This window comes from Tetrao urogallus (assembly GCF_951394365.1).
Source record: "Tetrao urogallus genome assembly, chromosome: 18".
Taxonomy (NCBI): domain Eukaryota; kingdom Metazoa; phylum Chordata; class Aves; order Galliformes; family Phasianidae; genus Tetrao; species Tetrao urogallus.
Genome location: NC_136831.1, coordinates 8,929,240 through 9,072,830, shown reverse-complemented (window position 1 = coordinate 9,072,830; position 143,591 = coordinate 8,929,240). Strand labels below are relative to the sequence as shown.

At 47.7% G+C, this 143,591-nt stretch overlaps 3 protein-coding genes across 8 annotated transcripts; 1 reads left to right on the top strand and 2 right to left on the bottom strand.

Moving 5' to 3' along the window:
* Positions 1-5,272: 5,272 nt before the first annotated feature.
* Positions 5,273-5,905, bottom strand: RNF222 (ring finger protein 222; the record flags this gene model as incomplete). Its single annotated transcript, XM_079544293.1, has 1 exon — positions 5,273-5,905. The coding sequence occupies one exon, from the start codon at positions 5,903-5,905 to the stop codon at positions 5,273-5,275; it is 633 nt and encodes a 210-aa protein (XP_079400419.1).
* A 17,419-nt stretch (positions 5,906-23,324) lies between these two features.
* Positions 23,325-37,272, top strand: NDEL1 (nudE neurodevelopment protein 1 like 1; the record flags this gene model as incomplete). Of its 2 annotated transcripts, none has more annotated exons than XM_079544167.1 (8): positions 23,325-23,410; positions 24,775-24,928; positions 26,110-26,258; positions 27,330-27,466; positions 28,939-29,112; positions 29,848-29,939; positions 31,863-32,014; positions 37,185-37,272. In XM_079544167.1, the coding sequence occupies 8 exons, from the start codon at positions 23,325-23,327 to the stop codon at positions 37,270-37,272; spliced, it is 1,032 nt and encodes a 343-aa protein (XP_079400293.1). The 2 variants fall into 2 exon arrangements, with proteins under 2 accessions (XP_079400293.1, XP_079400292.1); XM_079544166.1 differs by lacking the exon at positions 37,185-37,272 and adding an exon at positions 33,798-33,894.
* A 4,062-nt stretch (positions 37,273-41,334) lies between these two features.
* Positions 41,335-130,915, bottom strand: MYH10 (myosin heavy chain 10; the record flags this gene model as incomplete). 5 transcript variants are annotated; one of them, XM_079544115.1, is made up of 42 exons in its annotated part: positions 41,335-41,479; positions 42,193-42,365; positions 42,829-42,937; positions 44,067-44,275; positions 44,370-44,493; positions 44,655-44,743; positions 45,626-45,754; positions 47,151-47,312; positions 47,916-48,128; positions 48,571-48,783; positions 49,328-49,576; positions 50,051-50,203; positions 51,206-51,310; positions 52,325-52,531; positions 53,964-54,108; positions 54,232-54,444; positions 55,101-55,272; positions 57,522-57,645; positions 58,224-58,361; positions 59,576-59,782; positions 60,678-60,809; positions 60,892-61,000; positions 61,609-61,769; positions 61,867-61,936; positions 62,242-62,363; positions 62,711-62,904; positions 65,327-65,389; positions 66,422-66,536; positions 67,716-67,889; positions 69,515-69,688; positions 70,095-70,247; positions 70,659-70,777; positions 73,569-73,664; positions 73,961-74,104; positions 75,044-75,142; positions 76,739-76,802; positions 81,585-81,677; positions 85,278-85,307; positions 90,666-90,768; positions 100,425-100,452; positions 118,679-118,835; positions 130,571-130,915. In XM_079544115.1, the coding sequence occupies 42 exons, from the start codon at positions 130,913-130,915 to the stop codon at positions 41,335-41,337; spliced, it is 6,024 nt and encodes a 2,007-aa protein (XP_079400241.1). The 5 variants fall into 5 exon arrangements, with proteins under 5 accessions (XP_079400241.1, XP_079400242.1, XP_079400243.1 ...); XM_079544116.1 differs by lacking the exon at positions 65,327-65,389 and having other exon boundaries at positions 85,260-85,307; XM_079544117.1 differs by lacking the exon at positions 65,327-65,389.
* Positions 130,916-143,591: the final 12,676 nt, after the last annotated feature.

Sequence of the window (143,591 nt, the reverse complement as noted above, 5' to 3'; positions counted from 1 at the left end):
CTTGCCACCCCTGCAGCGCCACTTCACTTCCCAGCCTCCACTAATGACCAGAGCTCCATTAATGTCTGCCTGAGCCCTGGCTGGGTTTCAAATGGATCCAGGAGTGCTAGCCAGCAGCTAATTGTGCTCACTGGAAAGCCTCACAATCATTAGCAATAGGGGTGAGAAGTGGCTGTGACCAGCAACCAGCGAGTCTTGCCCAGCGGTTGGACAAGAAGATAAAGAGCATCTCCAGGTGATAGCATGCCTTGAGTGATGCTGACAACCCTGTGCTCCCTGGGGCTTGTGGCTTTCTGAACAAACCCCTCATGCATACATTCTGACACCCCGGGGTGGGTATCAGCCCAGCTGCCCAGAGGACCTGCAAGGGCTCCTGCACACGTGTGCCAAGATCTGCCCATGCACAGTGACCATGGGCAGCACAAAGCAGCAGAGAAGTCACTCCCAGGACAAAGAAAGTGTGTTTCCCAGCTCTATATACTGTTGCAGAGTGGCACATCGTTGAACACAAAGCCTGCTGAAAAGGTTTTCTTAGAAAATTCTCATGCAGGTCCATCAGTGCGGAGTTTCTGAAGCTATTCAAGGTTTTTGGTTCTTTTTGTAGCAGGTTTTTTTTTTTTTTTAATGAAAAAATAGCTGTCTGTGATCTTCATGGGAGAAGCAATCAGACCAGGGAAGGAGCATCTGGTCCCACCATGGGCATTCAGGTGCCAGCAGGACACCAGCTGAGCCCTTCGTGCACTTCCAACCCCCAGACCCATTCCAACTCTGGAAAACCCCACTCTTATGCAAGGCTCCAGAAGGGGAGTTCTGCCTAGGGCTGTGCCCCGTGTGCCACCACAGGTGGACAGTGTGAAAAAGTGGCTGCCCTGTGCCAGAGATGGAGGCAGAAAGATCTTATCTGAAGAGATCCAGGCATGGGGACATCCAGCTGGGTCACTGTCACCATGCCTACATCCCACACCAATTGGACAGCCCAGGCCAGTTCCACCCCATCCTTTGTGGATTGGGTGCAGGGAGAGAAGGAAGCTCAGAGGAGCTTTCCTCTTAATTATTGATGCGGAGATTTCAGCTGATGGAACTGGGGCTCTCAGAGGCTGAATCCTAATGGAGCCTGCTGGCATGCCTGGCCAGTAAGCACTCCTGGGCCCTGCACAATTCCCACCTCTCCCATCTCCGAGCCATAAAAGTGCCACCTTCTCCTGCTAATGATGCATTATGCAGCCATTACCCAGAGTTCATAGACCTGCTGCCACCAGGCAAAGGTAATGCTAATGTAGGAAGAGCAACTGTGTTCTCCATCACACACTGATGGGGGTTACTAAGCCAGCAATTCTAAACAGAGAAAGGGAAGAATTTGACATGGAGGGGCACTGGGACCAACAGCACCCCTGTAGGCCAGGCAGCATCGTGCTGTGCTGATTGCCTGCACATCTCCACCTGCAAAGTCATCGTGCCATGGGTGATGGATGGAGTCATCAGTGAGAGATGAGTCAGGAGTGACAAAGTCAGTGGTTGGACACTGTGCAGCAGAACATCTTAAATGCATCAGGAGTGCCTGCCAGCCTGCTGGCTATTCTGGTAGTCCCTTTACAGCTCTGGACACGGCCTCCTGGGATTTTCAGCCACTCTTTTCCACGTGGACATCCCACACAGCTGGGTAGGACAGGAAAGCCCTAGTGTGTGCACAGCTCAAGGTGCCATCTAACTGCAGAGGGGGTTCATGAGGACCACAGTGTTATGGCAAGGCTTAGAGGTGATCTTATATGGTCCTGTGTATCATTCCCATGCCCAGTTTCTCTATTGTCCATCCAACAGGGAGAAATGCAAACACCTGTCCACGTGCTCATTCATCCCCCACAGCCTTTTATCCTCACGCCTCCATTTAGTGCCCTGTTCTCATGCTGAAGCTCCATCCATCCATTTAGTGCCCATCCATCCCCATCGCCACTCAACTATTCTTTGCCTATTGAATACTCATACCTATTTGGGAGAGAAGGATCAAAACTGGGGTGGTTTTGGCTCCTCCTACAAAGACAATACTAAACCTCCTAGTGCCTGTGCTGGTGGTCCTATAGCAGTTGGAGAAGTGCAGAAAGGTTTTCTTACAGGAAGGCAGAAGGCACACTGTTGGATAGGATCTGTACCCCCACTTTCTTCAGAGGGAAGGAGCACCCTCAGAAGCATCTTCAGAAGCACCTGCATGGGCAGATGTCCCCTGTACCTGAGTCCTCCCTCAGCAGGCTCCCAGGCCAGGTGGTTGAATTTTCTCCAGGCCTTTATGAAGTCACTGAGCTGGCAGAGACATCCCTGCTTTCATCTCGGCAGCTGGCACTCAGCACAAGCCCCTGAGTGCCTGCCTGGTCAGTGCCAGTGCCTGGAAGTGCCTGCAGCACAAGGGCTGGGTGCTGCATCAGGATCATGCAGCCTGCTGGACCCAATTGCTGTGGGGTCTTTCATTTGCTTTAGAAGCACCCCACAGGCAGTCCCTGGTGCATGCACAGTACTCCAGCTCGCTGGGAATGACTGATGCCCCAGCCCCAAGTCTGGTGAGCCACTTGATTTTACTTCAAACGTCTCTTTGGAAGCGTCTAGCTCATGCACACACATGCATTGGTAGCTGCTGGAAATAAAATACATGGGCATGAAAGCATGTACAGAAAGCCACGCACCAATAGGTCAAACACAGCCAGGTTCGCCTTGCACCCAGGCAGCTGCCTGCTGGACTTCAGAGCACATGAACATACTTGCAAAGGAAAACACACTGTCAGGGCCACTCTTTACCCTCTCCCAGCCCAAGTGGGACTTTTTTTCTTGCCATATGTTTGCACAGCATTCCCAGCCCAGCAACAGTGCTCCCAGCATCTTGCCCTATTGTTTAAGTTCTTCATTCTCCTCTCACATTTCTGCAGAGCCCCTGCTCACCAGGGGTATGTCTCCACCTCCAGAGTTGCCTGGAAGATGTCTCTGATCTTTTTGCTACCCCAAGGCCATTGACCTTTAATTTTGTGTGCACGCAGGCTGGCCATCCTTACCTGCAGGAAAGTCATTAGCCCCATCCTCAACACACTCAGAAAGTAATTGCCCTCATGGGCTCCTGCCTTGGGCAGCCTGTGATTGCTTGTGAAAAAAAGCCCATGCTCTGGGGTCATCCCTGTGGCAGAGGAACAGATCTCCAGCATCACCAGGGGATAAGGGATGGGACATCCTGACCTTCCCATGCAATAGAAAAAGAAAAGGAGAAGGGTTTGGGATGGAGCCAGGGTACCGAGGGCATCTCCAGAAGTCACAGCAGCTTCCAGCATGGATTGCAAGCAGGAGCCTGCAGCTGACAGTAACTCTGTGAGATGTTGTCCAGAGATTGTGGCCATAAGTGACTGCCTGTGTCCACAGACAGATGGTGACATCAGAAGGACCAAACAGGGCTGCATGTGTGTCCCCACCACAGGTGATGTGGGATATCAGCAGAGAAGGCAATGACCCAATGCATGTCTGTGAGCTGTAGGCTCAGTGTTGTGGTCACCACGATGAATCAAAGCACTGAAGTACTCAGCACTGAGCTGCAAGTGGCCTCAGCACCCTGTAATGCTCCTGGTCCTGGTCCTGGTCCTGCTGGGGGAAGCTGCACAGCACCTGGGGGCTTGGCTTTCCTGGAGCTGCAAACCTCCTCCGTAGGGATTAGCAGCAGGGGAAGGCACAGGAAGGACTGGCTTCTTAATGACATTAACAGCAAGAAAATAAGATGCTGGCAGCTTGTCCATCAGCACAAGAAGGGCTGGGAATATCTATCCCAGATGCACACAGACCCTAACAGAGGTTGGTGGCTCTGGAGAGGATGTGGGGACAGGGACATCAGCTGGCCCTGAGCAGCAGGAGAGCGTGGGTGCAGCTTGAGGTGCAGACCCTGCCTTGTTGGCAGCTGCTTACAGCCAGCTTTCCCGGGGGCGCTCTGTAACTCTCCCTCTTGGGGACCCAGGTTGCCACCCCCCAAGCCTGGTTTTGTCCCCGTGCCAGCCCTGGCAGCCAGCTCCGGCCAAGCAGTGCCACCCTGTGGCAAACCCACAGCGATGCCCCCAGGCCCCACCCAATGTCCGTGGCATTGCCTCTCCCTGCTGATGGCACCCCCAGACTTGGTCTCCTCTTCCACCCCCCAAGATGTCCCTCTCGACCTGGAGATGCTGAAGTCCTTTGCCAAGTGGCTCCTGGCCTCCAGCAGCAGCAGCCAGAAGTGGGCTCCCCAGCCCTGCCTGCCCCTCAGCAGCCCTATATGCCAGGGGTTGGCTCCCTGGCACCCTCCAGTACCTCCTCAATATCCAGAGTAATAACACGGGCAATTATTAAATGAGGAGGCAGGGACGCATCATTGTCAGGTAATTATTTCTTATGAAATAGGATTTCCATTCCAGTGCAGTGTCTCAGGCACTTTTCCCCAGCAGTCTCCCAGTGCAGGGGTCAGTGTCATCACACCCGGTACACAGGTATGGAAACAGGTGGATGAGTGATGCCCTGCATTTGCTCACAGATGGCCATAGGGCTGAAATGGGATCTTCCTGCTGAGCTTTCTAACACTGGGCAGTTTTTATTTGTCCTCTTGAAATGTTCTGGGTGATCCCAGAGCACTGCAGCCCCCTGATGCTCAGCAAGTGTGATTCTCACTTTAGGAGCTTTGTGCCACCCTCCTGCCAGTGACAGCAAGGGACATCCTGCTCCCGCTCCGTGTGTCAGGGATCTGTGAAAGCACTGAGGTCCTCAAGGTGCACTCCTAAAGCACCACAGTCACTGTGACTGTGACTTCTTCTTTTGGAATGGGCACAGGGGGGACCCAAATCTCGTGTACACCCTTCAGATGCCCACACCTCCCCCTGGTGTGGGGACAGGATGGAATTCCCAAAGCCACCCCTGATGCAGCCCTGATGCCTTCACTCCCTGCCCGCTGCCTGTCCCTGGTGCTCAGGGCAGGAGAGACACGGTGAAAGCAGGAGCATGGACATCTCTGGGGGACCTGAGAGCAGGGCTGAGGGAGGGGGGGGCTGTGAGTTGGGTCCTTCCAGCCCCACCATACCAGTAAAACACAGAAGGAACCCTCTAACAGGACTCAGGCAGCCACATTTCAAACAAATGAGGCAACACCTCTAGCATGTGAGCACCCAGAGATCTTCAGGAACCTGGCCAGATGGGAAAACTTCCCCTGGAGCTGCATCTGGGCTTTCTCCAGGAAAGTGCCAGCCTCAGCATCAGTGCCAATCGTCCATCATCACAGTCGCTGCCTTCCTCACGGTGAGTCCCTCTTGACCAGCAGCAGCCAAGGGAGCACAGCCGCCAGCAGGGCCACAGTGAGGATGAGCAGCACGGCCAGAGCGATGGGTGACTGGCAGCACTGCAGCCCCAGGGCCGAGCTGGAGGACATGGTGCTCCGTGTCTCCGCCTGGCTTTCTCTCTGCAGGGAGGAGCAGTCCGTGTCCACCAGTGGCATCCCATACCTGCTGATGACAAAGATATGGGCTCCACGTGCCAGCTCTCCCTGTGCGCCCGTAGGGCTGCACCGCTCCAAGCTCTGCACCGGCATCACAAAGTGGCTGGGCACCACCAGGGCGTTGCTGCTCTCCAGTTTGGTCAGCTGCGATAAGGAGGATGGTGACAGGGGCACTTCCAGAGTCCGTGGGCTGGACGGCCACAGCGCCTTCTTCTTGCTGAGGAAGGTGACGTAGCGGCAGACGGGGCAGATGATGCTGCTCTGGATGTGGCCGTCCAGCTTGGAGGAGAGCAGGCACTTCACCAGGCAGTCGTGGCAGAAGGCGTGCCCGCAGCTGAGCTGGCGATGTGTGTGCTCCAGGGGGTGGAACTTCTCATAGCAGACGGGGCACTCGGCCGGGGCCCCTTCCTTGCTGGGTGAGATCTCAGCCATCCCTGCTCTGCAGACCACGGGTGCTTCCCAGCTGTGAGCAGGGATACGGGGTGTTATAGGAGTCCCAGTTGCAATGGTTAGTGTGGGATGTCCCAGCCCAATGGCCGGGTCACTGCTGGAGTGCAGTGTGTGCCTGTTAGTCACAGCACTGCCCCGCTGTCTGGTGTGTCCCCTGCGCCACCCTGGGGCATAGAGGGGTGCAGGGACAATGGGGACACCATGGACTCAGAGTCTTGAATCAGCTTGGTCTGAAGCACTTCTTAGGGTAGGGAGCATTCAGGGAAGGGGGAAAGGAGAAAGAGAGGAGAGGGAGGTGGAAGAGGAGGAGAAGGAGAAGGAGAAGGAGAAGGAGAAGGAGAAGGAGAAGGAGAAGGAGAAGGAGAAGGAGAAGGAGAAAGGAGGAGGGACGCTCAGTTCCAAGAGTAGATCAGCAGCTGGAGTTCTATGAAGAAGGCAGTTTCTCCAGACAATGCTGTGTTTTCAAATCCAATCTGCACCCCTTTTTGCATGCCATCAGTCACCCTGGATATCCTCACAGCTGTTTCTAGAGGTTTTGCTGCTGGACATGTGGGCATGGCAGCCCAGGAGCCATCCCCTGCATTGCGATGGCCACACCAACACGAGGAGCCATCACTTACAAGAAAAGGGACCCAACTCCCGCTCTGGTTTAGTGATCTGCTGCTCCCTACAGAGCCACAGGAGCCCCTCAGTCCACACCCCAGAGACCCCTACCTTCTGCAGGACCCCAGGGCAGGGTCCTCTCCATCCAATCCACTGCTGTCCCCAGTGCTCAGCACCGTCCGGGCCGGGAATGGGGTGCCTATATAACAGCAAGGTGGTGGCTGCGCGTTTCATGCAACCGCGTTGCGTAAAGGCAGGAGCGGGGACAGGGCAGCACCCGGGCTGTGAATGCGGAGGAACCCGTTCAAGTTTTAAAGCCTGAACCCTGCCAGGGAGTGGGTGTGGAGCCGGCATAAGGCGTCAGAGGGCAGGGAGAGGTGGCACAGTGCTGCCTGCTGGCCTCCCTGTAATGAGTTCCCAGGATCAAACAACAGGCTGCTGGTCCCCAAACACAGCAGGGCCCGGTGGCAGGGACAGGCTCAGCTCTGTGCACAACCACACATCTCTGTTCCCCATCCCCACACTGGTCTCATCTCTGTGCTCGCTCCCCTCTGTGTCACCCAGCCCCACACTGCTGGATGGTCAGTCCAAAGAGCAGCATGGCTGTGGACAAACCCAGACAGCATAGCTCTGGTCACTGTCGCCTCCTGCCTGCCTGCAGGCTTCCAGCACCATCTGCTGCAGCTTGTGGGCAGATGGAACTCCTCCACTTGTCCACTTGTGGGTTGGAATCCTGCACAGAGGAGGCTCTCTGTGGCATTACCCCTTGTCTCAGGGTGCTGCCATTCTTCTCCTAACTTCCAGAGCCTTCCTTTCAAAAGCTGTTTGAAAGTGGATGGTTCCTGTCACCACATTGGATCCTTTCAGCATCCTCAGCCCAGATGGTGTCCTCAAGGTAATCAAAAAGGCTCCAAGGAACTCCTGTGTCCTGGGAGGCCTGCATCTCCATCATAGTTTAGGAGAAACTTAGAATTAAGTGGGGATCTCACATGGGTGCAGAGATGCTCTGTAGAACCACTCCTGGTCCTGTGCTCCTCAAGCCTCAAGAAGATTCCCAGGGATCTCCAGGATCTATGGGGTAAGAAGAGACAGCAAGAGTGTTAAGGCACCTCTGGCACCCAGCATTCAACAGATGGGTCCCCACAGTCACTGCACGGGCAGCAGTGGTGGTTTCGAGCCCTGGCAGGCGTGGGCAGTGGTATCGCCACCCGTGGGTGCAGCAGTTACATCACAGGGTTGGTTTCTGAATGAAAAAGGGTGGGTGCAAACTTACCAGGCCATCCCATGCTGTGGGGCAGCTGCCAAAATACAGAGAGCACCTCGTGTGGGGTTGGTACCCTTCACACCTCTTATGCCATGAAATCCCACCGTAAGGACATCCGGAGCTGCTCCTCTGCTCCACATCCACTCCTCTCACTATCCTGTTTTTCATGGTGCGAGCATAAATTGAAGTTGAGAACTCTCTGGGCTGACCCAGGGCTGAGGTCTTACCATCACCTTTGGGTGCACATTCCCATTTGTGACTGATCGCTTCTCCAGGTCCTCAGTGCTGGAGAAGTGACCTGGGCCAGCACAGGCACGTCTGGGGCACTGGGCATCTCCCCACCTTCAGCTCTCAGCTGGCACCGGGCGGGGTGGAAATTCCTGTTTCCCATAGTTTGGATGCTCTCCATTGTCGGAAACTATGAGCTCACTGTTCTATACATAGGCACTGAGAAAACAAGTCTGCTTCCCTCTGCAGCTCTGCTCTGCCCATGCTAAAATCAAAGGGGTTCTGGTGTCATCAGTTTTGCTCTTTCCCATGCATGACTTTTCCTGGTGCCTTTGCCCCAATTCCATATGTGGCTGCATCTCTCCTGGGTGGCAGAGTCGAGTCTGACAGTACCAGAAAGGTGAGACCAGGTTCAGGGGCAGAGCCAGGTCCTTTTTCAAGTGAGGAGGTGGAGGAGGTAGAAATGGGAGCTCCTCTCCCATGCTTACAGCTGAGACCTGCTCTGCTCAGGGTCAGTGGCTCCAGCAGTGAGGAGCATCACAGCCCTGGGGGAGAGCACAGCCCTGGGTCCCCTCCCTATACAGGGAGTTCAGCCATCAGCCAGGAGAACCCTTCAGTTGGAGAAGCTCTCAAAGGCAGAAGAAGGGATCATGGTGCCCTTATCTATGCTTGGCAGCCAGTGTTGGAGGTTTTACTCAACTTTTTACTATGAGAGGGTTTGTGGCTCATATTCAGCTCCTCACCTGCAGATCCAAGGGTTTACAGGCACTTCTGCTCATCCCGTTCCCTTTCCACCTTTTTCCAGTTTGGAAACCTTGAGTAGCTGGCATTGGTGAGAAGGAGGTAAAGGTAAGAAGGGAAAAATAGATCTGTGTAACCTCATCCCTGAGAAGATGTTCAGCGGAGCTCAGTGACTTTCCCAGGGATGCTCCATGTTTTTTTGTTTAAATAAAATCCCATGTCTGGAAAAGATGCACAGGCTGGAGGGCATGCAATCCCCGAGGGAGCCTGGGCGGCCCCAGGTTTGCCCGTCTCCTCCCATGTTTGTTTTGTATGACTTCAGAACGGGAAATCGGTGTTATTTTCCTTCTGGGTAACTCCGTACCGTCCGTCTGCTCCGTGCTTTTTGCCTTGCCCAAGAGGTGGTGCTCTCGGATGGGCTTTGAGTGCCCAAAAGAAACAAAGTGCCCAGGGTGCACTGAACGACTTCAGAGCCTTCATTCCCAGAGCTGCCATGGTCTGGAAGGTGCTGTCCCCACAGGGAGGCTGCCCTTGGGGGGGGGATAGAAGGGATGTGAGCCATCCTCCTGCAGATGCCGAGGGTCTGGTATTTCGATGTGAGAGCTCCAAGGGATGGAGGCTGGAATATCTCCCAGACCCTCACTGGTTGCTGTTTTTCCACCACGGTGAGGATGTGCTGAGCAGATGCTGCCTGCTTTGCTAAGGGACCTGCAGTACTTGGGCACACAGCTCCGGGCTGCCTGTCTGCTGCTCAGAAATGCCTCTGAGCCTGGTGCTGTCTCTCAGGACCTTATTCTGACACCAAATATTGGGCTTCTGTTCCACCCAGAATCACAGAATGGCCTGGGTTGGAAGGGACCTCAAGGACCATGAATCACCAACCCCTGCCACATGCAGGGTCACCAACCTCCACATTTGATACCAGATCAGGCTGCCCAGGGCCCCATCCAACCTGGCCTTGAGCACCTGTAGGGACGGGGCATCCACAGCCTCTCTGGGCAGCTGTTCCAGCACCTCGCCACTCTTACAGTAAAGAAAGAGCTCAACACTCAACTCCTATGGAGCTGCACAGCCCTATGTTTTTTACCTGGGTGGTATCCAAGGGCTCCTTCAAGGCTTATTTGCCCAGAGATTCCCTCCACCACAGGAGTAGTGCCACAAGCAGGGCTGGGGCAACCCAATGCAATCAGGGAATCATAGAACCATAGGGGCTGGAAGGGACCCCTGGAGATCCACCAGTCCAACCACCCCTAAAGCAGGTTCTCTAGAGCACATTACACAGGACAGCATTCAGGCAGCTCCTTCCAGCTTCATGCCATCAGCAAACTTGTTGAGGGTACATTCTATCCCTTCACTGATGAAGATATTAAGTTCATACCGACTGCTGAAGACAGCGAGCAATGCCACGGCAGCACAGACCCTGCCTTCAGTCCCTATCCAAAAAACAGCCCCAATCCTGTGGTTGTAGGGCAAGGCTGTGCCAGCTCCCACCTCATGGCTGGATTCAGCCCTCGGCTTCCACGGATACAAGCTATGCCTCAAATCCAGCAGCAAATAGGATGAGTTTCATCACTGGTACTGTACACAGACACACATCCCATCCTGAGATGGTTCCGGGGAGGGGGTGCTGCCATGGTGCTAATCTACATCATGTGAGCAATGGAGAAACAATGAGGCTTTGGAGCGAGCAGGCAGATGCTGGGGGAGAAGAAGGCCTCTATTGAGGCAGGCTGGCAGCTGCCTCCAGGGCACAAGGGTTTGGGGTTCTGCAAGTGCAAGGATGAGCAGATCCTTCCTTAGAATGGGGCTGGGGTCGGGAGAAACATGTTGAGCCTATCAAATCATAGCGGCCAGCAAAGGTGAATTTTCCCCTCGCTGCTGTGGTCTGGGATTAAATGGGACCACTGGAGGAGTTTGGGATGCGGACGGGGTTGGTACCGTCATCCCGTGCATGCTGGCTGCCAGCAGAGGGAGTAGCGGGTGTCCTTGGAGGGCTCAGAGAGGGGACAAGGTGCTGGGGACACTGCAACGTGAGCAGGAAAAGCTGCCAGGGCTTGTGGTCCTGCACCAAAAGGAGTTACTGCATGAGGTTTTGGCTGCCTGGTTGTGTGGCAGGTTGAGATTTTCCTCCAAGCCCCAGCTGAGGGGCAGCTCAACAGGAATCAGAACAGCCTCCAGGTGAATCTGCAGTGCACATCTTGGAGCAGGACAGGAAGAAAAGACTCAATAAAAGGAAAACTGAATTCTAACATACGATGGTGTTCATTCAGGCTGTGCTTTCAGAAGGCATACAGAGGTGCACCTTCTTTCAGGAATTGCTGGCAGTCTGTCAAACACAACAATTTGGTAAATATTGCCTAGGCACTGAAGGCAGCACTGAAGTCAGTAAAAATAGCAACTTTTATTGAAAAGAAGACTCTGTGTGGATGTATACAACCAGCTTGAGGCAGGGAGGTGTTGGATAAAGGGAGAATTGATTACATGGCTCAGTCACTGAGCACAACAGAGGCTTCATTGCCTTTGTGCTGCAAGAAAATCCCTGTTAGCTTCTGTCCTCCTGGCCTCAAATCCACCCAGGGCTGTGGTTCTCCCACTTCTATCACCTGGGGACCCCATCTTCTAAAGCCCTCCTAGACCTCAGCATCTCCACACACCTTCAATACCACCTTCATGATGTCCTTCACACACCCACAGTCTTGCAGCCTCCCAGCTCCACTCTTTCATACATCCTTCCCAGTCCCACCCCATCCCACCCTACATCCCTCCCAACCCTATCTCTCCCTGTACCTCTCCCAGCCCCATCCTTCCCAGTATATCCCCTCATTCCCTTCCCAGACCCAGACCCATTTCCTTCCTAAAACCATCCCTCCCAGTCCATGCATTTCCACCAGTGCCAGCCCACAGCCCCAGATCTGATGCTCCACCCCATCCCCATGAGAGCCACCCCTTGCCAGCCTGGTGCCCAAATCCATTTGGTGATGGCTTCAAACAGCCACAATTCACCTCACTGAGTTGCAAGAATGAAACACTGCTGCTGTTAGGGCAGCATTTGGAATGAGGGGGGGGAGCACAGTCTGGGTGCAATGAACTGATGGTTCTCAGGTCATGGGTAAATATTCTCAGCTCCACAGCCACAAGCAGGTCTCTCTGGTGCACAGAGAGGGCAGGCACCTCATCCTGGCTTTCCCTTTTCCCAAAGCCTCCATTACCTTAAGGATCTGCAGAACCCAGCCACCCCAGGCTGCTTTGGCTGCTTAAGGAAAAGGAGAACAGGATCAATGTTTGTGGTACCAAGAAGAAACAGGGGGGATGCTGACAACCCCACGTGCCCCACTGGGGATCTGTCCCTGCTATGGCTGAGCTGCCCTCAGATCTGCCCCCTCAGCTCCTCTGCCTGGGTGCTGCTGTCTGGAAAAAGCAGAGAAGGGGAGAGCTGCTTGGTCCCAGGCTCTCCTCCAGGGCAAAGACAAAGGGGAGAATCCCTGCTGTGTCCCAGGGGTACTTCTCCCCTCTCAGAGAAGGAAGGAAGGAAATGCGTGGCAAAAGATGCGCTGTGCCCAGCTACCCCTGGAGAACGGGTGGCACCCAACCAAGCCCAGAGCACAAGGATGAGCACCCAGCCTGCTCTTAGGATAAATGACGGGAACCCAGCCTGCATCAAACCCTTCCCAGCCCACAAACAACTCCCAGGGGGTCCTCACCCCTCCCTCCCCCCTTGCACTGCAGGGGGACTGCACCCACCTCTGGGTCCCCCTGAGCAGTGACACAGCCCCCATGAGCTCCCATCCCACCCCACTCATCCCATGCCACAATGACCTCCCACAGGACATCCCCGGATCGTGGGACAGCCCCGGCTGCCTCCTCCCCCCCGTGAGAGCCCCCCTTTGCTGCAGCACATCACGTCTCTCTTTTCTCTCCGCAGCCTTTCAGCTGAGGGGCTTTTTGCTGGCGAAACACAAATCTGGCGGCGGCCACGGCTGCTTTGTGCGGCCGCTAATGCTAAATGACTGCTCCTTTGTGCGGCCGCAATGCCCGGCCCCTGGGCGAGCGCCTGGGAACGGCTCCAGCGTACAATGGGGTGCAGCCGGGAACCACCTCAAAGCAAACATTGACTTAAAAATTGGTGTTAACCAGGCAGGCACGTCAGACGTCTTGGGAAACACAGCCCTGCCGCTGCTGCTTTGTTGGTGGAAGCACAGCTCCACCGGGACGAGTGTTGTAAAGGGGGTTTGGTGCATTGAGAGAGCTGCACCGAGAGGGTGAAGGACCGTGATCAGACGGAGTGTGGTATTTCTACACGGCTCTATCAGCACAGGGAGAAAAGATGGGCACCGGTTTGCTCCAGAGCACCATGATGGGCAGCCAACCTCCTTCACAAGGAGGGCTCCCAACCCGCTCAGTGTGCTGGTAGACACCCAATCTTCTCTACATGGGCACTCTGCTCCAGAGCAGAATGATGGGCAAGAAACCTCCTCCAGAACTTAAGGTTAGGTACCCAACCTGCTCCAAAGCTGAGGAGTAAGCACCCATTCTGCTCCAAAGCATCACAGCCATGCAGCCTGACTGAAAGAACAAGGATGGGCATGCAACCTGCACCAGAGCTCAATGGTGGGCACCCAATCTGCACCACAGTGGGCATGCAACCTGCTCCAGAATTGAGTGGTGAGCACACAACCTGTGCAAGAGCACCATGGTGGACACCCAATCTGCTGCAGAGAGTGATAGCTATGCAAGCAGATCCAGAACTGAACGGTGGGCACCCAACTTGCCGCAGGACACAATGGTGGGCACACACCTGGCTCAAGGGCTCTGTGATGGGCACTCAATCTGCCCAAAGCCTCTGGCTGCTCCCTGCTTGTGGCAGAACAGGGCTGGCAGTTATATGCTTCCATCTCCCTCTGCCTTCAAAAGGGGTTTCAGAGAGCCAAGAGGATCCAGCATCCAAGCAAAGGCAGGAGTTGGATGGGAGGCACCACAGGCAGCATGTGCATCACCCAGGTGCAGGTTGGTACAGGAAATTTGCACAAGCACAAATGGGGACTGGGCTCAGCCTCCAGGAGGGCTGGAGCTCCTCCTACACAGACAGGCTGAGGGAGCTGGGGATGTTCAATATGGAGGAGAGAAGGCTCCGGGGAGACCTCATTGTGGCCTTGCAGTACTTAAAAGAGCTGATAAAGAAGAGAGAGAATGACTTTTTACATGGGCAGATAGTGACAAGAGGGAATGGCTTTAAAGAGGAAGATTTAGGTCAGATGTGATTTGGAAGTTCCTTACTCAGTGGCGGTGAGATCCTGGTACTGCTGGCCAGAGCTGTGCCCATCCCTGATGTACCCAAGGCCATGGGTTGGATCTGGGCAGCCTGAGCTGAGTGGGCCAGGGGGTTGTGAGGTCCCTTCCAATCCAAGCATGCAGTGGGTCTATGCTTGCCAAGCACCTGATGGGACACGGCAGCAGAGGGACCATAGGGATGGTTGTGCCACAGCGAGGTGGACTCGGTGACCACATGCTTATGCAGGACATGTCCCACAAAAGGACCCAGACGTCTCCAAGTGCTGCCACACTGCCGGCAGCAATGGCCTCCAGTAAGGGAGGCACGAGGGCCTCCAACACCACATCACCAATGACAGATTGCCCAGCTAATTGCAGAGGGCAGAGAATGCAGATGGAGCTGAAGCTGGGGTTGATGTGAGGTAGCAGAAATTGGTAGTGGGGCAGGTCAGTCTGACCCTATGGAGGCCTGGGGGTACCTGGTGAGGGCTGTGCCTGAGTCCCAGCAGACAGCTGACAGAGCCTGAGGCAGTGGGATGGGAAGCAGGACAGAATCACAGAATCACAGAATGACCAGGATTGGAAGGGATCTCAAGGATCATGAAGCTCCAACCCCCTGCCACATGCAGGGCCACCAACCTCCACATTTCACAGCAGCCCAGGCTGCCAGGGCCCCATCCAACCTGCCAGTGAACACCTCCAGGGATGGACAAGGCATCCACAGCCTCTCTGGGCAGCTGTTCCAGCTCCTCACCGCTCTCTCTGTGAAGAACTTCCCCCTGACATCCAACCTAAATCTTCCCTCCCTCAACTTCAAACCATTTCCCCTTGTCCTGCTGTTATCTACTTCTTCAAAGAGTTGACTCCCCTCCTGTCTGTAGGCTCCCTTTAGGTACTGAAGGCTGCAATGAGCTCACCCCACAGCCTTCTCTTCTCCATGCTGAACAAGCCCAGCTCCCTCAGCCTGTCCTCACAGGGGAGGTGCTCCAGAACCCTCTTCATCTTCGTGGCTCTCCTCTGGACCCTCTCCAACAGCTCCCTGTCTTTCTTGTACTGGGGATTCCAGACCTGGACACAGTACTGCAGCTGGGGCCTCACAAGGCACAGTGGAGAGGGACAATCACCTCCCTGTCCCTGCTGACCCACTTCCTTGTCTGACGGGGACAATGGCAGGAAGGGAGGCGGGCGGCCCGCTGGGACACGCGGGCCACACTCGGCGTCCGTGATGGACGGGAACACAGCGACAGAGCCCAGGGCCGAACCCTACGGGACCGCGTGCGCATCTCGGGATGTGCCGCTGCTCCAAGCCCGGCACAGGTGGGCGGCCCCGGTTCCTCGGCCTCAAAGACCGGAAGAGGTCGGCACGTCCCTGCCCCGCCCGCGGCCACTTCCGAGTCTAGCAATAGGAAAACCGGGAAACGCAGCAGATCCGCGCCGGTGGGAGCAGCGCACATCCCGGCTCCGACAGCACGCATAGAAGCGGCACGGGGGGCGCGGCCACGCTTCACCCCGCCCTCAGACCCGCCCACGTGACGTCACGACATCGCCCCGCCCACCGTGGTGCCCGGATGAAGCAGTTCCGCCGGCGGCGGGCGATGCTGCGGCAGTGACAGGGGATGCGCTCCGGTGAGCAGCGGCCGCGGCGGGTACCGGGGACAAGGGGGGCCGTGGCGGTCAGCAGCCGGTCCGCTGGGTAATGGACATTGAGCGATGGGCGATAAGCGATGGGCAATGGGCATTGAGGGGCTGCGGCCCCGGCTTCTTCCACCTATTGGCTGCAAAGTGACAACGGGGCAGCTCCCGCCCTGCGGCGCATTCTATTGGTCGGCTGCACGGCCCCTCCGCCTCTCATTGGCGGATGCGCCTGCCTGTCTGTCGGCGGCCCGGCCTGGCTCTGCTCGCGCGGCCACCGCCCTATGCGAGCCGCTACCCCCCCCCCACCCCGGGCTCCTGAGGTAACGGCGCGCGGCCGGCGCCGTCCGTCCGTCTGTCCGTCTGCAGGAGGCCGCGGGGCGGCACGAGGCGGGCGGGAGGGCGGGCGCGGAGAGGGTCGGGCTGCGGGGCTCGGGCGGGGGGAGCGGGGCTGGGGGCCGCGGGCCGCCCGGCGGCTGTGCGCGGGGCTGGGGCGGGCGACGGGAGGGAGGGCGGCGTTGGGCCCCGACGGGAATCGCCGCCCCGCGGCGTCTCGGCGGTCTCGTCCCTCCCGGTGCCGCTGGTCGCTTTCCCTGCCGGCCGCAGACGCAGCTCGTGTTCCTCCGTTCCGTTCTTTTCAGCCCTAGGGTTCGCAGTGCTGAGAGCTGGCACGGCCTGCAGTGCTGGCAGGTACGTGACCGGCGGATGGGGGCTTCAGGCGGTGCCAATTAACGCCCGCCCTTAATGACGCTGGTTGCACGGAGCGTGCTGTCACCTTTCTTCCCTCTCAGAGCCGCGGCTTGGTTTGCTGCTCTGGCAGAGATGCTGTTTGCTGCTGCCGATGCCGGGTCTGTCTGTGCCCGGTATTCCACACTGCAGGTTCTGCCCATCTCCCCCTGTGCTCATCAAGGCTCTGTGCTGCCGTGCCCCATCCCAGCAGGCCCTTCCAGTTTGATGAGTTTGACCCCAATTGCAGCAGACGTGACGTGAGGGATGAGCACACTGACATGAGGCACAGCTCCTGGAGCTGGACTTGCAGCTGAATGACTTCCCATTAAGATCTCCTGCTGACGAGGATGGCTCTCCTCACCCACGCAGCTCATTGTTCTCCACCCCTGCTTGGTGACTCAGGGCTGCTCTGCTCCTTCTGAAACTCAAAACTCGCTTGACTCAGTGAGGAGTGCAGAAGGGGATTTTTTTGTTTTGTGCCCAAGGAAGTGGGCCAGCAGGGACAGGGAGGTGATTGTCCCTCTCTGCTGTGCCTCGTGAGGCCCCAGCTGCAGTACTGTGTCCAGGCCTGGAGTCCCCAGTACAGGAAAGACAGGGAGCTGTTGGAGAGGGTCCAGAGGAGAGCCACGAAGATGAAGAGGGTTCTGGAGCACCTCCCCTGTGAGGACAGGCTGAGGGAGCTGGGCTTGTTCAGCCTGGAGAAGAGAAGGCTGTGGGGTGAGCTCATTGCAGCCTTCAGTACCTAAAGGGAGCCTACAGACAGGAGGGGAGTCAACTCTTTGAAAGGGTAGATAACAGCAGGACAAGGGGAAATGGTTTGAAGTTGAGGGAGGGAAGATTTAGGTTGGATGTCAGGGGGAAGCTCTTCACAGAGAGAGTGGTGGGGTGCTGGAACAGCTGCCCAGAGAGGCTGTGGATGCCTTGTCCATCCCTGGAGGTGTTCACTGGCAGGTTGGATGGGGCCCTGGGCAGCCTGGGCTGCTGTGAAATGTGGAGGTTGGTGGCTCTGCTTGTGGCAGGGGGTTGGAGCTTCACGATCCTTGAGGTCCCTTCCCCAACCGTGGCAATTCTGTGATTCTGTGGTTAACTGAGTGAAATGGAGTGGAAATGCTCCTTGGATATTTAAGCCAATTTCATTTTGCGTTAAAAAAATTCCAGGATCTTGTGGATGGTAGGTGGCCTTGCCAAGGTCAATTTTTGCTTAGAAATGTATTAGCATCTGTAGTAGTAAGAAGTATAGGAAGCTGTTATATTTATTTGTTTGTATTTAAACTTGATGCATCAGACAGTGCACAGACATGCTGGCTGGTAGTGCCAGCTAACTGTGAGAGGTGTGGGTTAAGTGGTGTGGTTGTCTGTTTTGGTTTGTTCTTTAAATTATTAATCTTGGGTCTGCCTTGGAAGAGCTCCTCTGTCCTCACACACCTCAGCCTGGCTGGGCTGTGGTCAAGCTGCAGAACAGATCCCAGATGCTCACCTCTCTGTGCAAAGTTGTTCTGCACGTTTTTGAGAGGTGAAGGTATTTATTGAGAGGAATATGTCACTCCATGTCCTCCTCTCCTTTTGGGGTAAAGCCCTGCTTTCTGTGAGCACATGGGGGCTGTAGGCATGAGATAATCCTCAACTGTGGGAAAAGGGGGGGGGGGCGTAAAGAAAAAAGAGAGAAGAGAATCAAGGCTGTTGGTGGCTGTGTGGTGCCACAAGGAGAGTTGTCACCAGAGGGGTGCCTGGGATGGGACTGCCAAAAGCATGGAAACAAAGTGCTTCTTACTCCCTTGGTCTGTTAGAGTGAACTTTCATCTTGTGATCCGTGTGCTGAAGGGCCCTAAGGCCTGGCTGCCCTGTGACTCGTGGGTGGTGGGTGTTACAAAAGGTTTTCCCCTCCCTGGTACTACTCAATTTGAGGTGATTTAAAGGCAGTTCACGGATCTGAGGAGAAATCTGCATTAAGTGCTTCTCTTTCTAAGTCACTTGTCATTGTGCAGCGTCCAGAAGCATCATAGCCCTCTGGCCATCGCCTTCCCAAGGAATTTTTTCATTGGAATGGTATTAATTGCTGAGAAATGTGGAGGCTCCAGGGATCTGCGTGCTGTCTTTTGTCACAGGCTCTTTGCTATGCTTGTCATAAGCTCTCAGATGAAGTCATTGCTCCCGGGCAGTCGTGCTGCAGTGTTGCAGGGCTTTAAGAGAAAGGTAGCAAGGATTTGAGGTGATAGCTGGGGTGGGCACAGCACGTGGGGCTTTGCAGGTGGCCCCAGATCCTGGCACGTGCCCATGGGCAGGGACCTCCCCTCCATCTCTGCAGGTGCTGGTCCTTGTGCCAACCTCTTCAGGTCTTCGTTTTGAGGATGCTTTGGTGGCGTTGCCTAGGAACAAATAGAGATCTGATTGTGTTGTTTGTGAAAGAAATAAATGATTTTAGTGCTGAATTCTGATGCCTTTGCTAGTTGGGCTGTGCGTGTGGTTGGTTGGGTTTTGCCCCCCGTCAGATACCTTATTTGCTAGGTATGCAAGTCTAGGCCACATGGTACAAAGCATACCTGCTGTATGAGGTTAGTAAGCAGATTCTGCAGGAGACTGTTGAGATAAGGCTGAGCTGTTTGCTCTCGGGTTGTTTTAAGGGCTTTTAGCCTGAACCTGGCACAGAGTTCCTGCAGGTAGGGTTTGCTTACCTTCTGCCTGCTGTGCTGTGCTCACGGGAGGAGCAGGATTCATTATTATGGATAGTGCTGATGCTGCGTGCTCTAAGACTATTTTTTTCCTGGAAGCTCGTAGGCTGCTGTTGCAAGAGGCAAGGAGGCATTTGTTGTGGTTCACCAGAGAACATTCAGTTCAAAAATAGTATTGCAGGAAAAGACAGAGGTTCACTTTCCGAAGCAGCGATGGAAGCAGGCAGCCTTCCAAAACGCGCATGAAAATGCCTCTGGCTCCTATTTCAGGATGAGAAAAACAAGGGCGAGTTGATTGGAGAAATCTAATCCGTGGCTTCTGATTGTTTGTTTGCTTTTGATTGTTTGCTTTCCCTTTGCTAATAAGTGAAAGACAACGCAAATGTGCTCAAATTCACAACCATGCTTTGAATCTTTTGATTAAAAAAATAATAATAAAGTTTATTTTAACGGGCTTGGGGGTTACCTGTCAGGTCTTGTGGGTTGGGGAGGTGAGGAATGGTAGAAACGGGTTTTCTTTAGGCTTTTGTGTCTGTGAAAGGGTGTAAAACGGGCAGAAGCAAATACTGTGGGTTTGGACAGCCTCGTGCTGGCACTGATCCTGCTCTGCATCACAGCTCAGGGTGATGGCAGCGGCCTGGGGCACAGGGAGGACTGCAGCTATGACGTGGCAATTCCCTCTTTAGGGGACTGTGACAGCCAGCATCAGTCGTTACATTGAGAACTGAAGGGCAAATGTGACTTTGGCAGGGTCTCTTTATCCAGTCCCATTGCAGGCAGTTGTTTGCTTAATTCCAAAGGTCAGCTGACCTTTGTGTTACCTGCGGTGGTCAGCAAAACACTGCGGCTGTGGCAGTGCCAGCACTGTGACTTGTCACATTTGAGTAACAGTGCTTGGCCTCTTTTCTTAGTTCTCCATCTTTGCTTCCTGAAGGTATTGGGCAGTCGCAGCTGCGTGTGAGCAGCGCTCAGGATCGCTTTGGATGCAGTGGGTTTGGAGGTGCTTCTGTAGCTCCTGATGTGTCAGCCAGTGGAGCTGGCTTTTGGGAATGGAGCAGGGTGGGTTCTGAGCTGAGGGAGGGCTGGCTGGGAGTCTGAGCTTCTAAGCATCGTGTTGTGTTTCAGGCTTAGTGTTCTGGTGGGACATTTGATCCAAGCCATCACCCAGCCTCCAGTCACATGGGGAGCCAGGGGAGCTTTTTTTAAGGTTCTCTGTTACGCTTTCTGCTTGTGTTTTAATGGCTCAGCTGAGAGGTGGCTCCATGAAAATAACAGTTTGGCCTCGGGTGCAAGGTTTGTTGAAGCACTCGAGGGGAGTGCTGCTTACCTGTTAGCTTAGTCACTTCTGCTGTGTGTTGGATTCAGACTTCAAGTCTTTTAGTATCTGGAAAATACTGAGTGACCCATGTGCCAGGATGCTTTGGGGAGTGGGAAGCCAGATTAGGGTGTTGCGTACAACCAGATAAGTAAGCAAATAAGAACACCAAAACACGATTCAGTGAAGTTTGTAACCCACAAGCTCCAGTTTTTCAGAAGAATCGCAGTGTGTTCCACTTCTAAGTGCGGAGTCTCTCTGTCCCTGTGTAATGGGGGGCTTGAAAGGAGCCGTCGCATTCTGAACATAGCTCTTGTTGTAGAGCTGCTTGGATCTGGAGTTCTGCCCGTGTAACTGAGTTTTCCCAGGGTGCTGCGTGAATGCTGAGCTGTGTTGTAATGAATTCCGAGTGGGCATCGGCATGAGCCTGCTCTCCTTTTCCCTGGAAGACGCTGCTGCATTGTCTTGTCTGTTCCTGAAAGCCCCAGTGTTGTCTGTCAAAGGCCTGATTCTGCAAGTGCCACGTATGCAGAGGAGCTCCTGAATGGGAAGGGCTTGCGCTGGGCTCAGCTCTCACACAATGCCCGAGGCAATGCGCTACAGCACAGTGCTTTGTGTCCGACTGCTGGCATCCCGTGGGCACCACCGTCCCACTGTCAGATGTTGGGAGTTGTGTGTTAGGTTCTGTTAACGCCGCGGAGCTGCTTTTTGCTGGGCGTTTGAATAGGTCTGGTTTTCTGTACCATGAGTGGGAGGAATGGGCAAAGGCTGGCAGAAGGGAGAGGTGCAGGTTGGGAGTTGACTGTGTCTCTTAAAGCAGTCTTATGGCTCGGAGCCACTGTGTATAGTGTGAGTGTGCTCTCCTCTTTCTCTTGTCCTCCAGGCACGGGGGAGAAATGATAAAAGTTTGTTTGCACAAATGCTTAGCTAGCATGTTGGCACGAGCTTCTGATGGGGGTGTTTCTGTAGTGCAGTTGGCAGATCAAAACCCAGTGCTGGCAGCATTGGGTGCGATGGAAAGCATGGAGTGTGGGAAGCTGTGAGCTGTTGCTGCATAGCGAGATGGATGAGGCTGGGGACTGGCTGTGGCAGGTCGGCTCCCTCCCACGAGGAGACCTGGGGGCTGCTTTGGAGGAAGAGTGATTGCTGCTGCTTGCAGGGCTCCTGGGGCATTGGTACAAGGGAGTGCCTTGTGCAAGCAGACAGGAAGGAGTCGTGGACCCAGGCACACGTTATCGTGCTGCTTCTAGGAAATGATGTAAGGTACTTCCTCGTACTGACTTTTCTCTGAATTCAGCCGGTGGGTGGTTCCCTGGTTGTTTACCTTTAGGCACAGCTGTGGGAGCTGACCCTGTTCAATGATATGCTTCGTTTAACGAGGGGAAAATGTGCTTCTGGCTGACCCGAGAGTGCCAGCTGAGAGCCACGAGACTGAAGAGTTATGAAGTGGTTTCAGTGTGATTGCTGGGGACTGATGTTATGGACACATGCAGCAGTAACTGACTGCTCACCTCTTCCTCAACCCACAAATCTGCATAGCAATTCAGGAGCTGGCCTGAGCCACAGCAGATATCTGCCTGCCTTAATGCATCAGGCTGTGAGACAGTGGCAGCTCAGGAGGTGATTCACGGGCTCTGCATGCACTGCAGACACAGGACTTGATTCATTCCTGCTTGTCATTAAACTGCCTTGGTAACAGGTGCAGTAACTGAGGCACATACACCCAAAGTAACTTGCATCTAATGAGGAACAGCAGGACTGAAAATACCTGTGCTGGGAGGAATGGTAGTGCCTCCCATGTTTTATTCTCTCAGTTCAGGGCCGTGTAGGAAAGGAGGCACGGTCAGTTGGCTCAGGCAGCATGAAGGCCTGGTGCATGGCAGACTGCTGCTGCAGCACAGCTGTGAGTTAGGTAAACAGGGAGAGAGTTGAGGCTTTTTGGATGTACTGAGCACCCTGTGGGTAAGGTTGGTTCTGTGCCCTGTGTTGTGGCAGCTGCAGAGCAGTGTGCCAGTTCAGCCCTGCCTTTGGGTGAGCCAAGCACCAGCCTCTGGGATGGGCTGCTGTGCCTGCTGATGGGAGCTCTGCCGTTGTTTTGTGCCACTTCTGGGTGTCTCACATGTGGGTCACTGAGATGCAGGACGTGTCAGTGTGACACTTTCAGGCCTGGAGGGACAGCATTGGCTATTGACTGTCAGAATGTGAAAGTCAGGACTTGTAGGTCAGCTGCAGTGATTAATCCGCTGCAATGAGCTTGGTACAAACATTGTTTAAAGGCTCTGCAATAGAGGTTAGTTTCAGCTTATTCTTTTCTGGAGATTTATGATCTATTTTAAGTTTTGTTTTTTGGAGAGGAAAGAAAAAAAAAAATATGGCTGCCTGTGAGCAAGAAGGTTGGGGGGAGCTTGAAAATGACACAGTGCTGCCTGGGGCTGGGAGCTGGGCCTGGCTGAGTTCATCCCCGGGTACTGCAGTGCGTGCAGGTCCAGTACCATTGCTTTGTTCTCATCATCATCTTCAGCCATGTCTGAGGCCTGGTGTGTGGGGAGCTCTCTGTGCAGTCATGGCAGACAGTGTTGCAGTGTGCACTGTAGGAAGAGCCTTTTACAAATCAAAGTGGAAACTGTGATAGCTATAAATTCTTACCAGTGGTGGTCCAAAATGTGCCAGTGGCATTAACTGCTGCTTCAGTGGTCAGTAAAGGATACAGCCCAGATTTCTGGTTTTGTTTCAGGCTGCGTGAGCATTTCCAGAGGTTGCAGAGCATGGCGTTACTTGTTGTGGCTGGTCTTTGCTCAGAGGTGGCTGTTAGGGATCATTAACACTCACAGGACAGTCTCAAGTCTGCAGGGCACAGCATTGAAGTACAGCAGCAGTGGGGGGGTTTGCTCTGACTGCCTCATCATACTAAAATTGTTTTCTTATGTGTGCATCCTACAGGTCATATTGAACATGGACAGTGAGGAAATTCCGACCTTCTCAAGTCCAAAGGAGGAAACTGCCTATTGGAAAGAGCTTTCCTTGAAGTACAAACAAAGGTACTGTTGTATATTTTCAGAGTGGATTTGGTTCTTGGTGACTGAGGATGTGGCTTAGTCTGTTTCTCTGTGAGACTTTACCAAAATGTATTAAAATGACTCTCTGCATTTCCAGTTTAGGTGCAGCTTTTAAATCCAGCCTTGTGGAGGCTAAGTATTTTGTTCCCTGTGTTACCATGCCGTGAACTCAAGACTGAGCAAGTTAGAGCAGGAGAAGAGCCCTTTTATGATAATATGCATCTTTGTATAATTAAAATGCTGTCTTAAGTAGTAGCTTGCTGTTTTGCAGTAAGAAGACTGCCTGTGGGCTTGCCTGGCATCATTACTGTTCCCCTGGGCTTCTTGCACTCGGTCTGAGAAGTTTCTGATTTGGTAGCTGGCTGCAATATATTGAAGCGTGTTTGTTATACCTCTTAGTCCTGCCTGTGTTTGCCTCTGTCTTTTAAGGGGAGCAGAAGGCTTTTTGGTTACAAAAAGTTGCAAGAGAGCTTGTTGTCTTCAGTGCTGCTTGTGGTTCGTGGTGGTTGTTGATTTTTGTTTGTTTGTTTGTTGTGGGGGAGGGGAGTCAGCACTGGAGGCTTCCAGCTCGTACATTTCAGAAAGCTTTTCTTGCACTCTGTGTTACTGGTGTGCAATAGAAGCAAAGCCAGCCTAAGGAGCCCAGTGTGCAAGCTGTTTTTTGTTTGGGTCTGTCTTCTGGGTGTAGGGGGCAGGGTGTGGGCATTTGAGATCCTTGAGCTGAGTGAAGAAAGTCTGTCAGGAAGGTCTCACTGGTGCCAATCGAGATGTAGGTTCCTAAAGCCAACTCTGCCGGTTGCAAAGAGCTGCTACATATGGTAAAGATGAAAATGTAATTAGTGAAATATGTGGAGTTGCTGCTACAAGTCATTTAATACCTTGCAGTGGTGTAAGGAGGGTAGGTGCTGGCTTCCTACCAAAGCACTTAGCAACCCTGAGATTCAAACCTGAATGCTTTCCAGCACGCTTCTATTTGCAGGTAGTGATGCATTGATTGTTCTGTGCTGGTTTTTGCCTGAAGCAGGTTAAAAGCTTTATGTCGTGACTCTAAGTCTGCTAGAGTGAAGTCTGGTGGGGTACAGACTAGCAGGAATCCTGGAAATAGCCTTGCTATAGGTTGTATTTGCATGTGCATTTAATGGAGTTATTTGGTATAAAGGGGTGAATTTCCATTAGCAGGTAAACAATGCAATTGCTCTGTTTCCCCCATTTTTTATTTTCCCTGCAGAGGTCTGTGGTTAAGCACTTTAAAACTCTTGTTGCCTTTTCATCTAATTATTTCTGAAGAGCAGTGAACTTTGTGCTTGAGAGATGCTGCATTTTGAACTGATGAAATCTCCTTCCAGCTTCCAGGAAGCTCGTGAAGAACTGGCTGAATTTCAGGAGGGAAGCAGGGAACTAGAAGCTGAGTTGGAAGCGCAGCTAGTGCAGGCTGAGCAGAGGAATAGAGATTTACAAGCAGATAACCAAAGGCTGAAATATGAAGTGGAAACATTGAAGGTAGGTCTCATCTGTAACTTCTTCCTTCAGATATGTCGTGGGTATCATTTCAGGCTGTCTGTTCTGTTCTGTTCTGGGTCACTGGAGATCTAAAAGATGTAAAGGAATCATCTGCTTAAGCTCTACTCTTGAGCATGGCATGTACTCCAAATAAGGCCAGCAGCACACCAGAGAAATTTCTCAAGGACTTTTTCTTGTTCACGTCATTAAACACTTGTCATTGAGTTTGTGCTCATTTGTTTGAAATCTTTAGGCTTCGCCAAGTGGTGCTTTGTTGTGTACACAGGCAGCATCACATAGCAACAGGGAGGACAACACAAGTTTGTTTTGTCAGACCATGATTTCGTCCTCTTTCTGGACTTATTTTTTCTTTTTTTTTTTTTCCCCAGAATTTCTCCTTAGTCTTTTGGCACCCTACTGAAATGTGACAGTGGGTGATTGGTGACATCTTTTGGGGGGATTCTCCTAATTTTTTCTTGATAGCCATATCTGTGGGGACAGGGACTGCATAAAGATCTATGTGTGTACAGAAAGGGAATTTTAGTTAGTATCTGTCCATTAAGGAGTTCTTGCCTCTTTTGGGGTCCTGAAAAGTACTTGTTCTGGTGATCTTGGATTATTTTATGAAAGCAAGCGTTGGGATCTTACCCAATAGAAGTAATATTTTGAGAATTTCTTGTTCACATATCCAGTCCTAGTTATGTCTGTAAGGCTGGTACCTATTCTTTTAAGGTCAGCAGTTTTTCCATAAGCCCCTGTCTGTACCCTTAGAGCAGGTGAGAGCATGTTTTGGAATTCATCTTCCAGTCTTTCAAAGATAAGTTTGTGAACTCGGAGACGTCCAGTAACAGATTGCAGTGGCTCTGATTTTCAGCAACGGAGATGTCAGATGAGTTCTTGTGACAGTGTGGCCGTTGTAAGGGGAGGGAGGCACTGAAGGGGAGGCTGTGCAGTTTGATTTCTCTCTGGTTTTCTAGAGCAGCTGAACAGCCAGCTGTGTCGTTACGAGCAGTCAGTGCACAGGGCAGCGTGTGTAATCGTATCCTTTGTTCCTTGCTGATGTTCTGAGTTCCCCCTCCCTGTACAGTTTTTGCCTTGCAGGCCCAGATGTGCAGACCGCAGTTAGCGTGCTGCTTCGTGGATGCTGCTGATACTTCCCTCTCTACGCCTCTCTCTTTCAGGAGAAACTGGAGCACCAGTATGCACAGAGCTACAAGCAGGTGTCGTTGTTAGAGGATGACCTGAGCCAGACCCGGGCCATTAAAGATCAGCTTCATAAGTATGTCAGGGAGCTGGAGCAGGCCAACGATGACTTGGAGCGTGCAAAGAGGTGAAGGCTGCAAAACTCTTATTTCCTTAAATATTCACTGGATCTTGTCTGTGTTATTCAGATTCATCATTTTATTATTCAGATTCACCATTTTATTATTCCTTTAATGGGGGAGTGGGGGAGGAGAACAAAAATGCACATGTAAAAATAATTAAAAAAATAGTTAAAAAAAATCCTAAGTCACTTGATTCTTTGTAAAGTGCAACTTACCCTTGGAGTTCACCTCCATCAGCTGGTAGTTTTGAGTTACAGAAGAAAAGCTTAGGGGGGGACCTGAGGTGCTTTGTGTTCTTGTGAGCAATGAGCTGTGCAAGCGAGGCCAGTGCTCTAATTTTGATACTGCCAGCCCAGTGACTCTTACGTTTGTGATCCTTGTAGCTCAAAGCCCCTTTGAAGTAGGAAGCTGGTGCTTTACTTGGTCCCTTTTAAATTAAACACGCCAAAGGAGTCTCCTCTTTCCTTGCATAACAGCTTAATGACGGTGGGGAGCAGATGTGGTCTGTGTAAGTGCAGAAAATGAGCAGGCTGCTGCAGGAGACGCCCGTTTTTGGAGTCGATCGTGCTTCCGCTCTGCTGAATGGGAATTTTGCCATTGATTCAGTGGGACCAGGAATGAGCCTCTGGCTATTTGGCAGTAAGATCTGAGAACTGAGGCCTCGTTTCCACAGCACTCTTAACCTCATGACTAACTTTTGACACACATAAGTTGTCTCACTGATATCACGGGACAAGTATCCCAGTGCCCTTCTTTCTGTGAGCTGCTGCCTGTTTCTCCAGAGCTGACACACGAAATACATGACTTTGGAGAATGACTTGGGAAAAATGGAGCTCGCTGTGCCAGGCTGGCTCTGCCCCATCTCTTTGGCACATCTTGGAGAGCTAGATGCTATCATGTTCTTTTCATCTCTCTCTCTTCTTTGGAGCTCTAGTCCTTCCTAAGAAGCATTTTCATAGCTTTCAAGTAACTATCTTGAATGTAGGTCCTGCTAGCATTTTTCCTCTATTATGTATTTGAATACACTTTTAAGTTAGCTGAGCTGAAGAATCTAATATTCTGGATTTTGTTTCTAGGGCAACAATAGTTTCATTGGAAGACTTTGAGCAAAGGCTGAACCAGGCGATAGAGAGAAACGCGTTTCTAGAAAGTGAACTGGATGACAAGGAGTCACTGCTAGTTTCTGTACAGAGATTAAAGGATGAAGCCAGAGGTATGGCTTGCTTGATTAGTTCTGTCTTTGTACATTGCTGGCTTACTAACAGAGACGTGAAGCAACCAAAGCTCATGTTTATGGAAAGCTTCACTTAATGAGATTGAAACTGGATGTGTAATATAAGCGTTGGAATTTACCTGCTAATAAACAGTATGTTCTCTGTTCTTTGTGTGTCCACTGAATCTAAGAGGAAAGAATTCCTCACGTTGGGTAAAATTAGTGTCAGATTCTTTCAGGGTTTTTAACCAAGCTGAGTAAAAACATACTGCTTTCCATGGATTTAATAGAGCTGAAAACTGTGTTCCAGAAGTTTTCTCTCTGTGGCTTTGTGCCACAAGGCACAGGGAAAATACAGGAAGTGACAGGGAAATGCATGCCAAATGGTAAATAACTATCTCTAAAAATGCTGCCTGCTGTTACCTTCTGAACCTGATGGAAGTTGCATGGCTTCTTTAAGATATGGCAATAAAGACTGTGGTTAGAGCCGTGGCATCAGAGATGCTTCAGATAATCCTCAGAGCTGTAAGAGCTGGGAATTCCCTGAGAGGTTTCATGTTGAGAACGTGGGGGAAACTTTATTTCTATTTTAGTGGTTGGGGAACATGATTGCTCTGATGGAGCAGCGTTAGCATGCCATCACTGCAGGTTAGACATCAGTGTTTTTCAGCATTCTTTCCACACTATTTCTTTGGAAGCAATTTCTCAGTGAATGCAAGGACCTAAAAAGGATCTTTTTAGGCTGTGCCTGAAAAGCAAACAAACACAAATGAAAAAACCCAACCATGTAATGTATTAGTGATTTGCCTCTGGGCCCTGCTTGAGACTTCACAGATCCATTGCTGAATTGTGCTGGATGTTCTTTATAGCAAATCTGTGTGGAATGGGAGGCAGCAAGGTGGTGATACAGAGCAGTCCAGAGAGATAGTGGGAATAAAATACTGGTTTCCTAATTTCCCTTTTCTTCCTCTGTCATTTGGGCTATGAACCTCTTTAGTCTGCTTGTTCTCATCTTGATGAATCAAGAAACAGCAGACACAACCCCTTCCCGATGGCTATTGTGCAGTGCAGCAGATGATTAAACTGGAAGGGCAGCGTTGGGAATTAGAAACACAAGATCAGGTCATCAGTCTGTTTCCCTGGCCTCCCAGCTGAGTGCAGTTAGCAGGCATTTGTGAGTGGCTGTGTTCTTCTGCAGCCTGCTTTCCATGGAACTCAAACTACAAGCGGGGAGGAATGTGAGGCCAGGTCACCAGCCTTGCGCTCTGGGTGCACGCAGCTCTCAGGGCCAGCACTGTGTGGCTGCCTTTTGAGCTCTGCCTTATTTGAGATGGAGGGCTTTGCTGCTGGAGGGAGGCAGCGACAGTGACTCACTGATTACTGCAGAGTATTCTCTGCAAGAATTCTGTTGTTCTGTGGAATGCTGGAGAAATCTGCCACTGACATGCTGTGTGTTTTGTCTGCGTGCTCAGACCTGCGGCAGGAGCTGGCAGTACGGGAAAGGCAGCAGGAAGTCACCCGCAAGTCTGCGCCCAGCTCTCCAACTCTGGACTGTGAGAAGATGGATTCAGCTGTCCAGGCATCTCTCTCCTTGCCAGCTACGCCTGTTGGAAAAGGATCTGAAAATAGTTTTCCTTCCCCCAAAGGTATAATTCCTGGAAACTGTGCCTGATTGGGTGGGAGTGCGTTCTGCTTGTCGAAAAATAACTTCAGACAAGACCCTTGTTAGTAAACTTAAAGTGAACGCAGATACGTGTGAATCCCTACATAACGTGTGCTGAAATACCGGAGCTGTGTCAGACCTATTTAATAAGTGTAATTAGTTAATACTGTGGGAAAGAAAGGGAGAAGTTTAGCTACTGCTTTGTAGGGGTGAGGATCGTGCTCTGCAGTAGAATATATTTGGCGTCGCAGGGAAATGCAGTGAGTAACATTTCAGCTGAAGTTCCCTGGTGGGTAAATGGTGGGTAGCAGTGCTGTGCTGTCTTTGTTAGCGTGTGCTTGTGGGGTGCTGTGCTGTCAGGCAGTGGGATATTAGCCTAGTCCTCTTCCATCTGGAAGGCTCAGGTCAATAACGAGGATTAAAACAATTTATTTTAAATCAAAGTAGACTCCAGAGAAAGCTCTGGTTGGATTAGATGGATTGCAGGCAGCAGCCATGCAGATGGAGAGTGCGTGAACTCTGTGTGTGTGTATCTAATGGGCAGGAGGGGAGTGGGCAAGAATTAAGCTTTTTCTCTGTGGCTAGTGATCTATAGCCTGTGTTACTGTTTGTACAAAGAGTCTGCAGTCAGATCTAAGATTTACCTCCTTACAGGAGTTATTTAAAAATGAAATAGTGGAGGAGTGGCACATATATAATGAAGTGTGTTTGTTTGCAGCTATACCAAATGGATTTGGTACAAGCCCTCTTACTCCTTCAGCTAGAATATCTGCACTCAACATCGTGGGGGATCTCTTACGGAAAGTTGGGGTGAGTGCTGCGTACTGAACTGTCCCCAGGTCTGTGCCTTCCCTGAGAGTTCATCCACATGGGGGATGAAGAGGCCTTGGCTCATGCTGAATTAGTGCTGGAGTTTCTAAGGTGTCTCTCTTAAACTGTCCACACTTAGTGTTTGGGATGTGACAACGCTTGTTTTTTAATTATCTTGATTTATGGAGCGGGTTGCTAAGGATCTGATGCCAGCTTTTAGAGAGAAAATCCGTTTTTGGAGTAAAGACTTTCTTGGTGCACGGAGGCTGGGCTTTAGCAGATGCTTGTTCATGTTTCATGTGAAAGCAGGACTCAGCTGAACCTCAGCCTTAGGACCCACTGCACAATTGTGTTATTCATGGGAGGTGAGCTGATAGCAGATGGAGGCTCTGAGGAGATCTGCAGAAGTTACTGAGAACTTAAATGAATAGGTTATAAAAAATAAAAGCCCTTTGGTAAGAAAGTGAAAGAATAAATCGGGAGAAAGCCGAGTGTTCCCATCTGTAGCTGATTGGGAAGTGAAATGCGAGCCTCTAAAGGGATTACAACTGTGAGCAGGAAAGAAGTGCTTTTGACATCTGTTGTGGTGTTGCTTAGGATGCCAGGCTTTCCAGCTGAATGAAGACACGACTTGTGAGTGGTGAGAAGCTTGTTTGCTTGCCTCCTTGGGCAGTGTTTCGAGTGGAAGCATGGCAGCCTTGGTGTCTAGCCTCCAGGGCTGGCTTTCCTCTGTCCCTTGTGGTTTGCACTAAGAACAGAAATAGCTGACATGAATATGGTTGTTTTAGCCAAATCTGACATTAAAAATCAGATCATTGCTTGTATTTAGAGCTTGTGAGCTCATCAAGCCTGGGTTGAAAGGGCAGCAGGACGGCTCAGGGTTCCAGAGTGGCATGTTTAAAATGGGATCATTGTGAGTAAGAGTCTGTAGGGGATTTAGGGAGCTTAATGACATCCCATGTGATTACTCTGCGAGGACAGGAAATGCCAAATAAGCGTGCTTCTTTCCCAGCCTATTCTTAAACACACACAGCCAGCAATACAAAATTCCAGCTGATGCATTTACTTAGTAATAATTATAGGATGTGCAGGGTTTCTGTGGGTTGGCTTACCCATTGGGTGCCTCATCCTGTGCCTGGGGCTCCCTTTCTCTCCAAGATGTTCCCCTCAGCTTTCTTGCTGGCATGTGAGACAGCGAGCTACATGGACAGCTCAGTTTTGGTGCCCTCCCTGCTAGGAGTCAGTGGATGAGGCAAGTCTGCTACCTTGTATAGGAGGAAAAGAACTTGTCAGACTTGCTTGGATGTGGTAGAGGTGGGGTAGAACCCCTGGAGATAGGCTTAGCTGCCTTTGTTTCCCTCTTATGGGGGGTCTGTAGCACCTCTTCTGAAGCTTAGCAGGGAGGATAAAGAAACTGGTGAAGTTTTGCAGGCAGTGATTAGGAAATACCAGAAAGATACTTTCCTGGGGAAAAATGCAACTTTACAAATATGCTGCGCCTCCTGAAATTGGAGGATTCTGCTTTTCTCCTTGAGTTTTTTGGTCAGCTTACACTAGCATCACTCTAACTCTGGAACAGGAGCTTTCAGTTACCACCTCCAGCATCTGACTTCCGTGCTTCAGGTACCTAAATGAGAGTTGATTTCTTGTAAAGTCTGAGGAGGAGGAGGAGGAGGAGGAGGAGGAGGACTGCACCTGGCAGTCTGCATCAGCATCTCATTACGTGCTTCTGACTGGAGAAAACAGCAGCTCTGTTCCCATTTAGCTCATTTTTTGCCTAAGATGGTCACAGTGGGGTTCTAACCATACTGATTTCTGGTCATGCTAAAGCCTGAACTTGAGCAGCAAAATATTTTCTCTTAAAAAAAAAAAAAAAAAGTAATCCCTCTTCTCCCTCCCCCCACCTCTCTTTTCCTTTCACAGGCCTTAGAATCCAAGTTAGCTGCTTGCAGGAATTTTGCAAAGGACCAGGCATCACGGAAATCCTACATTTCAGGGACCGCTAACAGCAGCGCGATGAGCAGCAATGGCACCAAGTTCCCTCATGCAGGGCATACTTCTTTCTTCGACAAAGGGTAAGCCAGCATGTGTTTGTACACTGAGGGGGGTGGATGTTTCAGGATGCTGTGTGAAGCAGAAGTTTTCCTTGGCTTGTTTTTAGCTTTTGTCCAGTAAGACAAATCTGTGCAGCCAGGTTCTCCAGGGGACAGAGGAGCAGCGTTCCACTGCAGGCAAATTTGCTTCACTTTGTTCCACTGGAGGCCTTTGCTTCCACTGTGAAGCAAAAAGAAAAGCAAGTTTTTGACGTCTTAGCTGGTGGGTTGTCACTGCCTGCGCTGCCCTCTGATGCCCCAGCTCTTGGTGGCTGCGTAAACCTTCTGGTGCAGTGATTGTGCCCTTCACAAGGATCTCAAGCAGGCAGTGGTGGGGCTGCCACAGCTGTTGGAGTGCTTGTGTGTGGGGAGTGCCTGAACTGCAGAGCTGCAGGTTCCCTTAGTAAGAGCAGTAAGTGGGCAGCACTGCTTCCTTGGAGAGTGGTTCCCTTTTTGCTCTTCTCCTCCCTGCTATCAGTGAAAAAGCACGTTACTAACTGTGAAATCCTTGCTGATAGAAGGGACAGCTGTCCTGTGCCGTCCTGTTGTGTGTCAGCCGTAGTGTTGGAGGCAGCATTTGCAGGAAAAACCACCCTGTGACTTGCTCATAGTTGGAGCTTCCTCTCTGGTATGGGGAAGTGGTTCAGCAGGAGGATTTTCCCACAGTCCTTTGTAGCTCAGGGCCCTGTGGTTGCATGAGCAGCCCTGAGGAGCAGGGTGCACAGCCAGGCTCTCCTCCTGTGTTACCCAGCAATAGGGAAACCTGTGCTCAATGGCACTGTGCAAAACACCCTCTGTGCTCTCTGCTGGTGATAGTCTTCCCTATTAGACTTCAAGCCAGAGCAGTTTTAACGCTGATATTCAGCACATCCTCTAAACAGCATTTATTGGGAGCTTTAAACAACTTAAAGAGTGCCACACAGAAGCAGACAGGATGGGTTTCTGGAATCCTCCTTGTGGGAGCTGAATCATGTTGCTATGTGGGTAGCAGGGTATGTTACATCTTAGAAACTGGCAAGAAGAAGAGCTTTCAGAGCTACTGGTGTTTCTTGCTTTTGGAAAAGGGAGTGCTCACATACTTAGCAAGGTCAGCATCACGTGCAAATGGGGCAGACTGTGAGGTTGGCTGCGTACTGGGAGGCTGACCAGGGTCTGTGCATCACCACAGCAGTGGTGGTGGCACCGTGGGCTCCATTTCATGTGCAGGCTGTCAGAGCAGTGCTGGGGAGACATTAGAAGTGTTCTTGGGAGGCAGCATGGCTACAGTGAACTGTGGTATGGTAATTAGCTGATCGCTGCGTGGGATGGGAGTCGCTTCTAATTACCTTCTGATTGTCATCACCCTTGCTATCTGGGCTGGCTGCCTGCAGTTCAGGGCAGGCTGTAGCTGAAAAAGGCTTAGACATGTGTCCCTTTGATAGTGCACTTCCTCAGCAGACTTGAAGGATGCTAACAGACTGGGGAAGTGATGGAGGTGACCATTTTACCTGCACGTTCTTAGAGATCCTTACGCAGTCCCATCCCTCCCCTCTGAACACAGATGTGCTGCAGGCCGTGGGATCAGCAGCTCACACCTCACAGCTGCCCTGCTCTGCCTTCCTCGTGGCCCAGGGCCGGGTGCAGCGCCGTGCTGCACACACACGTAACCCTGCCTCGCTGTGCGTGAGGGCAGAGCAGAGCCCTGCCACCAGACCTGAGTGCATCACAGCGGTTGGCTGAGCCGAGGTTTTGCCCTTTCTTCTCCCCTCTTCTCCTTTCTCTCCAGCCCCTGTTCTCTCTTCCCTGCCCCAAACTGTCGCTGGAGCCTGAAACAGCCACCCGCGCTCCTAGACCCGGTCCAGTCTGCAGCCGCTGCCTTATGAACGGCCAGTTGTTGGGTGGTGGGATTGTGCCAGAGGTAATCCAGCCATGTCATTACGGTTCCATTTGCTTTCCTTTCTCTGCCTTTTTGTTGCTAAAAGTGTTTGAGCCTCCGTGTCTCATCAAACTCCTGCTCTGTGCTTGCTGAGCAGAGCTAGGCGGGCAGCTGAAGCAGGTGTGGAAGCCAGGAAGTGAGGAGCAGTTACCTCAGAATCGTTTGAGGGGAGGTTTGAAAAACAGCTGGGCTTGCACGCGAGCTTTGCAGAAGAATTGGAAGGGTCAGGAATTATATGCTGTGTTGGGTTTTGTTTTTATTTTGTGCTCTACCAAGTCTGGTATAAGATCACTTTCCTGCAGACTGGTTCCTTTAGAAACGTGGTGGCTCTGTGTGCACCCCCAGGCCTACAGAGCAGCACCTGAGGGGTGTTCTGTGATGGAAATTTGTTCCTTTGCAGTTAGAATTGTTGTTAGCTGTTAGGGACTGCGATCCACTTGGGGAATAAAATGCCTCTGACCTTGATGGGTGCCGCAGAGGCACAACGACAGCTGAGCTGGGACTGCAGCGAGCCAAGATGAGCTGTTTGTTCCTTGGGGCATGAGCTCCTTGCTCACAATTCCCTCAGTCCTCTTCTTATCTTTGAGCATCAGAGCATTGCAGTTGCTGTTTGTTCTGAGGCAAGTCCTGTGAATCTGCTGGGCTGTGTTTAAAAGTGAGAAGTGCCTCTGCTTGCACGCTGCTGGCAGTGCCACCATGCGAGCAGCTGTGGTGGCAGTCACTGCACCTAGGATCCCTGTCTGCCCTGCAGAGCATCCTTGTGCAGAGCTCAGGGATCAGCAGCCAGGTGGGGTTCAGTCAAACCCTTTTCCCTGTGGCTTAACTCAGGGTTATGCCCAAGAATGTCTTCACTGTGTGCATAAACTGTTTCACTTTTTCTCCACTAGGCGTGAAAAGGTGATATTCCCCACCTTGGTCATGGGTAAATGAATTCATTTGCAATGATAAGCTGCATGCATTTTAACTGCGGTGCTTGGAGGTGCAGAGTTGGTGGATATGCTAACTGCATGAGGTAGTTCTCGTAGCACTACAAACTAATAGGCAATGATTGAGGCCTGAGGCTATAATCTTTCTTTCTCTTTGCTTTAGATAAGTTTCTCTGGTGCTGTGACCAGTTCCAGCTGTAAGGTTGAGTGCTGCTTGCTTTCTTGGTTTAATAACTCTTCAAATATATGCATGTTTCTGATGGAGTCGGATGTGACAGAGATATGGGGTGAAGCATTGCTGCTCTTACCCCAGCTAATCCTGAAGTCAGTGTGTCCTCTGCCTTGTTTCTTCCTCAGCACTGTGCTGGGTGTTGGCCTGCCTTGGAGGGAGCAGGGATGGCCCTTCCCTGCTGTGTGTGCAGTGGGGGCCAGGCTGGGTTATTGGGCTCCAGGACAGTGTTCTGTTGAGGTTCTGTTTGATGCTTAGAGTTAAGAGATCCTCAGAGGCTTTGTGCTAAGGATGAAATACAGCTTGAAATACAGATTAACGAGTAAAGATCCAGCTGGAGCAATCACAGGACGGAGAGCAGCTGGAAATGGGCACAAAGTGTGTGCCGTGGTCAGGACAGCAGTCAGAAACACCCAGCAGGAGCTGCTGCAGGGGGGAATGTTTCCAGCAGGGACTGTTGGCTTGGGATCAGTCTGAGGCGCCGGCCCTGATGGACTCACCATAGAGAGAGCTCTCTGTAAATCAGAGCTGCTGCTTCATCTTCGTTTCTGCACCAAGGGTGAGGCCAGCAGTGTGCAGTGTGTGTCCCCTGCCCTGCTGCACCCCGCTCAGCAATGGCTCCTTCTCCTTTTTGTCCCGGGCTTCATGAAGCTGTTGGTGTCTCCCCAGCTCAGTCTGGGCCCTGCCACGTCTGTGTGGCATCTGTGAGGAGGGCCTGACTGCTTCATGGCCTCTGGCCTTGGTTATGTTTCTCTGGGATGTGAAAAGGGCACCCGTGCTGCTGAATGGGCCTTGGAGCAGGAGCTGAAAGGAGTTGCATCCCTTAAAGGTGAAACTCTGCCATTCCTGCCTCGAATGTCTCTTTTCTCTCCCAAAGGAAGCAAACCACTGCTTTTTAATCCCATTTATTTTTTCGTTCTCCCCTGCGCTGCTTGGCAGAGCTGCTCTCTCCCTGATAAGTCATTTGCAGAGTCATGCTGGGACCAGGTCGGCTTCCTGCCCCTTCATTCACGTGGAAATAGCAAAGTGCATCTGCTCTAAGGACTCTTCCAGCATTTTTTTGCTGCATGGAGGCACCTGCCTCTGAAACACATTGCAGGTCGTGTCTCAGTCAGTTGAAATTTCAGCCTTAACAGGAAAGGAGGCAAAGGTTTCCCCCCCACAGCCCCGTGTGGGGTGCGACAGGCTCTGCTGGAGGCGGGGAGGGCTCTGCAGCAGCATTACCATGGGAAGCCAACCTTGCTAGCAGGCATTCAGGTTCTTCATCTGCTCCTGTGGATCAGCGCTGTAATTGCTGGGCACAGGGAGCACGGGGGCAGCAGTCGGGTGGGTGTGCTGTGCTGTTGAGGGGTAACTGCATCTCCTCATCAAGGCTGGGCTGACGGCAAGCAGTGGACGGCGAGCTTAGGTGCTGTGTGCAGAGCCGAATTGAGGAGATCAAAACCCAAACAGGGTGGAGGCTGCGGAAGGCTGTCACACACACGTGCTGCTCCCTGGGCTGTGTGCCTCGCAGCTGAGAGCAGCTGTGGGAAGGGGTGAGCTTGTGGTTTGCAGCTGGGTGGAGGCTGTGGGTTCGGGGGCTCAGCAGGGAGGGGTGGGGGAGGCCTGGAGGCCCCGGAGCCCTTCTACAGCCCCAGCTCCGCTGTGCTTTACTGTGTGCTGCCTGTTCTCACTGAGCCCATTCTCCATTGCGTGGTTGCACTGCAGCTGTGTGAGCGTGTGCAGGTGGACGGATGGATGCCTCCACTGTGCTGGGATCAGCCTGTGTTGAGCCTCCAGTTGGGCTGGAGGGGAGCTAGCCCTGCCCGGCTGTGCCCTGAGGGCTGCCCGTAGCCCGCAGGCTGGGAGCAGCTGCTGCTGGGCAGGAGGGAAGGACGTGGGGAACGGGCCTGGGGGGCAGCTGAGCTGCCTGTGGCTGTGCCACCCCTGAGGCCGTCGCCCCTCATCCTCTGCGTGGCCCCTGTGCAGTCAGCACAGCGCTGCCCCTGGGTGTGTGTGCAGCAGGGAGGTCTGGGATGGAGGGGCTGGGCTCAGCCCCAGGGTGGGCTGGTACTGACCTCCCTGTCTCTTGTTGCTTCTCAGGGCAGTAAACGGCTTTGATCAAGGGACCCCGGGACTGGGAGCCTCCAGACCTTCCTCAGCACCTGGCATGCTCCCCCTGAGCGTATGAGTCGGCGCCAGGCTGTGCTTGGACTCGCGGACGCTTTTCTCGGCCCAACAAGAGAAGTGCTTTGGTTTCCTCCCCCTCCCTGCCCCGCAGGAACAGGACCTGCACCATGGCATGCAGCAGTGCCCGTGCTGCTGGAGGAGAGCCCATGCTTGCAGCCTTTCGTGTCCTGTTAATAGAGTTAACTGTAGTGGGTGTGCCCTGCGGCCCCGTACCACGTGTTGCACAAGCTGACACATAGTGCTCTGTTGCAGGGGATGCAGAACCTCAGCCAGGTGCTGCTCGACCTGTCACTGCATCTCTTTTCTCAGTTAGGTTTGGTGTGACAAAAACATTTGCCGCTTTTCTTGAAGGCTACGCCTCTCCCTGCCTGATCTCACATCCTGCTGTTTGAGCCAACCAGCTGCTGTCCTTCCCCATGGGGCTCAAACCTCTCAAGACACACTGAGCGAGGCTGGGAGCAGGAGTGGAGGCTGGCAGTGAGCTCTGGGGATGTGAGTGAATGCAGCATAGAAATCACTGCTGGACAGGTGAGCAGCTGGCTGTGTCCATAAGGCCCTTCCCCAGCCCAGCAGATGGAGGTAGAGCTGGTGCTGGTGTGGGGCTTTGCTGAGGAAGGCCCAGCACACATCATTTAGCACCAGTGCCCTTAGCAGCTCTGGGCTGAGCTTGGCTGGAGCCTCCTCCCGTGGCACGGGGCCTGCAGCAAGCTTTTTCCCATGTGCCTGAACCATCCCAGCACTCTGCCCTCCTTTGTGGCACTTCTGCCCCCCCAGCCAGACATCAGCTCTTTAGGAGGCCGCTCAGCCCATGGACTGCAGTGCCCACGAACTGCCTCCTCCCAGCACCCTGTATCCCTCGGCCCCCTGTTCAGCTCTGTAATATAGGACGGGATTTCAGTGTCACCTGCAGGCTTCTGTGACAGTTTTGGGCGACTGTGTTCCTTGTGGGTCTTTCAGGCGATGTATTTGTGCGAGTTCTCTGTCGCTGTGCCTCAGAGTCGGTGGATTTTGATGTGAACCAACGAACCCCAGGGGGGTCTGAGGAAAAAAAAAACCTTCCCAGTTTGGTCCATCGCGTTCCTTGGCTCTGCAGCTGTACATTGGTTTATTTACAAGCGCTGAGAGAAACCATCGGCCCCAGCAGAACAGAGGTGGGAGCGTTTCCCCCTTTGCCCTTAGGGCCCCTATGGTCCTCTTTTCCTGTGCATCCTCTGCTGCATTTGACTGTTTACATTTGTTTTATTGTACATAGGTTTGTAAACATATTATCTTTGCCTAAGATCTTTGTACATAACTTAACTTGGGCTTTGTAGCTTTATTTATTCAAAGTCTATATGGCATGTTTCAGTAGGACAGTGTACCATAACACCGTGGGCACACAGCATAATGTGGTTTAAAGACAAAAAAACAACAACCAAAACCTGAGAGTAATATTCCCAAAATAAAGTTCTTTTAATGTGGAATGGGTGGATTTTGCAGAAGAGGCAGCGGTGGCTGTGTTTGTCCTGCAGTGTTTTTGGCTGAGCCGGAGGGCAGGGTGGGAGGCACTGCTCTTCTGTGCAGCTCCTGCCCCTTAGCTTGGCACTGCACACAACTGTTGGTGCACGGAGCCAGCGGGGCTGAGCGCACCTCTGCTCCCTGTGCTGTGGGGCAGGAATCTGCTTGGGCTCCTGGTGGAGGTATCCAGCTGCAGGCAATGAGGGGCAGCGCTGGCTGGGCTGCCAGGACCCCACGCACCCCCCCAGAGCTGTGCCTGCTCCAGCGCTGCCCCCAGCAGCAGAGCCCTGTGCTTCCCCAGGTACTCATGGCCTCCATCCCACTCCTGACTCAAGATCACAGCACAGCCTTCCTGCTGCTGCCCTGCAGTGGCAGCCCGTGGAAATGCCTCGTTGGCAGCTGGTGTCAGGGCAGAGGAGTGCATCCTGCATCCATGCCTGCATCCATGGCAGCTCCGTCCTGGGGGAGAAGTGCTGGGCAGGAGGAGAGGGGACACCATGTGGGCAGGGCTGCCTTCATTGCGGTCAGTTGGAAAATGCCTTACCAGCAATAACCTGCTCTTGCACAGAGCCTGAGTGGCCACAGTACCACAGGGAGATGGGAGCACAGGCTGTGACACGTGGGGCACAGCACCACCTCTGCAGCACTGTGATCACAGGGCGGTGAGGCTTCTTCCTTTGCAGCAGGAGGAGCAGCAGCACAGCTGAGAGCAGCCCGTGAGGAGCAGGGCAGGAGCTGGCAGCAGGGCACCACGTGGACAGAAGCAGCAGCCCGGCCCAATGCGACGCTCACAGCCCACGCTTGGTTGCGGCCCATCAGTGCAGCTCCCACGGCTCCCAGCTGCAGCACTGAGCTCCCAGCTCTGCCACCCCCCCCTGCTGCCAGTCCTGGCTGCGGAGGCAACAGGCGCAGCTCTCCCTGCTCCCAGGAGAGGTCAGACCTGACAGCTACAGAACTGGAGCTCAGAGGACGGGAAGCGTTTGGAGGCATTGAGATCCCTTTGTGATCCAGAGCTGCACTCCCCCAACACTTCACGCTGTACTGAGGTAGAAGAGAGCAAAACAGAAAACCAAAACACTAAGAAGGGAGGCTTCCAGCCATATTCTCATTTATTAAGGTCTATGCCAGCCTCAAGAAATAGCTCTTCCTGTAAGTAAACAGAGCAGGCGGCCACAGCTATAATGAATAAATTTATTGTCTTACAAAAATCATTGTCTAGAAATATGGGTATACAAGAAAACAAGATATTTGCAGTCAGATGCCTGGTGGTCAACAGCCAGTTTGATTAAAAATACCCAAACACACAACACAACCTTTGCGACAGATGTTAAAGCTTTTAACCAAAAAAAGGAAATCCGTATCTGTTTGTTGGGCGCGTGGCAGAGGAAGGTTCCTATTAACACTGATTCATCGTCACTAATATCCATAATACCACTTGGACTAGAGAGGTACATGATATGAAGCACAGTCAAAATTAATACATTAAATCATCGTTATATAGGCAAATTATATATGTAACATTGTCTTAGTACTGTAGTGTCTAAGGCACTTTCTGTAATGTCAGTTTTTCAGCTATTTAAACAAAAAGAACGCTAACTACTCGCTGTAATACTGCTCAAAGTAAAAAACAACAGCAACAACAACGAAAGAAGGATTCACATCCACTGGCTTGTTAACTGCAGGCAGGCAACACCCTCTGTGCAGCGCTGGCAGCGCGGCCGTGGCACCGTCCTGAAGTTCATAAATTACTGCGCCTGTGCTGGATGCTTGTTTTCCACTGGTGTTCACACTGTACTAGCCTTAGTGTATATATACAGAGCTGGTGGGCATGGAAGAGCAGGATGCTACAGCTGCAAAGTACTGTACAGAGAGGAACGGTGACGCGGTTTGCCTGTACTGCATGACACTAATGGATGAAGCAGGTGCTGAGAACACTCCAAAATGGTTCTGAGGGTTAAAAAATGGACACTACTCACTCATCCCTACGCTTCCCTCTAACGCTTCCCGAGGCTCTTCACAGTTCACTCCCTGATTGTGTGCCGATCACAACAGTTAGGAGAAAAAAAGATGCGGGTGCGGTTTGGTCTTCAACGATCCGAGGGGCTCAGCGCAGCCAGGGCTGCCCGAGCACAGAAGAAATGGAAGGATGTTGTCTGTACAAAGCATGCTGAGCCATGCCAATGGGGCCGTCCCAACCACCTACCCTCTGGGAATGAAGTTTCGTGGGGTTTTTTTAACCGATACAGAAAGTTTCATCCTTCACATGATGCTTTATAAAATGGCTTTACAATGAGTGTCTGGAAAATAGATGCACTGAACAGAGACGATCCCGTTTTGTTACTATATGTAAAAAAAAAAGCAGTTGTACCTATATCTGAAGCGGGGTACAGTATGGTGAGGCTGGAGAGCCTTAAGACATAGTTGACCTACGGTAAGTAACCTTGTAGCATGCCGACATTTTGTAAGGCAGATTTAGGGCCACAAGGCAGCCTGGTGGTCAGGAAAGTCCTCCTCGCTCTGCCCACTGTGGTGTAAAGGTCTCTGCATGCAAACGGTGTGCGGGGCTCTACTCAGCAGGGCTCGGCTGCGCCTCGTTCACGTCGCTGCCTTTGCTCTCCGCGTCGTCGTCCGAGAGCTCCAGGGAGGCCCCTTCGATGTGCAGCTGGCGCCTGCCGGATCGGCTGGAGGAAAAGGTGATGGGGCCGCCCCTCCTGCAAGCATCAAGCAGAGAACAGCCCTTGCATCGTCCTCACGCTGCCCTGACGGCTCCCAGCTGAGCTGCAGGGGCACAGCGCTGCCCCAGGTTCCCAGGAGGAGCGTTGGAAGCACTGCTCCCATCACAGGACGCCCACAGACGTTCTGCTGCTCTGCTTATTTCACACCACGCACTGAGCAGGGTGGGTTCTTCAAAAGCAGCTTGCTTAGGAAGCGCTGCACTGCACCCCTCCTGCCACTGCTGGCCCTGCAGCAGCCCGGGATGGCTTTCCTCCTGCAGCCTCCCCTCCTCCAGCCCCGCTCAGTACTGGATACAAATGCTGAGAGCAGAGCTTTGCAATCCAGGTGTGAAAAGCTCCCCTGGAGTCGGCTGGGAACAACACAATCAGTGCTTGCCACTAGAAGAGCGTAACTGAGCCATGTCGCCTCCTGCTGCTGGACTCAGGCACCGGCCCCAGCCAACCCAGGATATACGCTCCGAAGAGTTCTGGCTCAAGAGCCATCAGGAACATCTTCACAGCCAGCAGCTGCCTCAACCATCACACCAGGCTCAGGCATCAGCTCCCAGCAGACTCCAGTGCAGCCCAACCCCTAACAGCAACAGCTCTGCTTCCACAGCTCCACAGCTGAGCGGTCCCCAAGGACGCAGCATTACAAACACGGTCAGAGGGCACCCAGATGAAGCCCTGCCAACTCCTGCACCACGTACCTTAACCTGTTTTTCAGGGTGCTGACCTCCCTGCTCAGGCCCTCGTTAGCCTCTGTGGCATCGTCCAGCTCACGCTGCAGTTTACGTCGGGAAGCATTTGCACGTGTGGCTTCCTCCTCAGCCTCCTCCAGCTGACGCTTCAGCTGCTTCATCCTGGCATTTGCTTTTTCCATCTAAAACACAAAATCAAGTTGTCAGGATCAAACTCAGCAGCTGCAGCCCTGCAGCGTGGAAAGGCAGAGAGGTTCTCCAGCGCCCCAACCACCCCTGCTGGAGACGGAGCCTCAGTGCAGACTCCCATCTGGATTCCTGGGAACAGCCCACAACTCCTGGGTCTCAGAGATGTGCATAACACATCGTCACATGTGATGTGATGTGATGGGGCCGCCCCTCCTGCAAGCATCAAGCAGAGAACAGCCTTTGCATCGTCCTCACGCTGCCCTGACGGCTCTCAGCTGAGCTGCAGGGGCACAGCAGGGCTATCACAGGGAGCAGGCAAGGAACCGCTCTGCCAGTTCACCTATCGAGACTGGGATTCCCTCATGTCTTCATTAAAAAGCTTCTTAACGATGCCTTTCCACTCAAAGCAGGCTTTTTCCCATCTTTCCCAAGCACAAGCTAAGCCACTCCACCCACCTGCTCCTTGTATTGGTCTGCGTGTCGGCGCTCATCCTCCACCTGCATGAAGACTTCTTTTAATTTCTTCTCTGTGCGTCGCACCAGTTTGTTTGCAGCTGCTCTTTCCCTGGAAAGGATCAGAAGCCACGTGGAGGCTGTGAGCACCAGCTTTAGAAGCATGCAGTACGAGCACTGAGCAGCACAAGTACTGTCAGAGGGCTGAAAGGAGGCACAGGGATGTGCTTCTACACAGCAAGATTCAACAGAGCAGTGCTAAGCAATGTCATGGTCCTGAGCCAAAAGCCCAAGAGGAATGAAGGTGGGGATAAGACAGCCCACTTTCAATCTTCCTAAGACAAGGCAGGGAAAAAAGAAGTTGGAGGACTGAGATGGAAAGCAGCAGCCTGGAGAAAGACGACTTGTCCAGAGCACAAGATTTACTTCAAAGAATGTCTGAGGTGAGGAGTGACCCCTGTAGGCCATCTGCTCCAACAGGGCCATCAGAGCTGCTTTTCCATACCCAGCAGCTTTTGAATGCCTCCAAGGAAGAGACCCCACAATCTCTCCACAACCCATGCCAGTGCTCTGTCACCCCCAGTCAAAAAGTGCTCCCTGATGCTCAGGTGGAACCCTCTGTATTCCAGCTCCTGCCCACTGCCTTCTGTCCTGTTCCCGGGCACCACTGACAAGAGCCAGGCTCCATTCTCTGCACCTCTCTGATGGATGTGTTTACAGAGATGGCGTCCCCAGTCCTCCTCCAGGCTCTGCAGTCACAGCTTTAAGCCCTTCCTCACAGGAGAGAAGCTCCAGGTCCTTCTGCATCCCTGTGGCCCTCCTTCCCTTTAAAGCCTAACCCATAGAGACCAGTGTCTGAAGGAGATGTTTGGTCTTAAGAAGCTCCTACTAAAGCAGCTGTGGTTTCTGGGACTGCCAGTCCACACAGTCACAGAATCACAGAATGGCCAGGGTTGGAAGGGACCTCAAGGGTCATGAATCTCCAACTCCCTGCCACATGCAGGGCCACCAACCACAATCACTTGTTAACTTCAAGAAATACATCAGCAGTTTCAGTTAAGGAGCACACACTGAAACTTTCAGCCCCAGTGCATCTGATTCAAGTCAGTCCTTCCAACAGGTTTCTAAATACTAAAACCTACTAGCTGTGCTGGAGCTGTGAGCTCACACCTCAGCCCCACAGTACCTCAAGGCACGGATGTCTCAGACACTCTACTGACAGCACACACATTTTTCCTTACTTTGCTTCCTGCTCAAGCTGTTCTTCTAGCTGAGCAATCTTGGCCTCTAGAGTAGAAATCGTTGCCTTGAACTTTGACTTCACCGATCCCTCCAGCTCCTGCAGCTTGGCTTTCAGCTCCTTGTTCTGCCTCTCCAGCTGCTGCCGTGCATTTTCGCTCTTCTGCGCGGCGCTGCGCTCCCCGGCCAGCTCAGAATTCAGCGTGTCAACCTTTCAGAGGAGGGGAACGGATCATTTGGAGCCATGCACAGCCTCCACTCGACCCAAGCACGAGCTGTCCTGACAGCAACCGCCAACAACTCACCTGCAGCGTGGTTTTCCGGAACCGCTCGTTGAGAAGCTCCATGTTGCTCTGCTCTTCTTCCAGCTCCTCCTCCAGCTGTGCAATGCGAGCCTCCAGCCGGCGCTTCTCATCCAGCAGCGCTGACCTAGGAGAGAAGCACTGGGCTCAGCACACGTTCAGTGCGATGCACAGCCGGTCGCTTGGCATTCACGAAGACGAATGAACACAGAATTTGCCATCAGGCTTTTGAGAACCGCAGCTGCTGCTGCCTGAAGCCCTTCAGACGCTGATACGCCTGAGACTCACTTTCCTGAAGCGCTGTTTGCGATCTCGTCAGCCAGCTCGTCCCTTTCCTGCTCAGCGTGACGGCGGGCTCGTTCAGATGCTGCAAACTCCTGCAAAGGTTTCAGAAGAGACGTGTTATGGATCTCAGAAGGCCTGGAAACAGTTTGTCCTTGGAGATGCTTCTGGGAGATGCTTGAAAGGTAATATTGCTGCAATCACAGAACCGTAGAATGGCCTGGGTTGCAAAGGAGCACAGTGCTCATCCAACCCCCTGCTGTGTGCAGGTCGCCAACCAGCAGCCCAGGCTGCCCAGAGCCACATCCAGCCTGGCCTTGAATGCCTGCAGGGATGGGGCATCCACAGCCTCTAAAACACACGAACAACAGCAACACTGAAGCTGTAAGCAGTAAGAAAACGAACAGACACTGTTGGACTGATCACAGTGTGCTACATGCTCAATGTAAAACGGACACTACGTTAAGCAAGCTGAGTTTCTTACACCTCCAGAGTACACAGCACCAATGCAAGAAAAGAAAACAGACTGTGGTGCTTCAGCACAGTAGAACAAACAGCACTGAATTTCACATCTGAAGCTGTATTACGTGGCAGAAAGTCAGCAGACTTCAGTGGTGCACTGAGGTGGGATGGTGGGATTCCTGGCCTTTCTGCATTTCCAATCCCCAGTGTCAGTACTGACAGTGTGCACCACAACTCGCAGAGACTCCTGAACCTCCCTGCAAGTTCAGTGAGGCCTCGTATCTCATAAGCTGTCATGCAGCTCAGACAGAGAAGTAAAGGATTCAGCTGGAATGATTCCACTGAAGCCTGAGCTCACCAGAGAGCTGCTGAAGGAAGCAGGGTGATGGGGTGGGAAGAGAAAGCTCTCCTGGCTCCCATTTCTGCTCAACACAGTAGGACAGATTTTCACTCCTACTGCCCAACCTTCTCCTTACTCTACCAAGGAAAATAAGTGTGGTGAAGTTCACTCTCACCTCCTGGAGCTGAAGTATTTCTGCTTCCAGACCTTTCAGTTTCTTTTCACTCTCCTTGGACTGAGCAAAGATCTCGTCTCTGGACGCACGCGCCTCTTCCAGCTCCCGCTGGTAGTCCTTCATTTGAGCCTGTGGTTGGAAAAGTCCCACAGCCACGCTGCATTAGGGAGCCACGAGATCTATTAGGAGCTCTGGAGCATTTTTGGCCCTTTAGAGGAAAGGCCTCCTTCCCCCAGAGCGACTTCATTCCATTTCAATGCACCTTCAATTATTTTTACAATTTAACTTCATTTTCTTGTCTCCATCATGCATTCCTCATCACAAATACCTATTACAGGGCTTTCCTTAATTTGTTTGGTATATTTCTTGTCGAGAAAAGAACTCAAAAGAGTTGTTCAATTACATTTGTTGTGGAACTCGTGGAAAAGATAAGGCTTTTGGAGTGATTTGGGGAAAAAAAATCTATGTACTTTGACTGGAAAAGCGTATTTCAGTTATACAAAGTAAAACTGATCTCAGTGCAGCAGTACCAAACCCACTTTGTACAGACAGGCTAGAAGCTTGTGCTTAGCTTCTACTTACACACACTGCTAAGACCTCAGTGTGTGTTAAGCTGCACCAGTTTGACTTAAGATACTAAAAGAGCATGAAAGCTGGAGAGAAGCTGCATTTAAATTAGACTTGCATCTTTGGAATGCCTCCAATCCTGAGAATACTTATTTTGGGTGCTTGCATGAAGGCACACAGAGCTCAGCAACAAGATCTCTACCTGACCTGTCCTTCTGGAGGGGAGCACGATGCTGTCAGGCACCAGCACAGCCTGCTTCAGCCTTCCCTCCTCACCCACAGCCTGGACTCTGGCCCAGAGCTGTCTCTGTTCTGTTGGACTGGCAAGGCACAGAGAGGACAGGGCAGAAAGGCACCTTAATTTGCTGTGTGCCTTACGTGGCCTTGCCACGATCTCACACTTCTGCAGCTTTGGACCACGGCACTGAGAAATCTTTGGCAAAACTCAACTCTACCAAATGTTGAGCATTTTTCTGGGAATGGGAAATAAATCCTCAGTGCAAGGACTGGGATCTCTTGCCAAAGAAGAAGAATGAGCAACTTGGAGCTTTTTAAAAGCAACTGGAAGTTACTCCTTCTTTTTCTCTGAAGCGCTTTTGGCTGACAATGCCTTAAGATGTTCTTGAGGAAGCAGCAATCAGGAACAGCTGAGCCCAAATCAGCAAATTCAAAGACAGAAAATTTAAAAAATGTGCCCTGTAAAGCAATATTCAGCAAATCCTTCAGAAAAGTGTTGAAACAAAGGAAAAGACCACGACTGGCCAGAAGTCCATGGGGGCAGCCTTAACTCCGTACCAACAGAAGGATGAGAAGAGATGCTGTGTTCAGGCTGGACACTCTGACATGCCAGCAGTCGAGTTTCGACACTCCTGCTGCCTCCTGACTACAGATGTGTTCAATGAGAAGCAGCAGACGTGACTGTCAGCAGAGGACAGAGCACAGCTCGAGCTGGGCTTACCTGCAGCTTACGCAGCTGTTTGATGGCTTCATCTCGAGCCTTGTTTGCAGCTTCTATCTGACCCTCCAGGTCCTTCAGGTCCATCTCCATTTTCTTCTTGGCTGCTACAGCAAGAGCCCTCTGCTTGCGCTCGTCCTCCAGCTCTGCCTCCAGCTCTCGCACCTGTGAGGTGAAGGCATTTAGCAGATCTGTGCCAGCAGTGGAACCAACACCAAGTCCCAACTAACGGTCTGAGAACCCAAAAGGCCTCTGAACAACTGAATGAATGTGACTTGATTGGAAGAGACTACAGAATGCGAGCTAAGGGGAAGACACTGCAGATGGCAAAAAACAAATCCACAAATTGGAAGCAGAGATCTCTGATCTGACAAAGAAGGAAACAGACAATAACTCACTGTTAGAAGCATTCCCATTTCATCTGTTCAGCTACTTAGTGATCATGAGTTATTTCTCTTTTTGTATATAAAAACCAACTTCGCTCCTTATGTTAACATCAAGGGCTCCCATCCTAGGCAAGTTAATGACAATTTTTGCATTGTGAAACTTCAGAAGCCTTCCAAGGCTGTTTGTTTCTACAAGATCCACATATTAGAGATTCTCAGCTATTCAGTAAGATCAATGCTAGAGATCTTTTATAGGGTGGGGTCTTTAAGGAAATGATTTTATTTTCTAGTAGTAAGTTAGTAAGGAAGCCCAAAACTTTGGCAACAGGCCTCACACCCTTCCCTCTATGAAGTGCAATGAAGTGCAGTAAACCAGACATACTTGTTTGACCAGCATCCTCTTCTTCTCTTCATTCTGCTCATCTCTGGCTTGCAGATCTCTCTCAAACTGGGCTTTCATAGCTTGCATGTTCACCTCCAAACGAAGCTTAGCATCTTCTGTGGCCTGCAGTTCATCTTCCAGCTCCTCAAGTTGAGTTCTCATCTCTTCCACCTGTTGCTCTAAAGTTCGCTTGGATTTCTCCAGCTCATGGACCTAAACCACAAGCACTTATCAGACCCTCTGCTGTCTAAACAAGAGTGTTAGTAACAGTGAAGGAAGGCACGGACACAGCAGCTCTGCTTTGTGATGATGTCTGAATCAGAACAGCAGAGAAGCTTTTCTAATTGCACAACAACAAAAAGCTGTGTAGATTATTAGGAGGAGGAGCTGTGCAGTCAATGTGACAAAGAGAACACACTGAGACAAGCTCTTGAATCTCGAGCAGCCATTTAGCCAGCAACTTCTGCCCTCCATGGTCTCTTTGGAGGATGTCATTAAGCCTGAAATGTTACCTCCAGACTCTGTGCATTCATACCTCGAGTAGTTTGTGTTACATAATGCTTTCTGTCGTGTCAAACATCCCCCTCCAGTGAGGGAGTTTTACTGTGCTATCCCCCATGTAGTGTAACAAAATAAAAGGAGGAGAAGTACTTACATTTTTGCCCACATCATCTTTAGAACTCATTAAGTCCTCCATATCTGCACGCAATTGTTTGTTCTGTCTCTCAAATTCTTCCTTTGCTTCCAGGGCTTCTTCCAAAGCCCGAGCCAGAGACAGTGCTTTTGTTTCCTTCTCCCTTGCCTCTGCCTCTGCACGATCTCTCTCCTCTGCATATCTAGCAGAAATGTTCTTCTCTTCTGCCAGCATCTGAACAACAAAATCACACAAACAGAAAAATCAATCTCCTTGTTCTATAATCAGCTCCTTACAGCCCTGTGTGTTACAGTCATTCAAGTGGTCAATGGTTTAGGTTTAATCAGCCTTCAGAAGTTCTCTCTGGCCTTTTAGGACGTGGTCAGAGCGCTGGTTAGGGAAACAGCTGAAGCTGTTCAGGGATGAGATGAGGAAAGAAAGCTATCAGTCAACACGAATCTGCTCAATTTGACTTTTGGTCCTCCTGTCCTTTCTTACTGTAATCCCTCAAGCTTAACTAAAGCTTTTTAAGTCGAGTTTCTGTTCCAATATCATTTCCTTTTGTACACATAAGGAGCTTATTTCATGATGAAACAGAACTCAAAGGTGACATGTAGCTCACGGGCTGCCCACCCATAAAAGGGCCACGATGCTCCCATCAGAGTCATCAACAACCACTGTGCTCTGGCTGGATTCTTCTATCTCCAACATTAATGCAGTAACTACTGAAGCAAACGCCATGTAAAGATTGTAGTAAGATGACAGGAAATTAGATTACCTGATCGAATTTCTTCTGCTTTTTCTCCAGGTTAGACACAATCTGGCGCTGATGATCCAGATCTACCATCAAGTCATCCAGCTCTTGCTGCAGGCGATTCTTTGTCTTTTCCAGTTTGTCATAAGCCATTGCCTTCTCTTCCAGGCGTTGGCTTAAGGATTCCATATCCTTCAGCAATTTCTTCTTATTCTCCTCCAAACCTTCAATTGTTCCCAGGTCATCATCTACCTTCTTCTTAGCCTCTGCTAACTGAAATGTATCAGAAGAAGATAATAGTGCTTAACAAAAGCATCAAGCCCAGACTACAAAACCACAAACAGCTGCTATCACTGGCTAAAGTAACACAAAAATGGTGAGCCAGCAGCAAACAAAACAGAGCCACGTTCTGCCCGTTAACAGTTGGTTGTGCCAATCATTGCTGCAGTGGGGGAAGAACACAGGAAGCACCATTCAGAAATGCAATCCACCATTTCTGCAAGTTAGATCACGGGCTGTCTTGAATTGCAAGGGACCCTGAAGACCACCCAGTTCCAATTCTCTGCTATGACCAAGGCACCTTCCACCCACAGCAGGCTGCTGAAGGCTGTGCCCAGCCTGAGCCCCTCCAGGGACAGAGCACCCACAGCCCCACAGACACGGCACACAGCCTGGCTTGGCGACTTCAGATGACATTTTCCCCAGTTTTCAGACCTTACAGACGTTCTGCCCTGTGCAACAACCCACCTGTGCCTGCAAGGCCAGCATCTGTTTCTCCAGGTTCTTCCTGGCCTCCTCCTCCTCTTCCTGCTGCTCTTGCAGGTTGTTCTTCTCCTCTTCCAGCTGCCTAATTCTGCTGCTCAGGTTGAGTTTCTGGCGGGTTTCTTCCTGAAGTAGTTCCTGTCACACAGATATTCAAAGCTCACTTTGACTACCATCCTCCATTGCTCTATCCAGAGTTTCAGGCTTAATTATTTTTCTTGCAAGATTCTCGTTCAGTGACATGCTTATGAAAACAACTGAAATTCAGTTTTCCAATAAGGCAGTAAACATTCATTTGGGGCAAACCTCTCTAAAGCTTATTTCTGATAAGGGAATGTATGCCACAGTATTCTAGAAGTTTATAGATAATATTTTTCCTTTGTTTAGAAGGGATGAGCTGAGAAATTATCTTTAGAATTTGCTTTTCCTCTTTAGGACGAGCATAGAACACCTATTTGAAATGACCTAGGAATAAAAAAGCAGCAGTAAATCTTGCAGTGGCAGCACACCGAAGCTTTGCTGTACTGCAGCAATCTAAAAGTCAGTTGAAAAAACAGCTGTAATGTGGTAATAAAAGCTGTCGTAATAGAAATTAATGAAGGTGTAGCAACCTTCCCTCGGCCCCCTTCCTCACTCACCTTTGTGCTTAGCATCATTCAGGTAGTCCCCATTAGCATTTCTACACCTGAAGAAGTGTATTTGAGTGATAATGCCATGAAACCTACATTATTTAAAATAAACAACAGCTACAGGCAGTTTTAAGACCTTAAGCTGTAAGAAATGCTACCAGCCCTCACCTCGAGGCACCTTCCATATCCTTCAAGAATCTCATTCACATCAACATTCTACTTGGGAGAGCTTTTCCTGACTAAACACTTATCTCCCACAGACTACAAAACAGAACAGAAACTGAAAGGTTACTGTCTATCAAATAGTGCATCTCTGATCATGAAAAACTGGCCTCACACGTAGCTGAGCAGTCGTTTACACGTCATATTTCACTGGACACAAAGAGGAAGTACAGATTCTATTCAGTGGACTTTCAAAGCCACAAATGAAAACGTGTTTTCTGCTCTGCAGTCAGCAGTTTGGCAAGGAACAAAGCTCAAGTGCAGATCTCAGGCTTTGCTGCACACACACCTGTGTATCCTGAAGCTGGGATTCCAGACTAGCTGCATCCTTGGCAAACTTGATGCCTTTCTTCTCTGCTTCCTCCAGGAGACTTGAGACATTATCCAACTCATTCTGCAAAGCAAGCAGCCTCAAGGTAACAGCATGCAGCTGACTCATGGCAAATCCTGCAACCCACTGGGAGCTGAGCTTCAGAACCAGCCTCAGATTCCAGGTATGCAGTGACAACAGTAGCCCCCAGTATACAGGTATCACAAACTAAATGTAAACTTAAGTTGGATGCCAGTATTGAGCTTCAGTGGTGTAAGATGGCAGCTATGCCATTTAAGGGAACATGTCACTCCAGTATCTGCAGGCCAATATTCTGCACTCATAGTCAAGAGTTATTCTTAATTATGGGACTGTATGGGAGCATGAATTCAAGGATTATCATGATGACATCTGGCTTTAAGGCACCTCTGCAAAGGCCACCAACATCAGGTGCCAATTCCAGTTACTTCAGACTGTGTTTCTTAGGGGCTACTGTAAGAGGATGCATGAAGTCCTCCTCTGAAATGAACTGGGCCATCCCCATTCATTATGCTGATTCAGGCATTATGCTGATTCACCTCACAAGTCAGCCCTGGTCCTTTTTTGCTCATTTTCTCTATTTCCCAAATAATGGGACTTGCAATCCTTACCTGCCAAGATCCCAACTCTGAACACAAAAGGCAACCAGTGACTTTCAGCACATTTTGCTCGCACCTCTACATGAGAACAGCCCAGTCTGCTCAGCCCTCTATCCAAGATCAAACCTGAAGGCCAGCAGCTGGCAAAGCCTCCTTCAGGATTTGGTCTCCGGGATGGGAACGCACTCAGAAGGCACCATTAATTATTACACAGCTGACACTCAGAAGCCTGGGCTTTTGGGGCTACTTTTTTCAGAGGTGCGTCATCACTTTAAGGCTCCTGAAGTCCCCACCAGCAACACGATGAGGTCACTGCCCACCTCTGGCACCCAGGAGCCCAACTCCCCCAGCCCCAGCTGCATCTTTGAAGGATGCTTCGCCCAGTTATTCCTGCAGACATCTGAAGTTTTTCACTTCCTTGCCTATTTTTCAGCAGCTCAGGACTTTCATAAAGCCTTACCTGCAGCTTGTTGGCTTTCTCCGCCAGCTCCACCCTCAGCCTTTCGCCTTCTGTCACCTTAGCAGTCAGTTCTTGTACCTGAGCATCAAGCTTCTTCCTCTTATGCTCAGACTCTGCCTTGACCTGCTGCAACACCTTCACTTCACAGGCCAACTCCTTGTTGTCAGACTCCAGGCCTTGCTTGTTTTTTTCAAGATTTGCTTTGAACTAGGAAAGAAAAAAAATGAAAGAAATCCAACACTTTGTTACATGTATCAATAAAGAAATCTGCTTCAAAAAAATTGTAACTCAGTGCAGCAAATCCACGTTACAAGTTCAAAGATGAAACAAGCACTCAGCAAGCTGCAAGTCCAGTGCTTAACATGCTGCCAGCTAACATTCTGCGTATGTTAGACAAATACGAGTTAATGCCACTTAATCCACTTTCAGACACTGCAGGTATCAGTGAGCACCACAAGGCTCCTCTGTGACTTCAGTAAGATCTGGGACATCAGTGCTGTAAAATGACTGTTAGAGTGGCTCTGTAAGTAGGAAGGAATGTGCCCATTAACAGACCAGCATGGCTCATCTCACAGAAATAAAAGGAAAGATATCAGCTGAAGTTGCCCTGATTTTAGTAGGCGTAGCAGGCAGCAAGTGCACAGCAAAGCACTTTCCACCACTGCACTGACATTTGTCAAAAAAATCTTTTGAAACACCTCTTATGCCAATTATTTTTAAGTCCCATTCTTACTATTAGTTCTGTCAGTTCCATTCTCACCAAAACTGACACCATTTTCTCAGAGGACCCTTGTTGAAGATTGCAGGGCATTTTTTTCATTTTTCATGCCCTGCTGTTGGCATTTATTAAACAAGAAGCAGAGTATGCAAGTTCTTCCAGTGAAAAAAACTCATTTTCCAGCAGTTTAACTGCTGCATTTCTCACTCAGTATTTTCAGTTAAGGAATCCTGTGAGTTATTCCCTATATAAAAATAGGGCTACAGCTCACAAACTGTCCACAAATATATTTGTGAGTGACCAACACTGCCATCACAAAAGCTAAATGCTCTTTTTGGCAGTACTGGAATAATTCTGCTCTTGAACAAAACACCCACCAGTAGAAATAATGCTACCTCTGGGTAATAACAAAGGAGTGCCTGCTCCTACCTGCTCTGCTGGTGGTTACCACTGAAGGCAGGAGCTGCACAGATGGGCCAGATGCTGCACACATACCTGGCACTGGAGTTCCCAGTACAAGTGCAGAGTTGGAGTGGCTGGAAGCACTTCACAGCACCTGCACTCAGAGCTCCTTATTTCTCAGTGCTGATGCTACAGTGTCCATATTTGGAAGCACTCTGCTCATCACGCACGCTGTGAACTGCTTTTCACCAAATAAGCACGTGGGCTGCCGATAATTCCCACATGATTTGATCTCTAGGTGTATTTCTTCCCAAGACCAATCGAGGCTTTTCACAGACACCAAATCCAGGAGCTTCAATACATTCACATGAAACACATTTGGTTCAATTGTGACAGTCATCATGTACAAATAAAGACAATTCAGCTCTGCAGATGTGAGCAGAAGGTCCCAGAACAGTTACATTCTTATGTAAAACCCAGAAACAGAACAATGCATTTCTGTAATTCATTTCTGCTCACCCTTTTGGCCTGTTCAAGTTGTTCAGAGAGCTCTTCCAGGGCAGTGGCATGCCTCTGCCTGATTTCCTGGATCTGTGCTTCATGGTTCTTGGTTTCCTCTTCAATTGCTTTCTTCAGCTCAGCCACCTCCTGCTCACGTTTTGTCCTACAGCAAACATCAGTTAGAAATTAAAAAAAAAACAAACCAAAACCACCATTTCAATCTCTAGTAAATGACAGGTTAATTTTATCAGTGCTTTATTACACTGTACGTGGTACGTGACCCCACCTCAGCTCTTGCTGTGCTGCAGTGGTATCCAAGGTATCTTCCAGCTCAGTTTTCAAAGCCTCCAACTCTTCACTTAAGTCTCTTTTCTGCTTTTCTGCCTTGTTGCGTGATGCCTTCTCAGATTCAAGGTCCTCCTGCAGTTCTGCAATCTGGGCCTGCAACTCTCTTATCACTTTAAGTGCATTGTTTTTCTGAACTGCTTCTTCATCTCCTCTGTTAAACAAAGGCACAACAGCCAATCATTTTTCTCTGTTCTCATAAGCCTGGCATTAATTACATACGCAATGGCTTAAAAAAACACACTGTAAAACTTCAGATAAACTGTGCAGCAGCTTTCTCAATGTCTCGACAAGCACAGTGCCGTAAGATGCACTGTAAGAATGATCCAACTTTTCAAGTTCACATCCAAACGTTTCAGTTTTGCAGATCTCATTCAACACCATCCCAAAAACGCACCGTCTGCTGAATGCTTTCTGCAACACCACTCAAAAAATAAAAATGCATTCCATCTATATCAGATTGTTCCAACAGCAAGGCTGCCACACAGCCCTGATCATTTGTTTCCCACCCAGCCATGGAAAGTGCTCTGACTCACTGACAATTAAACGTTTTTCCCTCTTGAGTCTGAACTCTGGGGACCAAACAGCTTCCAGAGCTCCAACTCCTGTACACTGCTGCACCTTTGTAGTGCAAGGACACACAAGACACTGAATCCTGGTTTGGCCATGCCTGCTCACAGCACACTGATGTCTACAGATTCCCTCTGGTGTCTGTGCTAACACTCCCAGCCCAATATGATTACAGTTAACTCAAAGCAGTCATGGAAAGCAGCTTTCTACCATCCCTCCTAAACCCCACTGTGCTCTGACCTCGCAAGAGCAGCCTGCAGCTCTTCTTCCTTCTTGGCTAGCTGGATCTTCAGCTCTTCAATCTGGGCTTGCAGCTCAGCTATTTGGTCCTGTAGGTCTGTTGTTTCACCATCTAGTTTTCTCTTAGCTTTTTCTAACTCCTGACGTGTCTTCTCCTCTTTCTTTAGGCGCTCTATAGAAGTGACAAGGATTTGTAAGTTGGTTTTTTTTAAATCTAATAATGCTCCAATGGTTTGGGGGCAAGGGAAGAGGGTGGCAGGAGGGGTGGAAGTTTAATTACTATTAAGTCAATTTTTCATCCAGTTTCTGGCTGGAATGCTGACTGGGAGAGAGAAAATAAAGAAGCAAAACTTCATGATGCAGAAGAAGTTCAGAGGAAATCAGCTACCTTGGAGGAAGCAAAAAGATGGAAGTAAGGGAACAGAAACAACTCAGCCTTAACAGAAAGTAAGGAATGGGGTCTGGCAGAAGAGCAGTTTGAAATGCTGGGTCAGATGATCACATGCACAAGGATTCAAAAATGAAGATCAGCAAAGGTCTGGAAAAAATGACAGTGTGCAACAGCTTCTGAAGGGGGAGGCAAGGCTCCAAAACATCTACTGGAAAGTACAGGCTTAAGAAAGTTTGGACAAACAGTTTTTTGGAAGCATCTGTGCCACTAACACATCCCATGGATATTTCAAACACATCCCATGGATATTTCAAACACATCCCATGGATATTCTGCAAGGCTTTGCAAACTTTAAACTTGAGTTGAGATACTCCTGCCCTGAGGCATTTCTTTGTGAAAAACACCCCCTTATCAGTGCTCCACCAATGCTCCTCACCCCCCTGCCTGTGACAGAGCAGGCAGTCGCTGCCTCAGCACTGCTCAGCAGACAGCTGACGGCCAGCTGTGTAACACTGGAGCCACAGAAGTTTTCCAAACCACTGATGCTTAGCGCAGACTTCGCATAATTCCACATACAAGAGCATAAACACAATTATTAGACGTAGTTAATATTTTGTGGGTCCTCTTTATGTATAGATTTCTTTCCCATACTTTCTAAGCTTGCTCCTGGTTCAGGCCCTCATCTTCTTTATGGAAAGAGAGCCATGATGCTCAAGAATGATCTGTCACAGCCTCGCAGGGTAATTCAGACCATCAGTAGTTTCTCTGGAAAATCCTCTCCCTCTAAAAAGTTTCTTACAAAACAAAAAAAAAGCCATTTTTCCTTCTGTTTTCACATCATATTTCCGAGGAGCTTTATTCAGAACGCTGCCACAAGACAGTGAGAAGACACAAGAAATCTCACAGCAAAATTAATTACTTTTTTGGTCTAAATTTTAGTGCCCAGCAGCGCCAAGACCCAGGCAGAGAAAGCTTTAAGGCTCCTTGAACCACTGCCAAAAGTAAATATTATTCTATAGTGCTTTGCCAGCCAAGAAATCGCGTGCCTTACACTTAAGCTTTAATTTCCATTTTTCGGTCATCAATCTCAGAATGGCACCATAACCAAACACATCTGTCCAATAGCTTCAGAACCACTGATCCTGAGTCAAGCAAACAACGATTCCAGAATTATTTTCCAGTTGTGCTCATTCCCAACTCTTGGCCTCTGCCATAGAAGCTGATTTCTAAAGCAAAGGCACATCAATCTCCTTCCATCCCTATCAGCTCAACACCCACCTACCAGGGAAAACGCAGCTCTGGTGTTCCTCCATAAGCACCTCAGTTTTAACAGTGGCAAGACAGGCCATCATATAGCTGGTGCAAAACTATTTCCAAATTAGGACACAGAGTAATTCTGCCTTGCAATTTCAACTTGGCACTCTATTCACACTGTGTAATAGCTATGTACAATCACAGGGGTTTTTCATACATTTATTGTCCTTTTCAAATTAAGCAGGGTTACGTGCATACGCAGGGCAGCTTCAATCTGTGACAAAACACTTAAACAATCCAAAGCGGACAGAAAAATGGAACCACTTCAGATATACAAAACATTGAGAAAAACAAAATAATTCATGTTTGCTTAGGCTTCCAATTTTTTTTTCTTTTTGAATAAATGAATGGCAAATAACATTCCTTCAGAAATGTTTTTTAAGAAATTATTAGAGAAAAGCACAGGAATTCCTAAGAGTCAGATGCTTTACCTTGTTAGCAAGGGATTCGTGCAACATCACGAATTCCTGACTGCATCTGTAAATGAAATGGATTCTTAAAACTGTAACGTGGGCTGAAGAACAACAAGGAGGAGCCAGATGCAACAAGCCTTGCAAGAGCACAACATTTCTTGCAAGGTTGTCAAGCTATTGAGGTATGCACGTGTCAGGGTACATTTAGAAGACCAAACCAGGTATCTGTACACTGCTGTAAGTGATCCATTCCTTTCCAGCACGACCTCAAAGCTGCTGATAGGCAGATGTAAAAGAACAAACCTTCCAAATCAGTGATCATCATCTCCTGTTTGTTCTTCAGTTTGGCCAAGTTTTTGGCCTTTTCTTCTTCTTCAGCCAGCTGAGAAGTACATTCAGCAATTCTGTCCTCCATCAGCTTCTTTTCCTAGTTAGGAGAGAAGTGAGTGGGAGGGGAAAAACTTCAATGCCTCAAAGAGTCTCTGAACAGCACAAACAATTCAAGGCACAAAATCCACAGAGATCCCACACAGCATTCTATACAAGTGTTACTGCATGTGCCTGATCCATCAGTATTAAGGCTCAATTGGAATAAACTGAAATAAAATGGAAGCATGAACATCTGTTTCCCAAGAACATGGGATTAATGGTTGGGAGAGCTGGTTTCCTTCCTTATCACTTAAGTCTCAGAACATCTGTGTAGTTCACAGAGAATAATGGTAGCATCTGCAGAGCTACCAAAGAACAACAGCAGCTATGACAAACACTGCATCAAACTGACTGAGAGCACTAGAAACACATGGCAAGTGTGACCCTCCTAAAGGCCACTTCTAAAGCAGCTTTAAGTCTCAGCTTCAACCTGTTGCAACCCCACAAGTCTTCAGGCACAAACTCTAAAGCTAACAGAGCTCTCAAAATATCTGAAGCTGCTGCTGTCACTTGGTATCACTGATTCATTTCTGATTTATTTCTGAGGAGAATCTCTGCCAAACAAACTAGCCTCACCTTCAAAAATTTGGAATTTTGGTCCTCCAACAGTAGGATCTCTTCTTCCATTTTCTTGATCTTAGCTTCAGCTGTCACTTTTTCAAGCTGCAGCTTCTGCCTAGCTCCCTCCTCCTCATCCAGCTGTTCCTCCAGGTCCTGGCAAGAGAGGCAATTTGCATGTGTGTATTTTCCAGGTTACCCATGTGTTAATATTTTTCTTCTTTTACTTAGTGGAAAAAATACATTATTTTGAAAAAAAAGCAAACAGTTGCCCCAAATAAAACTAAAAAAAAAATACTTTCACTTTGTCAGATTCAGCTACACTATCAGCAAGCTGGTAAAGAAATTAAGTGCCACGTGACACAGGTGGAATCCTTCACACTCTGTATTTTAGATTTGGCTGCAGCATGCTGCCTAGGAAACGTATTCTCACTCCACCACAATCTTTCACCTACCTAATTCTTCACATACAATAACAATCCACCACAGGGGGAAATGGGACCCAGCACTAATAATTATAACCAAGATAGGTTGGGCTGCACGTCAACAACTTCCTAGGATACTGCATCCAAATAGGGTATGAAAGCACACGTGGTGGGGAAAAGATGCCACAGGACACCAGTTTACACAGTAAACTGTATGAATCTAGAGCTGATTTCTGATTTCTGTATGAATCTAGAGCTCAATCCTACAACTGAATGGCTTTGAGACTGGCACAAGTACCTCGATGCCAGCAGAAAAGTAGTGATGTACTGTGCTTCTGTTCATCCGTGGATACTTACTAAAAGGCACCAAGAGCCATGGGAGGTGGGCTCTGTCTCTCCACTAAGTACTCTGCTGAAAGACAGTTGAGCTCTTGGGGAACCCCTCAATCAGTAAAGGTTTTGAAGTCCCCAGATGTTCAAAAGGAAACATCTAACTCATCTTCAAACATTTCAGAGAAAACAAGCAACTCAAGGGAGATGAAGCTGTCTTTCTTTCATAGAAGCTAAAGGATTTTCACTACATTTATGTTGAAAAGAAACATTTCCCTTAAAATTGGTATCATCCCATCAGTCTCCAGAAGAAAGCAGGCAAGCAGCCATTGCAGGCTCCTGCTCACTCAGGAAGTGCTTGCTGCCATCAATCCTACACCTGAACATGCAATAAATCCAACACTGCATTTTTTACATTTCTCCTTCTTCCCTCACTCTCATACTTCTGGAATTACAGAGACAGTAACAAGAAATAAAGAATCAAATTGACTGCATTCCACACGTGGTGCTAAGGATCTACCTTCCTCCATACTGTGGAGATGGTAAGTAAGCATTCCCACCCTTTTAACTGCTCCCTTTGCATTCTTTTCCATTTCCAGTTACCAAGAAGCATACCTGAATATGGCCCTGCATTTTCTTTTTCTCATTCTGCAATATTTGATTTCTTTCCTCTTCCTCCTCAACCCTGGATTCCAAGTCATGGAGAATTTCTTCCAACTCTTGTTTTTTGGCAGCCAAGCGAGCCCTCATCTCCTCAGCTTCTGCAAAGAGCTCCGTCTCAGCCTGTAGCTGCTCTGCAAGGATGTTCTTCTCTTCTAGGAGCTGCAAATATTAAGGAAAAAGTAGCAGAGCAGTAGCAACTTCACATTCTGAAGTCTTTCATGAGAGACTACACACATACGGCAACTACAGAGTTACCTAAATGTCAAGTTCTGCTCCAGCTCAAGGCTCCCTGGTCCACATGCAGAAATGAACATCTCTAGCACAGGGTTTAGCACAGGCCAGAAGGCACCAACTCTAGAAGCAGCACTACAGCAATATTCATTCCTCTGTATCCCCACCCCCCCACAGACCCCAGCAGGACACTTGCACCACTTCCCCGTTCTCCCAGCAGCACAAAGAGGAGGGAAGTGCCTGTTTTGCAGGACTGGCCTTGCAGAGAAGCAGAGCAGTGTGTTTGAACTGGTATTTGCAGTCACTGTGTAAACACTGTGTAAACATGAATTAACATTCCCCCATTCAAGATATCCACACCACAGTAATAGCATGCCTCAAATGACAGTGACAAATACAGGTCTGCCTCCACTGACATACTCCTTCAGCTGTTCTTCAAGTTGGTATCAGTCTCACCACAAATTCATTTTCAGCTTTGCCCAGCAATGCCCTAATTGTTTCCCTGTGCCTTAAGCAGCACTGGCACACGATGGAAGGTCCTCACCCTAAAAACGTATCTGAAGATGGAAAAGCTGCTGCTGCTACTGAGGTTTTCCAAAAACCAGGAAATGACAACAGAACCACCTTTTTTTTCTTTTCAATACGCTGTCTCTATTCCTGAAGGAATGCTTTCCTTTTATCTCCCGCTTTCAGCTTTTAGTCAAGTGTTAAGAAAACAGTTAACCTGCCTGATGAGAACAGTGCTTTGATCACAGATGCCTCCCTCACCCAGAAGGTACTGCAATACAAATTCCATACCCTAGAAGCTGATTGGGGCACAAACCTGTTGATGTTTCCTCTCCATTTCCTCAAGTTCTGCTTCCACTTTTGTCTGCTTTTCTTTAACCTTCATTAATTCTTCATCCTTGGCTTGAAGTTCCTCTTCCTGGCGAGTCACCTGGAGAAGAGGCTTCACCTACAAAGATTCAAAATGAACACGTGAGAATCTGCATTCACTTATTTACTCAAGTCAGAGAAAGTGACAGAATGTAACAAACCTTTGTGAAGACCCTCCACCACTGCCAGTGCCTAAGCTTTAAATATGCAGCACAATTCCTCTGCAGGATTTTCAGTGCACTCAGTTGCTGTTGTTTTTTTGCAAAGGCCCTGAAGACAGAGAAAGCAAAACATTTAATGTTAAATACAGCTAAGTAAAGCATCTGTCAAGGGCTCTGCTTGCTTGTTTTAAAGGTTATCCAACCGTTGAACACTTGCAGACCATAAAAGGTTTATTTTTGAGTTTGGGTGACTATCTGACTTATGAGTGTTCATTCCTTATATTAAAAAGGCTAGGAAAGAGCTGGAGTCACTGCTTTCGGAACAATAACAATAAAAGCTGTTTGTTCTTACTGTTAACAGACTTTGTCCTCAAAAAGATAAAATAAGTGTGAATTAAACAACGAACCTTTCTTTAATTTAAAAATAAAAACAGCTTTCCAAAGTATTTCTGAGAACCTAAGGAGCAGGAGGAGAGATTTTTGCAGTCAGTAGCTAAATTGTAAACAGCTACATGTGCCACACAGGTAAGGATAAGAAAAGGAGCTGTTGTTAGAACGGGTGGGTAAAAGTGACCTACTTGCCTTGGACATAACTGCAATACTTTAAGCAACATGCTTTCCTAAGAAAAATCCTCAGATGGAAACTCTGAAGGCCAGCTCCCTAACAAAGAGGCTTAAGATGGCCACAATAAAAGCCAGTCTCAAAAGCACACATACTTTCTGGCCAGGTATCCTCTGCAGACTGCCTGGAAGAAGATGATAATGTCTGTGATCTTCAGGTCTCGTTCTTCCTCTAAGTGTGCCAGGACACCAGCTCGGAAAAAGATCTTGCTCTGTCCAATCCTGTATAAGTTGGGGTCCAGCTCCAAGGCTCTGATCTAAATGGACAGGAATGTACATCATTTTTACACTAACAACCATTTTTTTTGTTTCAACTTTTCAACATTTTAACAATATTCAGGCATGAACACTTACCATGCGCTCACAGGCTTGCTTGCCATCCATGAAGCCTTTTGGAATTGCATTGGGAGTAAGGATCTCATACCTTCAAGGCAAATTTAACAAATATTTACATTCACCAATAACCAGTAACATTTTTATAAAGCCATAAAGCTACAGTCAACAAGTGTGTGGCAAAGGAGACTCTCCAGACATGCAGCTTAGGTTGCTCTCACTTATCTGTTCTCTTTAGAGTAAACCTGTAGCATTTAAGTTCAAACCACTTCAGAAGAACTGTTTTGGATTTTGTTTCAGCTGTGTTGTTTTTTCTGTTGCTCCCTCCCCTTCAAGTGTTTAACAAGGAACTTCATCTTAAAAATAAAAACCTCAGCAGATTGTACGTATTATTACCTCTGCCTAAATTCCTGGAACACGATCCTGTTTGGAAATCCTTGTCGACAAATCCTTATTCCTTCCAGAACACCATTGCAACGAAGCTGATCTAGAACAAGGTGTGGATCTAATTTTCCAGCCTGGATAAACAAAACAAAGATTATTTTTACACTTTAATTTCTATTCAGTTTAAATTTCTCAGCCAACTATCTAAATAAGGCATGTATTGGGAATACTGAGAAGATATTTCTTCATAGAACCATGGAGATAGGGTTGGAAAAGACTTAAAGACCATCTAATTCCAACTTCCTTGCCACGGGGCAAGGAGGGACATCTCCCACTTGGTCAGGTCGCCCAAACCATATTTGGTCAGTGTGGAAAGCTTTTCAAAGCCTGGCTTCTGATTTCAAAGAGAAGATGAGGACAGCGTGAATAAATCCAACGCTAACAAAGAGAAAGAATTCAAGGAGTGGACTGGAGCACAAACCCTCTTTTCGTGATTTGGAATGATGCAGCGAACAAAGTTGGGGTTGGTGTTTCGGAGCGTTGCCATCAGCTTGGTGAGAGATTCTTTGTACAGCTGCCCAACAGTACGAAACATGCCCTTCTTGGTCTTGTATGCAGAGCCAAAAGCAGTCTCTGTTATGCCAGTGACCTGATCCAGACCCACGATACGATCCACTGGGAAGGCAAAGAGAAAACAGTGAAGTGAACCTTAATATTTGTCAGGATAAAGAGATGCGAAGAGAGAAGAGCAACAGTGCAGCAGCAAAAGCTTTGTGGGACAAATGACAGGAGATGCCACCAGTAGGCAAGGCAGTCAGCATGTACCAGGGACGTTGTGCAGAAGCAGTGGAACCAGAAGCCACAAGCTTATACAGCAGAGTAGTGTAGCTTTAGTAGGAACCTACTAAAACATCCAGCTCTTTACTTGCAGTTCTACATGACCAGTAAACACACATCCTGCACAGTCAGAAGAGAGACTGTTGCCTAGGAACTGGAAATTATTAGAATTCCTCCAGCAGGGAGTACCTCTGGGTTGAGCATTTGGAATTAGTTATCTGGGCATAGCTGTTCAAAATGAAGAGTCGGATAACTATACTTGTTAAGCACGACTATTACTGAATAGTCAAAGAAGAGAAAGGAATGACTTACAGAAGAGATGGAAATAGTATTATTCCAGTGACAAGAGGGGGGGAAAAAAAACTGTCTGCCAGACTTTCGCTAGTGAGCAATTCTGAATCATTCTTTCAATTTTTATATCTACCTGAAAAGATTTCCCTTGCCAAAAGAGCACTTTAACCACAGGAAAACTGCACACAGAGCACCTCAAAGCTGCCAGGAAGTGTCAGAGCAGAGACGACTCCTTTTCCTTGATTTTGAAACATGTTGGCTGAGGATCTCCCTGCTGTTGGTTTCTTTTGTTTGGGTGTTTTGCTTGTTTGCTCCTTTTCACAAATGGCAACTCTGACTGCCAGCAGTAAGACCTTACGGCCAAAATATGAACAAAAATGGGATTCCACATTCATGTCAACAATCAGTTCAACAGTTTGCTTCAGAAGCAGAAGGGGGTGGCTTAGCATTTAATAATAGCTGGGGTCCTTAATGCTGAGCAGAAACACACGATGTGTTGGTTCTCCAGAAAATACAAGCTGGCCAGCCAGAAAGAAGCAGCTGTATCTAGGCTTTACATTTTTGTTGGGTTATCTTCACATCTGTTCAAACCAAAGCAAAGGGAATTGCTACCAGGATTAGTTTTGTATATATTAATCAGTATTTACAGTATTTTGTTTCATACTTGAACCCATCTGGTTTTCAAAGGTCTGTACAAAGCTGGAAAATTAAGGGCTGAAACATACAGAGCAACAAGTTTGAATACCCACTTGCAAGTCTCATGTAGTGCAGAGCCCACATCTTCCACAGGCAGTTGGAAATGCAAGAACCAAAGGTGCTTATTAAAGCTAAGAGCAAGTAGGTGGCAAATTGTTCATAAGATCACATCCCAAATGTTTATTCTCAAGCAGAACTGAGTTCTACATCAGAAGTGGGAGAGAAATTACTGGGAAGCAGCCTTACAGAAGATGAACACATCAGCTCAATTTGTAATATATCAGAATGGAGCACCCAATAGGCACCAGTGATGACTGGACCCCACTCAGCCTTTGGCATCTCTGAGACACGGGGCTGTTTTAAAGTTTTGCAAATGCATCAAGACTAACTGTGCTTCTTGTTGTGTCTCTAACCAACTATACTGAGGCTGCTCATCTTCACAGAAGCAGTGCTAAAGTTGCATCTCAGCTCAGGCCAAGAGCAGTTATTGAACAGCACAACTGGGATCACCCACAGACGAAGGCCTCTCAACTCACACTGTCCAGTAATTACCTTAGGAAATACCACCTCCTACAGCATGTAGTGTACAGAAAACAGTGGGCTCTGAGTAAAAATGGGAAGGCTTGAATGCACAGACTTCACATGCTTCAAAACTTGGGAACTGGAACAAGGGAATGATGAGGAAGAGGTTGATTAAATACTTTTTTTTTTTTTTAAGTAGTTAAATGGTTTGATTTCAATACTTTGGGGGGAAAAAAAAGGAGTCCAACTTCCACAAAGTGAAACATTTTACGAAGTTTTTAGTAAAAGGACAATTCCATCAAATCTAAAAGAAACTTCTCGTTGACTACCACCACTGCAGCACTCTATTTATGAGATCCTTCACCTCCCCTCCACAAAGACACATCTACGTCCCACAGCTTTTCAGAGTTTTGTCAATGTTGGACTGCAGAAAGAAGCTTGATAGTGTCATATAGCTTATGCATTGTCTCAAATACTTGGAGCTACCAGGATTATTATTGAAGCAGCAATTCTGCATCTCAACATAGAACCAGGAAGCAACAAACCTTCTCATCTGCAATGCATAAAATATAGATGCTATATGTATGCAGCAGCAACTGAATAGGTATGCACTCAGAACATCGGCCTGGTGGAGGTATACCTAAATAGAGCATGAAATGAAAAAGTTCATGCAAGCCTACGAGCAAGAATGGTTTTCCTGTAGATACAACAGCCCTGCCTTTAGTAGGCCTACGGTTTTACATCCATTCACCTGGTGGATCATGAAGACCAGTAATATTGTCATAGAAACAGGCTCTCTGAATATTCTGAATCTCTAAGGCAGAGAAACAGCAAAAACAGAAAGACAGAAGAGCAGATACATAAGACACTTCAGTTAGTATACAGAACAGGTTCATCAATTGCAAGCAGACTTAATCGTGCTACGAAGGCTGTTAGGCCACAATATATTCCATGCACATTTCAATCATCTGTGGAAGCAGGTTTTGAATATTTGGATCCAAACACTCGTTTTTATGCATGTACTCAAAGGGAAAGGAATAGACCCTCCACCAAAAAGTTCTTTACGTGTATTCATTATAACACCTCTTTGCAGCTGAGCCAAGCCAGTATTCCTGAGAAGGTGGAAACCCAGAAGAAACCTACAGCATCATTTATCTTACAAGCTTGATTTTCTTCCTGGAGTAAGCAACTATAGACATTATGTGATAAGCATATTGTTATTAATACACTGTGATGTCAGTGACTAGAGGAGTCCCTGCTCAGTATTTATTTGGCTGTTTCTAGGATTATTTCAGTGAAAACAGCAAGAAATACTTAAAGCTAGAGTGCACATAAAACTATCTAAACAGCAATGTGCAGTTATGCAGGAAAAATACTGTGTCTGATTTTAATATGCAATATCTAAGCACTAGCATGACTGCTAATGGATTTTATTGTAGGAAATGCTGCTTTCCTTGGTATTACTCACCACTGCACTGTGCTGGTGCTCATATAAGATGAGACACTTTGCTAATAGCAAATACTACTACAGCTGTTTATATACAGAACTTCAAAGCAGCAAGTCAAATTAAGAGTTTTGGATGTGATATTACAGATAAAATTTGACACAGGTTGACAAGTAGTGAGTATCTGTTCAAATAATGAATATGAGAAGCAGCTACTCAGAAATGGGATATGTGCACAGACCATATGAGCCACGCAGCTTCTTCTGTACCTCTGGTGCTAAACAGAGAAAATGTAGGTATCTACAGTGTACAGATGAGGGTAAGGAGATCACAGGCACAGAAACAGGTAACTGGTCCACAAGAAGGCTCTAACCAGTCGTACTCAGAGCACCATCTCTTACCATCCTTCCAAAGCTCTGCAACAAATTTGTCAGAAGACTGGTGCAGCAGCGTCGCCACGTTGTCATTCAGTGGGTCCATGTTCTTCATCAGCCACTCATCTGCCTTGTAGTCTACCTGCAGAGCAGCCAAATGCCATAAATCAGAGTGTATTATCTTTAGTCTCTTTTTCATTTACTTTAGATAAATGTTTCAAGATTCAACTAAGAATGTGCTGAAAAGTGAGTATTTTTACTGTGATGTAGCAGTTCTACATAAACCCTTTCATCGTCGTATTTCTTGCAGGAAAAGATATTTTACAAACAATTTCAGAAGGACATACAGATGCTGGTTAATAACTGAGAAATGCCTCCTATCCCAGAAGGTTGATGCAATGCACTGTCAGTATCACAGAAACACACTCAGTGTGACACAGCTGAACTCCTCTTCAGATCTATTACTTCCCTGTAGTCAGGTACAAAGATGTTTTACTTCATTTTGATTACCTAAAGGTAATATTTCATTTCACAGCTCATTTACTATGAACTGCAGTAAATCATGATTTGATTGTTTCTAAGCTAATATTTTAGATATTGATACAACACATCCAATTTCTTTATTTCACTTTTTACTGTAATTATCCAGTTGGCTGCAGTGACACCAAACAGATAATAACAGCTATTAACACTTAATTTAAAGGATAGTTCAATTCACAGAGTTAGTTCCTTCTAAATTAGAGCAAAGAAACAGTACCAGGACTCAGCTTAGCTAATCATGAATCTGCTTACGAGCACGGCCTTACAGTACAGACAGCATGATCATGGAGGTTCCACAAAATGCTGCCAAGAACTGGATGGTTACCCCATGGACCTGTTCACATTGCTTCTGATCTCCATCCCCCAGCAGAAATATAAAGACTGAATCAACAGTAAAGATAAAGTTATAAACAGGGATACGCAAAGCCTTCCACTGAATGGAGGGAACACAAGTGAAGAAGTTAGCACTGGCACAGCCTTACAGCACTTCCATCAACTTGCAGAGATATTCAGAATAGATTCCGCTTAACCTTGAGGAAACTCACCTTTAAGAACTGGCAGCAAAATTAAAGGGAACTGAAATTTTAATTTAATATTAATATGTATCACTGCTATCTGCTGTGTGGTAACAACAGTTCCATCAGAGTGCTTCTGAATATGCCCAAGGAAATAAAATGAGGCCACCTTCCTGCACAAGTATTTCTTCAATTAGGTACCTACACCTCATATTAGTTTCCCCAAATGAACATTTCTAACCAAGTTCTCCACATCACTCTCTTACCTTCCCTGCATAGTGAATAATGCAGAAATCTGCTTTGTCCTTCAGCTGTCTTGGCTTTTGGAATTTGGAGTGGGTTCCTTGCTCTTGGACCAGTTTTTCCACAAATGTTTTGTCAGTAGCTTTAGGAAACCAGCATTCTTCATCCAACAGCGCCAACACACCAGGAGGGTTTGCCTGAAATACAGATGGATTCACATCCGTGTTTAATATGCATTTATTTTCTTACTATTTTGCATTTAAGACACCCCACTGAATGCTGCAATAAAAACTTGTCCAGCTGATTCACACTTGATTTAAATTAAAGCAAATTGTGAGGGAATCTAGTTCCATGAAGACATTGTGACTGGTTCCATCCATTCATTCCAATGGAGATGTGCTCACAAACAGCTGACATGATCTGGCGATGACCAGAGCCTTGCTTTCAGCAGAGCCTGGAATAGATGACCTCCAGAGCTCCATACAAACATCTCTGCAACGTGTGTGTACCAGCAGCACACTCATTATTTCTACAGCAGTTACTGTCATGCTTTAATGTGGGCAAAACTGCAGATCATTATCCCCCAGAGGCACTCAGTACCCCTGGGGCAGCCACCACACCAACCCCTGTGCTGATATGCAGTAGCAGCACCCAGAACGATCCGGCAGGCTTAGCTTTCACTTTGCAGCCTGCTCAAGGGTTTGCTTGTTCTTAAAATGAAGTGGGGAAGAACCAACACCTGCTGTACAGCTGCAGAAATGCTTGACAGAATTGGGGAAGACAGAGTGATGCACACAGGAATGCAATGGAAAAACTGGTCATAAATATTTGTATATCTAAAGCATCTAATGAACATGAAGCTAACGCATTTGAAGAGGTGTTTATATTTACCTACAGCGTGACATAAAATATTTCAGGTGTCAAAAATTAGGACAGTACCAACATTTGCTTTAAGAGCTACTTCTTGTAACTCAATGCACTTGGATTGAGGATAGGATATTCACTTAACCATCTGCAATACTGAAAGCACTCCCCAGTCTTTGCGGAAGATATTTTACCTTCCAAGGAGACAAAACTTTCCAAAGTTTTGCATTTCAAGAGCAGAATTGTCATAACTGAAACGAGACTTCCCTTCTCCTACTCCAACACAAAGAACAAAACTGAACAGCACCAAACAAAGAGCACAGCTCTTCTCCTCGGGATGCACAGAATTGTTAGCAGTAATGATTTTGTGCACCCGAGACACAGCTGAATGTACAGAACAGTAACCACAACGCCGTGGTGTAAATTAAAAAGTTCAAAATAATTTTGATGACTTACTTGTAATGTGGAAAGAGAGAAAACCTTCTAGGAACGGTGATCTTTGTTACCCCTGCCCACTCCTGAAACCAGCTTGTGCTTAAAGCCTTAAGCTTCCCTATATTGGGCAACCAGAATATAAAAACACTGTGGTAACACCACCTTTAAAATACTGCTGAACTATTTACAGGGCCTTCTAACCAATGCACAGTAAAGCTTCTATAATGCACTGCCGTGGTTTAGCATGAAAGTGACAGGACTGAAGTCTTTGTCAGTATAAGGGAAAGCGTGTAAAAATAGTAGCTTAATACCACAGTGCTCTATGCTGACATCAGGGCAAAATCCCTTCAGGATAAATCCTTTTACTAATACATGGTATTTTAGTCTTTGGACCCATCCTTCAAATTAACTTGTTTTCTGCAACTGCTGTTCAAAATATTTCTGCATAAATTTGCAGGCGTTAAACAACAAACCCCCAGGTTGAATCTCTTTGTCTTAGAGCATTTTTACTGCACAAACTCACAGGTCTTTCGATTAAGTCAATGCAAGGCTGCAGATCCAGTCCAAAGTCAATGAAATTCCACTCTATGCCCTCTCGTTGGTACTCCTCTTGCTCCAGGATAAACATCGTGTGATTGAACAACTGCTGAAGCTTCTCATTGGTGTAGTTGATGCAGAGCTGCTCAAAGGAGTTCAACTGCAAAAAGAGCATTAGGAAGCAGTGTTAATTCAGTGTCAATATTTATCACGTTTGGAAGTAAAAATGGAAATTACTTCATGAGGCAATTCCCCAAACTACACAACATTCAAGTGTGCTGTAGAGACAAGTGGAAAAAGGATTGTTCATATATGAAACTAGCATCTCATAGGAAAAACAACTGTTGAACCATCACATACAAGAACATCACATACACATAGAAGAATGGTTTAGACCAGAGTGTGACTTCCTGGCACTATCATTCAGGTTATCAGAGCACTACAATACAAAACACAAAGCCCTCCTGCAGCCTTGGAACACGCACGCATTAAGAGGTTCTACAGTTAAGCCTGAATGCACAGCAACGTGGAGAGGAAAAGAAAGTCTGGTTAAAGTTGTAAAGTACCTCAAAGATCTCAAATCCAGCGATATCCAGAATTCCAATAAAAGATGCTCCCTGTCGTTTGGTCCTGTCCAAAGCTTTGTTAATGCGGTGAACGAGCCAGCGGAAGAGGCGTTCATAGGTGGCTTTTGCCAAAGCTTCCACTGCAAAGTCTGCCTGAAAATTCAAACAGGAAGATTTATTGACTCTGGAAAAGTCATCAAAAGAACACAGACACGGATGCTACCAAGGATAGCTGAGTAACAAAAGAAGTTTAATGGAGCTAATGCCACTGAGGAATGAAAACAAGCAGCAGGTTTCTGCACAGTTACTGAGATGTCATTTTAAACTGCTGCATAAAAAGACCTCTATGCATTTGATAAGAACAAGTGAAATGATGAAACCAGCAGAAGGCCAAGGAAAAGGAAGATTTTCCTCATACTCTCCTACAGACTTCTACAATGTAAGAACATTTAACAAAAGCTAAATTTAAATTTGGAGGCAGTACACACTTAATACTGCCTTTCTGTATTAAAAGCTAACCAGGATGGGGCACTCCGTCACTTAATTTTCAGTACCCAAACTTACTTGTTCTTTGGTCTGGGCTTTCTGGACATAGTCTCTGCCGACCTTGATGCGCGGCGTCAGAATGGCCCGGGTGAATTCCATGACATTCATTCCCAGCAGATGGCAGAGTTTCTGTGCGACTGGGTATAAAAGTAACAAATGTCAGCACTTAAATCCTGCACAGCAGCCAGCAACACGGGTGAAGCAAGCTGCTGAATAAAGGCATTCGATGAGCTGACTTAAGAATTGAACAGCTGTCCAAAGTCGCTGTCAGGGAGATGCACTGCTTTTGGGGACCTACCCGACTGCAGAGCCCACGTCTGCAGGACTTCAAAAAGCCGATACAAGTGACTACAGAAAGACCCCACTGCCTTCCCTCAAGGAAATGTGAAAAATGCTAGAGCTCAAGAAATTGCAGCAGACCACTGCCTGCAGACACATCCTCATGTCTTGAGTGGAAACATGTTCACCTCCAGAAACAAAAAACAGAATACAGCATGATGCCACACGTCAACTCCATCTTATTAAAGGTCGCTTACAAACCTTTCCAGTACAGACAGGTGTCAGCATAAAGCTATGCATGTTTGTATTACAGTCCATATGGAGCACATTGTACAACGTGTTACACAGTCAAGTTTTGAACTGAGCAAAGAGCAGCTCACTTTTAGACAGCAAAAACTCCTGATGTCAGGCTTGTTATCTGACATTATGCATTACTCACACCATCACTGCATATTTTTGTCGCACCAATCCTTTTTCCACACCACCTTTCCAACAGGTTAGGTGCTTATGATTCCAGATTTCTAAAAATGAAGTTGACACTGTGGATATTTTTAGGCCTGGTAAGTGCTGCCCTGCAGCAGGGCGCCCTGCACACTGCCCAGGAAGTTGTTTCAAACCCTCAGCTTTCTAATCCAGCAGCTCATTGATTTATCGTAGAAATAAGAAGAGCTGTTTTTATAAATCCTCATTAAAAGTAGATCTTGATACCAACATACAAAAGCTTCCTCTATATTTTTCTTTAGGTGGCATTCAAAACACCGCTTCCTTTAAAAGATTCTGCCTGTCCCTACATTACAAATTAATACAAACACAGCTGTGGTGAAATTCACGTGGCACCACAAGCAGAGCACTGCCTTCACTTTAGCTGCATGCACGGACATCTGTCAGGTACGACATGCCCTAAGGGAAGCCCTATTGGTGACAGCCAGCACTGCTTCATTAAGGGCAATCATGTCTGAGATCTGCTCCATAATGGCGTTATGGCACTGGTAGATGAGGGATATGACACCATCTACCTGGATTTGTGCAGTTTGATGCTGTGCTGCACAACATCCCTGTCCCTGAAGTGGAGAGGCATGGAAATGATGCACGGTTCACTTGGTGGACAAGGAAAAGGCCAGAGGGTAGAACTCAAAGCACTGCAGTCAACTGCTTGACACCCAGGTGGAAACCCAAAGACAAGAAGATCAGCACTATTTAACACCTTTATCAATGACACTGGGTAAAATCTTCCACTTTTTTTCCCCTGAATACAGGTTGCTTCACCACCCACACAATTGTCTTCCCAGCCTATTCAAGACACACCTAAACTCAGCACCACCAGTTCTCTGCAGGACACTGAGGAAAGCCATCAGTGAGATGTGACAATACAGATGACAAGCTGGTAAAGATCAGTTTCAAAAAGTGCCTTCAAAAAGACGTGGTAAGAATCACCAGGTAGACCAACACAGCACTTATTAAATGCAGGACAACAGCCAGAGGCTTCAACCACGAGCTGAGCTTTTCAGCATCTTCTCTTTTAAATTCAGAATTTTATATCCAGTGCTACAACTGTTCAACAGTATAAATATATCAAAATTCTTAAGTACGATATTGGATATAATGTCCAAAATTGATAGTAATAAAGCAAAAGTGAAGGTGGTCAGGAAAGAAGAAACATCTATTTCTTTTGTATATCCCTTTTTTTTTTTTTTATGGAAAAAAAACCAACTCCATTGAGTTGCCTCAGCCCAAAAACCAATCCCACACCCAACCTTTTTCTCTCCCTGAAAAACCCCAAATGCAAACTGCCAGCCAAATGCCGAGTCAATGATTACCCAGCTGTAATCCATACCTGCCTGCTGGAACACTTTGGGCAGGAGGCCACTGCTGGGGAATGACAAAAGTTTTGGACACCACAAGCAGCAAGCAGGCACAGCAAATTAGGGCAATTATGGAACAAGATGGACGAGAATTTGAGTTGTGTGTGTGCAGCAGGTCTCGTGAATTCTTCTTCTGTGCGTTGAAGGCAGCTCTCAAAGCTGACTTTCCATCACAGCTTTTAGAAGGCCAAAACTTAAGTACTAAGTTAAAAATCTGTAAACCATTTCAGCAGCTTAGGAAAGGGAGAATTCCTGAAAATGCTGATCGCGTTACAGTGAAGGCACTAAAAGAGAAATTCATTTCTAGTCACACTACCATACCACTTCAGAAACCAGATTTTCTGAAACAAAGCATTCTTAAGTTCCCCCATTTCACTATGGAAGTTGTGCTTGGCTCAAGGGTTCTTATCATTGGCAAGCAAACTGCTGTCAAGAACCAAAGAAAACAACTCCATTTAAGCACGCACTTTCTCCCAGTGCTGAAGTCTTTGTAGATAGCAATAAACAAGACTAGAACTGAAATACTTATCCAAAGTTTAAAAGCAATGCAAACAACATAAATTCTGTTGATGGATACCTAAATTTGTCTGTATTACAAGAATGGAAGAGAATTTTACTAATTGCCCCTTGGCTACTACCATCACTATCATGGCCTCTTTTTGGCACAAAACTTCAGCAAGGAAGCTCAGAAGACTGTTCTGTACTTTCAAGAGATATGCACTAACAAATGATAGGAAGAAAACCCCAGCTCAAGTTAATGGAAGCCAAACAAATGCAATCCACTCACCAGTGTTCTCCGGCATAGAAGCTTGATCGGTATTTCTCTCCTTCTTAAAGGAAATATTTCCAAACTGTAGCACTGAAGACACCACCTTCAGCATTGCTGTATCAACAAAGACATACAGACCAGTTTATTGAAAAGGGCTCAGCTTCACAATTTTTCCTCTCTTACTTAAGACATTTTCCTTCCAAAGTTGAAGTACAAGTTCACAAAGGAAATGAAGCTCGTACTACACTTTTTAGGCAAATGGTTTTAACTCAGCTGTAAGCTTATGTTAAGGAAATGCTTGCTGCAGGCTGTCAAGATACTGAAGCAATGTTAAATTTGGTGATTAACGTAGTGAGTGTGTGCAAGAGAGAAAAAAAGTACACTTTAAAAATGCAAGAGGTTTCACTTACACAAGATCTCATCGTGTGAAAAGCCCATGATATGCATTGCTTCCATTGTCTCCTGAAAGTTATCCTTGTCTTGTTGCCCAGGAATGGGGATGTAGCCATTGGATAAAAATCTGTAATTATTAAATCCTTCAAGCAGTAAGTCAGCTGTATTGGGGGGAAGGAGAAGAGAAGAACAAGCTAAATAACTGCTATTCACATCCACTTGTGCTCTGCTTTCACTAGAGGTATATTCCATGCTTTACAAAAAAATAAAGTTCCTCAGATATGACTGCATGTCATCATACCAGCTTAGTAATTCGTTCTTTCTAAAACTCTAAACATCAGTGTGTTCTAAAAGCAGAAATTCTGGGATTCTTGCTTCTGTCTGTAGCAACCTACACTAGCTCTTTAATGCATCATGCCTGTAAAAAGAACATTACCTTACTCAGGTCTACTATAATCATGAATTCCTATTTAAAATATCCCAAAACAAGCATCTCTATTGAAAAGTAACAGATACTGGCAGAAGTGGAGCTTGGTATTGATGACACATCAAAAATGTCAAATACAAATTTTTCTTATATAGAAGGAATGGATCAATTCTCAGAAGTCTGTGCTTTCATACAGCTTCACTTCTCACAGCCTAGCAGGAATTCCCAGGTACCAAAGACAAAGAGGATCAACACAGTACTGCAAAGGGTGGAGAAAGCCTCGGGGTTCCGTTGTATTTTGGCAAAATGGCTGCTTTTCCCCCCAGTTAGAAGGAGCTGCTTGGAATGGGTCTGGCTGTCACTGCCAGCAGGATTCATTATTAATCAGTGAGAAGTGCTGCAGTTTCACTTCAGTGAATCCTGGCCGGACACCGAAGCCACCACCCTGCCCAAAGCGGACTTTGCCATGGAGCAGCCATCTGCTTGTGGCTTGACAGCACGCTTGACAGAACACAGAAGTTATTTCAAAATAAAGCCACCTGGCCTTTTCCTTTGCTCTTCTTTCAAAACTCAGTTTCAAGACCAAACAATAGTTCAAACACTATTGTGTTAACAAAAAAACAAACTCAGGACACAGAAGAAACAGGATCAACGAGTGGGAATCTTCACTTACACTTGAGGTGCTCTCCTGCTCCAGCCAGCAGCTGGTAGAAGATATGAAATGTCCTCTCATCTTTAGCTTGGCGAACAGCGCGAGACTTCTCCAGCAGGTCTGATCACAGCTAGTCAAGGATCTTCTACATTTTTTGGTAAAAAGAACATCCTGTGCAATCAGAACTCCTTCAAAGCAGGCTATGTAATTCTACAAGGAGCAAAAGGGACTTTCATAGTGATGACAGGACTAAACCCAACACAAACTTTCAGTAACGCTCAATGAGGGGTTTCAAATTCAGATAGAAGCTCACTTTAATTGCAGCAAACTCATTTCTTGGATGGTGCCTGTATCTCCTTGCTGCATGCAGCTGACAACCACTGTAATGGATCAACTGGAGCCTAAGTGAGAGGGGAGCTGGTCATCCTTCTTCAGTCATTCCTCTCTGAGGATGGCAGTGCTACTCTAAGAACAAAAACCCAGCAGCTGCTGAACTGTGCAGTACTTAGCTGAAGTGCATTCAGCACTTTTATCAATTTCACAAGGCAGCATTCTCATAAGATATTCTCCATCGCCTTTAAACACTTTTCAAATTCAAACATGTGCAGCAGGTAACTTCTAACAAGCTGCCACAAGCTGCTATGTTAATGCTTTCACATTTTGATGTCCCATACTGTAACACAAACGTGGGATATCCTACTTGAAATGTCTGACACAAAGGCAGATCCTGCCATGAAAACAACTCCCTAAGAGCAAAGTCCTCCTGTCCTCACAAAGTCCCAGGCAAAACAGTTACCTGCATTTTCATAAAAGCAACAGCTGCCATCAGTGCTGTGCTAAATACTGAACTGAGAAAGAAAATCACTCAGCATTAAACTGTATTTTGAATAACTAACTGTAGGCATTCCCCAGCATTACTGGGAAATTACATTCTGTGGAGTAGCAAACACACACTGCACTTCACATGAAGCAGTTAACTTGTAGGCACAGAATGAAAGCTGAGTTGTATCGCTGTTTATGAATAACATTCACAAGGTATTGTTGACCAAAGCTTTTGATTTCATAATTTGATGACCACCCTGCTGCTATTTCCCCCAGAATAGTCTAAACAGACTAAAAAAGTTTACATACACATCCTTAGCATAAACAAAACCACTTGAGAAAGGCTTTTAGTGTAAGTGTTCTCACTTGTTTTTAGGCAGTCATAAATAAAAACGGGCCTCAAAGCTAAAACTAAACTAGGCTTCAGCATTAATTGCTAGTAGGTCTTGTGTTACTTGGCCTTGCCTGCTATCCAGAAGGCCTGGGACACCAGAAGCTGACCTGGCACAACACCTGCAGTGCCAGGGCTGTTGCTGAGCTCCTCCTTCCTGGCAGACAGCAGTGAGGGCACTGAGCGCTGGGCACAGTAGTGTGGGCACTTTTAATTAGCAGTGTATTCCTCCACCACTGTCACAGAGTGAGAACACTCGAAATAACTTCCTTAACTTTCACATACCCTGCTTTTAAGGCTGGCCAGAAAATCCAGCGGATTTCAGAGCGTTAAACGCTGGGATATCCGGTTTCTAAGCATAAGGAAGCATGCTGACTCTGATACTTGATCAGCTATTTTGAAACAAAGGAAGAGATGGACACGGTGGAATGACTGCAGAAATCAGGTAACCTTTCACTGCATTCCAATGCATTCCAACGCTGATATGACATTAAGTAGGATACACGTCTCAATGTTGGCCCCAACAATATAACCAGTAACATCAAAGTTAATCCTAATGAACTTGCCCTGTAGAGAAAAGATACGTTTGTTAAGTACTTACTTTGGGATTATGACAACTATTTGAAAACAACGGCATTTGCACATTGAATAACAGCCATTTCACACAAGCCAAAACGAAATCTTCTCCATTCAATGCACTCCTCACTTGAAACACGTTTCTATGCACATGAACATTTTCTGAAGGTTAAAGCACTAAGATTTTAGGTATGTCTGTAAGACAGACTTATGAAAGACTTTTCTAAGAGAGAAGCTCAAGTTCTCCTACTGACAAAAGTCCGGAAGTGATAGAAGCTCAGCACTGCTATACTAAATGTACCCATCCCCACATCTTCAGGCTTTAACCCATGTAGGCTTTATCTGCCCACCTCAACCATCACAACTCTTCCACAACTAGGGTGCTTGCTATCTCTCTTCATGCCCTCTCTTCCCTAGCAGTCGCAAAGAAAGAACAGACCCCTCTTTTCAGTGTACGTCTTCTTTTCTCCACAAAGGGCTGATGGACAGTGGGCTGAATATGAGCCAGCAGTGTGCCCAGGTGGCCAAGAAGGCCAACGGCATCCTGGCTTGGATCAGGAATGGAGTGGTGAGCAGGACTGGGGAAGTCATCCTGCCCTGTGCTCAGCACTGGTGAGGCCTCACCTCGAGTGCTGTGTTCAGTTTGGGGCACCTCAGTACAGAAAGGACATGGAGGTGCTGGAGCAGGTCCAGAGAAGGGCAACAAGGCTGTGAAGGGCTTGGAGAATGTGGCCTATGGGGAGAGACTGGAGGAACTGGGGCTGTTCGGTCTGGGAAAAGGAGGCTGAGGGGAGACCTTACTGCTCTCTTCCAATCTCTGAAAGGTGCTTGCAGCAGAGCGGGGCTGGTCTCTGCTCACTGATGACAAGATGAGGGGAAATGGCCTCAAGCTGAGGCAGTTTAGGTTGGGTATCAGGAAAAACTTTACAGAAAGGTTTGTTCAGCACTGCAATGGCTGCCCAGGGAGGTGGTTGAGTCAGCATCCCTGGATGTGTTTAAAAACCGTTGGGATGTGGTGCTCAGGGACAGGATTTAGTGGCAGGCTGTTAGGTAGTTTGGGTAGGTTGTGGTTGGACTCGATGATCTTCAAGGTCTTTTCCAACCTGAGTGATTCTACGATTCTATCTTCAGGATGACCAGGGGATCGGGCCCAGCCAACAGGGTTCACAAAGTTCCTGTCTGAGGGACCCGACCTCCTGCTGTGACCAGGTCATCCGCCTGTTGGGTGAGGGAAAGGCTGTGACCTTATTGCTCCCTTACACCTGCATGACAGGAGGTTGTGGTGCAGCAGGAGCCCTCTTCTCTCAGGTAAGAGTGATGGGATGAGAGGGAATGGCCTCAGTTTGTGCCAGGGGAGGTTCAGGATGGATATCAGTAAACATTTTTTCCTGTAAGAGTGGTCAGGCTTTTGCACAGGCTGCGCGGGGAGGTGGTGCAGTCACCATCCCTGGCTGTGCTCAGGAACCACACAGGTACGGCATTGAGGGACGTAGTTTACTGGGAATGGTGGCGATGGGCTTACAATTGGATGTGATGATCTCAGAGATCTTTCTTCACCCTTAATGATTCTGTGATACAGATCACACTTCCCACACACACAGTGGATCTTGGGAAGAAGGTGGCTGTGAGTGAGTGTTTTACACCAGGTATCAGAGTCCAACCAAATTAAACCACGTTGAAGCCACATCAGTAGGCTGGTCTGTCACTCAGCCACAAATGTTCCCCACTGCCTCTGGCCTGGAGCTGGACCACTTCTAAAAGTACTGTTGCCATACTTACAGGTTTCAAAAGCACAAACTGTAAGTATTGCCTTGGTTGCAAATGTGAAGAAACCGGTGGGAACACTCAGCAACCACATCAGGATCTCTGTTTTCATCACATCCAATGTCTATACTCTTACCTACGTAGAAACAGGTTCTGGAGCACAGCGAGCATCAACGGCAGTTTATTAACAGCCACCGAAGTGCATCTTTGGATGACAGCTGCAAAGAGTCACCTACCAACCTCTTGTGAAAAGAGACAGATTTCTGAAAGTTTGCTGATATGCAGCATCCAAATCCTCACAAACCTCAGGTCTGGCAGATTATTGCTATTATTGCTTTATTGGTATGTTAAAGAATTCCTGTTTGGCAGATCTATTTAGCTCAGGGAACACACCACTGATTTCCACATTAAAAATTCCACTCTACAAGCTTGGAGAATAGATGTGTTCTAGTGATGGCTCGCTGTAGTTGATGTTCTTGGAATGTATTGCCACGCTGCACTATTACAACAGCTGCACACATTACCAAAGTCATTCAGATAATTACAACTTAGCAGAACACCTTCAGCTTCTCAACTTTCCCAGTTAAGCCCAGTCATGTCAGAGACTTGCACACAAGGCTGAGCATGCTTCTCACCCAGCCACGTCAGGGATCGAAAGAGACGTAAAACCAGCTGAAGCCTTACTTTCTACAGCTTTTAATACAGAGTTCTCAAAGCTCTCTTAAAACTGTTGGAATACTATGAATTAGCTTCAGTGCTTGCCCCTGCTGCTTAACCTGCAGCGTGGTTGGGAAGTCAGAGCTGCGGGAAAGAATGGGGCATGTTTTCAAGCATCCTGCCATGGAGCAGCAATAGAATTCTGAGAATATCTAGGCTCAACTTAAAGCACTTAATTTTTTGTGCAGTAACAAGTCCAGAAGGCTATGTTTGTAACTGTTACAATGGGGAAACTGGCACTTTGTGAAATACAGCCCTTGGCTAGATGGAACGTGTGTCAGCACCTGTGTCAGCAGTGGCAGCTGACAGCTTCACACACATAATTGATGACAAATCCTTCTCGGAAGGACTCGGCTTGAATTTGCCATGTTTCATGTGAAAGCAAACGTGAAGCACTACATCATCTCTAGTCCGTAGCTTTTTCTGGCATAATTAGCAACTGCTTTACTCCATTTCACACTTAGAGGTTATTTAACTTCTGCTGCCAGTCCCCAGTTCCATGAATGAAACTAACTGGGAGGCAATGCAGGCAGACAGAGGAGGAGACCCACGCACCCTCAGCCTCGACATTCAGCTCCCATTGAAGTCTGCACGAGACGGGCCGCTTCTCTAGCTTATCTCCCATGTTAATATGCCTTGTAGCTCAGGCAAATCTTGCTGTGAAATCTTTAACTCATCAGTAGGATGACCACCACTACTGTATCTAACAACCAAATTCTGTTTACACTGTTGTTATAGCACTGAAGTACACAGCTTCTTGAAAACCACACAAGGGGGAAAGCAGCATTCAGTGCTGGAATAGGAACCCAACAAAGACCACTTTCCCATCCACTGCAACCTCCAGAATTTATTTCCGGAAATACAGAAGAACACTGCATTTTGTCAAGGAGAGGGAAGAAGAAAATGCCTTGACACGAGCCTCATTTCAGTATTATCTGGATTATCAGAACAGCCTTAGACTGTCAGGCCCGTGTGTGCTGAACAACAGCAGTTCCCACTTTGTGGGAGGACACATTTTTCAAGTCGGATTTTGAAATGCCTGTTGCTAAAGATTTTATGAGTAGTTTTTTTCTTTTTTCTTTTTTTTTAACATAAAGACGACACCATCTGGAGTGCATTAAACTTGTTCCTTTATAAAAAGAGAGCTGGAGCCATCTGAGCGATTATGATCACGATGGCAGTGCAGACTTCAACGTAATACAGAGCAGATGCTAACAACTTCCAGGAAGAAAAGTATCTTTGTTAAGTTAGTGCAGTGTTTGATGGATTCAAGCAACAGAACAAAGAATTACTGGGCAGCCAAACCTGTTGATATTATAAATCCTATCACAACATGTATGAGTATCAGCCAGTACTGCAACCAACGTGGCTATAAAGTTATCAAAAAGTTGAATTTCTGTAGTACTCTGCTCTCCCTTCTTGACTGCTAACACAGAAGGATTCAGTCATGCAACCCCCCAGAGCCCTTATCGCTTGAGCTGATTTTATACAAATGAATCCAGGCAGCTGCTGAAAGATCAGGCAGCCAAAAATCTTTCATTTATTCTGTAAATTTTAGTTCAGTTCTTGCGAGAGAAAAGATTTAATGCCTCCCACACAGTTTTAAAGCTGCACTATAAACGACTTTTCCCTGAAAACAGAAGACAGCTTTTTCACCCCAAATTCCACCAACAGCTTCAAAGGAACACAAGAAAAGAAGTCACCTACCATTGAAGCAGAAGGCACCAACCCATCCAAACTCAACCAGCTACAGCAGTGCTCTGCCCTCAAATGTAAGTCATGCTATCTTCCTGGCTTCCCTTCAGTAAAGCAGTCAAAAGGGCATTAAAATTTAGAGCAGTTTTTATATGTAAGCTTGGTGCCTTGTTCTTCCTTAAGTTGAGGATATTCTCCCTAAACCAATCAGCAGCTATTGACAGGAAGGCAACATGCTCAGCCAAATCCCAGAGGTGCTGCATCTCTTCAGACTTTATCATCATTCAGCAGTGATTTGGGCATGCAAGTCACCGTTCAGCTCCATGGCACAGATGTATCTGTTACACTATGAATACCATTGGCAGCTCAACAACAGTGGACACTACAGACTGGGTAAAATTAAACCAAGTTTTGTCAAAAGCCAACGAAGATGCATCCTCAGTGACTCCAGCACAATTCAGAAGGCATTACAGCAGAACCTGAGGCCACCAAGGAAAGAGTAAAGAAACCTTTTGGTACCAGCTAAACTTGTGAAGAGGAATTTCTCCACAAGCAGTCATGTGATTTACAGACTCCAAGAGAAAAGGGATCACTCACAAAGCGGGAGGAGTTGTCGTTTTTCACCGTCTTCGCGTTCCCGAAGGATTCCAGAATGGGATTTGCCTGAAGAAGCTGACGCTCCAGCTCCCCCTAAAAGCCACACAAACAGAACAGCACATGGACATGAACACAGTGCACGTGGTGAAAGCTTCCTACATCCTGCTTCTTCCTGACAGTCTCTTTACCCAGCTGGTGGCAGTGCGACCATCTTCAGAAGGAGGTCATCAGCCCTCCCCTCACTGCAGTCTCTTCCATCCCGTGAAGATTGTGCTCTGTGCTCGTTTAATACACACACAGGGGGACTGAACAGGACTCCATGGATATTGCAAATCATTGAAGATGGAAAACAAAAATTCACATCTAGGGCTGATGAAATTAGGCACAGACTTCAAATGCCTGAGAGGAAAAAAACTAATTAAAGATTTTTCACTCTCTTTAGCTATTTGACAGCACATTCGTTTTCCACACTGAATTTGAAATCGGTGAAGTGCTCATTTCCCATCAGTCACACACTCATGTCACTGTAACATCTCTGACCTGAATGCACCTACAAGTATGTCACAGAGGCACAGTGGGAATTGAGTAACACCAAATGCAAAGATCATTTTCAAACTGCCCAATTCTGCCAAAATTGCTAGGCATCTTTAATATTTCTTTTTTAAGTGCTTCCTTCAGCCCAAGCCAATGGATGTAGAAATCAAAGCACTTATCTTGAGGAAATTGCACAACAGCTTTTACAATTGCTGCCCACGAGGAGCTCTGCTAACAAAAGAAGTCTGTGCTGCTTCCACGAGCCCGAGAGGCACGGATGCACACAGGAAAGTATGACACTGTTTTCCTGCTTTAAAAGATAGTTTAAAAAATTAGAAGTGAAGCTGCATCTCTCTGGGATGTAGTCTCAAAAACTGACGTTTGTGCTCATAAACCTGCTTTTTCCAATTGTTTATAGCACAGATGAACACAGGCCCCACACTGAGCATTTTGGAATGGAAACTTCAGTCTCTTTAGACCTCCTCGAGGCAGATTCTCACACAGGAATTTTACAGGTTAACACCTGAGACTTTGATTTTTAATACTCAATTATATTTCAAGTCCTTCTGGAAACAAATGGCTGTTTGCTTTCTAACAGGACCTGCTCAGAACTTGGTTACATCCAAACATTCCTTTGGGACTACACATTCTGTGAACTCCAAAGGAACTGAGAAAAACTAAACGCATGCAGCTCAGCCCTGACCACACTTGGGCCACAGTGCCAATGAACCACAGCTGGGGCTGACAACATCACAGCCCTTAGGAGTGCTTTTAAATCGATAAAACGTGCAGTTTGAAGGAAATAAGATCACTGTTACAGCTGCTGTGTGGACGTAAGCAGTTCATAGTCTTAAGCAATTCCTACACAGAGGTGTCAGACAGGAAAAAGCATATGCTGACACCATTCCTCCCATCCCCTCTCCCAACCACACTGCAGCTCCTGTTCAGACACCAAATAAAAATGAAAAGCTTGCTTACCATGCTGCACACAGCTTGAAACAAACCACGCTACGTATATTAAACGCAGCAAGCATGTCACAGCTTACATTTCAAACTCTATCTATTCTGGAAAAGAAAGCATACTGACTTCAGAATTGAGCTTTTCTACAGAGCATCGCTGTGCTGCCTGAAAGCTCTGCACTCCAGAATGCTTTGACCATGCTTTAAGTGCTTCTGTGCACCACAGCACTAATTCAGCCTTGTGCACAGGAACCCCTGCAACACAACATGAAATCACCCCACTGGTGTTCTCCAGCACAACGCAGTCAGTTTTGTAGTGCATTTTTATGATTATCTCAGGGGGTTTGAAGGAAGCACTCAGCAGTGCCATCACAGAGGTGAGAAGCAGTGACTGCAGCCCGGCCAGCTCTGCTGCTGCCCTTCACACGTGGACTTCCCACAGCCATTGCTATGTGCATACCTTTGCACAGTGCAGAATAGCTGCTGAAAAGAACGGTGGTAGAACATTTTAAACTGGATTTAGTGGTTTTCATTTCTAGATAGATTGCTTTAGAGTCAAAAACATTTCTAAGGAAGCATTCAGTGCTTTGGAAACAGTTTAAGTTTGGTCTACAGGCATATCTCCAGCATAGGCATCTAACCAGAACTTGGAAAAAGCAGTATTGAAATCGTGGAAAAAGTGAAGTCATGCAATACATCATGCAGGACAACGTTAAGATAAGGACGGGTTGTTGTCTCAGTTTCAGAAACACCAGCATCCCAGTGGCTTGGGTCGTTGTGAAGACTGGGGAGCAGGGAGCTACATGCTACTCACATACAACAGGGGTCCACTCTGTAGTTCAAAATGACATCGAAACAGAGATGTTAATGATTACGGTTTATGCAATATCAACACTTCTGGATTAGCATGTTTCCACCGACACATTTCAAATGTCTGCCAACAAATAATTCAGTTCAACTGCACGCTGAGTCTAAGCTAAAGGAGAGTTAACTCAGTGCTTTATTTGTGGAACAAGGAAATTCTTGAGTAAAAAGAAAAAGCCCACAACTTTGAATTGTCTGAGGTTTAGATGGAGGAAGGATCAGGTTAAATATGAAGAATGTCTGTAACTTCTGAAAATGAGACCACGGGGCTCCGACACACGATTGGGTTACAGGGCTTTAAGGAGTTACCACACACTGGCAAAGGCACCACCGCTGTCCGTGTGGCTTCCTGCTGCCTCCAGTAAACCAAAGCTCCCTCCTTTCCCCTTCCCCACTGGGAGTTGAGATGCACTACGGTCAGCTTTCAGAAAATGGGGGGAGAATGCAACCAGCTAACTTAACTCATGGCAGTTCTTGAGTTACCAGGCCTCGTCTGTATCACACAGAGCCACTGCAAAGCGTTCTCCTTATTTAAAAAGCTCATGCCCACGACAGAGGCATCACTTACCATCTCAGGTTAGAGACCGGAGCATGCATCTCGCACAATATGTGGGAACAAGCTCTTCTTCCCACAGTCTTACCCTCAGCTTCCATCTTATTCTCCTCTTGATGCTCAGAAGCAATGCCGCACAGCACGGGCAAGGTGAGCTGGAGTGGGGTGGCTGCTGGCCCAGGACGGGGCTGGGCAGCATGAGCCTGCAGCTCCAACCAGCCCGAGATGACAGCAGCTGGGACTGAGTGCTAACTCAGCTGGGCAGGTACACGGCACTTACACCACCTAGTTTGGTGAGCCATGGGGATGCTCCACTTCTGGAGTCAAACAGATACACCAAGCCCTACACACCTGAGAACCGGAGCTTTGACCAGGTTACCTGAACAGCTATAAAAACATGCAGGGAAAACCATACGTTAACCAGAAGTATTTTGCCAGCTCCAATGACCCCCATCCTTTATTTAGCACAAAGAACTGCTGTTCTCCCTTACGGCACGCTAACTCAGCATGCACACAGCACCCTGGAGAAGCTCAGCTCAAGAGGTTACCCAGGTGCTCCAGGACAGGGACACCCATGGTGTGAGGAGCAGTGCTCTGCAATGCCAGGAGCCTGTAAGCTCTTCACCAGCCCATGCTCTCAACAAAGCCACTTAAATAGTTACTGAAATTACTATTAGCTGTATAGAACGTGGGGGAAAGCTTGTGCAGATAAATGGAAATCGACAGAAAATAGAGATGAAGGTCACCTACACAACTTGAAAAGCATAAAGAAAACCACTTGCCTGATGTTTCACGGGTTTGGGTGATTCGGGCTGTTCGTTGCAAACAAACAAATGCACATGTTAGCAAGCAGGCATTCCAGCTGCAAGTCACATCCCACATTATTCATGTCAGCAGGTTTAGTTTAACCATATACTACTCACTTCATACAAACTATTTGGTTTTAGAAAGGGAGTTATTCACTTGCCATTGCATGCACAAAACGCTAAAACCCGTTCTTATGCAAAGAACTAATTCCAAATACAATACAAGATGACAGAGGGACCTTGAGGAGCAAGAGAAAAGGGCAACGGCATGATTTGTTATACAGCTTTCCACAGTTCTGCCAAATAAACACCCATAATGCTAAACAACTATTTCCACAGTCCCAGTAAGGTGGTTTTGTATGAATGAAATGATCGCTACTCCTTAAAGAATAAGGCAGGTTATGGCAGAACCTGTAAGGAAAGCAATCCTTAAAACATCTGAAGTTTTATTTCTGGGCTGCACATCAAATATTTAACAGATGCAGAGCCTCCAACCAAGACCAGGTTTGTTTCTTTCACTCAAGAGCAAGCATCAAAAGAAGCAAAATCTTAAACTGAAATACCTACAAGATTTACCAGGAAAGAGGTTATGAATGGGAAATAAACCCACAGTTCAACTCTGCACAGTTCCTGCAGCAGCACGCGTTTTCGGTTTCATTATTATATTCTTGACTCCACCTGCAAGTTTTCCAAACTTAAGCTTCATGGCACAGAGCCTGAGGGGGAGAAATACTGTATGACAGAGCTCCACACCAAAGTCAGATACTTGGTATCCACTGATTGCCTGTTAGTTCGAAGCTCTAGAACTGCTTTAGAACTGCTTTAGTGCAAGAAAACAGATTTGGACAGAGTTCCTCAAAGCAGCTGCCAGAACCTCACCTCATTCAGATAAGCTGTGTGAATTCAGCACAGCTCAATCAAACCTGCTTGGAAAACAACCCTGGCATCTGAAAATCAGGTTCAACATTGCAGTCTAAGACCAGCAGTCCTCAAACAGTGGGAAAGGACAGGCACAACTCAGAGGCTTATCTGCTTACTGCACTGCTCTCTCCAGGTCTCATTCCCTCACTAAGAACAGGGCTGAGCACCATCAGACATTTAACGTCTCCCATTCAATTAGGGCAGTTACAGCACACCTGGGAAATCCTCTTCAAGGGGAGCCTCCATCTGAGCCAGCCAACCCAAGGTCCTGTGCTCCAAAACCAATTACATCTCTTCTGAAGTTAATGAAACAAATTAAACAACTTTGCATTTCACCTTCAAAGGCCAATGCAGTAACTAAGTAATCACAGCTATTTCTGAGGCTTACAGCAGCATCAGCAGGAGAGCTGGATTTTAGTGAAAACAGAGGTCTTGTATTGATTACTGAGAAAGAAAAACAGGCATTCCTTTCATTCTGGCACTGCCCAGCTCAGGTTCAGATGAGTAGAAACAGAGTCAGTAGTGATGGATGTCATTAATAGAACTCGGCTACTTATTTTCAGTCTTGCTATTACATTATCTGCTGATTACAAATACCTGATCACAAATAGGGTCCAGATCTGCCCATAGGCAGCATTCCCCAACCCCACACAGCCTGCAGTACACGCAAGTTAGCAGTGATCCCTGGGCAGTAAGCAGCACTTTTTTCATCCCTTTGGAAAGCTGGGTATGCATTCTACTTTATTTCTGTATTTTGCAGCAACTAAACCCATGGTGTTTGTAAACCAAAGCAGAATGCAGGAGTAAGAATTAGGGCTCACTACACAACCACAGTACAGCAGCTCTGTAACACATGCATTAACACGTTCCAGTCTGTTCTCTTATTCCTACCCCCAGTACGTTGGTGACTGACGAGTCACAAAGCTAAACAGAACTCTCCTTTCTGTCCATGTCTTCTTCCTCAATCTGTTCAAAACCCTCTCTCACTGGTTTCCCACCCTACTCTGTCCAGTTACCCAACCTTGTTTTCTTCTTCTCATTTCAAACGTCGCCTCCACATCTCCTCACCACCCAGAAAAATAACTGAGAGCAGAGGAGGTGCTACACATGGCCCAGAGGCAGCTGAGCACAGCAGGAGATAACAGTGTGGGTCACCTCCAGGCTGAGACAGCTGAGTTAAAGCACCATGACTCTTCGTAAGGCTGCTCCACACATGGCACAGTCAGCAACTGAATAAACCATGAATCAGATCTACTTGCAAAGTTCTCAACATCCCCCTCTCCCGCAGTCTTCAGAGGTCAAATCTGTTGAACGTGAAGCTGTAAGTTTTCAGCTGTCAACAAACACCTTCCAGCTTCCTCCCTTGCTGCACACCAACCCAGCAGCCCGTGTGCCCTCTGTGAAGCCAACCAAGCTCGCTGTGAATGATCCAGGCTCACTGCCACCCCACCTTCAGCCTATGTTTTTAGTGCTCCCTCCCTCACACGTCTCTAGAAAGCCTACTCCACTCCTAGATAAGAGACTCGATACCATCTAGCTCGGCCACGTTCCACAGTTAATACTGCTTCTCTTTCACAGTGGACTTCACCCAACCCACTGCAGGGGCACAGGAGAGCCCTACTGAGGCAAAAGCCTCGCAGCCAAGTTCTGAATACCAAACAGGGCCACGCTGTGCTCCAAGTGACAGTACAGCTCTGTGTGCTGCTCCTCATGTGCTCCTGAGGAACGCACCTGGTGATGTAGAAATTGGAGTGTTGCTCCAGTGAGACCTGAGGCGCCCAACTGGAAGCTGAGTTTTTGTAGCATCTTTACAAGTCTGTCTGTCAGGCTGAAGGTAACCTAGAACAGCACTGGGAAAATAACTGTTCCTTCATCACCGTGCAAAGTGCTTCATAAAAAAAGCCATGCAGAACTCATATCTCACTAATAAGCGTGTCAGTAATTTATGAGGATGGATAAAAACAAATCCCTAATTCACAGTCTATTTAACAAGACTATTTAGCATCTCCTCTGTGAGAACACAAGTGTTGTACAGAGCAGTACTGCAGATCACTACTGAACCTCTGCAGTTTTCAATGTCAACAGGAACAAACTGGGGCTGTGTGTACAACTCCAGTTCTGACACTTCTGGGTGCTAGTTATGTAGGTTGGGTGCTGTCTGCAATAAGTAAAAACGAGTTGTTACAGAAAGGGAAATTCATTTCTAAAGCTGTTTCGGTTACACAGTCTGTGTGTTTCAGAAACACTTCACTTGGTGCTTAATAAGGCACAACAGTGAATGAAGCACACAGTCAAAGCATCCAACTTTCATTCAGGACCTATTCCTTTTTGGGGGGGGTAAAACTATGTTATGTGAGAAATAAAAGCTTCCCCAGTCTCCATCATGCCAACGATGGTTCACAAGCAGCCAATCACAACAGCCACCTTCAGAACTCTGGGGATGAACATCACCAACACAAACGATCTCATGGGGGGAGGAAATTAAACTCCTGGTTGGACTGTGCTTTAAACTGCATTTGCCAACGCTGCCTTAAAGAAAGCAGCTCACCCTTCCCTTCACCAACACGTCGCACCCAGCTTACCTCTTTCCCTGTACCCCCTCAATTCATACAAATATTCATCTCCGCTGAAGCCAGGCTGCCATTAAGAGCACAGCCTGAGCCTGTATCAGTTTCCAAGCCAGTGAGTGGCCACAGGAATTGTTATGCTGACAAAGGGGTGCTTCTTTTAGCAACTATACTGGCACAAAGTGGAAACACAGCACAAATGAGGCCAATATCCAATCTCTTTTACACAGTCAGAAATGAGGCTCCAAGTGGTCAGGCACTGGAATGGGCTCCCATAGAGGCTGTGTAATCCCCATCCCTTGAGCTTTTCAAAACAGCTCAGCAGTCTTGAGCAACCTCATCTAACTTACAAGCGTGATCCACTCAAAAGAGCAGCTGGCAGGAGGCTTGCAGAAGTTTTTTTTGAACAGAGGCACCCTAAGCTATCACAGCATATTTAAGAATAGCTGTTACAGATCCAGGCTGCATAATTCCCTTACCCCCAGAAAGGTGTGGGCAATTTTACTCATGCAGAAACAGTAAAAGGTGCAGGTTCTGCTCAAGGTTATTCAGTGGAAAGCCAATAACTCCTGTAAGTCAGAACCCACGTAGAAAATCACATCTTATGGAAGACATCCCAAATAGCCTTCTGCAAACCCACACACACCCCTAGTAAGTAACGTATGAACACCTGTCCAGTACTGTTGATGCTCCATCGCAAAGACTTCCCTTTAAGGCCTGTGACAGATGAGACAACCTGCAGTCCATTCAGACTGCATGATATGCTCTGAGAAAACCTAACATTGATTTGCTCTGTGCAATAAACCAGCAACAATTTGAATAAGCAGTAACTTACAGAGCCACGTCATTTGCTTTCAAGTAGAGGGAAGATTCAAGTTCCCCCCTACTTTCAACTAGATTTCTCCAAATCTATCTCCAAAGTATTCTTTCTGTTTCTCTCCCTTCAAATCCTTGGCTTTCCTTTCTTCATAAATTCATCCCAACTCAATATCTTTTTCTCCAGAAATTCAAGCCTTGACACAGGAAGACAGACAGCTCTCAGCATCCTAGTGCTTAGTGTTATGCAGTAGGGAAGTAGCAGGAGGTGCTGCTAAGCCAGAAAATGCACCCTGAAAGCTTTCAACCTGCAGTACTCCTGGAGAAAGGCGTGCACACACCAGTACAGGTGAGAGCTACCTACTGGCCTGACAGTAAAGTTAAATAAGTACTTCATTGCAAAGTGCTCCAAGTGCTCATAGTAATAGATATTTGAGCCCATTCACGTGTAACTAGCAATAGGAGGACAGGGAACAGCTTCGCATGGCAACAGGGGAGGTTCAGGTTGGATATTAGGAAAAATATCTTCTCTGAAGGAGTGGTCAGGCGCTGGAATGGGCTGCCCGAGGAGGTGGTGGAAGCACCATCCCTGGAGATGTTGAAGAAACAGTCAGATGTTTTACTGAGGGATGTGGGTTAGTGGGAAATATTGGTGGTGGGTGGATGGTTGGACTGGAAGGTCTTGGAGGACCTTCCCAACACTGGTGATTCTATGATACTATGCAAGCCAGTTCACATACTAGCACTACAGACCGCATCTGACAGGAAACAAGTCCACCGTTCATGCTAATGAAATACCTTTAGGAAACTGGGATTTACTGCACCAGAAAGTTTTGATACTGTTTCTAATCGTAATTCCTGCATAAAGCCTATTATCTGATGAAAGTTAAATAGCTGACACGAAATGGAAATGCCATCGCTAGGTGTTCGTTTCAGCCACTAAAGAGAAAATGGTTGATCAAAGTTGCAAGGATTTCATTACAGCTCATCGTTAATTAATTTTATTATTTTCAATAGAATTTGGTAGAACAATAAAGAAAGAGAAGATTTCCCAACTTACAGGAATATTATGGTCCTTTCTTCCTTTATGGGAGGAAGCAACGTGAGCGAGGTACTGAATAACCTTCTTAGTGTTCTCAGTCTTCCCGGCACCAGATTCGCCTCTGCAAAACATTTTAAACATTTTCCTCAAAATTGATTTTACAACAGCTCATCAATTCTTTGATAATGACAACCCCCAGTGATTCCACTTACAGCTCAAACTGCGCAACAGAACTTCAGTAACCATCTACAACCAAAATCCTGGAGTTGCAAGGAGCTGCAAAGTATTTGTTTAAAATACCTCCTTCATCCTAAAGATCTCCTCAGCATTAGGATGTTGATACAATATGTAACGTTTGTTTGATTAAAAGCTTCTGACTAGATGCCTGAATTCCTATGGTACTGTAAGTAATGAGAAACAGACCTGTTCTTTGCCCAGAGACAGATTTTTTTCCGGACTGCAAATACATACATTTAAACTATTAAACATTTAGTGCATCTCGTATTCCAGGACCTGGTGATGAGAATTACCAAGCTGACGGAAACTCTCCACATCTCCAGATGTTTCAAAATACAGCAAGGCACACTTTGAGCACTCAGACTCTCCACGGCTCCTCTCAGTCAGTGAGCTGGCTTCAAAAACACTTGTAGCCACGGGGCTACATCCATTCATTACGAAATGAACTGGTGCAGAGAGGTACGGTGCTCCCATCAATAGAGGTAGCTAACATACCGTTATTCTTAAGACAGATTGAAAGCAGAATGTCAGAATGCACTGGAAGGTCTCCATATGGGGTACCCTAAACTCAACTGCCTACACAGTACAGGCAGAGCTTTGGCCAAGCCCACAGCACAGCAAACACAAATGATGCTAAGCATTGTTATTATTTTAAATAAATCCACACACAGAGATTACCAGGTCTGCCTTAACGATGCAATGGCTGTTAATCACTGCAAAAAGATTTCATGTCAAGTGCGACAGGGACTCGCATGTCAAGAACAGCAAACTAAAAGGCATTTTGTTACATGGTGTTGCACTGAAAGAGCTGAAGTTCTTCTGTCATTGAATGGTGGTTCCCAGCATCCAGAAAGCAACCAGCTCTGAGAACAAGGATACATGCTGCCTGCCTGCAGGTTGCTCACTTGAGGTTTTTTAATGGAAACTGTTATTTTCCTAGGGGGATCCAAGTGCATCCTTCTGCAGCCTCCATAAACCCCTTCCTAACCAAGCTGCACGTGTTGGTTTTGTGGCAGTGTGTCCTCTTGGTACTGGATACCTCCAATTCAGGTCAGGTAGGCAACACAGAAGCACCCTACCTCATGTTACACCCAACATCTACAAAAATGGGACAACACAGCAGCTGAAACTGTAATTTTGCATATGCAGACATTACCCCATGTTTTCATAGAGAATGGATTCCATCCACCCTCCATTCCCCTCACATCACAGGAGCCACACAGAACTGCGCCGGGAGAGATGACCTCGTGGTAGCAGGCAGGAGGTGAGCATTGCTCCACCAGCAGGCCAGGAGCAGCCCAGTGCCTGAGCAAAGCCAGTCTGGAAGAGCAGCGTGAAAGAGCTGTGTGGGAATGCTGGGGTCACTCTGCCTGTTGGAGCTGGCAGAGCTGTGTTAGCTGAGAGCACTGCACCACGTGAGGGGGATGTGCAGCACAGCTTGGGGGTCACCCAGGGCACTTCATTGCAGTGGTGGCAGCCACCACCTACTGCCACCCCACTGCTGCAGACCTTCATCATGAGAAAATGAGTATAATTGCACAATAGCACCATAAGAACACGTAGAAATCACTGGCACTGGACTACTGAAAAACATTTAGGAGACATGGGGAAGTCCCTCAGGACTCACCGAATAAACCAGCTGTGCTGGATGCATGCAATACAAAAAAACCTTGGGATGTATAATCTGAAGAGCTGGTTACAAAGACTGCACTGAGAATTAGCTAATGGGTAACCAGGTTCCCTTTCTGCCAAGAAATCATCAATACCCAGCATAGAAGCTGAGAGTACCTTGGGTCTGCCACAAGGGAAAATACATGGGGTTCTGCTGAATTTAAAAGAAAGGGGGGGGAAAAAAAAAGGAAAATTCCATTTCTACCCAGCGAGATGCCACACAGAAAGCTGTAAAACTGTAACAGATAATCATGAAGATTGGGAAGGAAAAAGTAAACCTCAGATGCCCATGCTTACTTCTCAATTTTGCTTTATTTCTTCCCCTTTATTTAGCTTCCCCTTGATCGTGGTGGCGAAGCTGTGTTAATATAAACTACACCAGCACGTAACAAGTAAATAAGAACAGCCAAACGTTTACACTTTGTAGCAATACCATTTGTTCTTACTGTCATCAGAGCTTGGAAACACACAGTTAGCTGGGACTTTAGAGCTTAATAACCTATTATAAAAGCAATGTATTAAGTTTTAAAAGATGAACCAGATGAAATACCTAGTGCAAAGAAAATAGCACAGCAAGCACAGCCAGATGTCAGCCTTCAGAAGGACAGCACGCAGCTTTAGGAGCCCACTAATCACTTCTCTGGCATACACACAGCATAGGAAGGTCAAAAGCTTGTGATACATTCCTTTTGTTAAAAAGCCTTTAAATCTAATAGTGATTTTTAGAGGTCTTTATATGAGCTCTCATTCAAAAGCAATACTGATGGATGTTATCATCCTCCTTCTTCTCTCCTGGGAGCTTACAAATATGCCAAATATTTCCTGCAAGATACCAAGCTAGATAGCTCTGCTGCCATGCACCCTAGAAGAATTAGAAGATTTAGGATGAAGTCCTCTTCATTTATAGAAATAAGGACATCTGCATACTTTAGATCCTTCCCTGAAAGTCAAACACATAAATTATATACATAAATTAAAGCCTTCTACCTCTACCAACCTGCCCAAAAAAGGTAAACTTTTAGTAACACGATGTACAATATTTATGGAGTAAGTGGTATCACAAAGCTAAAGATTAACTTTTTTCAAAACTTTGTTTTAATACAACTCAATTAATATGTTACCATAAATTAAACAATGAAAGCCCTTGGCTGAGCTCCTAGCCTTACTTCAGTCAATGGCAGCATCACTAATGACTGCAGCAGGGTCACCGCTTCACCTCTTAATTCTACCTTGATTCCATTATGAGCAAAAACAACGTTTTGTGAGATGAATTCAACTCTCAGCTCTGACTATGGAGCATGCCAAGAAGCACATCGAGTGGAATCATCCAAGCAGACCATCTTTAGCAATGGCCTCCAGTCGGATGAGTAACACTGTGCCATTAATTAACTGAAGGTGCTCTCCCTCGATGCAAACATTACAGAGATGGCAAAGAAGCCTGACAGGAAAATTAACATAGTTTCTAGAGATAAAGCACTACAAAACAGCAAAGCTTTTTCTTTGAATAAGCATCGAACCCGCGTGGAAAAATTGGTAAAAACTGGCTAGCATGACCACTTTAAAGCTTCTGCATGATTTTAAACTCACTGGATGTAAACCTGCAGTCATTTTCAAGAAGGGAAGTACTCTTCAGGCAAATTCATCTCAGCTACAATTTGGTTGGCAAAAAATTAGTGATGAGTGACTGAGTTCTCAACCAGCTGCACTATTTCCACTCCCCCAAAGCTGCTACTTCCACTACGCAAGGTTTAGGTTAAAGGCATTTCTTCTGCTAGACAGACTGACATTGAGAAGACAGGCAAAGGAACACAGTGAGAGATGAGCCGCTAGTCAGAAAGCAAGGGGGCAGCATGCAGGAGAGAAGCAGAGATCTGAGATCCAGGAGAGCAGTGAGCTCTTCCCGCAGAGCCTATAGCAGCAGCAATTACACCAGCAGGACAACTTGCAGCTGTGAAGACCTGTGCCAAGGGGAAACACTGTTCTGAAAGAAAATCAAACTGAAGCAGCCGCTCATCTTGCCCAGCAGCTTTGACACAATGTGACCTTGTGTCAGTGCAGCACAGGACCTCACCAGCATCTCGTCCTGAAGTTCCAGCTGTTCCACCTGCAGACCAGGTGTGAGGCAGCATCTGTGAGATGCAGCACTGCCAGTCACACAGGACAGGAGCGCGCGCGCACACACACACACACAGCTTTGAAATTCAGAGGTTTCTCCTCGCTTTGCTGCCCACACACCAAGTTCCTGCTGAACAAAAACATTTGTGAACAAAAACATTTGTGAGGCGTTTGAAACATATTTTGGGTGATCAGATCAAATGTGCCTAACGCATCCCATTACCAGTCATCCCTGCATGATTCAAAATACCAAAGAACTAACCAAAGAGGTCAGCACGCTGGGAGCCTGGATCGAAACCTTTGTCTTGCCCAAAGAGTTTCAGTGTGTCAGTTCTGCTCAGGGATGGGCAGCTATGTGGAAGCAGAAGGTGCTCCCGGCTGAATGCTTGGCAGAAGGAGCAGCAGCTCTCCTCAGCAAGCAATTTCACAAGCCGTGCTGCTCAGAAGTCCTGCAGGCAGCGGCGCTTTGCTTCATGCAAAGAGGCCCAAGGCACCAAAGCATGGGAGCACACACGTAAGTGACTGCGCAAGTAAGAGGCCCAACAACAGGCCTTTGTGCTCACAACAATGGCTGCAAAGAACAAAAGAGACTTATTCTCAGACACAACCGAGTAGATCTTCTGCCAGTTATAAACAAACAGATATTTACAGTGGAGACCTGCAATTACAAGAATGCCTTAATCACTCTACTAATTCTCTGTAATGAAGAGGTGTAAGTGATAGTTTGGACTAGCACAGAAGAGGCATTAACAGGCTTTGCTGTTTACAAGGCTGTTTTACAGCTCTTCCATTCCCCTTTAGATGCTTCTCATCATCTCAACACCAGTTGTCTGGGGAATGTTACAAGCTGGACTGCGGCCAGAGGTTGTATACAAAAATGCTTGGTATTTGCTGCTGTTGTCCTTTAATAAGCAGCCTCTATTCCCTCCACACCCCACCACTCCTCCTGAAGCCAATTCAGATTAGATATCCTTGTATGGCTGCAAGCATCTGCTAAATGAGTGTTTATCGAGCCTAGTCTCAGTTTTGAGAATACCGTAGGCTTGTGGTAAGATTCTCATATTTAGAATCTATTAGATTCAGAAAAGTGCAATGTGGCACATTTTCATGTTTGAAGTTCCAAAAGCTGCCTTGCAGTTAAAGACAACAAATCCAGGAGAGGTTTGAATATTTCTCATATTCCTAATATACCACAGAAGAAATTTCTTCATCTTGGTCATCAGCCTCCAACGGCCTGGCAGCTCTTCTATTTAACATTAACAGAATAATATCCAAAGAAAAACAATAAAACTTCCCAAAACTCCAGCAGCTGCAGCTTCTCAAGACAGAAAAGCCTGCACAGCTTCTCATCACAATTTCACATCCTACCTCACTGTATGAGTTCTTGTTTCAGCATACACACAGCATGAAGTTATACTACTTTTCTGTAATTGATTTCTTATGGATGCTAGGCCTACAGTGAACCTCTAAGCCAGAAGAAACATCAAATTGCTGGCACTGCCTGTATTTGGTTCCTTAAAAGATGGAGTATGGGCATGTGGGTGAAAAGAAGAGGGTGGAATGAAGTAACAGTGAGAAAGAGAATGCACACTGTTTTACACTTTAACGTAAACTTCCACCCCAAGACCAAGAATTCATCCATGTCAGCAAGTCTGAATTGGAGAACTGAACAACCACCACACCAGTTGGCAATGTGAGTAATGCTCTCCAGCCTCCATGTTAGGCAAAGGACACGATGTCCTGCTGACACAAGCATCCAGAGAAAGCAGCAGTGTTTTTCCACTCCTGGTGTGGAGTCCAACTTTGAGAAGAGATTACATACCATCAGTTTGTGCAAAGCTCATCTTTTGGGGATGACAGATCACAAAGTCCTCACACAATGTCAGCAGATCGTTAGGTTGAGTCAGGTAGCCTCCAAGTAACCCTGCTATCTTCAGAACGGTGAGATGCTAGCAAGAGGCATGCCTGGAGAGCCATCCATCAGCCTAACCTTTACATACACTGCCCATGTGTGTGTGCCGTCACACAGATGTGACCAGCCTCTACCAAATGCTGAACCACACTGCACTGTTAGCCACTGCCACTCCTCCAGCAAAGTGTAAGCAAGTCCTCAAACGTCTACATACTGTCTAAGATCAAGAAGTTCTTAACACAGCTACAGAAGCCACTTAACTAGAGTGTTAGACATTACACTAAGTAATCACCTTTGCAGTTTCACGACAGCTTTAGATGTGCAGAGTTATTTACTTCATTGACTGCATGAAGATAACTGCAATTCCAGAGATTCCCCAGTGAAGAAACAGATTGGAATTCCTTAAAGATCCGGACTTACAGTAAAGGCATTCCAAAAGAGCACTCCTGATTGTCAAGAGGAAAAGGGCAGTTTGAGTGAGACTGGGTGCAGTGCCGTTCCAGCTGCATTGAGAGCTGACCTGGACCCTTACAACAGGGAACAAAAATATAGCAAACTGCATCACCTGGAAGTAGGGACAAAGGTGAAGATGCTGACCAGGCAGACCTTCAGCAAGCCATGCGGGGGACCCACCTCCATGATGCACATAAAGACAGTTAGGGTCAAGGCAATGGGAGAGAGGAGAATGATGGGCATACTACAACTCCCCACCCACCCACGTGCACAAGCAAGAGGTCTTTCCTTTCTCACTAGCTAGCTTAAATCACTCCTGGGGGAAGAGAGAAATTATTCTGAAGATCTTCAACTTTACTAAAGATTGGGGTCAGTCAGATGAATCAGGCCCTGAGATGACATGTCTGGGATGAGAAGACATCAAGCCTTTCATGAACTGCCAAAGGAGTTTCTGAAACCACCTCCAGTGTGGTTAAGACACACTCCTACTGTATTTATACCTGCCTTAGTTAAAGACCTGTAAAACCAGTGGCATGGCAGGAAAATGCCCAGTTTGTCTTTTCAATGCAGAAGTAGTAACGCAATAGAGACGAGTCCTGGACACTAATCCACACTTGAGAAAAACATATTAGATGTCCTTTTGGTCAGCTATACAAACAAGTTTGCCGTGGTCTTGCTGGAGGTCATTTCATACCCCACCTGACCAGTTGTCACGTAATGAGTTTAAAATGCAAACCTGATGAAAGAATACAGTTCTGTCCTGAAGGCCATGGGAGAACCACCTCTGGAGCAGTGCTGTAGTCAGCAGCTGTCCTTATAACCTACTTGTTCAAAAGATACATGCAAGGGAATATATGTGGTTTTGATGTGCTGCTTTTTATGTCTGTGTCCAGTTTGGAGAAAAGCACTAAGACAAATTATTTCAAGAAAAAGGTTAACCTGAACAGCAGTCTGTAACACCTACTATGTTCTTGTGTAGTCAGCATCCAAATAGTGTTAATGGTTGGACAGCATTGTAAAGTCTTCTGTGCTGTGGTGGAAATATGATGCTCAAGAGCACGGAATACTTGTAGCCCAGTGACCAGCAGATCACGTCTCTCCGTTCTCAAAAGTCAAGATGTAACTGAATTTTATCTGGCCGCTTTGGAGGCTTGATACCTTACCCTTCGTAACTCCGAGGCCACGTTAATGAAGCAATGTATATTTCTCTGTAATATATGCTCATTGGCACTGATCCTTTTAATGAGGATTTCTCTTTTGCATACTGCTCTGTAGGTACTTCAGTAAAAAAGTAAAAATAAATATGAGTTAAAGCAACAAGACAGCCAACAGAACCTGGAATCCCAGCTTCTGCCAGATGCTGTCACACTTCTACCAAGTTCAGCCTTGATTATTATCTAATACACTGAATTACAGGTAGCAACACTTGTGTAGTATCATGGCACTAGCAGTTTCAGTGTTACATTTTGCAATATCGTTCCAGGGCAGCATTGAAATCCTGTCTTCTGCTGGTGCTGTTCATTAAGCAGCATGCCAACTGCCTAGAACCTAAGACACAGAACATGTCACAAGCCCCACATATTCCGTGCTGAGCGCACTGCAGCAGATACAAAAGAGAATTCAATTGCATTTTCAGTTCAGAAGGATCAAAAGCTTATGGTAACTCCGCAGGTGAGACAATAACAAAATTGAAGACTAGATTTTGAAGACTTTTCAATTTACAAATGAACAGATCAGACATTCAGTAAATCCTGCAGCACCGTCATTCCAATCGCTGTGGTCTCGGCTGACCATATTGAGTGCAAAGTTCACGCACAGGCCCAAAGCCACAAAGCTACTTCAAAACAATTCACCTGGGGCAAGCATATGTTGAAGCATCCACATGAAGCATCCACAAACATGCAGAGAACAAAGCTTTTTTTTTTTTTGTTCCAGGATCTTATTTGTGCTTTGAGGCCTGTCCTGTACATCACATGTAAAATAGTTATCACAAAAACAAGTTCTACTAAGAGAAGGGACAAGAGAACGAGGCAAGTCTGTATTAGCTGACTGTGCCTTGACCTTAGCAACAGAATTGCATTTGCTTCTGTGTCCCTAGGCCCGTGCAGCTTGTATTTATAGTATCTATGGTTTGAAAGAGCATAGCCTTATCAGCAAGACTGAAGACGGATCCTCTCGTTTGGTAGTCAAGGTTCTTTTACAGGAGGTAGGTGAAGATCTGAACTTCATGTCAGTGAACAAACTGTACCTAGCAGTTAGTCAGGCAGTTAAACAGAACCTTCCCAGCAGTCAATCTCACCGTCGAGCTATTTCAGGAAGCAGGCATCCTCACCAACTATGGCCTCAAAGCAGCTGCTATGCACTGGCACAACGCATGGCCAACTGCTCACCCAGCCAAGGCAGGAGCATGCAGCTACCACATCCTCCCTGCTCCACTCAGATAATGGAGTATATCCAAGTTATAGCCAAGACAGCTAATTGCAAGCAGCTTCAGCACAGCCATGGTGTGGTTTCACAACACACAAACCAGTCAAACTAGCTGGCTGCTACCAACTGTGACATTTCCCTGTTGCCTTCCTTCCTCACGTTCATCCCTCCTTCACGCACCGCTGGCCGGAGAAGCGAGCAGATGGAAAGCAGCGCTCTGTGGTCAGGGTGGTTTTCTGCTAGCTTACCTCCCTAAACTGCCTTATGATGGAGCACCAGCACCCAGTGCTAACTTAAAAGGCAGCACAAACACAGCATGTGAAAGGAGGCGAGACTGGATCACCCCTTTCAGCAGCAGCCCAAGGACAGACCAACTCAGCAGTGCCATAAGGCAGACCGTGCAGCACTTGCATTGCTCCACTACCCCGGCTTTCACGGCCAGCTCCCCGTCACACAGACTGGAGCTGGAAATCTGCTCCTGGGTGGGGCAAATTCAGGCACCCACACAGAAGCGAAGAAGGAAATCTTAGCATCAGCTTGCCCAGAGTTCTCTTGCTTGAAGCAAGTCAAAGGCACTGCTGCTGCTCAGCAGGGTTTCAAGACCAGCACTGATTCATGCTTCCCAAGGCACTACACTGAGAGCTGTAACAGAGCTCTTTGACAGACACACACATTTAGGGAATTCGCTCCCATTCATGCATCTTGACTGACATTTTTGAAACTGCAATTCTTCAGTGCCACACACACCTGTAAGAACTCTCAATAAGGAGAATTAATTATTAAGAGTATCTCCCTACACAGAACACCACTTCATCCTGCCTTTAACAGCTACTTGCTGCTTGTCAAGGCAGAAGACCAAGGTGTAACAACCAGAGCTTTAATCAACAATGTTAACCTGAGACCTTCCCCTCTCTCACCAAAAACTTCCAGAAGTGCCCAAATGAAAAGCAGAGCTCACTTACGTGCAGAGAATGGATTGGTCCTCACGGTCTGCAAAAACAAGAATGAACAGGGTTAGTTTTGCCTCTGTTATCCTGTAATTTGCAAGACAGTTTGCTTTAAATGAACATTTAGACATTCAACTTTTCAGCTTAACAATTAAAGGACAATCTCAAACTATTTTTAGTAAGGTTCCTTCAGTAATTTAGTTCTCACACACACCGCTCAGCAAACAACACATCTGACATTCAGTTTGCGATGTCATGAAATAAGGATTTTGCTTTAATGCAGACTACGAATGTCTTAAACACTTTCAGACAAAGCTGACCTTATTCCTTTTGTTCTGTGTGCACCTTTTCAGAGATTCACTGGATAAAGCATTTAAAATACTAAAGTATTAATCAAGAAAGAAAACAGTTCAAGTACACAATGCTAATGACCAGAAATAACTACTTGGAAATAGCACCAGCATCTCTAGCAAGCAGAAGCTTTCCCCTTTAGCTTTTTATTCTTTTTAATTAACATGCAAGCCTAAAGTGCTTCCATAATTCAGCTCATTCACTAAAGACTTGTCAAAAGGACAGCCAGGGAAATACTGAACACAGCTGAGCTCTACAATACAGTGCGGCTTCTGTGACACCCGCTGCTGCGCTTACGACCTTTGGAAAGAATGCCTGAAGACAGGTCATACCCTGCAAGAGGCATTCCATAATTACAGGGTCTTTACAGAATATATTTCATCATGCACTCTATATTAAAAGTTCTATAATCAAAACATTCAAGTACACCTGCAGAAAGTAAAGCATTGCATTGCAGTGAAGGATATTCTCCTCCCTTTGTGCCCAAGTTTTTCAGTGAGCTCAACATTTCTTTCCATAAGTTTCCAACAAAGTTTTGCTGCTTTTATACCTTCAGACGTTCATTACTTACTCCAAAAGAACACAGCTGCCTCCTGAGAACTGAGACCTTCCACTTTACAGCAACTCAAAGTCAAGCTTCATTTTATTTTCTGTGGACATAAAGCTACAAGCTGGGCTCCCCACTGACCCAACCCTTACCCATTCTCCTTGACCATGAGCTGTGAAGGAGCCCAGGAAGGGAACAACCAGCAGGAGAACCACCACAGTTCCCTCCAGGACACAGGTTTCAGTCCCACACTAGGAGCACACAGCCTAAGTGGCTGCGAGGCACCTTCCCCACATGCCTGATCGATCTGAAGTACATCTGTATTTGTGTATACAACCTCAGTGTTTGTGACTATTTCTGGTGAGCGTGTAAACCATTTTAGATAGTTTCAAAACAGGTCCAGAGAAACTATTCTTACATTGAGCTGTAAGGTACTGCTCAACTCTGCAGCCAGCATGAAACCAGGCACCTCACCTATGAGGTGAGCCAAGCTCAGGATGCTGTTGTGAAACAGCAGGTGTTGACACATAATTACAGCCTCAGCCAGCACTCAGGACCAGCAGGTGACCACACTTCCCCCAGAAGCTGCCCACATTCAGGAAGGGCTCGTGCTCAGCCTCCCCACTGCCCAGCAGCACAAACTCAAGCTGCAGAGCTGCTGCGGGGACAAAGCAAGGGGCTGGGATCAGTGTTGTGGCAGCTACAGCAGGCTGTGGTGCTAGGTATGTGTTCTGTCTCCTTCTCCTAGCTTTGCCAGTACTCACGTCAGCAGAGGGGGGACTGGGACAGCAGCCTGGGCCACACTGAGCTGCAGGTCCACTCATGCACCTCAGCACAGAGCTGCACAACTCACAGAGGCGGGGGGAGAGCTGAGAGCCCCTTGTGACAGCAGCTCCAAACTGCCTTCAATGGCCAGTACAGACAAAGCAGCCAAAGAAAGCAGAACATTGCTATTTTAATGAGTATATGAATAGAACATTTGAAGGACACAGATTCAAGGACTCCTGCAGGCAGATGCTGCTGCACAACGTTACAGCTGTACCAGAGGCCTGGGACTGCACCACCAGCAACTGGTGGACTTTTGCGTTCTCACTGAAAACATTAAAGCACACAAGGATTTGCACTTCAACCTCCTGTAACTACGTGCTCAGAAAGAGCAAAAGATACCAGTGATTCTCCTACCTATTGCACAGACAGCAACTAATATTCAAACAGTTCTGAATAGGAACACGAGCAAAATTATTAGAAGGGGGAATGAAGGGATTCAAGAAGTGGTGGTATTGCTGACATGAGTGCTGACACCCAGCCTCCTACACGTGCCTGGCATGCAGCAGCTCCTGTCCAGATGCACCAGAAGGAAGGCTGAAGGCTGTGACTGCAGGAAATAAAAGCTGGTAGCAGGCAACAGCAGTGGGAGAACAGCAGAAATGTTAAGAGTGTGGTCTATAAAATTCTGTGTTCTTCTGGCTTTGATACAGGGCAGCTGCTCTTGCAAGCTCCATCAGAAATAACTTTCAGGTACCAGCAGGAGACAGAGCCCAGAGCTCCTGCAGCCAGACGGGCCTTGGGGCTGTCAGCTCCAAAGGGAAAGAGGAGCAGCTCCGACCCAGCCTGCCTCCAGGCAGCACCAAGACTGCAGAACTTCACAGGCAGCTCCATGCCAGCACAGCCAAGGTAACACAGCACCAGTCAGCTCCTCACTTAGAAGAAACTGCAGAGTGAATGCAAAGTTAGTATCCTGAGTGGAGTGCAAAGGTAGCATTTCCCGACTGTAGTATTAGCAGTGATGGTTTCTAAAGAGGTAATTCAGTTTTCCCTTTTTGTTTTCCCCAAAATAACTTCTCCACAATGCTGTCACTGCAGTTTGTCAAAAAAGATTCCTCTGAAGAACAGCTCTTCAGTTTATCACTTAACCAGCCAGGAATACAGGTAGTGCTTGCCCTGAAAACAAAACCAGTTTGGCAGAAAGCAGTGAGCACGGGTTACTGCTGTGTACCACTCCATGTTTTACCTGTGGGTTTACTACACAGAGCTCGTGCTCACAACAAGCTAGGCAGTATCAATGAGTTTTTCATCCTAAAGATTACCTAAAAGTCCAGGCAGCTGCAGGTATCCTAACCTTACCAGAAACCTCAGCAAGTGCACAAAACCTCTTCCATTTTCTATGTCCAGTAACCTGCACAGGCACACGTCACAAGGAAGCTGCCAAGCTCTGCAGTATGTTACTCCAAATTCATTCTCCTCTGTCCATCTGGACACAGCGAAGGGACTAAGAAAGAACATTCATTTGCAGTTCGTTTGGTTTAGCTTTCCCCTCCCCAAATAAAGCAGTTTACTTAGGGTCTTGATTTCAAAGCAGCTGGTCCCTTCCTAAAGAGCTGGTCCCGTAGAGCACTGTCTAGCATCTGTTTGGCCGTGTTTTGACAGAGCTGAACTGCTGGGAACTCATCTGGGGCATGGAAGCACCACCACTTTATTGTGCTTACATGTGAAAATATTTTCACCAGGCTGTGCTGTTTTCTGTGATTCAATTTCAACACAAAGTGCAGCACTCAGCCAACAGAACAGATTATTATTATGACAAAGAATGAGATCTACCATCCGTTGCAGTGATTTTAATAGCCTTTGCTCTTGTTTGTTTGTTTTTAAAGCTGAAGTGGTTGTTCATGGAAACCTGTATACGTTATGAAAACAAATTTCCCTCTAAGTCTTGTGATTCTTAAAAACAGGCCCAAAACTATCATCTCTCCAGCAAGGCCTTCATGAGATAACATCTCACACCACCACGAGACAGAGACTTGCAGAAATATGCAAAGAGTAAACTCATGCAACAAATCCCATGGCGTATGCAGGCAAAATTCCAGGAGCAAAAAGCAGAACGAGTTTGGCTATCAGCTCCTCCAACCTTTATGGCAACTGAGACAGGGAATACAAGTCACTCAGTTTCATCAATAGGACCAGCAAGTTTGGCATTTCCACTGCTCCATCGGCTTTCAGTCTGGGATGACGGATACTCTGGACAAAGGCACAATGCATTTTATCTGGTAAATCATGTGCTCAATTTTAGCAAGGAGAAGCACCTGTGAGACTGGGTCAGTAACACTTTCTTCTATCAGTACCTGCCAGATAACTTCTGGTTTCTTTGGAAAATCCTCCCCTTCTGCTGCAGCAGCTCAGCTCCCGCTGCCCCAGCAGCTCTGGGTGCTGCTCTGCTCCCAGGTGGAGGCAGCTCAGCTCACTAATCAAAGGCACTCATTTAGCACAAAGTCAATTTATTTGAGACGGATATAGGCACAGGGACAAGCAAGCAGTACAAGGGGATGAAGAAGAGAGCAAGTTGTTGACTCAGTTTGACCCACATCACAAGAGCAACCCTTTGTTATTAAACAAACAGTGAAGTCCCATGGGAATCTATCACTCCAGAGGGCTGCAGCTTGGATTTAAATATATCTCAAGGTCTCCAAACAGCACTGAAGGTCGTAACATTCAAGCTGCACGGAAAGCTTACTACAGTTTTTCTAATTAGAAATACAAGTTCCAAAATCACACAGAGCCTAAGAATAAAAACAAAATTTAATTATCTGCTTGCCAGTATTTCTACAAAATAACACATCCTTCTGAATGGAGGAATTAGGAAGCACAAAGACAACACAGTCTGACATTAGCCTTGGGCTAAAGTTCCCCTACTGCTGGAGATAACCTGAGCTGCTGCCAATCTGCTCTCCTTCCTTGCCTCTGCTTCCCCTGCTCACATCCCCCAGTCCATTCCACTTTGGACCAGCAACCAAACGTACAAGTCCTGCCAGTTCAAGCAGCTGAGCCAACCAATGGAACTTCACTTTCAAGCTGCTCAGCACCCTGACCAGCCTGTGCCACAGCACTGCTGCAATCAGTGCGCAGAAGGCATGGAACCACCCGTCCCACCAGCAGCCCATGCACTGCACTCTCCAAAGCCACCAGGACACTCAGTGCCCAGTGCTGTGCTGCTCCCAGCCAGAGGGCTCCTGCCACCAGCTCCTCCATCCCAAGCACGTCTGCACTGCACATCAGGGGCTGCGCTAGCAGACATTTAACCTACCAAAATATATCTATAAAAGGAAAGAGAGCAGCCAGCACAAGGCAGATGTGGCAACATAGAGCAAGTCTTTCCCTCTGGAAGCAGCTGATTGTTACACCAGTTGCAGACACCAAACTATTCAGAGTCTGGAGGCATCAGGCACTGAAGCACTGGTATCACTATTGGGTCTCCTCTTCCCCCCCATCCAGAGGCTGACTCTCATTCCCAAGGCAAGAACCAAGTGCTGTGTTTAACACCTGACTGATGCAGGCTGCAGCCCTGGTAGGAACCACCTTGTCCAGGGCTGAACAGATCAAACTCTGAAGCAAAGGAAAAACACCAGAATACAAGGACAAGAATGACAGCTTTGAAAGCTATTATTCCCCCTAAAGCCCCTAAACTTACTTCACTCATCTCACTGAGTACGAGGACAACAATTGGCACCTCCTCAAACAAAGCTGTTGCTTGGCTGCCAAACATTTGCAACATTTTCCTGTATGAAAAATCTATCAATATAAACATTGGGATCTATTTTTTACTACACAAGTATAGGAAAATCAAAAGGTTTGAGAGTTTGGATAGAGAAATGTTTTATTCCTCCCTTCCCTTCTGTCTCCAAGTTATAAAAGGATTATCCTCCCCACACACACCAGCCCTAACCAACCCCTGCTAACTCTGGGTAAGGTTCCAGATGTGCATTAAACGCATTTGTTGGGTAATTGGTTCAGGCAGGATGTTCAGAAAAGCCACTGCTCCAATCTAGAGTCCGCCTACAAAGGAATTACTGTATTTTAACAGAGCAGCTTTTCTTAAAAGCATGCCTTAGTTCTGCTGTGCTCACACTATGGTCATTCATAAAGTGGTAGAAGATAATCAAGCAGAAAAGGAAGAATCTGTCTTCAAGTTTCCTAGAAATATTCAAAGCAGTAGCACTGAAGGACAGAAACCAAACTACAGAGCACAGCTTGTGAGCAAATGAATGCCCACCCTCTGCAACTGCCTTGCTCCCCTTTACTACACTGAAGTACAGCAGCTGCCCAGATCTGCCCTTCCCAACTCAATTCACAAGAAAGGCAGAGCCATCCGGGGCCACAGCAAACTGCCCAACTAGAAAGCCAGGTTTTGAGCTATCATAATAACAAATACACATTCAAAACACTTCCACAGGCCTATTACCTGCTTCCAGAATTAATGCATCCCTCCCTGCTCTAAGATGACATTTAGTCACAGCCTTCATACAAACACTGACTGTCTTGCTATCCCTCCACCCTTTCCACACGTCCTTTCAGCATTTAATCCTTATTTAGGTAAGAACATGAAGTGTGCAAGACAGGACAGCTAACTCCAGAGAAGAGGTGAAAAGAGACAAACGTGAGTTTTAACCTTTTCCCCAGTCCTGTTAAAGACAAGGCCACGCAGTGCTGCACTTCCACCCTTCGGCCTGCAGGAACCTACAGACAGGGGAACTGCTCTCCATTGCAGCTATGCCGAGTGTCATCTCTCCTCAGTGCCACACTCTTCCAGATGATCCATTTCAATGCACCCTATTTATTTCTCCAGAGCATGATGATGGGGAAACAGAGAGATTTCAATTTTAGACAGTACTTAACATTCAGGTGCCACGGCCCATAAACAAAGAAAAGCTTGGTTACCTGGCTGATTCCCTTGTTTGTTGTGGATGTTGGGTTTGGAAGCTCCGTTGGTATTTGTCCTCTACTGCAGAGCAGCAGGCTCAAATATCAGACAATTCCAAGAGATTTAAAATTTGAATTCCTGACAGGTTTTATGAAAGTGGGTCACTGCCTACAGCAGAGGGACCCTGCATCCACAGGGATTTTGCTGCTGAGGACTGATAGGATTGGGTCGTAAAGGAGACAGGTGGTCTGATAACTTGCCATTCTTGAACTCCAAGCTTTGAGTAACCTTTGAATGACCAAGTCCTACTGGACTGCTAAGCACAGAAAATGATCTGGTTACAGAGACGAAGCATGCCTTTATATTTTGTGTTTATCACTAAAATGTTGCCTGGATACTCCATAAACTATCAAACGCTTTACACCATGAAGTGACTTGCAACAAACATCTCCAAAAGCATAACACAGGAAGACTGACAGGCACAAGTGTTTTGCTGAGTACCTATCTTACTGCAGAGCAAATACAGCCCAACACTTCTGCTCCTGGGAGATTCCTTCAGCAGCACTGCAGACTCTACGTTTCACCTCTACCTTCAGCTGTGCAACACAGCTGAGTCGTGTTCGTCAGGGTACTTTCTGCAGCCTCACAGTTCATAGGAATACAGTATTTTGCCAACAACAGCCCATTAAACATGCAACTGAATGTTTCAGAAAGCATGTGATTTGCCAACACTATAAGGCTGGCAGGTAAAGTTACGGCACCTCAATTTAAGCAGCCATTACGAACTCCTTAATGAACCTGAACCTCCACATGGCCCAAGGATCAGAAGAGATCCAAAATGCCACAGGAGCCAAAGCACACCTCAGGAGATAACTCACTCCAGGAGGTCTCAGGTAACTAAAACAAAAAAGGAGAGGTGTCAGGGACATCATTAGGACAAGCAGGAGAATCACAGTATTCTTCCACATACACACAGGTGCCACTGGAAGTTGGAAGTGATGTCTTCTCTTTAGGGAAGCAGGGATACACCTTGAAACTGCATTTACCCTTTTCTTCCTGCCTCGTCACCATCAGCTTAGTGACAAGCTGTAAGTTCTTATCTCCAAGTTGAATGGCTTTGAAACTGAGATCGAGATGAACTTGCAGAGATTCTCACTTGTCCTGAAATGCATAACACTGCAATTTATCCTCAAAGATGAAATTCAGGTGCACCTCTTTCCACCCCTCCCCCCAGATACCAGTGGTTTTAAGATTAATAACAGTGCTCGGTTTGTTTTCAGCAGTGCTCACACTTGTCCCACAGAACACAGAACACCCCTGTGCCAGCTCAGACACCAGGCCACAAAGAATTCCAGCACAACTTCTCTTCCAGCACAACAACCTTCATTTCCAAGCGAGGACAGAACAGCACTGCTATCTCTAAAGCAATTACTAATTCCCGATCTTGTCTGTTTACTGTTTCTGACATGGCACAACACAAGACAGAGGCACTGTCTGTTACATTTCTTCTACAGGAGTACAGTCTACAGGAGTAAGCACTGAGGCTCATGGTCACAAGCCGCTTTTGGCAGTCCAGTAAGTCAATTCCTACCTCTTACTCCAAGGCTCAAGATGTGCCCAAGTCTTTCACTGAGAAAGTATCTCTTCGCTATGAAGGTGAGCACATTGACAAAGGCACTGTGTGGATGTTTCTGCAAGTGGTGAAGTTTTAAATAAACAACAGAAGCAGCAAAAAAAAAAAAAAAAAAAAAAACCAACACAAAAACCTGTGGTTCTGTACCTTATTCCAAAAGGTGCCAGATTTGAGATAAATCACAACTGCCACGCTTCAGTTCTGCTTGCTGACCAACTGCCTTATGCACTGAGTTGATCATTAAATGAAGCATGGCAGAGGTGAGGCAAACCCCAGCAGGGCTCACCCCACTGCTGGCTGGGTGCAAGCACTTCTTGCACATCTCACAGCCACACATTACTCACTCACTCACCCCAGAGCTCAGGCTGCTGCATAAGTGCTCCAGCACAGACAGTGCAACCTAACAGCACCCAGCCCTGGGAAAACAAACCAAGCTAGAATTGAGACCATTTTAGAAGTTGAGTGTTAAGCATTTGCAATGTTAGCTTGAAATTACCCAAATTCCCAAATAAAAACTGTGACATTTATTTTGACTTGCTAGCCAGGGCTTAATCAGCAGAAAAGGAGAAAACAAATAGCTGCCAGACTGCATCCTGCCCACTTTGTGGGACCGTGGGCAGCTTCTCCATTATACATCAGAAAGAATTTTTTGTCTAGTCCTCACCAAGTTTGAAGAAGCTCAAACAATGTTTTCACAGTCAGTGTTCCAGCAGTTTCACTTATTTCCATTAAGAGAGAGTCCTGTATGTTTAATTTAGAAGTTAAAACATATTTGCTAAATACACTAAGAGAAATTAAGAGACAACGCATTCCTTAACAGATCCATTCAAACAGATGTGCATTTAGGGAAGCCAAATGCAAGCAGCCCCGTGCAAGGGGCAGCTGCTGCAGCTCAGGAGGATTGCAGCACACAGCTGGCCCTCAGCACAGGGCAGCACAGGGACAGCTTGCAGGACAAGGGCTGGGCCACAGCGTGCACAAGGGCTGCAGGCAGCAGGGATGGGACACAGCCACTGGCCTCCAGCAGCTCCTGTTTCCGCTTCACAGCCACAGCAGTGAGAGGTCCCAGCCCATCAGGCACCAGGTTCCAGAGCTGCCAGGCCTCGCTTGTTCTGCTCACAGCTCTTCACATCACACAGACAGGCTGCTCTCTGGCTCCCAGTGAGCTTTTCCCAGCAGAAACGAGCAACTCCTAAACCTTCAGCTGGGGCCATCCCTATGCTTACTTCTCAGCGATATTTGCATACTGCTTAACAGTAACCTAAGATTAGTGGTAGCTGGCAACCACAGGCTGAAAAGGGTTTATTTGGACTGCAGAGTGCTCAGCATAGCAGTGGTTTCTAATCTCCAGCAACCCCGCTTAAGTTGCTCTGCTTCCTCTGCAGCACAATTTTGTTTAGACAAAGATTACATTGTCAACTGAAACAATAACTCAAGGAGGTCCTTTGACAGTAATATCTGCCACTGAGGCTCACTAATTCACTTTTGCTCCTCTCCCTCCCAAACAATTAAGCAGGCACAAACCACTGAAGAGAACTGGCTATGAACCAAGTGGGCTCTTCCCTAGTTACTCCATTCTGCCTGAACTCCGCAGGTTTGGAAAGAGAGCAGAGGACTTTGCTGGGCTTTCTGACTGTAACAGGAAGTTGAGCAGTTGGGTTTTCATCCTCAGTCACAGAGGGGACAGGACACAGCCCAGAGGCACATCCCACACCAGCACAGCAACTGGGGTAAGTGGAGCTGACCTCAGTGCATGGTTTAGCAGCTGCTGGATTGCAGCTGTAGATGCTTCTCTAATGAGTGTTTTCTAGGATCCATAACAAGCCTTTTGAGGGGCTTCACCTCAAAATATCTGATGTCTCAGATGCGGTGCATGGACTTACTGTGGCTCTGCTCTCTAGCAATGAAGTTGTTACTTTTAGCATCACTGATCACTGTAACAAATACGAAACAGTGTCCTCAGAGAATATTTAAGAGCCACTGTTACTGTCTTGTAAGAGGTTTCAAGAGTGGATAGCTCAGGAGATGCCCCCCATTTCAAGGACCAGCAGCCCCCAACAGCCAGCTGCAAGCAGAGCCCTGCCATGTCAGAGCACAGGCACAGCTCCAGCCATGGCTGCCTCCGCACGCAGGGCACAAATAAGCGCTGACTTAGCAAGACAGGAGTTCTGTCTCTGGTCCATCACACTCCAACAGCAGTTTTTCAAGAAGCACAGAACTCCAGCAGCCCTACATCCTGAGACACGGGCTGCTACCATTTAGCTGCCCCATTAAGGAATGTTTTCTCATTGTTCTGCACGTCACTTGTGATTGCCAATTAATGACCCTTTGTTCTCGCATAGGAAGAGATGGGTGGGAGATGTGAGCACCATTCCCCCTCCCTGTGCCATTTCAGATTTAGACTCACTCTGTTTGACCTCAATTATCATTCCCATGCTGAACACAGTTTTGATAACTTCAGCTGTTCTTTAAATGTTTTCCTGACTTATTTCCTCTCCTCCCAAAGGAGGGAAAGGCTGGAGCAGCACAAAGCACCGAAGGTACAAAAGTTTGGGGCAGCAGTTTTAAGTTCAGGGCAGTAAAGTGTTTCCCACTTTGATCCTATTCTCCAATTTTTAACCATTGCTGCACAATTAATTTAGATCGCTACAGATCTGTTTCACACTCACAAGCTCCTGCCAAAGCAGTGAGAGCTCCAGCACTACCAGAGCAATTTATTCCTTATCGTACACCTCATGTGTGTGGCCTCTGCTGTGAGCCGAGGTACAGCCCTTCGTCCTGGGCTCCTGTTTTTGCTGTCCTAAAAAAAATAAATCCACATAAGCCAAGTGTCATCTCAGAATCACTTTGCATTTTCCAGGCAAAAAAAAAAAAAAATCTACAAATGAGGGGCATGAACGCAAGCACAGGTTGGTTTATGTCTCCAGCAGTGACCCTGCCAAGCCACAGAAAGCAGAGAACAACAGATAAGATCAGCCACATAACCAGATCTGTACCTGCATGGGGCCTTCCCTCACACTGCAGTTACTTCAGAGCCTGTGCTTATGATAATTACCAAAATTACATTTGAAAACTCACGTGGGTCGTTATCAGATGACCTCCTGTCCACTCAGATTCATTCACAGATCAGTGTGTTTGAGAGGCACGCTCTCTCCCTAAAAAACCTTTCTGAGTCTTTATGCCCACACCACCTCACGTACGCACACACTCCTGTGAAGGCTAGCTGGATATTTTGGAACAGGTTCCACCAACACGTTGGACAGACATCATGCATACCACTATCATATCTGCAGATCTGAAAGAGAATCTCAGAGACAGCAGCTAACATCTGGCTGCTGGGGCAGCTCTGTGCCAAACATCCACACGCAGCCACAGCGAGTAGGTCAGCGGTTCCTTCTCCATGCTCAGAAATCTGGTGCTTGCAGTCTCACTTTCCTTTTCTTTTGAGTTTCCTTGTACACATAAGCTGATGGTCTTGCCAGCACTCTGAAAAAGCCTTGGAATAAAAGAAACCTGGTGCCCCTGAGCATCTGGAAAGCCAGAAGCTTCCATTTGGCCAAATGCCTGGAAGCACCAAGGGCAGACAAGTGAATGGATACTAGATGATGCCATCACTCCTGATTAGGAAGCTAGGAAAGCACTGAAAGCTTGCACTGAGATGCACTGATAATCATGTTGGTGATGAGAGCCTTGACTTACTGGAGACAAAGAACAGAAGAACACTCACCATTCCTCTCTGCTAGCTAAGAGCTCACAGTTGCTCCTACTTCTTGTTTCTGTGCCAGAACACAGCAAGAACATTTAATAAATAGGAGGGTGGATAAAAAAAGAGCTACTGCAATTGCTGCTGCTGGCAGCTCCGGCACAACTGGACTCTTCGTTCAGCACTCCAGAGGAACGCAGACATGACTGACCAAAAAAATGACTACAAAGCATGCATCACCAGCAGAGCTGCTGTAAGCAAAGTGCTCTCAGGAACACCATTCATTGAAGCTTTTGCTGTGCAAGAAGTAATACCTTCATTTGTGGCATCTGAAGGATAAAACCGAAAAAAAAGAAAAGCAGAAAATAGTGTTTATTTCACATCCACCCTGAAATAAAGTTTGATCTAAACTAAAACTGTGGAATAGAGTTTTACCAGAAGCAGGTGCTGGCTGAGTAATACGTACAAATGAATCATCTCACGAATGATTTCATAAGTTGGATGCACTTGCTCTTGAATTCCTGTCTGCCTGCTAGCACAGTCACAAACCAGCTATGAGCTCAGCCTGCTCTGCAGATCTTCAAGCTCCCATCGCTTGGTCGCAGCGTTGACCAAAAGGCTCAGGCTGGGCTGTGCAACACGGCGCCTCGGGGGAAGGGGCAGGGAGAGTGCCAAAGCTCCTTCTTGAAGGTGTGCCAAAAAAATTAACACAGTCAACCACTTCAAGTAACACTTCTAAGGAACTGAGAGTTAAGAAAACAGCAGTTCACTCTAAATACTATTATGTCTAATTAAGTTTGTAACCCTGAGGTTGAGCTCCAATTAGAGCAGAGATCCAAACACATTTTGACACAGAAAAAGACAAAGGTTAAGAACTGTTGTCCAAGTACTGCAGTACTGAAGAACTTCAAACACTACTAAAGGTGAGAAAAAACACGTGGTAGAATACAACCTCATTCTAACAGCGAGCATCATTAAGCTTTATTCAATAATTGCTATTGACATCATTCAGAGATGTGCTAATATGGCACAAGGTCATTAAAACAGCCCCAGCTGAAGCAGATCTGATACCAAGGAACAAAGAGGTGAGGAGAAATGAAGTACTGCACCACAGGTTCAGCTGACAGAAGCATTTCTCATTTTCCTTCAAATTCAGGAATGAGGCAGAAGACTGTTTCAGCATGATGGATTTCAGTTATTCTGCTTCAATTCTTCCTTCACGATTCTCCATCCCTCTTTCCAGCCATTAAAAATCACCGTATATCACATTTCCATGTTATTGTCACACAAATATTCACATTCCACACCAGCCTGGCTGGATAAAAGAAAAGCACAAAGCAGTGCAATGATAAGGAAGCCCAGAAATCCTTCCCATCACATCTGCCAAGCAGTTAGCTCTGTTCAGTTCCTGCCATCCTGCACTTTGTGATGAGCTGAAGAACTCTGAGGTTTTGATAACTCAAAAAAGATACTGTGAAAAACAACATTAATTGCACATTTAACAGGTTTGATGTGCTGTTCCCATCATGGAGAATGCTAGCCAGGCTCTTCACTCTCACAGCCACCTGTCCCTGCCACCTCAATATTCAGTAACACACAAAAGAATTGCCATGTTTTATTCTAAATTATTTCATACAATAAAAACATTTCCCAGAAGCATTTCAAAGGGAATTAACTAGAGATATAGGTCAGTATGCTATTTTGCAGGGAGCAGCAGTGGCAGTGCCAGCTCCTCCAGCACCGAGCGCTCCCCTCACCTATTGCACAGCTTCTGATAAAGCTCCCCTGGAACAGGATTAAAGCAGTCTGAAAATACCAGTGCTAATTTAGGGCTGACCAAGACGTCCTCAGGGAAACGGGATAGAAAGGAGAGACTAAGCATAATTATACAAGAGTAATATTAGCAGGCAAGCAGGTCTTCAGCAACCAGAAGCAAACCAAGTCTGCCTCAACACATCCTACAATGTATTTTGTTCAGATTCAGTGAATAAAGAGGCATAAGAAGACAATGCCACACTTCCTCAAAAAGTACAGCAGGAGAGGAGAGCCTCGTATGGGAAAAGCACCAGAGGAAAGTTATGTCAGTGCTGCCTGCACAATCAGGTCAAGCCTCTTCTGTTAAAAAAGGAAAAAAAAGATAGTCATAGAGGAATTAGCAGTCAGAATTCATTTCCTAAAGAAAATCCTAGCTCCTATCCATATTTCTGCTGCTCATCGCCTGTACGTTTCAGCACTGCAGAGGAACACAGCAAGTCTTACAAATTGTATTACCAAACAGAATTAAGGTCAATGTTGTCACAGGGATTAGGACACCAATTCCTTATGACCATGTCAACCGCCCAGCAGCTTTGAAAAGCTCTGCCTAGGATTCCTTAGTGAAGCATGCCAACCCCGGCCCTATGCATGAATGCATAGGATTTCTGTCTAGGGCCAAACAGCTTCAATAAGCCAGGAGCCCCTGGGTTATGTGAACTCACTGCTTCAACTTCACATTAAGAAAATGAAGAGAAAGCACAAGGGAAATCCACTAAATCACCTGTGAAGTAGCACTTAGCCTACCACCACAATGCTTTGAAAACTAATTAGTAGGGGAGGCAGAGGGGAAATCCAGCATGTAAAGCAGAATTGCAGGTTATTACCTTCTGAGGTCAGGACAGCAGGTAATGAGTGCTTCCGGAAGAGAGACCCGGGCTGCCGTAATGGGAGCGCGCTGCGTCCCGCCTGGCACTCACAGACTGCCTGCACTCAATCTTTACTGCAAGGCTTGCAGGAAAGTCAATGCTTACGAGATCAAGCAATCACTGAGATTTGCTTTTCCTTGCAAAGCTCGCCTCAAATCCTCAGCACATCACAGCTGCACCAGCACTGAACTGGCCAGCTGCAACACAGCCCTAAAAATGATTTTTCCACTTCCTTCTTTCTTGTGTGGAATTAGCGTAAGCTATCACATCTCTCTGCAGATTACTATTTGCTCTCAGAAATGAGAAACCAGGCTTTCTGAGCATATTCTGCTTCCCCTGCTCTTTCCCCTCCTTCCCCCTTTGTCCTCCTCAGTTAACAAATTCCAAAACGAATTCCAGCCCATTCTGCTTCCCACTGGAGGGCAAGATGAGAGCTGACCTGCGATGACAGCTCTCCCAAACAGGAAATTCTTCACGGGGATGAGCGCAGCAGCAGCTTTATGGCTGGCAGTTTGCAGCACTCCCCACATACAGCCTTTCTGTAAGAGTGCTGTGAAGTGCAACACGCAGTGCACATCACCAGCTTAACAAAATGGAGCACTTCAGCAGTGCATAAGATGACGAGCACCTATTCAGACACACACGCATCAGTTCTGTTTCTGCTGATCAAAAAAACCCTCTGCTTTCACAACCTTTTTTTTTTTTTTGCTTAAGATAACATTAAGGCTCACACAACACACGAACCCTCAGCTCAGCAGAAGTGTGAAGTCGATCTCCCATCATCTGAGCTCTGAATGAATGGCATAAAAGGGCTAAACTACCAAGTAGCAGTTTACTTGCTGCCCTTTACTACCAGCACACAGGAATTGTGTTGTAAGAAATCTGGTTGTTTGGACACAGCTCAGGTCCAAGTATCCTGGTGATCAGCATAAACACATTTCACCAACACCTGGAAAATTAGTAGCTATGATTACGAGAAAAGTAAACATGATTACACTGCACAAAATACCACTGAGCGGGCCAGGAAAACACAGCCAACCCGCTTTCATTGGCCTAAATTAATGGTTAAGGTATTCTCTGAGGTTATGGTCATATTACCCAACGAAACAGCATTCCTATGGCTTCAATCTCAGTTTTGAATCCTAATAATTAAATTCCAGAAGCCAACTACTGGACACGGTAGTCATCTATATCAAAAGAAACTACAGTAGCACAACAATTATTTGCAGTAGTACTGGAATAACAACTCTCTACCCCCAGTTCACTCTCCCTTTGCCATCCTATCTACACCTCCCAAAGCAACTGCATGCACAAACCGGGATGGGAGCTACAGAAACAGTTTTACAGCCACATTAGCAACTGCTGAGAAAAAGCACCGTTGTCAGACTATGCTTAAATAAGGCTGTGTTAGTGGAGACCACTCATGACTTCACCTGAAGTGCTGCAATGAAGACAGCTAGCTCTTGGTTAGACCTAATCCTACTAGCCAAAAGCTTCCAGTACAAGTTTTCTGTTCCATTAGTTTATGACAAAGTCTAGAGCAAAATGTAAGGAATAATTAGATTAAGGAAACTGAACTGTATCAACTCCTCAGCTATGAAGAAAAACCTAACTGTCCCTACCAAGTGACAGGCACATCCCACACTTTGTTTTGTACTTCAAACTGGCAACCAAAAAATAAGTTGAATATTGTTACTGACTCCTACTATTAAGGTAAGTACTAGTTGATACTGAAAAATCAAACAAACTGCAATTGTAACAGCTAAGGGTATTGCTGGCTCAAACTGAGCTCCCTCAAGCACTGCCTTGCTCAGCAGGTCCCATCTAGAGGCCCTGCAACCAAAGCCCAGCACTAAGCAGCAGCAGAGCTGCCCCTCCCTTCCACTTATCCCACTTCACACAAATGCTCACCAGCCATTCTCATCACAGCCCATCGCTGCTTCGCAAGAATATGAGAAGCCAGGCAAATCACCAATACAAACAGCCATGCCTCATACTTCAGGCAAATATCTCCAGAGCTCTGTACTCCACCTTTCTCCTACAGCACAGCAATGTCTGCAAACAATTCACTGAGGGCACTACAAAAAATCAGAAGCTGTGCTGCTTTCTCCCTTCCTCTGGAGGTCTCTTCTGATCTAACCCGATCAGGCAAGAACAGTTTGCTAAAGTAAAATATTTGCCTACTGTACAACTGCCAATACCTATTCCTGAGCTCTTACTTATCCTTAGCAAAGGAATTGTGAAGGCAAACCACCAACAGAAAGTTCACTGCCTGATTGCAATCGCTTGCAAAAATAACCAGGGAACAATTCCATACAGGTGAAGGATACCAGAAACAGATTGTTAACCTTGAAGAAATCATTCTGTAATACGTTGGTCCTGCTGCACAGCCCCCAGCTATTTTAATTCCAATCCACACCCTCATTCTTTTAAGAGAGGAAAATTCACACTATCAAAATCACAAAGCAAGTAAGCACTGAAAAACACAGAGATATATCAGTACGAAAAGAAAACAACTGTAACTAAACACAGACTGTCATATGAAAGCTTTTTCTTTAAACCTAGTTTCCTAAATTCAGGACAAAATTTGTACATCCAGCGAGAAGTCCAGAGACACAAACTGGTACTGGGGAACAGATACACAGAGAGCATCTGAGCCTTGAGAACTACTGATGTTGACTTACACTGTATGTATGTATGCAACCCCAAAGTCTGCACTTGTCTTCCAAGTTAGGAAGACTCTGATCTGAGTTGTGAGAGGTTTATGTTGTGCTGACAGGCTGTAGCTTCTCTTCCAGCCACACGTGCAGCAGAACACAGCACGTTTTTCAGGCCTCTCTGTCCTACATGCACTTCTCTAGATAGAGCAAGCTGGTGTTTCTGGATCAGTAAGGTATCCCCAGCGTAAGCCAGGAACCAGTGCAAACAGCACCATCCAACACTGTGTCAGTGCAGTTGTACAAGTTTGATGCTGTTGCTTCTTTCAACATACTTACCACAGTGGTGTTTATTTCAATGCATTTATCTGCCAGATGCTCATTTTCCAAAATTCCAAGCGCCCACCACGAAGTTGCTCACTTTGCTACAGATACACCTCATGGGAGTTTGGTGGTAAAAAACAAACCTGGATCTTCAAGGTGAAGCACCTGGCTGTGTCTCACTGCCATTTCAGACCATTACTTCCAGTGGCCAAGATGTCACCATTTTTAAAGGAGCACAGAAACAAGCCATTACACCTCAGCTTTCCCCTTTCATCGCACTGTCTCATTCTCACTTCACTCAATGCCAGGGCACTTACAACTTTTGACATCAATCTTATCTCTTTTTCTTTTAGAAGGGAGTATTTCCATTACAACTTCCAGTGCCCCCAGCTGGCACAGCACACCTCCTATTGGCATCCATTTGCTTCTGAGCCGTAAGGCAGACAAACACACCAATGAGGGGTCAAGCTCCAAGTTACTTCTGGTCTAAAAGCTGAAGTCTCCAGGTAAGAGAGCATTCTTTTTTTTTTTTTTTTTTGAACACAAGAGGAAATAGAGATTGCGTTAAGAACTACAACACAGCAGGAAAATACACAGCTGAACTTCCAAAACTCGGGAGCTTTAAGTGCATGGAAGAGTTGAGACTCACTGAATGACTGTAAGAAATGTTAACGCCCTTACCTTGCAGCATGCATCTGTAGGCAGACTCGGATATGGCATAAATGTGTGGTGGCATTTCGTGGCGCTTCTTCCCTCTGTACATCTCTATGATGTTCTCTGAGTAAATCGGGAGGTTCTTGTACGGGTTTATAACTACGCAGAACAGCCCTGAATAGGTCTTAAAAAAGAAAAAGAGGTTTCATTAATAAACACAGAATTGAATTAGAAACACGAGGAGCAAGACGTTTTTCACAGGCTATTTTGGATTTCTCTTAGAGCAAAATTAAGGTCCTTTCTGTTGGAGAACTTTAAGTACATGCTATCCTCAGACCGCTGGTTTATAGTTCTGTTAAAAAGCTCTTTAATTACCTGCATTAAAAGTCATTTAAAGATAATCAACGTAAATAAACATTGAAGTGGAACATCTGATCTCCTTCCCACAGATATTTAAGTCTCTTTTCTACTTATAAAGTTAAAGAATTAAGGGCACCTTTTGATGTTCTACTCCTTCAGTCACACGCCTGCGAAAGTATTTTCATTTTTATACTTGGAAGAACTGCAATATTGATTTACCCTATAATCATCCTCTAAAAACTGTTAAATTACAGGAAAAAAATCAAGAGCTTACAATAGAGAACAGCGATTTTACCTATCACACAACACAGAGGAGAAAAATAACTACTAGATATGTCCAGAGTTATTGCACTGACACAGAAATGTACATTGTACTGAGACACCACTTGTGGAAGACCAGACTTTACAGAATCAAAGAGAGGACATCACATTCTTCACACATTCTTTAGCTGGGACTGGCAGCGGTTGATAAGGACAGAGAGCAGAGACTTTGTGCAAGAGCAAACCCTATTATTTAGGCTAATGTATCATTATTCTATTATGTAACTTGGATAAGGAAAAAGCCTATTATTCCCAACCACTATTCTTGCTATCCTGCTGTTTTCCTATGATGCCATGTCTTCCTTCTGCAGAGGCCCAAAGCAATCTCCTCCTGGAGATGCTGCTCCTTGCATTCCCCCATCCTGGGCACAGGGCAGCAGGCACTGCAGACAGCGTTCTGTCACCTGCTTTTAGAGCTGATACTGAACAGAAATCATCAGAGCTGCCATCACATCAAAACATTCAAGTACAATTTTTACACTGCTCTTTGAAGTCACTCGTACTGAGGCATTTCTTTTTTACTGCTACTGAAATTGAGTGTACACTGCAAGCGATACACATAGGCCCACATTTCCACATGAATTAAGTATCAAGATGACTTTGGAATAGTTCAACCTCTGCTCTACAGAAGTTACCACACGTAAGTGATATACATAAACATCAGCAGTTGCACATATCAATATACAGAGATGGAAAATAATCAGTCCTCCCTTTGCCAGTAGGAGGATATGCAAACACGGACTGGCTGCAAGGGCCTGAGTAACAAAGGCAAGGTAACAGAAAGACAACTTCGTGCACTGCCAGAAGAAAGCTCGTGTCATCTCCCTCAACTGAGGCATCCGAGGCATGAGAATGGCTCCCCCCCTTTCTAAACCCACACCTAGTGTTGTTTCCTTATGAAATGAAGACTACTGGAAAAATTTTCTTTTATACCAAGTTCTGAAAGCACATTTTAACACCATTAGCATCTTTAGTACCATGGGAACGTTAGCAAGAGAGAGCAACTGTCTTCTGCCAGTGGCAACAAGCATCTCTGTGGGTCAGGAAGACTGCCTTGCCTTTACAGACTGTTAGAAGAGGGATAGCTATTGCTAGCCCAGACTTCACTGACATCCACTGGGAGCCTACGTAGTATTAAGCAGACAACACAAGAATCTTACAGCATTTTTTACTTCAAAAACAATTTTTATTTGGAAGAGGAGGAACTTTATTCCTTCTGCACAAAGGATCCTGGAAGTACAGGCAGAAGGCGATCTCTGAGCCAGGAGCTATCAGTAAAGGAAAAGAACTTGGTGTTACATCAGATGTCCTGACTGGAAAGGAATCTCTGCTTTGTTCTGATATGCTGGATGATAAGAACTGCAGTGCCTTACCTAGCCAAATATCTTTGGGAATAACGTATGTATTTCTCAAGAAAGGAAACAGATGTTATCAGGTCAGTTGACCCAAGCACAAAGAACAACTTATTATTAACTCAACATAAGCAAAGGGCCTTTGGTGAGAGTGCAGTCCCTCTCTGGCCTCCCTTCCAGCCCTACCACCACCGCTCCCACCAGCACTGCTGCCCTGGCAGTGACTTACGAGTGGGCATTGCCTCTTGGAGGACAAATTCCTAAAAGAATTTGTTAGTAATAGAATGAGCTGCCTGACCAAATGCATCATGGCCACTAGTGAGATCATAATGCAGAGGGAAGGCAGGACGGTTATTTTAATAGCACGGTTCAGCTGACCAAGGAGCCAAATGAGGTCACCCACACTCATCTACAAGCAGTACCAATAGCATGAAGACATCAAAAGCTCACCATAAATCTCTTTATCATTCCAGCATTCAAGCAATGATAGCAAGAAGCAAGGCACATATTTATCCACCCATCCTGCAACCACCAGCTTCAAGTCAGCAAGGAAATGCAGCACAGCTGCTGCTTGCTATGGTCACTTTGGATGACGAAGACCAGCTCACTGCTGACTGCAGATGAGATCTGGTCATGAGAAAAGAATTCCTACAGCCAGGTCAGCTCCCAGCTCTGCCCCAGCACATCCTCTGATCACTGCAGCCACACAGACAGTTAATTAGGCATCATCCCGTGCAGCTCATTCATACAGGGTGGTTCTGGAACCCTTCACCCAGCTCCACCTGGGCCCTGCTCTGCTATCCAGCTCCACAGACCTGGGTTCACCTCTCTGGGATACACCTTACCAAGGATGCAGCTGTCTAACTAACGCCTTATAAACACAAACTTAGCAAGTTTCTAAGCTCTACTGATGACACCTAACCTGGAAGCCTTTCCAGACCACCTCCCAGTGCAGTAATTGGAGGGATCAGAGAATCTGGAACGACCCCAATAAGCAAGTGAACTATTCACTACTTTCACCAATGCTGAGGTTCATTCATTTGGAGAATAAATTTGTATCACTGACCACTAAATCTCCACCATAAGAGAGCTCTTCCACACGCAGTACCACAAACCCAACCATCCTGCTGCCCTGCATACCTGTCACTCAGTTCACTCTCCTGCCCTTTCCCTGCAGAATTTGAAGTCACACTTCTTTCAAAACACCACAGTGCTACAGAGATTCATTTACTTGAGGAAAGATGGCACCAAGGTTCCCCAAAGGAGAGAGAACGTGTAACCTGAAGGCAAGACAAATAGGTTGAGATTGTTTAAAATGTTTTGATGAAGTCCTTTGTGACCTGCCAGAGGAAAATACATATACATATTTACACCTGCCTTACAAATGGACGCCCTGCTCAATGATCAGCCCCAGGCAGCTGCTGCAGGAGCCCAAAGCTTTCAGACCCAGGCAGGGCAGAGTGATGCCCTGAGCCTCTTCTGCTTCCCAGGGCCCAAACTCTACCAGGAGACCAGAATGAGAATTGAGCACTGCAGAGCTACAGCAACTGTCCTGGATGAGGAACCAGACTTCAAGTTTCAGCTTACAGGGTTAGGTCTGTATATTGAAAAACTAAAGTATAGATGCTTACTCACCTTAGGACTGTGTGATCAGCTGCAAACTAAGCCAGCTGCTTGAAACACATTTCTGCTTCGCACAGGAACAGGATATAGACAATATCGAGCAACAGCAACGCTGCCTGCTGGGATGCATGCTCTCCAGGCAAGGCTCCAGAGACAAACAGTAAAGCAGAGCTCTGACAGTGCTGTATACAAACTCTCCTTCAGGACACTAATTGTGGCGTTTGAATATTTCCAGATGCTTACAAGCTTTAATCCAGTAATACATCACTTAATAATTTGGATTTTGGTATGCAGCCCCAGACTGCAGAGCTCAGCCTGCTTGCAGAGGCCTATCTGAAAGCTACGGTATATTCCTAGCAGTAAGCAACCTGAGAAGGAGACAGACATACGTATCTGTCAGACATTGTGCATCATCACTTGCCTCTTGGAGAGCAGCTTACCAGTGCCACACAGGTAACAGAAGATTTACCTCTCACTTTATCTGAACTCTTCAGACACAAAAGAAAGTTTCAACTTGCAGACTACAGGATCACTCCCACTGATTGGTACCAGTGCTTCAGAGCAGGAAAGGTTCCCAAGTGCTGTCTTTCCTTAAAGCCACATCAAAACATCACTGTGTGTGTGTACCTTTACAATGGCAATAGTGCCCAAACCTTTGTACAGCTCCCTAGCTTAACAGTCCAGCCTTGCAGTTCTTCTGTCAAGGAAAATGCTGTTATGATGGCTAGGTTGGTGCCTCCTGCTGCAACACCAGAAAAAGGCCTCTGTAAAGAGTGGTTTCAGAGCACATCAGCAAGATGCAGGTCAGTTCTCTAAAGGGAGAAATGGAACAGTTTGCCTTGCTGCAGTACCCAGGCTCAATGTTTATCTGCAGCTCCTCAAATGCAGAAAGTGATAGACATAGTCCACTACTACATCAATAATTAAGCTGAAATAAGCTTCTAGGCATCCCCTACTGTTAACTGCAGTGTAACCCACTAGTGTCTTGCCTAGAAAACAAGACCTGTATCCCATGTTTGCAAATGTAGGGCCCATCCTCCAGATAGGAAAGCTGCAACACCACATCATCGTCCCCTTGTCCAGTTTTACCTTCTTAGGTTGCACAGCTGCTGCCTTTCACTCTCCACACCTTACTCAAGCCTCTGAGCTGGGCGTGCTCTCACAGAAGCCTGCCTCCCCTACTCACTGAGGTAACCTGAAATTCACACTGTACAGAATGGGATGTAGCTCCTCAGCCCCTGAGAAGCCAGAAGCTGTGGCCTGGAGAGGAACACATCCTCCACTATGCGCAGCTGCAGCCCAGCCAGCATCTGGCACATCACCATCACCCCCAGCCCAAGCTCCCCAGTCAGAGCACTTGGCAGCCTGGCACCTGAATTAACCCAGATGTCTGCACAAACTCTAGCTAAAACAATTCAGTCCTACTGGCATCCAGCAAGCAGAGGTCAGAGACACCAGCAAGGGTGAAAGACACAGAGGGGCAGCAGGAGTCTCAGCCTGACAGAAGCTGGGCTGGACAGGGACAGCAGCCCTGGCCGCTACTCAAACAGCTGAAGGGCAAGATCTCCATGGGGATGACAAAGGGAACACATATACAGCTATTAAAGCAAAAACACTGCCCAAACTGCAGAACAGCATTGTCTACAGATGTTCTCTGCAGCCGGCCCTGCAGACAGGGAGCTCAGTAGCACTACACTGTCACATTTACAGGCTTCAGACTGTTTAAAAAGAGAATAAACAATGTAATTTGGCAGCACAGGTTACGCCCCGCTCAGAGCTCCCCACTCAGACTGACAGCAGTGTCACTGAGCACAGTGTAAATGCCCCAACCATGCCGAGCCTCACACGGGAAAACATGATCCCAGCTCACAGCAGGGCAGTGCAGTATTAATATCCCCTAGCAGGCTCTGCAGGGCCGTACAGCAGCCCCCAGCCCACCTCAGGCTGCCTGCTGCAGGCACTGGGCTCAATGGGCTCTGCTGGATGGAGCACTCAGCTGAAGAAAGGCACTGTGTTACCAGTCCATATCCAAACTACTGCATCGCTGTGGGCTGCTATGCTACCACTGCTAAAGGAACCAGAGAATACATCAGACCTTGTATCCCTTCTTGCGTAGGGACGAGAGATTTTAATACACCAAAACTCAACTTGATCACGTTTGAGTCTTCCACAAACCTGAATTAATCTAAAAACAACTTGAGGTCAAAGCAGTCATCAGTTTGAACCCAAGCACTGCTGCGTGCTATAAAGTACCAGAGCCCACACAACTGGGTCATCTTCATGGGAAGATGAAGTGAAGGTACAGACTCGAGATTCCTGCAGGGTCTGTTGTTAGCAGTCTGTTACAAAGTGATCTGAAGTTCTCCCAACTGGACCAGCACAAAAATTGAAACAATTAGAATACAGCAGCTTACATAATTACACTGACTGCTCTAGGTTATGCTCTGGCCTCACAGGAGCAGTGGCGTAAGAAGAAACAGGTTACAGCTTGAGACCTGCTCCGCACAGCAGGCCCTGGAGCTGGGGACTGCAGCTCATTTGTCATTTTCTGCCCCCTCTTCTGCTAAATAAAATGGAAAGTATAGGAAAAAAAAATTGGGCTGCAGACCAATTATGGAGGTAATACTCGTAATTCTAAGAAATATCTACCGAAGTGTTTGTAACCACAATAGCGAGCATGTTTTCTTCTTTGCTGCTAGGAAAAAGCAGCATATGCAGAGAGCAGTAATTAGCAGGAAAGTTCCAGAAGCCCTTGGAGTTGCACAGCTTCCAACCCTTTTGGAAAAGTCTTTGCTAAAATGAAACTGAGTGGTGGGTGGTGAAAACGATCCATATTTTGAGTTCAAAAGACTTGAGAGTTGAACCTGAACCCTTCCTCCATGTGCCCCAGCATCCCTCTGTTCTTCCACAGGAACAGCAGAACCAGGCGAAGCCAAAACCAACAGAATTTCTCAGACAGCTGCTCCAATCCTTGTGACCAAACGAGGTCAGGAAGCAGTTACTGCCAAGACTTATGGAATATCAGCAAGCCACATTAACTGCAGGCAATGACCCCTCCTTTCAGGAGAGCAAGGAACAGAGCAGAACAGATGGGGGCAACGGATTTTGAATATGGTTTTTATAAACCCTACAAGATACTGATGGTCAGCCTTAGCGACAGATCAACACCACCCACAGTTCAAACAGGCAGCTCCTTCATTCCATCCTGGTAGGCACAGGAATGGCAGCCTTTGCACAAGGCAGATACTTCAGGGCCTGCAGTGTCTCCCCTCAGTTATTCAAACACCAGGACTTCCACAGAGCCCTCGAGCAGACACACACAGCTTTCTAGGAACTTCTCAGCTATTTGTCCACACGCATCAGTCAAATAAGCCCTGCATCTCAGATGTGACACTCAGCTCTCTTCTCTCCTGGAAAAGCAGACAGGTGTGTCAAACTCATGCAGGATCCACACCATTCAAGTTCATTTACTTAGAATCTTTTTGCTTTAACAAAATATGTGTTAGTGAGTTGGGCATGAAGCTCTCTTTTTCCCTTCTATTTTCCACCAAGGAACTAAGAGACAAAAGCAGAGCTTCATATTGCTGGGAAGTTCCATCCAGTCCTACCTCAGCAGCACAGCCATCAGCTTGTTCTTCCCAATTCCTGCCCAAGCTGCAGTACTGCAGACATCTTACCTTCCATCCAGCAGAACGGAGGTATTTACACTCCTGACCTCCGCAGTCAGTTGCATTTCTATTTACTAAAACACTTCAGAGCGACTTAAATATTCAAGATATTACAAGAACCGAATCCAGACTGCTGCCTACCAAAGCACTGAAACACCTCAAGTGACCAGGAACAGTCCTGAGCTCTGTTCTGCAGTCCTTGAAGTGGTGTAGCATACCACAAAATTCAATTCGGAGCTCAAGAAAAAATAAGATCTTGCTCTGAAATGGAAGGACTCTCAGCAGTGTGATGATCAGTCACCTGCTGAAGCTCCCTTTTTTCAAAGTGCAGACAGAAGAAAATGGTAAAAAAAGAAACAAAAATACATATATATGCCAACAGTTCTCTTCTTCACATCAGCCATGAGTCAAATTGGATAGTAAGTTCTGCAGAAACCTCATTTTGAACACAGCTGACATGACTATGTATAGCCTATATATAATCTTTCTGAATTGTGATCTTTAATGCTTTGTTGAGAATGAAGCACACAAATGAAGATGGAGAAAATGCTTCCTCCTACACCAGAAACTCCTCTGGAGCATTATCTGCAGCTCCCCATCAAAGCAGCTCTGTATTTTCCCCTCCATATGATCACGTGCAGCATCTCTTCCCCCTGCATTTTGCTTCCAGACTAAATTCTGCCTTCTTGGTGATCTCCCCTGGCAGCCCCATCGCTCCCCACCAGGACATCCATTTCAAATATCTCCTGTGTCCAGGGGACACAACGGAAGGTGACAGCTACAGCTCTGACAGCCAAAGCCACAGCTTCAGCCCCTGCTCTGAAGCAGCAAACTGACACCACAGCTGTCTGAGTCACGAGTGGCACAGCTCCCGGCTCCCCAGCTCACAGCACTGCGGGTCAGTAGGCAAAGAGTGAATTCCTACATTCAAACACCATGCTGGACGGTGGGGAGGTCAGAAGCTGGCTCAGAGGGAACCCAGAACCTCATGAAGTAATGAGGCAAACAGCCTGCAGTTGGCCACAAAGGTCTGCAGAACTCTGCAGCGTGCAGAGCTGATAGACCCTTACAAGTGATTCTTCCCAGTGGATGCCTCTATTCTGCCATTTGATTTAAAGATCCCCCTCAGCCTGCCCTCTGAAATCACGTCTACCTGATGTGACTTACACAGAAACGCTGATCCACAGCTGGTAGCCAGAACTCTTCGCAAGACCTGCATATAGAACACTACTGCAAACATCAAGATGTCCCCTCACTCAAGCTAAAAACCCAAAGCTCATGCCCAAAGGCAAACTCCTCCCTTACAGCAGCATCCCCAGAAGGCACTGAGAAAGCAGTTCATCAGGCACAAGGACACGAAGAACTGGCACACAACCAGTCTGAGCAAAGTCCTATTGATCCAAACCTTCCCAACAACCTCTCAGCTCTTGCGGATCCCCCTGGCTACACTCACAACCAACTGCCTCCAGTTCTTGATCTACAGCAAGGAAAGAGGCTACTAATTACAGACTGAGGCTAGGGTTAAGGCTGGCCATTCCAGAGCAGAGTATGCAGTCTAGAGTATCAGAGATCCACATGACATATCCCTACCAGAAGGAATGTGCACATACCTAGGGAAGCATAAGGTTTGGATTTTCACCATAAAAATCAGCATGAGCACAGATCATCTGTGGAACTCGAGGCTGTGTGGGATCATGCTTAACTGTCAGTGGGTCAAGGAGAAAAGTCCATGTACAAGAAGCCATGATGACAGGTTTGCCCCATTTCTGCTGTGAATATAGTATGCTTCAGAATAAACTGCAAAAATAATACATTTTCTCCAGGAAAGATACCTTAATGTTCTTCAGCTACACTGAAAATAAGCCTTATGGCAAGAAGCAGAACAGGTGATGTTCAAGATGGAGGAGGAAATGAAATCATTTTGTCTCCTCCACATGGCTGGGCTCACCACAGTTCACACTCCAACCACTCTTCCCAGCAGATCCCATGCAAACCCTGCTACTTTTTGTCTTCTGCGTCACCATGAAGAGAGCAGCAATAAAGGCAGGACCAAGAACAGACAACACACTCTCACACACCACCAGTGTTCAGTTCTCCACTCATGCTCACCACCCGCACAGTGATACAGCACTCAAGATCATGCCACTGGACAGATACCAGAGATGCTACAGGTTGCAGAACTGCCCACCATCCCTCCTTAAACACTGCGTGGAACTCTTCTCAATGCTCAGCTCGTGCAACTCAGCACCTGCTGGATGTAGTCACCTCTCCCTGCTCCTCCACTAGTTTCATTCTGCAGAGGTAAATGATAGATTACTAGACTTGTCAGTCAGATTTAACAGCTTGTTTCCTTTCCAGGGACTGAAAGGACTCTACTCCAGTGGACAGTCTCACCTACTTCCTAGAAAGGCAACTCTGTATGCTACTGGTTAGCAATTAATAGAAAGCACATCAGATTCATCGTTGCTATCTCAGCTGTTCAAGGTCAGCACTAAAATGAACATCAGCTTGGTTATTATCAAAGCACCTGGGAATCCAGACATGCCTCAATCCAATTCCTGCCAAGGTCAGTTTCCTATAATTCACTTCATCAGCTCTTAACTCTGGCTTTTCATGCCAGATGCACATCAGCAGGTTACCAGGCAATAGCAACGGCTCCTGAGTGTGCAGTCAGCAGCAGCAGCAGTGCAGGTGCAAGGCTGAGGAAACGGGGATCCTTGAGAGAGAGCAGAACTGCACTAAAAATCCCACCAGCTCAAGCTGCTGTTGAAATTCTTGTAGCCTGTTCTCTGCCAATGTTCAGCCTCCAATTGTGGCTCCCCCCCCTCCACAAAGTGAGCAGAGTTTTAACTTCAAATAAGCAATTACTCCGGGTGCACAGACACACACTATTCTTGGTAAAAGCAGCATCCTCCAGCAATGTCGCTGTGGCTCAGACCTCCAGTTAAGGCCAACAAATCCATTAGCTTCTTGATCCCAACCAACTTCCAGCTCGGGGGCGGGGAGGTCACCACTAACATACGGATGCAGTAATCCTCCTATGTGACAGCAGTCCCTCAGTGCCAAGGAACCAAGTTGCAGAGCCTGCGCCTCCACAGCTCGAGCATGAAAACAGAAAGCACCATTTGGAGAAGCAGGAGAGGGTCAGAAATAAGTGAGCAACCTGTAAACTACCACAAACTCCCGTGTATGACAAGAGCAAGACAGAGGGCTTTTCGGTTTGTCATTCATCCAAAGTAACACAGCAGCACATTTGCCTGTATGAAGAGTGAGAGGTTCTCAGCACCAGCCTCCAGAAAGATCTGTGGTTACATCTGATGTATGGAGCCCTTAAATATCCAAGCACCAGTGTAAGGTCTACACCTTTCAGCTCTCATTATAAAGGAATACTGGTAGAGAGGAGGTAATGACTTCCGTAACTAGTATTATGACTGATACACACATAGAATATTTGACTTATCAACTTGTTTACTTTTAATTCTCAATCCAGTCCTTACTAATTATCCATTTAGTTTACTTTTAAGCTTAGAGGAAGCATTCCAGAAGCATGTTTTGCTGAGCTCAGTCTCTTGGTGGAAGGCCTCGGAATGGCAAAAAGCAAAAACCCACACAGAAGCGAACACAGAAGTACGAGGAGATCTATTAAATCCAAGCATTACCAAGCGTCCTCTGATGCCTAGGCAGACAGGAGAAATGAGCCAACTAACTAGCAGGACTACATAAAAATGGATTTAAGCTTTAGAACAAGCATTTATTAAAGTGAGCCAAGTGTTTAAGCAGATGTTCCAGTCACTTGAGATAGAAGGGCTGCTCGTCGAGCCCAAGTATCACCAAAAGCTACGAGCCACTGTGCAGTCAGCCCAAGAGACAAGGAGCTCCTCTGAGCTGCATGCCACAGACAGCACTCAGTGCTGTTCAAGGAGGAAATGCCCCAGTGCCTTTGTGACTCCTGACTCGAAAGAAAGATGGCAATAAACCACATCTTTCAATTAGTGCTTCGAAGCCGCTGAAAAAAGAAAGCTTTATCTTATTGATTTTAAGCACTTGAACACATTCCTTCCTGGCCCACTGAGTTGACATTAGACATTCTGCATTCCTAGCACTTCCCAGCTTTTAATTCACCTCTTATTACCATTTTTAATAGACAACAAGTTAAAACAAGATACTTGTTTATTCATACGAGCAATTAAAGAGCAGTTATTCAGCAAAGTTAGGTTTTGTAATCTCTCAGTTCAAACAAGCCATTTGATACCATTCACTGTATCAGTTAAGCATGTCTGAGGCAAGTGCTCTAATGAGCCACATGAGCTAAGCACCCAGAGCTGCCATTTAGCATTCTATTTTTGAAAGATGCTTGCAGAATTATTTCCATAGGAGAAATTTTTATTATTCGTTTTATGACAACAGAGCTCCTAACCTGCACGCAGCATGGAAAAAGACACAGGGCTAATCTAAATGCAAAGGACACAAAGCATTTACGTTATCAAAACCAAAGCCAAGACCCATTTCCTCCATTTCAAATAAGCAAAGGAATGGCAATCAGATAAACTTCAGCTGAACGAGCAACCGTAATGAACCCAGTAATTAGTACTTACATAGATGAGCCCAGAGTAATACCGGTCCTTTAAATTATGCAGTACAGAGGCTTCATTTAAACAGGTTAATTCTGCCATGTCTTCCACCTTCGAGAACTTGGGGGGATTCATCTTCTGAATGTCATCTTTATTGACTAACGCTTTCTTTCCGTTCTCTGCCAGTTCAACCAACACTTCGTCCCCCTTTTCCTCCTTGATGCTGGCTGCCTCAAAGCCATGGCGCTCTGAAGGAATCCACACCAACTTCTTGGCAGTCCAATCAGCCTGGGTGGCAGGGTTGTAGATGACAGCCCTGTCCACAAAGAGGTATCTCTCGGGATCTTCCTGCCCAGATCTCTGTGCCATTGTGGGAAGGGAAGGTGTCCTCTATCAGTTACCCTGTGCATTGCAAAGGAGAGAAGCAAGAAGCACATTACACGTTGCACTCTTACCCACGAACGGAGCCGTGACACCAATTAAATGGTCTGCCACCAACGTCTGCATCTTCCCACGGGTGATGGCATAGTGTGAAGGCTTTCCATAGCATGAAACTGCCATACAACTGGGAGCCCCTCTCAGCAGTGGCCCTCTGAATAATTAAATCACTGTCCAGAAGTCAGTGATCTTTCACATATCATCCCAGACCCGCTACAGAAAAAGAGCGCAAACCAAGTCCAGTTGTACACCAGAGAGACACTGCAGCAATGGCAGGAACCATAAGAACAACATGCACCTATATTTATTTGGTGGTTAAAAAAAAGAGAGGTGATTCTAACGTAAGCTTACCAGGAAGCACAACTTCTACTGAATAGCAAACATGATACATAAATAACATTCAACACACAGCTAACTACAGTAAAGAGCAGAATGAGTGACACCAGGCCGTTTACTTTAACAAAGAGTTGACTTTCAACTACAAACAAGGACTTCAGAAGCTCCAACAAGCCTTCAAGCTCATCGTCATCCTAAAGCTCCAAGACTTTGCACTTTCACAGCCCGCTTCTGTTGCCGACTGTGAACAAATGACGTGACCACATTAAGAATAAGGAATGCCTGCCTCTCGAGTTTACCTCGAGGCACAAGGCAGCGAGTTCAGTACTGATGTTGGATTTTCCAGCAGCTTCACAGATGAAGGTGAATGAAAAACTGCTGATGGGAGCTTCTGCACGCCCGTTTTATCTAAGTGCATCTATTTAGGAGGGAGGGCACGGCACCCTCACTCAGCAACACCGCTACATCCAGGGCTCGTGGACTCTGCAGTCCTATCTGCAGCTGCCCAAAGAGCATCAAGGTCAAGGCAGACACCTCGCACAGATCTGCCTGACCGTTCCCTCTCTCGCTACAGATGCGGAATACTACCAGAGCACACCGCGAGCCGTGAAAGCAGGGAAGGTTTTGCAAACCGCATTCGCCACCGCAGCACGGCACGGCAGCTCCGCAACGCGCCCAAGGCGCACGAAGCACAACGCTTGTGGTCCGCGCAAGGCGAGGAGGATCGTGAGGTCGGCTAAGCTCAACGCAAGGCACGGAACCCGCGGTGCGGGAGCAGAGCGCTCGCTACAGACCGTCTAATTCAAACCTAGAGGCGATGACTCAACATTTAAAGCATTCCAGAAAAGAGAAGGGAAAACGCCGACAGGACCCGGTGCGGAATAACCGCAGCTTTCAGCCAGGAAAAAGCAGCGAGCAGCCAGAGGAGGACGGGAGCCGACGGGAGCCGCAGCGCCGGGCCTCGGGGACGCGCGGGGCCGAAAGAAGCGCAGCGCAGCGCCCACCGCCCCGCAGCGCCGCTCCCATCCCCGCGGCGCACAACAAAGGCCGCCCCGCTTCGCCCCGCGCCGCGAACGACGGCATTTACATGGAATACCCAAATGAGAGCGGTTCCCACGCAGGGATCCGGCGCTGCCGACGGCAGGAGAGAAAAACGATAAAATAAAACCAAAAAACCCGAAGGAACCGAGAGAAGCGCTCCGGCCTCGAACAAAAGGGCGCGGGGCCGGGCCGCTCCGGGACCCCTCCGCAGCACAAAGGGCGGCGTTGCCCGGCCCGGCCCCGCGCGGCGGCGGAGCGGCAGAAAATGGCCACCTCCCCTCGGCGCGGCGCGGGCGGCCCGCGCGGCACAAGGGGTCTTTGTGTGCCGGACCCGCGCCTCGGCGCCGCCCCCGCCGCCCCGAACCCGGCCGCCGGCCCCCCTTCCCTCGGCCGCCCCCCGGGAGCGGGAGATGCCCCGGCCGGGCCCTCCGCCCCACCTGTGCAGCGCCGCTCACCGCCGCGCCCCGCAGCTCGCGCCGCCCGCCGGCTCTCAGCACCGCGCCGCTCCGCCCCCCGCCCGCCGCGCGCCTTTAGCGCCACACCGAGCCCTCCGCCCCCCTCTCGCCGCCGCCGCGAGCCCCGCCCCCGCCGCGGCTGCACACCGCGCGCCCATTGGTTCCCTCGCATGTCCGTCCGCCGCCGCTCGGTCGCCCATTGGCCCGCCATGCGGCCGCTCCGCGGCCACGGCCATAGCAACCTCCGCACGCTACCCTCCAAACCCCGCCTCTTCGCCCCGCCCCGCCCCGCGGCTCTCATTGGCCGCTCGGCTCCAAACTCTCCTCTCACTGGGCGCTCGCCACGCCCGTCGCGGCGGGCCTCGCCCCGCGCTGCAGCACGCCCGGCGGGGGGCGCGGCGCGCTCACGGCGCTGCAGCGGGCGGTGCGCGCGGTGCCGCAGCGCGGGGCGGGCGCGCGCCTCCCCCTCAGGAGGGCCCGGGCCCGGCGGGCGGCGACCCCGCGGACGGCAGCGCTGGAGGTGCGGGGATCCCTCCTGTCTCACAGAGAAATGAGGGCGTTGACCCGGTGCGGCAGCCCAGGGCTCTCCCGGCAGAGCCCGGTGCTCCCGAGGCGGCACAGCGCTGTGGCTCCGTGCCGGGTTTGGGGTCACGGCTCTGCGGGCTCCCATGCCTTCCTCGCTCGGCTCCCACAGAGCGGCGGTGATGGGTGGAAGCACGCAGCGCACACGCGTCCTGCTGCTGCGCTCACAGAACTTCCATTTTTAGGCATGTGGCGTCTTTTAAAAGGAAAAAAAAATAGAAGCATCGTGGAGAAAACTCTGCCCTATGGCATGCTGCGTGATGACTTGTCTTTCAGAAAGTGATTTCTGTGGAAAACCTTTGGGGATCCCACAGATGTGTCGTAGTGTGTGTCAGGGACGTAGCACGGAGTTCTTGTTCTTATCACACCATTATTGATATGCAGACCGGTGTTTGGAGGCACCCCCCACACCCGCCGCGTGTCTTTAACACACAGAGACGCTGTTGTCTTCTCCACAAGTCTGGAAAGGGCAGGTAGAAAGCATTTTCCATCTCTCAACCCCAGAATGGTTTGAGCTGGGAGGGACCTCGCAGCCTCCGTGGGCTGTTTGCCCCCCAGCTCAGGGCCCAGCCGCAGCTCTGAACGGCTTGGGTTGGAAGGGACCTCAAGGACCACGAATCTCCAACCCCTGCCACAGGGGTTCCACATTTAATACCAGACCGTGCAGGTGGGAGAGCAAACTTCTGCAAGGAGAAACCTGGTGGCCAACATGCAGCAGCTGCGTGTTGGGTGTCACATCCCTCCCAGCTTCCACCAGGAAGCCAACAGCCCTCATCCTGTGCCCTCTGATGGCTGCTCCCTGCAGGGCCCTGTGTCCCCTTCCTTGCCCTGCTTTCTGGCTGCGGCAGCGTTTGGGTGCATCTCCAGGGCTCGCAGCCTGGCTCCAGGCTCCCTCAGGGACCCCCAGCCCTGCTAAGCAGGACAGCTCAGCACCTTTCTGGGTCAAACTGTCCTTGGTAACTTCAAGTACTGAACAATACCGAGCCAAAATTAAACATTTAAATGCAGGATTTGTGTATGCGTGGATGTGATCTGTGCTTGGTGGCGACAAGGGACGTGGGAATAAAATCCATGTGAATTTGGTTTCTCATTTGAATCCTGGCTTGCTGTAACTCCGGGCAGATGCAGTTTCTTTCTGTCCCTTCAGTCTCCACGCAATAAGGAGGTTTCGTTCTCACCTCGGCCATCTCAGTGGTGAGATCACATCGTGCTTGATGTGTTTTGACACCTTCAGAAAGAAGGCGTGAGGAAAAGGCAGAAATGCTGGCGTAAAATCTGGCAGCTTTGTTACATAGGTTCAAAACCCAGACCAGTGCGTTTGTAGGAACAAAATAAAAGTTATTCTACAATAGAACGACTTTGTAGTAAACATGTACACGGCAGGAGCTTGAAAGGAATTGAAAATTCAAGCCTTGTGCTTCATGCTTGAGATTCAAAGCCTTCCAGGATGTAACAAATTACAGTAAGATGAGGTTACACTTATTTCTCCAGGCGTGCTGTCCTCTAGGGCCATGCTGTTTTTTTAATCGCATATGTCAATAGGAAACGTTTCGAAACAGGAGGTGTTCTCTCAGCATGGATCAGCACCAAATATGAGCTTCATTGTCTCACCCACCATATATTTTAGGCCTGGGAGAGTTTAAAAACTTAGCTAAATCAGGAATGGAAAGTCTGCTTCTTACTCACAAAGGGGATTGCACAATGGTTTGTCGGACAGGCTGCTGCGAACCTGATGTCAGATCAGCAAAAATAGCCACCTCTGCAGCAACCGAGGCGAGGCCCAAGCAGCGGAGTGAAGGACGGCTGCTCTGTCCCAGCGAGCCTCCGGCAAGCAGGAGGCCACGTGTGACGGCTTGTGCAACACATGGGATGTTCTGCACAACTGGCGCCTTCAGACGAGAACAGGTGACGTGAAGGATGTGGGATGAGATTGGCTCGTATCAACCTGTTGCAATCATGCTGGGAGCGAGACCCGGGTGGGGACCTGTGCTTACCTGCTCCTCGCTTCCTCTCTTCCTTCCCCTTTCTTCCATCCGTCCCGTTGGCAAGGAGCAGAGGTTGGGAAGGTAGAACAGGATTTTCACCACCTCGCCTTCCACCCTCCGCACTGGGTTTGGCATGCATTTCTCTTCCCTCGAGGAAAAGGAGGGCTTGTTCACAAACCTGTTAAAAAACCCGAAACCTGAGCCTCCCTTTCCCCGGGAAGCAGGAACGTGTCCGCCAGATCTTTCCTCCTCCCGCACAGCTCACCATGTCTGAGATTGGCCCCGGAGCACTGCGCCACAGGGCTGGGAGCTGCTGGCCACTGCTGGCTGGCTGGGAGCAGGCAGCTCCCCAACAAGATCCTCCTCCTGCTCGTATTGCAGCGGTGCTTCCCATTTGCTGCGCTGTTTTTAAGAGGAAAGGATTCAGCCATTAGATGAAAAGGCAGAAAGAAACATTTCTGAGGCATCATAGGATCATAGGGTACTTCAAGATGGAACGGATCTCAGAAGACCACCTATCCCAGCCTAGCTGTGGTGTTGCAGACTTCAAAAACAGTGAAGAAAACAGTGGCATTTTCCCGTGTATGCACCTGTACAGGGCACGCTGCCTCGTGGGGCTCTGCCTCACCCAGAACCAGCCTCCGCCCAGCACAACTGTGATTTATGTGCCTGGATGCCAGCAGGATGAGCTCGTCACATCTTCCTCGCCCAACGTGGAAGATTTCCCTCTTTCAAATGTAGGGTTCATTGGCAGCGTCCTCCTCATGCTCCATCTCTGTGAGCACGGCTGATTTGTTCCTACGTGCACAGCAGCCACCTTGGCTGTCCCAGTAGTAGATCCTATTTATTGCTTGGTGGTCCTCTCCCTGTCCTGCTCTCCCCTCTCCCCACGCTGCCACAGCATTTTCTGATCTGAAGTGAATGTCCCATTCATAGCTGGGCAAACCCAGCGATTGTTCTGAGACGCGTCACATTCAAAAGTTCCCATATCCAATGCCCTCCTACACCCTCAGCATCCAAAGCCTTGGCTGTGTCCATGAGCGGAGAAGCAAAGCTGGGACACAGGTACAGGGCTCACGGTGAGAGAGTGAGATGCTGAGAGCTGCAGGGACACTTGGCCAGGCTGTTTTCAGCTTCAGGGGACCACTGGACACAGTCAGGGCAGAGCAGGACAGGACCCGCACTGGGAACTGAACTCATCATTGTACATCCCAGCTCCAGAAGGAAAAGCATTCCCAAATCTCACCTTGTGCTCAGACACCAGCTCTTCCAACTCTCCCAACTCTATAAAACCCAAAGCAAGCCACAGCCTTGCAGCACCATCCATCACCCATTGCATGCGGCAAGTAATGGCGTGCAGGTTTGCCGCGGTGATCTCGGCGTGCCGGGGAGTTTCCCAGCTTCAGCCAGAGCCTCCTGCCCGGCTCCATACAGCCTTTAATTGGAGCTGATTTACGGCATTTTTATTGCTGCCGACAGCCAGCAGTTGGCACAGCAGGCGGCTTCAATATTACTTTTGCATTTGTTGTTGAATCACCAGTTGGAAAGTGATCACGGGGCTTTTTATAGCCGTGCTGCTGCCTGCTCACGTGAGCATCCTGGCACGCTGACCTTTCTCTGGTCTTCACATAAATAATCCTGGCCCTTGGGCCAGCGTCCAGGTGTCCACGAGGAGACCCAAATTCTGGCTGGGAGGTGCTCGTAGTCCTCGGTGCTTCCAGGCTCAGTACTGACTCTGCCATCCCACAGGACTGGAGCTGTGCTTGGGAACAACCCAGCTGGGATGGTGGCTCCAGGTATCCCCAGTTCAGGCACATCCCAGTGCCACCAGCATGGAACAGTGCAGATCAGGGCCAGAGGAGCACATCCCGGCCGCCCGCATCTCCCATGTTCAGTGGGATCCCATTCCTGTGAGTTATGCCTCTTTTGCTGCGTAGTCTTTTCTGTTTGTGCTGATGCATCACTTCTTGGTCCTTCGGGCATGAAGAATATCTGTCATCATCCAGTTCACCATTGTGCAAGGGATGAGATAAAAGGGGAAAAGGAGGTCTCTTTCCATTATCACAGTGTTTTATCATACCACACTCACAGATCTGGTCTGTACAACACAGCTGGTCTTTATAATCCTCCTCTGCTCCTGTTTTATCTTCGGCTTCAGAGCAGGACAGCTGGGGCTCTCCAACACCAGCATCCTGCTGCTGGCTGAGGCCAGCTGAGAAGCCCTCCCCTGAAGCCCACTGATGAGTGCAGTGCATTCAGGTTGCTCCTGAGGATGCTCTTGCCAGGTGCAATCCTCCATCACACCCCTATCGCAGCAAATCTCAGCCCACGTGTGCCAGTTGGGTACACTGTGCAGGGAGCCCTGACAGCCGGGCTCACCCTGGGATGTAGCCCCCAGCCATGATCTAATTCAATTTAATTCAATCCCATTTAATGACTGACTGAACCCTACCCGTTTAATTAGCAAGCCAATACTCAGCTATCAGTGGTCATCGACCTGGGAAAGATTTGGCTTCTGTGCCAAACCCTGGGCTGGAGAGAGGGGATGGGAAAATCAATCTCTGCTTTGAGTTCCCTGGGGGCAAGGATGAGCAGACGTGGGAGCAGTCAAACCCCCCTGGCACAACAGCAGGTTGTGAGCCCTGAAAATAGAGCACGGGAGTCAAACAGAGGGAAGGGCTGGAAGGGCTTGGGTACCACCAAATGGCTCCCACAGGGACTGAAATGCCAGTCCTGTGGAACCATGGAATGGCAGCAGGGGCTGGAAGAGCACAGCTTCCCAGGAAGCAGAGTGCATCCAGCATGGCCATGATCCGTTCCCATCAGCATCACCCCGTTCTCACAGCCATCTCCCCAGCACAGCTTCATTTCTGTGAGTGTCACTGTGCTCCCTGATTGTCTCCCCATTCCCACAGCCATATCCTCAGTCCTGTGATCATCCCACAGTCATCCCATTCCTCTGATCACTGCCCCATGCCCGCCATCTCCCCATTCCCATGCCCATCTCCCCTTTCCCACAGCCACCTCCCCTCTCCCATGCCCATCTCCCATCCCTGTGATAATCTCCCCACTCCTCTCATCATCTCCCCATCTCCGTGACCATCTCCTCATTCCTGTGATCTTTCCCCCACTCCCATGACACCCTCCTGCTCCCATGCAGGTAGCATTCCCATTTCCCACCTTGCTGTGGGTGCAGCCTGTGTCAGGCCACAAAGAAACCAGAATTGCATTCCTCAGAAAGTGCTCCAAGCTCAGACATGCAGGTGAAGGCCAAGCACCATAGTGACAATGCTTTGCAGAGCCTTAGGAAGAAGATAAAGGCGATTTGCAAATGATTTGATGATTTTATATTTAATCAGACTTGTGCCTTTTCTCACCTGTTTAAGATGGGCCTGACTGTCTGAAAAGGCTGTTTGCAAAACAAACATGCAGGCTATTAATTACCCTGGATATAACCTTGGTCCCCTTTGACTTTGCTGAAGGCACTGCTGGAGGATGAACCCTGCTGTGTTCTGCCAGCTGGGCACAGCTCCTGGTGTGAGTATCCGTGTGTCATGGGAGAGCTGCAGAGCCCACAGGTGCCACAGATGGGGCACTGTGCTGTGAGCTGATATATGCATGGTTATTCCGGAACCAAATCTCATCACTGAGCGGAAACTAAACCTGATCCTGGGAAAAATAAAATACCACTTTTTTGCATCGTTCTCTGCTCAGCTTCCACAGATGCCTCCAGGACAGCTTGGATGAGTCAAGAGATTTTTCAGGGCAAAACCACGTGGAAATGAGTAGAGAGGGAGAGTGCTTTCACAGTTCTGTGTTTGAATAGCACCCACTGAGAAGTGGTGGCTTTGCATGGTGCAAACACTGCCTTAGGATGGAACAGCTCAGGAGGGCCTGCAGAGCTCCAGGCTGACAGAAAGTGCCGAATCTCAGCCCTGCAGCAGGCGAGGAGACATCCCAGCAGCAAGCACAGAGACTGCACCCAGGGACATTAGTACATCAGCAGGGAACAGAGTGACCATGGGGGACAGAGCCCCTCCCAGCCCCCAGCCCCCAGCCCAGGCTCTCAAAGGAAGCAGCTATAGGGCTCAGAGGGGCACCTGGCACTGGCTGCATCCCCCATCAGAGCCCACAAACCCTTACTGTTCCCACTGAGGGCATCGTGCTCCCCATTATCCGAGCAACACCTGGATGCCAGGAGCGCCCCTGCCCCACCGCTCCTCCCCAAGCCTCTCCTCCCAGGAATGCAGCGAATGCAAAAGCTGACAGCTGCCCAAACCAGCTTTTACCCTTATATAGTATCTGCTTACACGCTCCCTGCCGAACGCCGGGCTGGAAAAGCCTGATGGTGATGTGGGAAGATAAAGGGCTGCAGCCACAGTGGGGATAAATATTTGTCATTTTCCATCGCTTTGTAAGAGCAGGCAGTGAGCAGCTCAGGAAACCTGCGATTAAACCGCATTCCAATCTAATTAACTCCTGCCTGCCTGCTGCTGGCACTGCAGGGGTTAATGCTGCTGCATCACACAGCAAGCTGTCAGCGGGCATTAATCGGGGTGCTGCACGGTGCGGGGCTGCATGCAAATCACCAGTGACAGTGGGAAGCAGCAGTGTCCTCCATCAGAGCCCCTCACCACACACTGCTGTGCCCCAGCACCTCAGTCTGACCCAAGCCCTTCCAGCATTACCTCAGGGTCCCTGTGTGTTTTGGTGATGCTCAGCCGAAGCACAGAGCAAAGCTGGACCTTCCTGTGACCTGCCAGCCTCCCAGGCTGCCCCGATTCCTGCTGGTTTTCACTGGGCCGGTTGCTGCTCTTCCAGAGCTGCTGTGGCCAGATTTGCCCTGCTGCAGGAACGCCCACCTGGCAGCATCTCTGGTGGGAAGCTGTTGGGAAAGGCCATGGATCTGCCACGTGCTCGGTTTGGCTCTCTGCACACCCAGCCCCGCCACCCATTCCAACCATCCCCTCCATAGGCACAAAAACTCATTTTTCCCTCATTTTAGTCCGCTGGCTCGCTGCTTCTCATTTGTGCTGAGCACTAACCACAGCCTGCACGTGTAGCGGGCTGAGCGTGTGCAGGCAGGTCAGCCACCCAGAGCCATGCACAGAGCTCTGTGCAAATGCATTTGTTTTTCCTCCCCGTTTCTCTGCATGGAGCTGCTTTCACTGGGGCTGCTCAGCTGTAACCCCCCATCCCCCCCTATCCCTCCCCCGGGGTGCACCACAGGTGCTGTGTGCCGGATCTCTGCATTCCTGGCATGCCTGGAATTCCTTGATGCTTAACCTCAGCTCCAAATTTCCTGGATTTATAACACTTGGCTTTAGGTTAATAGCAACGAACTTGTAACATTATTCACTCCAGACTGCTGCTATCCGAGCTGCCCTGTAACACTGCCTTAATACTCTGCATGGAACATATACATTCGTTAGACTGCCAAAGCTGCCTCAAGAATTTCAGCTCTCTGCTTCTATTAAATCTATTAAACCTGATATCTCAGTAGCTTGGAAAAGATTGCTTTGAATGGGAAACGTCCCCCCTCCCACACACACTGCTGCTGGATGCAGCCCCATTGCTCCCCATCGGGACGCTACCTCCTCAGTACCGTGTCTGCAGTTTCTTTCAGGCAAAAGCAGAGCAAAAGCTTTCCTACTGGAAGCAGTTTTGTCCCCCAAATGGTATTTTTTCCTTTGGTTCCTTTCACAGGAAATGTTTCAGGTTTCAGATTTTTATATAAAAAATAAAGCACCACGAAGTGAAATTATCTCTCAAGGAGAAACACAAACTCTCCTGCTCCCCAGGTCTGTGTGCATCCTGCCCCTGGCCCAGCACCCTGAGGGCCATCTCATGTCCTGCCATGCTGTCCTGCCCAGGGCTCAGGGACAGGAGGGTCCCGTTCCCAGCCCTGATGGCCACATGGGGCTGACTGTGTCCAGATGTGTGGGTTTTGCTGCAATGCATTACAGGTCATGAGGCAGCTTGCTGAGGAGCCCCTCCAAATGATTAAAGGGAAGAGGAGTGACTTGCATGGGAGGTTCCCATTAGCTGTGGTCACACATCAGCAAAATAAATTAGGGATGAAAGCTCCTATCCAACACATTTTAGATCCTGCTTGGAACCCCATTTGGACAGAGCTGCAATGCCCTGCCTGAGGTCTCTGCCACCACCTTTATCTGAGAGAAGGAAGGTCCAAGATGTGATTTTGCTGATACAACTGAAGGCACAGGAGGACTTTTTCCTCCTGTTAGTTCAGACCACATATCTGGTTTGCCCACCTCCTGCCTCCATCAGTGCCTGGCCTCCTGCAGAGGCTCTTGATGGGGTTCAGGCAGATCTTTGCACCTTCTCATGGATGTCTGATCCACTGGAAGTCCCACTGTGCTATAGGACCCTTCTATGCCCCGTAGCCCCATTGGAGCTGACTGTCCCCTGGAGGAGACCCCTGACATTGGGATTATCCTCATTCCTCTGCCATCACATCTCCAGGCAGTCACTGAGGGTGGCACGCAGCATGGGAGCAGCTTATCTTGGTATTCCTCCACCCCATGCCCCTAGTTTAAGAGTTTTGAACATTTGACTTCTCCTCCCTTTGTCAATTCCTATAATCACATTATTTTCTCTTTCTGGATACCTCAGGAAGGAAAGAGGAAGGTTCCATGTCGCTGGAGGAGCTGACACTCAAACCATGGGTAAAATCCAATGAAATAGCAATAGAATAAAGGTGACCAGGGATGAGTAACATCAGGAGAAGCAGATGCAGTCTGTTCCCCAGACACTTTCCCACTCTCCGGATTCTTTCTGCATGCAACATTTCCTGGGCCTGGTGTGGTTTGTTGGTTTAGCAAATCTCAACAGATCTCTTTTTTTCAGATGCTTATTCAGCATCTCCTTGAATCCATGAAAACTTTCTGCAGCCACAATGTCCTTTGGCGAGGAGCTCCCCAGATCTGCCAGCCCTCGTGGGATGAACTGTGCATTCATGTGTCCCGAGTTCATCTTCTGCCAGCTCCAGCCAACGGCCCGTAGCTTTTGCAGAAGGGGACAGCAGATCCCCTCCATTTTTGGGAATATCTCTGAGTTCTCCAGACCTCTGAGCCACCATCAGTCCAGGCTGAATGTCTCCAAAGGCACAGCTCCTATTGCAGAATTCACCCCAGAGGAGCTGAAGGAAGAAATAACTGGAGCTGAGCCATCACCCACTGAAAGGGAAGAGCTTGAACAAGCCCTACAAGTGATGCCATCTCCATCAACGATCCTGTGTGTGTCCCAGTCCCCATCTAGAATGCAGGGGATTCCCAGGGATCTAGCGATGGGACAAGAGGTAACGGCCTTAAGTTGCACCCGGGAGGTTCATGTTGGCTATCAGGAACAATTTCTTCTTGGAAAGTGTGCTGCTGCACTGACAGGCTGCGCAGGGAGGTGGGGAATCACTGTCCCTGGGGTGTTCAAGAAGCGTGGAGATGTGGCACTGAGGGACATGAGCTAGTGGCGTGGTGGGGATGCGATGGGGTTGGCCCTGGTGATCTTAGTCTTCTCCAGCCTTAATGACTCTCTGATTCCTTCTGGCCTCATCCTGCAGCCCTATGAGCTGAGCTCACCCCTCCATCACCCTCAGTCCTCTGAGGAACCACCGCTCCAGCAGCTCTCAGAAGGCACTCCACGTGCCCAGGAGCTGCAGGCAGTTCTGGACACAGAGCAGGGAGAGGTCACACACATTCCTCCTATGCCTTCCGAATTGACATTTGGACATGCAAACACACATCTGGAAGTAGGCTGACAAGTGATTTCTAAACCTTCCCGCTGCCTTGCTCCCAGCCCAGCCTCCCTGAGCTCAGTGGTGCTACCTGACCGGTTTCCATCCCGCTCAGCAGGTTTGGTCGTTGCCTTGCTGGTTGCTGGCGAGACAACTGTATTTTCTGGTTTTACCTGCAGCACCTTTCATGTGGGATGAACCTGCTGGCTGATCTGCTTGCACACTGTAGGTCCACCATGAGCTGGGATTGAGGGAGAACACATGGATCTGCAGTTATGCAGCTGGAGATAGATGAGACTTTCTCACCGGTCCCGATCACTGTGTGTCACTGGGAACATGCTGCCCGGTGCCCACAAATCCACATCGTCTCCTGCTCATGGTAGCCCTGGGAGAGCTCCAGCAGCTTCCATGGCTGTAATATGTTCAACCAAAGGATATCTGTGCTGGAGACTCAT